This window comes from Sminthopsis crassicaudata, chromosome 1 (genome assembly GCF_048593235.1).
Source record: "Sminthopsis crassicaudata isolate SCR6 chromosome 1, ASM4859323v1, whole genome shotgun sequence".
In the NCBI taxonomy this organism is placed as follows: domain Eukaryota; kingdom Metazoa; phylum Chordata; class Mammalia; order Dasyuromorphia; family Dasyuridae; genus Sminthopsis; species Sminthopsis crassicaudata.
In genome coordinates, this window is record NC_133617.1 from 560,911,979 (window position 1) to 561,056,157 (window position 144,179).

General features: G+C 35.6%; 1 long non-coding RNA gene across 2 annotated transcripts; it reads left to right on the top strand.

The window, feature by feature from the left end:
* The first annotated feature begins 10,903 nt into the window (after positions 1–10,903).
* Positions 10,904–43,479, top strand: LOC141550950 (uncharacterized). 2 transcript variants are annotated; one of them, XR_012484736.1, is made up of 5 exons: positions 10,904–12,127; positions 12,613–20,953; positions 21,440–21,657; positions 31,404–31,543; positions 42,979–43,479. It is a non-coding gene; the product is annotated as an uncharacterized LOC141550950 (long non-coding RNA). The 2 variants fall into 2 exon arrangements; XR_012484735.1 differs by lacking the exon at positions 31,404–31,543.
* The last annotated feature ends 100,700 nt before the right edge of the window (positions 43,480–144,179 follow it).

Consider the following 144,179-nt stretch of genomic DNA (forward strand, 5'->3'; position numbering starts at 1 on the left):
CAGGAACACTTGTCCTCAGCAGTGTCCTTTAGTGGTCTGTGCATCATGCTTAGCCTAGGAGCCAGAAAGTCTAGGTTATAATTGCTGTGTGGTCTCAACCAGTCACCTAATTCCTTCTTCACTCAGTTACCTCACCTATAAAAAAGGAAAATAATTCTAGGCAGACTTACCTCACCAAGGTATTGTGTAAAATCTAAAGACTACATTGGGAAAATGTGTAAAACTAACCATGCAATTGTCGTTAATCTTGCTTTTCTCATTCATGGAAATAAAGTGCTATTTGTTTGAAAATAGATTTTTCCCTAAGTATTATAAAATAATAATAGAATATGAATTAATCCTTTTAAAAAAAACTGTGGGAATCAGTTTTCAATTTAGATTTCTGATTGAATCTGGCCTGTAATTTAATAATCCTTGACCTGTCAGTCAATAAGAATTTATTAAATGATAACACTATGCCAGGCACTGTGCTAAGTAAATAATTTCCTTCCTTCCCTTCTTTCTTTATTTCTTCTTTCTCTTGAATATTTTTCAAAGATTTTACCTTCTCAGAATTTGCCTCTTTTCTCTGACTCCACTAAGAAAATGAGACTATAGGAAAAACAAAATCCTTTGTTATAAACATGTAAGCAAAACAAATTCCTGAATTAACTATGTCCAGAAACTATATCTCAATTCTCACTCTATGCTAATTATCTCTCTATCAGGAGTGGACAACCTGTTTCATCATGACTTCTCTGGATGGATGATTGGACATTGTAATAATGAGATGCTCTAAATTTTTCAAAGATGATTATCTAAAATATTGTTATTTTATAAATTGTTCTAGTTCTTCTCAGTTCACTCTGCAATAGTTTATATAAATCAACCCAGTTTTTTTTTCAGAAACTATTCCCTTCATCTTTTTTTTTTAACAGCATAAGGGTATTCAACACATATTTGTTCCCAGTTGATGAAAACTCATTTAATTGCCAATTCTTTGCCACTACAAATAGAGCTGTTATAAATTTTTTTTGATACTTTTCTATTTTATTTGGACTTCTGTTAGTACTGTTCAAGTAGTGGTATTGTTAGGTCAAAGGGTATGCATAATTAATAGTTTTTGTGGAGTAGTTCCAAATTGCTCTCCAAAATGGCTGGGCTAATTCACATCTCCACCAATAATGTATTAATGTAACTATTTTCAAATAGCCTCTCCAACATTTGTACTTCTTTATTTTTTGGGGAGGAGGGCAATTTTTCTAGTCTTATAAGTAAAAGATAAAATCTCAGAATTATTTTAATTTACATTTTAATGTCTTAAATTTCTTACTCTGAAAACTACTTAATAACATCCTTTACTTATCAATTGGAGAAAGATCCTTATACTTTGAATCAGTTCATAAATGTTTTAGAAATGAAATCTTTATTGGAGAAACTTGATGCATTATTTTTATGCTCACCACCACCATTGATCTGCTTGTCTTCTAATTATAGCTACATTGGTTTTGTTTGTACAAAAATTTTTAATTTTGTGTAATTTAAATAGTTCATTTTATTGTCACACTGGCTATTTCTTGTTTGGTAATGAACTCTTCCTGTATCTATACATCTGAGAGATAATTTCTTCCTTGAGCCTGATTCCTCTATGATGTAAACTTTGATGTCTAAGAAATTTACCCTTTGGGAATTTAACTTGTTTGGTATAAGATGTTGTTCTACAACCAGTTTTTGCCAGACTGCTTTGGGATTTTCCCAACAGTTTTGTTGTTCTTGGCCCAGTAGCTGAGATCTTTGGATTTTTCAAACATTTGGCTTTGCTTTTGTGTCTGCTTTTTGTGAACTAATCTTTTCCATTGATGAGCATTTCTACTTCTTAACCAGTACCAAATTGTTTTGGTTATTACTACTTTGTGGCATATTTTGAGAGCTGGCTCCTTTCTTTTCTACTTTCCCCCTCTTAATTTCCTCAAAATCCTTGAGGTTTTATTCCTATAGACAAATTCTAATATGTTTTCTAGCTCAATAGGGTAATCTTTTGGTCTTTTATTAATATATCACTGAATAAATTAATTGAGGGAGTATCACAACTTTTATTATATTGAATTGACCTATCCATGAACAATTAATTTCTCATTATTTAGACTTGTCTTTATTTGGTTAAAGAGTATTATGTAGTTTGTATTCATATTGTTCCAGTGTATGTCTTGGCAGGTAGATTCCCAAATATTTTAAGTTTTCTGAAGTTGTTTTAAATAGAATTTGTCTTTATACTTGTTTCTGCTAGATATTTTTGGTAATATGTAGAAACATTGATAATTTGTATTTATTTATTTTATATCCTGAAACTTTGTTAACGTCATTGTTTCAATTTTTTTAGTTTGCTCTATAATTTTCTTTAAATGAATCATCTCATCTAGACAAAAATAATTCTGTTTCCTTGTGCCTTATTTATTGCTTCAATTTCCTTCTTGTCTTATTGATGTAGCTAACATTTCTAGCAATATGCCAAATAATGGTGGTAATAATAGACATCTTAACTCTGTCCCAGATCTTATTCGAATGGTATCTAGCTTATCCCCACTACAGATTATTGCTGGCTCTTGGTTCCAGATAAATACTATTTATCAAATCAGGGAAATGTTTGTTTAATCTTATGGTTTCTAGTGTTTTTAACAGGAATGGAGTTATATTTTGTTAAAAGTTTTTTGTGCATCTACTGATATAGTACAGGTTTTGGTTGTTCTTATTGTTATATTTATGAGGTCAATTATACTTATAGTTTTCCTAATATTGAGCCAGTACTGCATTCCTGATATAAAACTAACCTATTAATAGAATATAATCTTCATCAAATGTTGTTGTATTTGCCTTGCTAATATTTTATTTAAAAATTTCGAATCAGCATTCAGTAGAATTGACATATATTTTTTCCCTCTATTTTGACTCTACCTCATTTAGGTAGCAAGACCATATTTTTATCAAGGAATTTGTAGGACTTCTTCTTTACCTAATTTTTTCAAATAATTTGCATAATGTTAGAATCAATTTTTCTTTAAATGTTTGATAAAATTTGTTTGTAAATATATATGATCCTGAAGCTTTTTCTTTAAGAGTTTATTTATGACTTAATCAATTTCTTTTTCTAATATCTGATTAAAGTCTATATTTCTTGTTCTATTTATCATGATATCCTAAATTTTTGTAAATATTCATCCACTCATTTAAATTATCAGTTTGACTAGCATATATCTTGGTCAAATAGTTTCTGATAATTCCATTGATTTCTTTTTCACTGGAATTTTCATCTTTCATTTTTAATGCTGATAATTTGGTATTATTGTCATTATATAAATTCTTCTCCTGATTCAGCTTATTTCATTATGCATGAGTTCATACAAGTCTTCCCAACTATCTTTGAAACCATCCCCTTTATCATTTTTGACAGCAAAATAGTATTCCCTAACACTTATATATCAACTTTTGCAGATGTTCCTCAAATGATGGGAATATTCAGTTTCTAATTCTTTGCCACTGCAAGAAAAAAAAAGTTATAAATGTTTTTGTACATTTTTAGAATTTGTTTTGTTAATGAATAATACTTCCCTTAGCATGCTCTCCATTTAATTCTCCCTTCTTCCTTTTCCTCTTTCTGTCTTCTTCCTACTTTGAGTGAACTGTATCCAATTCTTTGTGCATGTGTAGTCTTCCCTCCTTTGATCAATTTGGATGATCTCTCTGGCTACTTGCAACATTTCTCTTTTCTTTGACCTGAAAGCTCTGAATTTCAGCTATAATATTACAAGGAGCTTTCATTTGGAAGTGACTGGTGGTTTCTTTCCATTTCCAATTTGTCCTTTAGCTCCAAGAAATATGTATTTTCTTTTATGATTTCTTGAAATATGATGTTCATGTTCTTTTTTTTTTTTTTTTTGGCCTTGGCCTTCATGTCATTATCAAGAACTTTAGATGCCAGAAAAGTTTATATTTAATTCTATATGTAGTAGAAGAATCTCACTGAATAAAGTGGTAACATGTTCAAACCTACATTACCCACCTCTCAGATTGGCTGAGATGGCAGTTAAAAGACAATGAAAAATGTTGGAGGGGATGTGGGAAAACTGAGATACTAATACGTTATTAGTGAAGTTATGAACTGATCCAAACATTCTGGAGAGCAATTTAGAACTATTCCCAAAAGGCTATCAAACTGTGTATATCCTTTGATCCAGCAGTGTCTGGACTGGGCCTGTATAATCCCAAAGAGATTATAAAAAAGGGAAAAGGACCCACATGTGCAAAAATGTTTGTGGCAGGCCTTTTTTCAGTGTCAAGAAACTGGAAACGGAATGGATGCCCATCAGTTATGGCTGAAAAAGTGATGATATATGAATGCTATGGAATATTATTGTTTTATAAGAAACAATAAGCAGGCTGATTTCAGAAAATCCTGGAGAGTTTACGTGAACTGATGCTAAGTGAAATGAGTAGAACCAAGAGAACATTGTACACAGAAACAACAAGATTATATGATCAATTTTGATGGACATGGCTCTTTTCAAAAGCAAGCAAGGTGATTCAGGCCAGTTCCAATGATCTTGTGATGGAAAGAGACATCTATACTCAGAGAGAGGACTGTGGGGACTGGATGTGGATCGCAACATAGTATTTTTACTCTTTTTGTTGTTGTTTCTTGCATTTTGTTTTTTGTTTTTTTCATTTTTTTCATTTTTGATCTTATTTTTCTTGTGCAGCATGATGATTGTAGAAATATATATAGAAAAATTGCACATGTTTAACATGTCTAGAGGAGGGGTTGGGGGGATGGAAGAGGGAAATTTTCAGAAAACAAGGTTTTGCAAAGGTGAATGTTGATAAGTATGCATATGTTTTGAAAATAAAAAGCTTTAATTTTAAAAAAGAGAGAGAAAAGAATACCACCTTAGCAGCTGAGTGGAAAATGTATTGGAGCTTGAAAAATTTTTGCAGGGAGACTAGAGAGTTTCTTCACTGAGAATTCTCTATACTAATGAAATCACAGATAGATTTTTTTTTAATGTGAGGGATACTGCAGATCCTAGAGAAGGCAAACAACACTCAAACATTCATTAGGACTGTGGACTAGTCTTTGACAAGTGGCTTAATGGATGAGTTGCTGTAGTCTTATGGCCAAAAATTGCCAAAATTTCCCTATACCCTCCAGAAGTCAACTGGAAATTTACATGTTATTATTGACTCATTCACTGGTCAAATTTATAAAACAGTAGTCAAGTATCTGGAATTAATCCAAATAAAGAATTTATTTAGTTATGCAAATATAAAGGATTGATATTGATGTGCCAAGCACTGTTACTAAACACTTCACAAATATTATCTCATTTGATCTTTACAATAACCCTGCAAGATGGAAGCTGTTATTATCTCTATTTCACAGTTGAGGAAACTGAGGCAGAGAGAAGTAGTAATCTTCCCAGGATCACACTTGTGACTAAGGTCAGATTTTACCTCAAGTCTTGCTGATTCTGGGCCTAGCCCTTTATCCATTTTACTACCTATCTGTCCTAACTACTTTTTGGAACTTCATTTTTATTAGCTCCTGTAGGCTGGGTCATGTCTACTTCTTTATTTATTCCATAGGGATTTAACGCAGTGTTGCACACCCCACAGCTAGGCTCAGCTATTGGCTGCCTGGGCTGGCTTACTTCCCTCTCAAGTCTTGGAATTATTTCAACAGATACCCTTTAAAAAAAGCTCTTTCCCCCAGGGAATAGTGAAATTGAGTTTTCCTCCTATTTTCTTTCAGCTATTTCAGATGAAGCTTTGACTTTATCTGAAGGAAGGAAGCTATGCTTATTATAACTTAGATTTAGACAATAATGTATCCTGTGTTTATTATCCCTTTTTTGGACCTGATTAAGAGGGAAGACAATTCACTAATTTTCTTTTACTTTTAGCAAAAAGTCTGTAAGAAGCTTCACTCTAATAATTAGAGCAATCCAAATTCTTTTCCAAGTGGCTGTAACTTTTCTATATTAATGTGGATGAAATTCCAGCCAATTCTTTTTTCATTGCCATCTCTGAATTGATGAGGCATAGAAGTCTGAGCTAGACAATTCAATCTAATTCCATTAATATTTATTGAATGCCTGGGAAGTATATTTTATTAGAAAAAACAAATTCTGCCAAAGGATATAGGTTCAAAATCCAGCTCTGCCTCCTTTTACTTGGTGTGACTTCTGTGAGGCCCAAATTTCCTAGGGCCTCAGTTTCTCACCTATAAAATCAGGGCATTGGATTAGATGACCTCCAAGGACTTTGACAGTTCAAAATCTATATTACTCTTATTCTATCACCATAATTTTGATGTATCTTGATTTACCTAAAATTTGCTTTATAGATTTCATGCTCACATTTATGGATTTTTTTATTCACTTCCAAATTAAGTATTTCTTACTTTGAGCAAGTCATTTCAATACTGTGAACCATAGTTTCCTTATCTCTTGTCTTTCAGATCCTTTCTTGCTCCCATATTCTTTGCTTATATTAGTATTTCTTGAGTTTTCGTCATTGTTCCTGATATTATGAAGAAAACAAGAAAAGTGTAAGTTTTCTTGTGCCATTGAATGACAAAATCATTGATCTCAAAACTTTAGAATTTTAAGAGTATCAAGTAGAAGCTACACCAGTATCTATCTGAAATGTGTTTGGTTGTCCCATTTTTGCTGGAAAATTTTTAGCAAGGGGGAAAGCACTACTTCCTAAGGTTGCCACTCAGAGAGGAAACTGCCTAGAGAGGAAAAACACAAGCTTTCTCTCTTTCTCTCTCCCTCTCTCTCTCAGTCCCAGTCTCTCTCTATCTGTCTGTCTGTCTCTCATCTGCTGAAGTGATTTGTTTTAAGCAAGATACTTGTGATCATGCTATTCTTCCTTTTAAATAGCCTTTATTGTTAGGAGTTTTCCTTGAACCAAACTGAATCTGATTTATCACAGATTCCCACCTATGATTTCTAGCTCTCTCTCCTCTCTAACTATCAAACAGGTGTAATCTCTCTTTACCAGGAATACCCTTTAAATACTTTAAGAAATCTACCATGTCTCCTCTAAGTCATCTCTTATTCCTTCAAGTGAACTTCATATGGCATGATCTCAAGGCTCTTTACTATTTGGATTGTTGTCTGTGCTCTGAATTTTTTAGGGCTTGTAGATAGCCTTCTGAAAATGTGGCTCCAGAAACTAAACAGTTCTCCAGATGTGGCCTGACCAGGACAGAACAGAGGGATGATCACCTCCCTAATTTTGTACACTGTGTCTCTTTTACCACAGCCTGAGATTGGATTAGCTAGTTTCCTGCAGTTTACAATCTACTTGGAGAGAAAACACATAAACACATGAAACATTTAAATAACAGTATGTGATTAAATACTAAGTTGAGTGATTACAGGAAGTTAAGTGCTGGAAGATTTCTAAGGAGGAAGAGAACAGCATGGCCTAGAATGGCAAGGAAACATCTCATGTAGGGAGCTGGGCTTGAGCTGGGTCTTTAAAAATGTATGTGAGCTAAGAAGAGTGGAGGGGGTGGGTAAAACATTTTATACACAGGGGATAGGCAGAAGTAGACAAAACCACTCTCTCAGTAGTAAATTTGGATTTCTCAAGACTTTATGGGATACATGTGTGTATATGTGACTAATACTATTATGTGAAGAGTCAGACAATGCTTTCCTTTCTAAAGAGAGGGTAGTTTTGCCTGGAAGTCTTTAATCACATGTGGTAAATGTTTTTTTTCTGTTCAATGGACTAGTGTGGTGTACATATCCATTGTTCTTAGGAGTTTTTTTTCTCCCTCATCTTTCCAATGATCATAGAAGAAGATATTGGGTTCCAGTTTTATAGATCAGAGCTTCTTAAACTTTTTCCACTTGTGGCCCCTTTTCACCCAAGAAATTTTGGTATGTAGGTATATAAAATAGGTATACATATCAAACATTTATTGATAATCACAAAGATATTTCTTTTAAAACAATTCTTTGGTATACATATCATTTTACTATTTATTAAAGATGAAAGCAAATTTTCATACTAACAAGATATATGTGCTTATTTATACTTGATACCTTTTAGCTTTGCCCAATTTTTCATGACCCCTCCCCCAACACGTGTGACCGCAAGCCACAATTTAAGAAGCTTTGTCACAGGATACTTTTTGAGGGTCACAGAAAGAAGTTGCACAGATCAATATGCAGACATGTTTTAATCTCTACTATACTAGAGGCAACTAGGGGATACAATGGATAAAGTACCAGCCCTGGGATCAAGAAAACTCCAGTTTTTGAGTTCTAATCTGGCCTCAGGCACTTACTACCTGTGTGACCTGGGTAAGTTACTAAACCCTATTCATGTGCCTCAGTTTCCATATCTGTAAAGCTGGAAAAGGAAATGGCAAATAATTCTAGTATCTTTGCTGAGAAAACCCTAATGGGGTCACAAAAAGTCAGATATAATTGGAATGTCTGAACAATTTAATTTTCTTAATAAAAGACATTGTGTATACATTCTTAATTGATAGATGCTAGATTTTTTAAAAATCTAATTTCAAGTTATATGATTTTTAAGTCCTTATGAGCTCCAAAACTTCTTTGGGTCTCCATTTAGCATTATAATGGTGAAGTTATTGGTCAACAAGACTTAGTGTTGCTTTTGTCTCTGTACACTCCTGCACCAAAGTCCTATTCTGATGTATCATAGGTCATTGTAGCCTGGAAGATATGCCCAAGTAGAATTTATTGATGAGGCTTTGATTTCAGGACCAGCCCCAGACTGTTTGTTAGCAAGAAGTGACTGATACAGAGCTGGCCATAGTGAGTCAAGACACCTGTTAACTGAAGGCTTGAAAGTGGTCAAGATATGTCTTTGAGGAGTATAAGATCTTGGAAGATCACTGCAGTATGTGCATTCATTGTTGCTGTTGTTTTTAATTCATCATTGTTATTTTTGTATTATAGGTTGCCCTTCTCCCACATGTAGGTGGTGGGGGAAAACTGGGAAATGGCTTTAAAGATACAAGCTCCTCCTTGAAACAAAGGTTCACATTTTAGTAACAGTAATCCTCTGGGGGAGGCTATGTGGCTACAATGATGGAATAATAGTTTCCCAAGAATAAAAGTTGAGTCACCCAAAAGGCAATGGAAAGTTGAATAATGGGAATGAGTAGACAGAGGAAGAGCTAAACCCAGGATGTCATCACAGAGTTGTATAACTAAGAAAGGAGGTAGATTAGTCATATATTGAGGTGGGTGGATAATTAATGGACCTCCCAAGGGCTTCACTGGCATTCATTCAGTAGCAGAAGATCTAGGGGAAGTCCCTGCACTATGTGGGGGTAGACCCCCTCTAGAAAATGAAGGGGAGAATATGGACAAGAGTTACACAGAAGGAAAAAAAATAGTAGCTTGTCATCCTTAGTGGGAAGTAGGAAGGGGAAAGCATCCACATCAATGAAATCAAATCACTGAAGAACTATATAATGCTATTTTCATGATCCTAGTGAATCACTTCAATGTCTATTTATTTCAATCTTCTTACCTAATCCCTATATAGGGATCAATATAATACCTGATCCTAATCATGTTTTGGAGTCTGACAGACACAAGAATAAGGGATATTGTTATTCTCAGAGTCTAATTGGAGATGGCAACAGATCCAATGTTCTGAGAGAAGGTCCATAATCTTTACCTGACTGTTGAAAGAAAGGAAGGGAGCTCTACGTGAAAGAGAAAGCCCTGACATCTATTAATAGAGAGGGTTTTCTGTCTTAGGAGTCCTCCCCATTCCTATGAAACTACAAATCTGTCCCTATGCTCTCTCTATATCCTTTGATCCAGTAGAGTCTCTACTGGATCTGTATCCCAAAGAGATCATACAAGACAGAAAAGAGCCCACATGTGCAAAAATGTTTGTGGCAGCCCTTTTTGTAGTAGCAAGGAACTGGAAACTGAGTGGATGCCCATCAGTGGAAGAATGGTTGAATAAGTTACGCTATATGAACATAATGAAATATTGTTGTTCCATAAGAAATGATGAGCAGACTAATTTCAGAAAAAATCTGGAAAGACTTACATGAACTGATGCTGAGTGAAGTGAACAAAAACAAGAAAATATTGTACACAGGAACAAGATTATGTGATGATCAACGTGATGGACTGGGCTCTTTTCAACAATGAAATGATTCAAGGCAATTTCAATAGGCTTGGGATGGAAAGTGCCATCAGCATCCAGAGAACCAAGGAGATTGAAGGTGGATCAAAGCATAGTATTTTCACTTTTTTGTTGTTAATATTTTTACCTTTTTTGTTGTTTGCTTGTTTTTTTTTCTTTCTAGTGTTTTTTCCCCTTTTAATGGAATTTTTCTTTACACTGCATAACTAGAGAAATATACATATTTTTAAATTGACCATGTTTAACCTTAAAAAATCTCCCCAAAATAAAATGTAAGCCCCTCAAGGACTGGGAGAAAAAAAAATTTTTTTTAATCTAATAGAATGCCTTGAACAATAGTCAGTTCAATGGCACAGTAGTAAAGAATTTTAGGGTGGAGCTGAGAAGACTTAAACTGAAATTCTGCCTAGCTTTGTAGGACCCTTAGCAGCCAACGTGGCTCAATTTCTCTACCGGCAAAATGGGAATAATAAACACCTTTTTCCCCAGTGAAGAGATCAAGCTCTTGCTTGGCATAGTAGGCCCTATGTAAATGCTTATTTTAACTCTCCTCCCCTCCCTCGAACATTGTGGATGCTTAGCAACAATCTTATTATTATACTTATTAATAGTCAAAGCTTTTACAAAAGAACTTTTACAAAGAACTGATTTGTCCTCAAGTAGGTGTTATTATCATAACATATATTCTATTACACGACTTGCCCAGGATCACACAGCTAACGTCGGAGGCTGGATTTGAACCCCGGTCTTTCTGATGATGGATGCAGAACTCCACCCACGGTGCTACCTAGCCAATAAATCATCTGTCGAATTGGGCGGAATTGATTTTTGCTTTCCGGTTGGTTTTCCCCGGACAGAGCAAAACCTACTTTCCGGTGCACGCCGGGCGGCCCCAGGGAAATGTACGCATCTTGCAGTTTCTGGCAGCTGGCACTGCCCGTGCAAGAGCCTGAGAATCAGTAACGCGCCTGCAGCGCCGCGACTCTCCCCGCGCCTCTTTCCCCCACCCGCGTTCATAAATTCATTCTTCCTGGGCTGCCTTTAAGAGGAGAAAAGATTAGCATGTTGCCTGCACAGAAGCCAAAAAGTGGGGAGAAACATTCACAAGCATGTTAGGGCCCGGGTAGGGCCAGCCCTGGGGACTCGACTACAGCAATCCGCAAATAGCTGAGCTGGTTTTCCCCGGCGCCCCGGGGCACCGCGCGTGCATGCGGCAGACTCGCTGCAGGGCCGCGCCGCGCTAGGATACAAAGTAGCGCTTCCGACCCGGGGAGGGTCTCGCTGGCCGCACGTGCGCGATGTCGGGCGTTTGGATGCTGGTCTTGTTCAGCGAACCGGCCGCTGCGCTTCCCGCGGTCACGTAGCAGAGACCGTGACTCAGCGCTGACTCACTGAATTCCCTGCCAATGGATTTCCCCCGGCAGTCAGCTGCTCCATCTCAGCCTATCGTGGAAAAAGAAAGACGCTTCTCGCTGCTTTGTAGCTCCGAGCTCGGTTACTAGTCCCTTGGTCATGTCTGTCTTAGCAAGCGAGCAGCTCATGGAGTTCACGGCCATTCCAGCCAAACAAGAAGTGGGTTGGCTTTGCGCTATTTTCTTTGCAAAGTCTTGCATTAGCGAGAGAGCTACATGAGCCCACTAATCAAAATCCCTTCGTCAGCAGCCTGCTTTAATAAATCCCGGACTCCTTTTGCAAGGACGTGTTCATAACCCCAGTGTACACTTGGTTTCCTGCCGCACTAAAACCCTCATCTTGCTTTAGTCCTGCATTTTAGGAGGTTATCTGCAGTGAGTTTGATAACGAACCCTGGCACATAATGATGACTGTAGTGACGCAAATGAGGTTTGCGCTTGGCATCGTGCACTGGCACGAGTGACTTACAGTAAAAGTCAGGAACGCTTTTGGAAGGACGAGCTGCAATGTCACCCTCTGAGTAAGTGTCTCTTCATTCTGTTTGTCACCCAGTAGGCCCCTGAGCGTTGGTCCGGAGGCCGAGTGAATGTCGACTATTTCAATGACTTTGTGATCTCGGGAAAGTCATGTGCTGGTTCTCGGCCTCAGTTTTAATGGGAGGAGAGATGGGCATAGGGATCTCGAAGTTCCAGTAGTTACCGTCTGATTAATTTTGTTGACGGGGTTATTCCGAATGAACCAAACCAATTTAGGATGATCAAAAAGCAGTTAAACTCTCCAGTTACATGGTTCTGGAGAGCAGGTGTCGAAACATTTCTTTTGGGAGGAAAAGTGGGAAAGAGAAAGCGTTAAATGCTGCATACAGTATCTCGGGGTTGGTGCATTAGCTGCTTAACTATTTCTTTTTAACAAGGGGGAGGCAAGGCATATGGGGAAATGACTATGGCTTTAAAAAAAGGCACAAAAAATTTTAAAATTCGCTTGTGATATTTTTTCCTTTTATAGATTTTGGACGTGGAGAACAGCTGTGTATCATTGGTGGATGAGGACTCTGCTATATTAAGTTACATGGGTCTTAAGACAAAATGCTGATTGCTCTGGAGTAGTATTTTCTAAAACCGACTTTGCAATATATTTGCCTTCATTTCCTGTGCAAGGCAATCACTAAGCTTAATTTGTTTGTGCATAATGTTGTGTTTGTTTCAAGTGGATATCAGTGTATCCAGGTTTGGTAATTGGTACTTTTGGAGAAATGGAAGGTGATGCTCCCATCGGGATTTTCTCCTGTAATCACTATAGCATATTCATTAATTAAAGAGTAGTTGGCAATAGCCGTTGGTTTGGAGCCAGGGAGATCTCAGTTCAAATCTATCTTATAAAGACTAGCTATATGACTTTGAGCAAGTCATTTAAATTCCGTTTTCCTTAGTTTTCTTCCATGTAAAATGGGTATAATAATAGCATCTACCTTCCATGATTGTAGGGAGGATCAAATGACATAATATTTGAAAAGTCTTTAACAGTACCTGGCACATAGTAGAAACTGTACAAATGCTAGCAATTATTATTATTACCTGGTACCGAGGATATTTTACCTCTCTCTATGCGATGTTTCTTTAAAAATCATTATTTCCAAAGTTAAACTGATAAGATCTTATTAACAAAGAGCAGAAAAAAAAATAATTAAGTTGCTCTACAGGTATATATTTCCAGAAGCAAATGAAATGAAAAGAAAAATGAAAAGACTATGGATTTTTAAAATACCTTTTTTAATAGAGTGAGGCCAAAGGAAATTTTCATAACACATTTATGTTTGAGTTTTTGTGTAAATTATCTTTAGTTTTTCTGAATGTTTAACACTCTAAATATTTTTAACTGGAAGTTTTTATTCTGAATATTGGAACAAGTTGGAAGAGTGTTGGCCCAGATGTGACAAAATTCCACTGATAGTGGAGTTGGGCAGGCAGGGAAAGTAGCAAATGAGAGATATTTTTCCAGTCCAAATTCAAATGAACTGGACTCATAGAATCTGGCCCCTGAGAGAAAAAGATATAGAGATAAGTTTCAAAGAACATGAAGTAGAAGAGTATTTGGGAGAAAAGGCAGTCACTAATAGAAGTGAAGAGTATTTTAAAATCTAAATGAACTTGCTCACTTTTATACTTTAGAAAGATATTTCATTGTTATTAGGTATCAATTCACAGATGCCAATTGTTACTCTTCCATCTTTCTCATCCTATGTGATTTTTGCACATTTTTTTCCCCCAGAAACCCTCCATAGAGGAAATCAGCTTAGTTGCTGAAAGTATTACTCTAAAACTTCTTTAAACCATTGGGTCCTTATCATTAAGCTATCTTTATATCCTCCACATAGTGGCCAAATTCATCATTTTGAAATGAAAATTTGACAAAATTCCCAGCCAGACATTTAGAATCCACAATAATTTATCTTTGCAATCTTCTTTCGTGTTACTCTCTTTCTTGTACTTCCCTTTACAATCAAATTGACTTGTTAGCCTTTTCACCTACATTATACTCCATCCCCTACCTCCTATCCATTGCATTGTACAAGTTCTCTCTTGGTCTATAATGCATTCCTTTCTCATTTCCTTTCATCAGAACTCAGCTCAGGTACCACCTCCTATATTATTCTTTCCTGATTCCGACATCCAAGTTGTTCTCTCAATGTGCTCTCTCTCTTGAAATTACTATGTACTGCTTTGTATTTCCTTTATATTTCTTGACATGTACAAGCTAGTTTGGGCAGAGAGGTAATAAGGTTCTGGGCCTCGAGTCGGCAAGACCTGAATTCTAATGTGACCTCACACACTTAATAGCTGTGTGACCCTGGGCAAATCACTTGACTTCAGTTGCTTATCTGTCAAGATAGCTGGAGAAGAAAATGGCAAACCATTCCAATGTCTTTCCCAAGAAAACCCCAAATAGGATCACAAAGAGTTGGACACAACTGAAAACAACTGAACATGATGTTATGTGACATGAATAAAGAACTTATTTAGACAGCTCCTCATAAAAAAACAAATACATACATACATATAAATTCTTATCTATCTTTTATCTATCTCCTATATAAATGTACAATGTTTAAAACTGAGTACAGAGTATTCAAAAAATTATTCTTAAGCTGTAGATATTGACTAAACATTGACAGAAGAAGAGAGGCAGTTATAGATCCAGTTCTTGATGCAAAAACTCCCTCCACCAATGTTGATCAGCTGTTGTTTTTTTTATTTTAAAATCTTAGAGAATTACTTGAAGAACTATTGTGTTTAGTCACTTGGCCAAGGATATGCCAGGGCAAACTTCATAACATTTGAAGTCAAATCATTCAAAATTCACAAATAATTCTTTAGAATGCCACAACTGCCTCTTTAAATGAGTTTTTTTTTACCATTTTGAGAATTCAGATACAAACTAAAACTCTGCCATCAAATATTTTTACAACAAAATTTAAACTCTAATTATGAAATAGAAAAACAGTAGAATCAATCACAAAAAATATCATCTGCTGTTTGAAACAAAAGCTGTAATGAAGGGACAAGTTGAAATGGGAAAGGATCTGGGTTCTTATATGATCTATGACTAGAAAAGAATGAGAGTAGCAAGCACCAGGGGAGGTGGGGTGGGGTGATTTACAAATTGGACCATCTGTGACCACCCAAAGGCAGCATCAAGATGGAAGAGTAACTGATTACTAGACTTTACATAAAATATATTTCCAGGAAATTAATCTTACCTTCTTCAAGGGCTAAAAAAAAAAAAAAAAAAAAAAAAAAAAGTCACTGTGGCTGATTTTGGCTCTGTTTTCTAGGTCTTAGCAAAGTTCTATGCTTCAAGCTATTACCATCCCCCCTCCTTTTTTTCTAATCCAGCCAAACTGCTAAAAGTTAGTAAAGAAGCATTTGTTAAACACCCACTATATGTCAGCAATTTTGTTGTGTTCAGGGGATATAGAAACAAAAATGAAAAAGTTAAGAGATTATGGGGACAGGATTGGGATGGGGGGGAGGGAAGATTCCAAGTACAAAAAAAAAAAATACATAGAAATTTGGGAATCTGGAAAGCCCTCCTTTATAAGGAGTAGCAATTGAAGTAATGCTTGAAGGGATCATAGAATTCCCAGAGGCAGTGGTGAGAAGAGAAAGCATCCCAATTCTAGAAGATTGGAGATAAAATGTTTTGTCAGGAATGTTAAATAAACTATTTTGGCATGAGAAGGAGAAATGTCAAATTAGTCTAGAAAGATAGGTTGGAGCCAGATTGTGAAGAGCATTAAATGCCAAAAAAAAAAAAAAAAAAAAAAAAGAGTTTTCATTTTTCCTAGAGACAGTGAAGAGGAAGCCACTGAAACTTTTTTAAGCAGATTCTTATACTCAAATTGTCTTCATATTGACTCTCTCTCTTACAATGTTTCCGTGATGTTTGATAATTGAGTAGATTAAGGAAAGATATTTCTGTTTCTAATTGGCAATAGGGTACCAAGGGACTCACTGCATATTCAGAAGTAGAGGTTTTTTGGTTTTGGTTTTGGTTTTTTGTTTGTTTGTTTGTTTTTGTAGTATTGCTGTTCAGTTTTTTCAGGTCAGTCAACCCTTGGTGACTCCATTTGGGGTTTTCTTGACAGATACTGAAATTCTAGAGTGGTTGGCCATTTCCTTTTCCAGCTCATTTGACAGATGAGGAACTGAGGCAAACAAGGTTAAATGATTTGCCCAGAATCACCCAACTCCAATCTTTTTGACTGTAGATCCAGAACTCTATCCACTGTACTACCTAACTGCCCAAGACTAACTTTTACAAGAAGTTAAAAATGAAACTTCTCACTTGGCAAAAAGTTGGTTTCATCCCATAGCTACAATAATTAACCTGCAGTAGATACTATGTCAATTAGTCAACAAGTATTTTATCTGTATTAGAGAAACTGCTAAACCTTGTGGATACAATGAAAAAGGGGGGGGGGGGGGGAATTTAGTCACTGCAGTCAAGGAGCTTGCATCATAACGGTAGAGACACATGTAAACAACTCTGTGCATACAAGATAGATGCAGAAGGAAAGCACTTAGACACAGGAAAACATTAGCAGCTAGCTGCACGAGACTGCCTCCTTTACTTAAGATTTGAACTAAGGCTTGAAAGAAGTCAGGAAAACTGAAAAGCAGGGGGAGAGAGAAAGAAAATCCTTCTAGACATGGGGCTCAACTCTTGGGGATGCTATTTTTTTATTTTTTATTTTTTTTGCTATAGAATACTTTTGTTTTGTTTTGTTTTTTCCTTTTTGCTTCCAAGACCACCATTTTTTAAACCTAAGATTTATATTATTCCCAAAACATACTCATGCCATTGTTCTGGCTTCATGGACCTTTTTCTTTTGGATTTTGCTTCTTGGCTTAAGCAACCTCCTTCTGAGTTCTTCTCTTTTTTTTATGTCTGATGTCAAAACCATTTTTAGGAGCCTCTCCTACCCTTGTTCCCCCTTCCCCTCCCCCCTCCCATTGCTACTAACTTAACTAAAAAAATAAAGGTCCTCAGCAGGGGGCTCTGCTTAAAGCTCTCTGCTGCCCCCGACTGGATCCTGGCTGCTATAGCTTTCATGGGCCCCTTGAGTTCTGGGTTCCTTTCAGGATACAAGTCTTAGAGTACTATAACTGTGAAGTTATTCACTAAAATACTCCCTCTTGGAAACAGGACTGATAATAATGAGGTGAGACTGCATTAGCCTGGAAAAAATATACATGCACATATTTTTGGAGTGAGGAGCTGGAATTTGCAGGGGCAGGCTAAATAATTTGTCAATCCTTAATAACCCACACTAGGCAGTAAATAGAATGTACAGAGCGCTCCAAGACGGATCTACCTGTAACAAAATCCCTAACTTTTAAGAAGGTAGCTTCATTATTTAAATATAAAAGAACAAGAAAACCAAAGTAAGACATTCCTATTTCGCCATCTATTTTAAAGACAAGTGTTTTAAAAGATAGTGGTCTCTACAACTTTTCACAGGACTTATCTTCTTACTAAAATATTACTATGTGACACTAGTCTTCCTATTTATAGAACAGTTCAATGACTCATTTTGTGCATTTAAAGAGTCTAATGAGGATTTCCAGGTCTGTAATAGCTGTGGGACCCATTAATAGCCCCTTCACTTTAGGCTATATTCTTGCCGATGGCTTTCTGATACTGCTGATATTGTAATGATTTTGTTATAATTGCATCTTGTGGATAGCATTGATGTTATGTTAAAAAATAAGATCTTGTTCTTTAGTCTTTTGGGATCTTCATTGACCTAAGATTTATGTCCTAATATCCTTTGACTAGCCAAGAAAAAAAAAAAAAAAAAAAGGCTAGTGGTATTATTTGGTTCAAATAATAAATTCCTCAACTGTAACCCGTCCAGAGGAAGGAAAGAACATAATTTTATTTCTTCTACTCTAAAATTATGCTCATTAAAAATGTTTGTGGAAGATTCCAGTATCTCTACCTAGAAGAGAGATGTTACTGGTACATTTACTATAGAATTTGTTCCGTTTTGAGAAGTATTATATACTTAACTCAATGTTTTAAGTTCCTGTGGACAGTTGAGTTCTTTGAAAATAGACCCATTTCCCATGCAAACTCTATTAATCTTCTGTCCCTTGCAAACAACAGGTGCTTTAGAAAATAGCCAATAGAGAGACAATAATTCTTGTCCTTCAGGACCAGTGCCAATGGAAAAAAGTGACCTGAAGTGCAGATCTCAAGCCTGACATGATGAAAATCTAATGCCACAGCTGTTTTCTCTCAGAACTGTCACTCATCATGTTTTAATTTCACAGTTTTGAATTAATCTTTTCTAAATACGGCACCAGAGGGAGGTGGACGAGATAGCAGTTCCCAGCAAAGGAATGAGGCCAGTATTTGCAAAGTTCCTGCTCTCTCTTGCTGTCTCTCCTCCTACCCCTAGACTCTCTTGCTCTGCCATTTTGAATTTTATTTTCTGGGATCTTTGTGGTCTTGTAATATTTTTGTTTATATTTGTACAGGGCAGAGGTCTAAACCAGGTCAAAATCTTAATTGTTTTGAAGGATTACTGATTCAACTTCCTTCTTATACCATCTCAGGATATATTCTTAGACCTTTCTATCTTTGATCACCTAATAAAAGATAGATCTGGTTAAAAAAAAAAAATGGTTCAAAATTTGTTAGCATTGTACTAATTTAGGCTTAGACATTTCAGTTCTGGCAGGCCACAGGTATAGATTGTAGAATTTAGATCTACAAAGGACATAAAAGTTCACCTATATCAGCCCCTTCAGTCATTTCAATCAACAAGTATTAGACATTTACTTTGTGCCAGGCTCTGTGCTAAGTAATCACTGGGGAATCAAAGAAAGGGAGAAACAGTCCTTGCCCTTCGAAGAGCTTACATTCTAATGGGAAGAGACAAGATGAAAATAAATAGATATATAACAGGAACATGCAGAACTGATGAGAAAAGTGGGCGTCAGAGAGATTGAGCAATTTTCAAATGTCATAGCCACTAAGTGATAGAATTGGGGTTATCTACAACCTATGCTTTCTCATGAAACTATCTTTTTTGTACTTGATATTTCTAAAGTATTATGTTACCACTTATATATTTCTGAATCAGTTGGAATTAGACTAAATTCATTGCACATGTGGTCATTTATACAGTGCTTCAAATATCCAATGTCTATTTTTAAAAAATGATACCACATTCTTCTTTGTAAAATGTAATTTTAGGATAAAATCTTAATGACTAAAAATATTCTCAACACTTTTGGAAAAAAAGCCTATGAATCCAGTAGAAATTTTCAGATCTTATAATAAGGAACTGAATCAAAGAGAATGGAAGAAATATAAGAGAATTAATTCATGGAAGAACAGAAACAGAAATTTCATTATGTGAATGGCAAAACTGGAGGAAAAATTGAGATTGAGGTTTCAGGATGCTTGGAAATCCAACCAATTTTTACCTAATTGTTACTCACAGCTCAGTATTCTTGTCTCCTTGTGACTTGATTACTGTCAAAATTTTATTTGCTACAAAGATTATATCGTTAGCAGTCTCCACTGGCACAGGCAAGTTCTGAATTGAGAGCTGATAAAATAACAGACTTTGGGAAAAACATCAACAAAACCAAGCCCCCAAATGAAAACAGAAACATTACATAATCTTTGCTAAATGTTCTAGCTTTGGTAAAGACAAAAATATTTGTACTGACTACTTAAATAATAAAAGTTTAAAAATTAAGAATAAGGCAATATTAATTGTAATATCAATATGAGTTGCTGTGGACAATTATTGTCTTTATAATTCACATCTGTCATTGCATTGTTACGCTGTCCTAAAATATTAAATGATTCCCTATTGTCAAATTCAATTAAATTCATTTTTTAACAGATTTTACAATAAAAATTAAGTTCAATTCAACAAATTTTCATTAGGAACCTAGTATGATTAGTAGAGCATACTAATTAAAGGATAGATCATAGACTCTTAAATTTAGATCTGAAGTATTTTCAGCTTCTTCTCTATATACGTTAACCTCAAACCAAGGGTTAACAAGTAGTTCACTCTTTGGTATTCCTTGATCATTTACCTTGTTGCTTTTTACTTTTCTATATAGAAATATATAGAGTATTCTATACTCTAGTTCACCTGTTAAATCCTTCCCCTTTGCTTAAATGCTCAACTGCTCTCTCTTTTAAGGTATCTTCCCACATCCTGTCAGTTGAAAGAGCCTTCTACTTCATCTCCAATGGCACTTTGTACCCTTTTTATGTGATTATCATTTTTGATTTTCTGAGTTAGTTACACATGTATGTCAGACCTCTGACTAAAACATAAATTCTTTGAGAATAGGGATTATGCATTTTCCCCCCTAATTTAGCCTTAGTGTCCAGTATATGAATACCCATTTAGCATGTTTGCTGAATAAATGGCTGAATTCTCTTTCTTTTATTTGTAGCAATACTCTGGGCTCACACTCCTGGTGTCAGGCTGGGTCCCTAGAACATGGCTTCTACTTGTCTCCTCAGAGTTCTAGCTGGTAATTCTGAGGACTTGTTTTTCCCCATTAGTAACTATAACTATAAGCATAACTTATATAGTTATATGTAATCATGTACATATATATACACACATACATATTTATAGGTACAACATACCTTATTTTATTGTGCTTTTCTTCATTGCTCTTTGCAGATTTTTTGTTTTTGCTTTTACAGATTGAAGGTTTGTGGCAACCCTGGGTCAAGTAAGGCTATTGGATCCATTTTTCTAACAGCATGTGCTCACAACATGTCTCTGTGTCATATTTTGGTAATTCTCACATTATTTCAAACTTTTTCATAATATCCATTATGGTGATTTGTAATCAGTGATTTTTTTTTTTTTTTTTTGGTAAACATAGATTAAAGCTTTTTCTTTTTTTTTTCCCTTTATTAAAACTGTTTTTTTTTTTTCAAAACATATGTGTGGACAGTTATTTAACATTAGCCCTTACAAAACCTTGTGTTTCAATTCCCCTCCCCTTCCCTTACCCCTTCCTTAGATGGCAAGTAGCCAATATATTTTAAACGTGGTAGAAATATATGTTAAATCCAATATATGCATACATATTTATACAATTATCTTGCTGCACAAGAAAAATCAAGTGATCTGTGATTTTTTATTATACTATTGTAATTGTTTTGTGACTTCTTGAACCCTGCCCATCTAAGATAATGAACTTAATTGATAAAGGTTCTTTCTGACTAATCCACCCTTGTGGATTCTCTTCCTTTCCTTACACCTCCCTGTTCCCAGAGACTTAATAATAGTGAAATTAGAGCAATTGATAAATCTACAATGGCCTCTAAGTGTTCAAGTGAAGGAAGGAGTAGATTGATAAGTCTACCTTATTTCAAGAAATCTGCCACCCCACCCTTCAGCAACCACCATCCTGATCAGTCAGCATCCAAAAACATGAAGATAAAACCCTCTACCAACACAAAGGTAACAACTTGATGAAGGCTCAACAGATGGTTAGTATTTTTTTTTAACAATAAATTATTTTTAATTAAGGTACATATTTTTTTTAAAGAATAATACTATTGCACACTTAACAGACTACAATATAGTATAATTTTTACACTGGGAAACCAAAAGATTTGTGTGACTTGCTTTATTATAACATATTTGCTTTATTGTAGTAGTCTAGAATTGAACCTATAGTATCTCTGAAGTATGTTTGTATGTATACTAATATATATGTACATATATGCGACTATAGTCATAACTAAGCTATAATTCATAACTCCTCTCTATGTGTTTTCTTTATACTTATCATTTGATATTAATAAGCCAGACTCAATTAGCTTTTAGAAAGTCAATCAGTAAGCATATATTTAATGCAGACTATATGCCAGCTACCATGTTGAGTACAAGAATGCAAAGAAAGGACAAAGGGAGTGGGGAGGAGGGGTTGGGGGGAGGGGGGAGTAGAAACAACAAGAAAACAAGATAAATTGCAAATAATCAGTAGAGAGAAGGCATTGGAATTAGGAAGGATCAGAAAAGGCTTCTTAGAGAAGATAGGGATTTAGCTGAGACTTGAAGGAAGTCAGGGCTTGGAAAAGGGGAAGAAGAGCATTCAGGCATGGAAACAGCCAGTTTATTAAGGTATTATAATGAAAATGGCTTTTTTTTAACCTAAAAAAAAAAAAAAAGTCTCCTACGTACACATGTGGAATCTAGCAGTCTTTTTCTGTCTCCTTTGCTGGGGATTTATAAAGATCCTCTAAGGTCTGTGATTGTCTCTTCAGCTCCTAGCAGAGTTTTAAAGCCACCTTTCTTCAATGTGCCCAGTCTTTTCTTGGCTCCCAAAGTAAACATTGCTTTGAAGTTGACAATGACAAGTCTAAAATCCTGCAATTCTCTGAAGTTCAGCTTGGTGGTACAATCCATTATAGATCATTAAACCTGGAGTCAGGAAGATTAGAATTAAAATCTTATCTCAGAGGTTTACTAACTATGTGACTCTGGTCTAGTCACCTAATTTCTGTCTCAATTTCCTTATCTATAAATTAACCAGGGGTAATAAGCGCACCTACTTCACAGGGTTATTGTAAAGATAAAATGAGATAATATTTGCAAAGTGTTTTGTAAAACCTTAAAGTGCTATAGAAATGCTACCTATTTTCATAATGTCTTTTGACAAGATGTCTTTTGATCTAGCTGAGGAAGAAGTAACTGAAATATTCCTTCCCTCTTCCCCTACTCCAACCAATTATTTTTTAATATTAAACTGCCCTACTTTAAATCCCCAATTCCTAATTAGCTTGATGATGTTTAAGCCCTATAGAAAAAGACCAAGACTAGCAATCTGAACAGACTTCCTGTTGAATATGATTGAAATGCCCTTGATTGAATATTCAATACAAATGTACTTCCTGATAAAAACATCAGGGCTGAGAGAGAAAGCATGATTGATTAATTAACTCAAATGGCACCCACCTTTACTTACAAAAGCATATACTTCTGCATGTGAACCGGATTGCAGGAATAAGAGATGAAAATCCTGATTCACTGGTTGTGTTTGATCAGCTCTGGTTCTTACACTACTGCTTGATTGTTCATGGTTATTTTATTAGTTGTTTATTTAACAGTCGAGTAATGATTTATTATATTCATTTTGCACACAAGATAAGTTTCAGGGAGTCACAAGGTGACAGGTCTCACAGAGGAGCTTGAAAGTCTTGCTTCATTGATTTTGTAGTAACTTTCCCTTGAGCCATGAAACATCCCTGTCTCTGGGCTATACCTTTGGCATGACTGATTTCACTACATCTGGGTTTACTGCTAGGCCTCCTGGAGCAAGTCCAGGGCAGGCATCTTCCAAAAGTGGTCTAGGAGAGCGTGGAGTAAATTAATAGTGGAAAAGATCACCTCTTCCAAATGAATACCATCTAAGACGATTTTTTAAAAATAAGGAAATGTATCTCCCATTCATAGTGTAAAATATATATAGAAATAGAATTCTAGACTCTTCATGTCGAAAAGGACTTTGATGATTTTCTTTTTTTTTTTAATTTTTTAAATTAATTTTATAATTATAACCTTTTTTTGACCGTACATATGCGTAGGTAATTTTTTACAACATTATCCCTTGCACTCCCTTCGGTTCTGAATTTTCCCTTCCTTCCCTCCACCCCCTCCCCTAGATGGCAGGCATTCCCATACATAGTAAATATGTTATAGTATATCCTAGATACAATATATATGTGCAGAACCGAATTTTTGTTATTGTTGTTGTTGTTGCAAAGGAAGAATTGGATTCGGAAGGTAAAAATAACCTGGGAAGAAAAACAAAAAATGCAAACAGTTTTACACTCGACTTTGATGATTTTCTATCTCCTCACCTGTTATGGGCCAGAACGCTTGTACTTATTAAAACAAGAATTCTTACAAGGTGCTAACTCAGTGGAATTGATAAGACAATGGTTATCTAGTTTAGCATGGTGATTAATAGTTCTCTAAATTCTGTATGATTGATTTAATCTTACAGTAAATAATGGTTTCCTAGTGATATAATGATTGGTTTATACTCAGTGTAGAGTATATAAGCTGGGACAAACTCAGCCAGGGGTAGAGCCAGATTCATTCACTTCATCTCACAGCACCATGGTGGCTGGAGTCCTGCACTTCCCCCACTGAGACCAAGGCTGATCTGAAAGGCTCTCCAGAAAGCTGCCTAGCCCCAGGCAAAGAGATTGTGAAGGATACAATAAAGGATTTGAATTTTAACACCTGGCTATTCTTGTGGTGATTACTCAACTGAAAAGAAGGCTGCTCCAAGACCTCCAGAAAACCAACCAGAACATTACACTCATCCATATAGTAATCCTTTCTAACAGATTTGCTTAACACTTAGAATCTATGACAGATGTTTCATTATATCGATGAGCTACATTGTTTTGTCACAGTTTTATAGTTATTAAATAATTCTTTCTACTGGAAATGTCCAAATCTTACCCTTGGTAGATTTAGAAAATAAGTTTAATTTCTTTTCCATATAATATCTTTGAAAATAAATGATGAAAGCTATCATATCCTCTGTAAATATGTTTCATGTTTTAAAAGTTTTGATCTTGATTTTTATGATCCTCTCTGCCTTCTGTACATATATATTTTTAAAATATGAGTTCATTTGTGAGTTCCCTATACACCCCAAACTTCAGATTTCCTCCTTTTTACTTTTTAAGAATTTTTTATTTTAATTTGTATAATGAAACAAACATTTCCATAATATGGTATAATAAAATATATTACAAAGTTATATAAATTGTTTTCCTTTTTTCTTCCCTTATGGATACCCCACAAGCTCCCCCCCCCTTAGAGATAGCTACTAAAGGATCAACTAAAATTTTTGTTTAAATAATTATCGTTTTTAGGAAAAAAGCAGGATATAAAGTAAATTCTTTTTTTTTTTTTCTTATTCACCATCATTTGTAATTGTGCTGCAATTTTGTTCATGAAAGCAACTCATCTTTCTTTAATTTTGATTCTGTTTTTTTAACATTGGATCATGGGGTCATATTTTTAAAAATAATAATAGCTTTTAATTTTTCAAAATACATGAAAAGATAATTTTCAACATTTACCCTTGCAAACAAGAAAATGGTATTTACACACATATATTGTATCTAGGTTTTATTGTAACACATGTAAAATGTATGGGATTGCCTGTCATCAGGGGGAAGGAATGGAGGGAAGGGAGGATAATTTGGAAAAATGAATACAAGGGATAATATTATAAAAAAATTACTCATGCATATATACTGTGAAAAAAAATTCTAAATATAAAAAAAATTACCCTTGCAAAACTCTGTTATAAATTTTTCTACCATCCTCCTCCCACCCCTCTCCCAGATAGCAAGTTATCCAATATAAGTTAAACATGTACAATTCTTCTAAACATTTCCACATTTATCATTTTGCACAAGAAAAATCAGATCAAAAGAGAGGAAAATGAGAAAGAAAAAAACAAGCAAGCAAACAACAACATGAAAAAAAGGTGAAAATGCTATCTTGTGATACACACTCAGTACCCATAGTCTTCTCTCTGGATACAGATGGCTCTCTCCATCACAAGTCCATTGGAATTGTCCTGAATCACCTCATTTTTTGAAGAGGCATGTCTATCAGAATTGATCATCATATAATCTTGTTGTTGCTATGTATAAAGTTCTCTTGGTTCTACTCACTTCACTTAGCATCAGTTCATGTAAATCTCTCCAGCCTCCCTGAAATCATTCTGCTGATCATTTTTTTATAGAACAAGAAATAATATTCCATTACATTCATATAACATAATTTATTCAGCCATTCTCCAACTGAGTGATGGGCATCTACTCAGATTCCAGTTCCTTGCCACACAAAAAGAGCTGCCACAAACATTTTTGCACATATAGGTCCTTTTTCCCCCTTATGATCTTTTTGGATACAGACCCAGTAGTGACACTGCTAGATCAAAGAGTATGCACAATTTAATAGCCCTTTGGGCATAGTTGCAAATTGCTCCAGAATGGTTGAATTAGTTCCCAATTCTTATGACAAAGTATTAATGAATCAGTTTCCCCATACCCCCTATCAATATTTATCATTATCAGGGCTGCTAGGTGGTCCAGTGGATTAAGCACCAGCCCCAAGGAGTTCAAATCTGGTCTTGGACAAGTAACACTTCCTAGCTGTGTGACTCTAGGCAAGTTACTTAACTCCAATTACCTCTGAAAAAAAAAAAATCATTATCTTTTCCTCTCATTTTAGCTAATCTGAGAGATATGGAGTGGTACTTCAGAGTTCTCTTAATTGGCATTTCTTTAATCAATAGTGATTTAAAGCATTTTTTTCAAATGACTAGAAATGGCTATAATTTTTTAGTCTGAAAGTTGTCTGTTCATATCCTTTGACCATTTATCAGTTGGAGCATGACTTAAATTCTTATAAATTTAAGTCATTTCTCTATATATTTTAAAAAATGAGACGTTTATCAGAAATATTGGACGCAAAAAAATGTTCCCCCTTTTCTGCTTCCTTTCTAATTTTGGCTACATTGGTTTTGTTTGTACAAAAACTTTTTACCTTAATATAATCAAGAAGTATCCTGTTGTGCCACAGTTCCCTTTTAATGTCCTGACCCAGTTTCCCTAATTGTCCTATTCAGTTACTCTGCTAAAACCATTCCCTCTCAACATTAGTATAAAGGTCTTATATCTTAGATTTTAGGCTATAATCATTCCCTCTTTATGTTTGATGGAATAAAGGTTTTTTTTTCCATTTTAGAAGTCATTAGAATATCAGGAGCTTCTCTAGTCCCTCCTAGGTGCCTGCCTCCATTATGTCATTCTCATCCTAGGTTTCTCCTCCCATTAGGTCATCCCCATCCAGGTATCTCCCCCATTATGTCATTGTTCTTGTAACCCTATACAAGAATCTTGTATCTGACATCTGACATTCACTGACATTCATCTGGATTCTTTGAGATGATAGTCTCATTAAGCCCTGGGACCAAACCATGGATGAGTTTGGTCCCAGTAAATCTCTCCATTAAATAAATTATTAAATTGTTCTCTAATCTCTATCTTGCTCAGTTTCTCCGGCATTACAATCCATTTTGCATTTAATTATATTCCCTTAGTCTTCTTTGGCTATAAATTTCTTTCCATAGAGCTGAGAGGTAGATTATCCCTTGTTCTCCTAATTTGCTTAAAGTATCACCCTTTTTATGTAAATCATGAATCCATTTCTACCTTATCTTAGTATAGAGTATTAGGTGTTGGTCAATGTCTAGTTTCTGCCATATTAATTTTTGTCAAATAGTGAGTTCTTATCCCAAAAGCCAGTCTTTGGATTTATAAAACTCTAGATTACTATAGTCATTGGCTAATGTGTCTTGTGAACCTAATCTATTCTACAGATCCCTACTATATTTCTTAACCAGTACTAAATGGTTTTGATGACCGCTGCTTTATAATATAGTTTTAGGTCTGGTACAGCTAAGTCACTTTTCTTTGCATTTTTTTCCCCATTAATTCCCTTGAAATTCTTGATTTTTTGTTCTTCCAGTTGAATTTTATTATTATTTTTTCCAGTTCTGTAAAGTAATGTCTTGGCAGTTTGATTGTTATAGCATTGTATAAGTAGGTTAATGTAGGTAGAATTGTCATTTTTATTATTATAGCATTGTAAAAGTAGGTTAATTTAGGTAGAATTGTCATTTTTATTACATTAGCTCAGCCTACCCACGAGCACTTGATATTCTTCCAGTTTTTAGATCTAACTTTATTTGTGTGAGAAGCATTTTATAATTGTGTTTATATAGTTCCTGGCTTTGTCTTGGCAGGTAAACCCCCAAATATTTTATTATCTACAATTATTTTAAATGGACTTTCTCTTTTTAATTTCTTGTTGCTGGACTTTGTTGGTATTATATAAAAATGTTGATGATTTACGTGCAACTTATTTTATATCCTGCAACTTAGCTAACGTTGTTTATTGTTTCCAGTAGTTTTTTAGTTGATTCTCTAGGATTCTTTAAATACACCATTATATCATCTGCAAAGAATTATATTTTCTTAGGAAGAATTCCTAAGAATTTTCTTAGGCAAATAGTAACAAATAGTAATAAGAAAGCTTTGTTTAAGAGTTATCATCAGTAGATAATAATTCACTTGCCAAGGTGAATGTCTCAGGCAGGATTTGAATTCAGATCTGATTCCATGTCAAGCTCTTTATCCATTGTACTATCTTTTAAAAAACATTAACCTTGAAAATGTTGAATTGTACAGCCCTAGAGACATCTTTAATTCAGACTCACCTAAATTAAATGAGCAATTTAGCATCAAAGAAACACATAATATTCTTAAATTAATAACTAATATAGTGGTGAAAGGTAGGAGCTACCAATGTAAATTGATTTGCCCACTTATCTTCTGGATTCTTGTGGATTCCAGACATCGTGGATCAGACACATTGCTACTTTGTTATTTTTTTAAAAATCCAACATTATTTTAAAGTAGTTAGAATGATACTTGTCTAGAGTCATTCATAAACATATATATGTAAATAAAATGTGCATTCATTAACCACTACTTGGGTTGATTTGGACAAGAAGCTCACTCAAGTGTCTTAATATATACCAAGGTGTGTTGTTGGCTCATAAATTAATCACCGTAATCACCTCAAGTACATTATTGTCTTTATGAAAGACCTTATTGAAAAAAATGAGGTGATATATGTAATACTTTGCAAACTTAAAGCATTATACAGTGCTTAGAAGCTGTTAAAACTTCAAACTTCACTAAGACTTTTGGAATGATCTGTATAAATGTTGGCTGTTATTATTATTGCTAGATACCTTGTGGGAATGAAATTAAGCTAAACAAATCTTTACCCTGGAGGATATTGATAAAAAAAAATTCAGCTTATATATTGATCCTGTTTCAAACAGTATATTATGTTGGTATTAAAATATGAAACTATGCATGATTGTGTTTGGATATATGTGTGAATACCAACTTAGGGCTAATCATCCTTGCTAGTCTGCTTCTACTGTAGTCTTTCTTGTTATCCCTAGGCTTTTGGTGGCCTTAAATATTTATTTGATCCACCCTCTCACCTTTGTAAAAGATTAGATAAAGGATTTACGTACTTACCTGGTGATAGGTTCAGATGATCTTGCAATGATTTCTTTAATGTAAGGAAAGATTCTGAAATCAACATGAAGGAGGATAGTCTGCTGAGTGTTTACCTTATTAATAACATAAATGTTGGCCTATTGATAGTATGACTAAAAGGCTTAATCATATTTTTGTGTATATGCAAACAGTAATATAGATAATTAATTATTAAATAAGAAATATAATGTGATTGGTAGATATGTAAAATTATCTTTTATGTTGTTAGGAAAATAAGAGAAAAATATGTTAATATGATAGTCAATAAACACTTATTAAGTATCAACTGCATTCCAGAGGGGCAGCTAAATGGTTCCAGGCCTGGAATCAGGAAGACCTAAGTTCAAATACATCCTCAGATACTTATTACTTGTGAGGTCTTGAGGAGTTAACCCTGTTTGCCTCACTTCTCTCACTTGTAAAGTGAACTGGAAAAGGAAATGACAAACCAAATTGGGGGAAGTCACCACATTAAAAAGAAACTTAGGAGAGGTGGAAAAGGAGAAAGTTTTCTATTGTAGAAACATAAGGAAGGAGGAGTCCAGGAATGCAACTGGATGGAACAAGATGAGATGATTAACCCCTAAATAGATAGTCTGGGAGAAGCTCTCAGATGTCTACTCTCCATTATTTCTAATCAGAGGGAGGGAGGGATCTCAGGGCCCTAGAGGAAGAAAGGAGGAGTGAATTTCAGAGCTGATGTGAAATTGCAGGATGATGTATTTCTGAAGACCACCAAGAAGTCCAAGAGTTTTAAATCTGATCAATTAGAGGCAATTTTTTTTGTTTTGTTTTGTTTTTGTTTTTAATGTAAAATTAAGGTTTCAGTTCACTGAATCTCAAGATCTTAAAGTTCAAAGAGATTTCAGAGGCATTAAGGGAGTTAGTATGGTTCAATTCAAAGAGCCCTAGCTCAGGGTTTTCAGAGTATACCTCTGATGCTTATTACTGTGTAACCTGTTATAAACCTTTTTCTTTTTTATTTAATTCAATTTTAATTTTCATATCCTCACTCTCTCCCTCCCATGACCCCCACTCCCAGCTGAAAAAGCAAGAAAAACAAAACCTTGTTGCAAACATGTATAATCAAGCAAGACACTATATTGTCCATGTCCAACACACACAAACATGCATATTCACAAATCTTAATCTACATTCTGAATTAATCACCTTTCTGTCATAATATGTTCTATCTTAAATCCTCTAGAATTGTGGTTGGGTCATTACTTAATCAGATCTGAATTTCTCAAAGTTGTTTATCTTTATAATTTTTTTTTTAATTAAAGAAATTGTTCTCCTGGTTCTTTTCACCTTATACTACATCAGTTAATTCATGAAGTGTTGTTAGGCTTCTCTGAGATCAACCCCTCTATTATTTCTTACAGCACAATGATACCCCATTACATTCATAATCCTTAACTTGTTCAATCATTCCCTGATTTATGGGGACCCTTTCAATTCCTGGCCACCTGATTAAATACCCTCTCACTGGGCTTCAGTTTCTTCATCTATAAAATGAGAAATTAGACTAAAACATTTCAGTTTTTCTCCTTCAGCTCCAGATATACAAATGTACAAATGTATGTACTCATTTATGAATAAAAAAAAATTTTATTTTTATAGCAACCAACATCTAACCTCTACTTAAGACTAGTAGTAATAACAATCATAACTTTTATTTAGCACTGGTTATGAGTCTGGAAGTGTGCTAAACATTCTAAAATATTATTTTTTAAGCTTCACAATAACCTTGGGAGAAAGCTGCTATTATTTTTCCCATTTTATAGTCAAGGAAACTGAGATAGGTCAGAAATTTGCTTAGGATCACACAGCTAAGTAAATATCTGAACCCATATTTAAACTCAGCTTTTTCTGATTTTAGACACAGCACTCTATCCACTGTACCATGTAGGCTTCTCATTAGGCAAGAAAACACTACCAAAACAATCCATTCAACTTTTTTAATAGTGTCTGTTGTTGATTTTTTTTTTTTATGATAAAAGTTAAATTTGTTTTTCTGTATCTTCCACTCATTGATCCTTTCTCTTCTTTAGGAGAACTGGTCAAACTCCTCTTCCACATGGTAGCTGGTAGATAGATGGGTAGAGAGCCATGATATCCACTCTGATATCTCCAAATTGCCAATTACTTCAACAAGTTATGTGACATTACCCCCAGACTCCTCAAAATACAGGTACCTTCCTCTGAATGTCTTTCCTAAAATGTGACACCCAGAACTGAGCATACTTCTTCAGGTACTTTCTGACTAGAACAGTAGATCTGAGAGCAACATAGCATTAAGACAAACATCCCTTCTAGATGCTAGCTCTCTCATGCAACTAAAGTTATGTTGTTGATTCATACTGAACTTTAAAAATACTGAAATTGCAAATTTTTTTACCCAAGGTTTTGTTTAATCGTGCTTGTGCTGTTGATTTATCAAATTCCAAGTATGGGACTTGATACAGTTATTCCAAGTTATTTTCCTCTTATTAAATTCAATGTATCATTGTAGCCTATTGAGGTTTTTTTTGAGCTTGAATTTATCATATATCATCCGATCCTCTCAACTTTATGTCATCAAAAAGTGTGATAAACATGCCATCTATGCCTTTGTATGTATGGTAATAGCATCAGAATTTCCTTAATTAGACTTCTCTCCTCTCACTTAAAAGGTATGGAAGCTCTACTTAGAAGAAAAAGGTATATTGCGGACCTGATTGGCCCTGGCGTCCCTAATATATCTTCCTAGTCATCTAGGACATAAAAAGTCTTTGACAAGATTTTTTTTTTAAATTTTATTTTTGAAGTGATAGGTGGCCTCTGGAGTTTGTGGAGTAGAAGGTTAATGTGATTGGTCCTGAGCTTTAGAAAAATCACTTTGGTGACTGAATGAAGGATTGATTGAAGTGGAGAGAGGTCTTGAGACAGACCCACTAAAAATTTATTGCAGTGGTCCAGGCACAAGGGGGGGCCTTTACTAGGATACTCACACTGTCATAGGAGAGAAGGGGCTGCATTCAAAAATCATAAAAGTGACATCAACAAGCATTGGCAATAGATTGAATATAAGACGTGAAAAATAGTGAGGAGTCCATAGTGTCAGTATCAACTTGAAGTGAGTTTGTTGTTGAAATGTCTTATGATCTGTCCTTGAATTTTTTTTAAATTCAGTTTTATTTTATTTCCAGCTCCAAATTCTCTCTTCTGAATCCCTTCCTCTCACCATGTATTATAAAGATAGGAAAAACAAAATTTTTTACAAATATGTATAGTCATACAAAACAAATTCTCACATTGTTGTTGTATTGTTTCAAGGTTTCTAACATATTATTACCCCATTTGGATTTTTCTTAGATTTTCATTATCTAGTTCATTTTGCAATGAGAAAACTGAGGCAAACAGGGGATCCTTCATTTTTTTTTTTTTTTTTTTTGGCTGCTTGTATTATTTTCTCATTGATTTAGGATTTCTGAATTTTGGCTATAATATTCCAAGGAGTTTTCATTTTGGAGTTTCTTCCAGAAGGTGACTAATGGATTTTTTCAGTTTTTATTTTTATTCTCTGGTTCTAAGATATCTGAGCAGTTTTCCTTTTAGATTTCTTGTAATATGATATGTAGGTTCTTTTTTGCTCATGGACTTCAGATAATTCAGTAATCCTTAAATAATCCCTTCTTGGTTATCTTCCTAGTCAGCTGTATTTTATATCTTCTTTCATTTTTTTTTCAGCCTTTTGACTTTGTTTTATTATTTCTTGATGTTTCAGGGAGCCATTAGTTTTCATTTAGGAAATTGTAATTTCAAAGAATTTTTTTTTAATTTTTGGAATTTTAAAAAATGATTTAGATTTAATTTTCTTTTCTCTTAAAATTTTAAATTCCAAATTCTTTCCCTGGTTTCCGTCCTTCCTTCACACACTGAGAAAGCAAGCAAAGTGATATCATATATATATATATATATATATATATATATATATATATATATATATATATATATATATATATATATATATATATATATATGAAATCATGCAAAACATATTCCTACATTAGCCATATCTCAAAAAAGGAAGAAAAATAAAGAAAATTATACTTCACTTTATACTCAGAGTTCATCAGAGTTCTCTTTCCCCGGAGGTGGAAAACATTTTTTCATCATAAATCCTTTGGAATTGTTTTGAATCATTCTATGGAGCAGGGTTATTAAGTCTTTCACATTTAATTATCTTTACAATATTTAATATTGATGTGTACATTGATCTTCTGGTTCTACTCACTTCACTTTGTATCATATCACATAAATTTTCCCAGGTTTTTCTCAAACCATCCTGTTAATTACTCCATCACAATTATATACCACAACTTGTTCAGCCATTCCCCAATTGATGGGCATCCCATCACTTTCCAATTTGTTGCCAACACAAAAAGAACTATTATATTTTTGTGCATATTAGTCCTTTTTCTATTTCTTTGATCTTTTTTGGATCTAGACATAGTTATGGTATTGCTGGATCAAAGAGTATGCACACTTTTATGGCCTTTGGGGCATAATTCCAAATTGTTTTTCAGTATGGTGGGACCAGTATGAAAAGCCATCAACAGTTTATTAGTGTAGCTGTTTTCTTTAATCCACTCCAGCATTTGTCATTTCTGCTAGGTGTGAGATGGTACCTCAGAGTCGTTTTAAATTACATTTCTCTAATCAATAGGGATTTATAGTTTTTTTATGCAACTCTACATAATTCTAATTTCTTCTTCAAACTTCCCATATTATTTGATCATTTATTAATTGGGAAATTGTTCTTACTTTATAAACTTCTTGTATACATTTGAGAAAAGAGGATTTTATCTGAGAAATTTACTATAAAAGTTTTTAATATTACTTCATTGTCTGTGGTACCTTTTAACAAAATGTAATTTCCCTGATTTTCTTTTTTTAATTAGGTCTATTTTTGCCTTTGCTTTGTCTGAGTTCATGATTGTTAGCTACTCCTGCTCCAGAGTAAATTTGACCATTCCGGGTTAATGAGTTCTTTTTCAGTGAATTTTTTGTCTCTTTTACCATTAGGTCAATTATATTTTTAAGATGTTATTTTCTTTTTATTAATTTTTTTCTAAATTAAAATTTTATTTTTCTCAATTACATGTACAAAATTAAAGTTTTTTTTTTTAAAATGTTTTGAGTTCCAAATTCTTCCCTCCTTTCCTATCCTTTCCTTGAGAAGAAAATAAATTTGATATTTATTATACCTTTGTAGTCAGGCAAAACATGTTTCCATTTTAGCTTAGTTGCAAAAGAAAACAGACCAAAAAAGAAAAAGAAAGTTTAAAAAAAGTATGATTTGATTTGCATTCAGATTTTATCAGTTTTTTTTTTCCTTGATATGGATAACATTTTTCATTTTAAGTCTTTCAGAATTATCTGAACTTAGTTCCTCCTGACTCCAGAGCTGATGCTTTATCTACTGCACCATCTATCATCTGGTTTTCTAAAATAAAAATTTCTTTTCTAAAAAAATTAATAAATAACATATATTAATAAATACTATAAATAATAAATACTATTTATTAATAAATAATATAAATAATATTTTTTTTGCTATTTATTTAATTTTTTCTTTAACTGTACTAAGAATTTTAGTTAGACTTGTGTCTGGTCCACATTTTTTTTTCTTTAAGGCTTTGCTTATCACCATAGTAGCTTTTAGTGGTCTTTTTTTATTTTGCTCATTTTTCAGCCTATTTCCTGACATTGTACTTTATGTTAGTTTTAGTTTTTGTTCACCTCTGGGGGGATAACTGGTCTGAGCTTCAGTCTTTTATGTCCTTCTGCTGCTGTCACAGCTAAGTCCGGGGCCTCGTAAGTTTTCCATGCTTTAAAAATGATGTAATCTGAGAAAAGATGTGTTTACTGATCTCCTGGTCTGAGTTCTGCAAGTAGGGTTTCTGTTGGACTCAGTCACTGTTAGCTCATTGAGAGCTACTGCAAGTTCAAAATGACTGATTTGTTGGCTCCCCTTGATCTTGGTTTCTTGCCCTAGTTATTGTATTTGCAAGATTTATACACTGTACTAAAGGTTAGAATGAGTAGCCACTTTGTATCTGGGTAAAGAGCTTACAAAGCTAAGTTTTGGAATTCATCTATTGCTCAATATATAACTGGGGTCCCACTTATTCATGACCATGTCTTTCTCCCCTGGTTTTGTTTTCTGGAACAGAGAAATAGGTAGCAGAGTTGCCAGATGCCACCTGTTCTTGATTCAAAGGTTCCCTGGGATTTTTTTATGCTCCAATGCTATAGCAATCTTGCTCTGTCCCAGCTTCCTTTCTATCCCTAGGTAATGGAGTTTTTCCTGTCCTGCATCCACTCATGGTCATCCCTTACTTCAGTATCCAGTTTTCTGTCTCTCTTCCTAAATTACCTTGGAATGAAAAAAATGATTCACTTTTTTTCTTGGCTTTTCTGATCAGAATTTGACCTAGTATATTTTTAGCTTGTTGTCAGCAACTTCTCACTCCACCATCTTCACTCTCTCCCTGAATCAGCTTTCAAAGAAAATCTTTCAGGATAGCATAGAAATGTAAGCTAATTCAAGATGAAATTGAATAGGGGTAAAGGCAAAATCTTATACTTGGATTAAAAAAAAATAGTATTATGAGCAAAGATGGGGAAGCTTAGTATGAAATGATGTTAGTACAATTATAGAGGTTTGGAAATCTCTATAAAAAGGGGGGAAACTACTCAACTCATATTGGTACGAAACTGGTATGTATGTACTCGAAAGAGCATTGGCTTGGGAGACAGAACACTTGGGTTCAAATTCGACCTTTTTATTTCCTTACATGTGTGATCTTGGGCTAATTTCTCTGAACCTAGTTTTCTTACCTATAAACAAAGAAAATGGGCCAGATCATCATAAAGGTCCCTTCCCAATCCAAAACATATTCAAGCATAGAGATGATAAGTAGTTCATATGAGCAAAACCTGAAAATTTTTATCAACTATAATTTCACTGTTCATCAGAAGTGTAATGTAGCAGACAAAAAATGTAATAGAGAGGTCTGCTTTTAAATGCATAAAACAAAATATATGGGATTGAAAAAAGTAATTGTATTGTAATATAACTATATTCAAAATATAAAAATAAAAATAAAACATTTAAAAAACTTCCTAGGTCCCAGGTGAATCAGGGCTTATTCCCCTTTTCTAATATAATCTCAGGCTATTTTAATAGGGGCATAGTTTTCACAGAGAAATAGTAGTTCTGCTATTCTTTGTCTTGGTCCAACAAAATTGAGAGCATTGTGCTAATCTGGGCATTACTTTTTAGAAAGAATATGGACTCACTATTACCTGAAGAGAGTGAGTAAGATGATGAGATTTGAAACTGTGTCATACAATGACTGGATGAATAATTGGAGAAGAGAATTAGAGGCAACAGGATAATAGTTTTCAAAAGTTTAAAGGATTGTCAAGTTGAAATGAATGATGCTAAATTCTGCAGGGTGCCCCCTGAGTAGAATTGGAATCAGTGGGTGGAAGTTAGAGAATGGCAGTCATGAGCTCAGTGTTCAAAAAAACCTTCCAGTCAGAGCTAGACAAAAATAGAATAGATTTCCTTAGGGGTGATGAAGTCACTACATCCCTTCAAACAAAAGCCAGCTGACCAGTTTTGAAGGATTGATGTAGAAGGGACCAATGATATAGATAGAAACTCTATCTTAAAAATTTTTTTCCAACTCTAAGAGGCAGTGATCTTCGGGGCAAAATGTATAACCTTGGTGAGCCCAGTAATCTAATCCAAAAGTAAATGCAATTAAATACATACAAACATAAATAAGATATAAAAGTACTTCCCAGATACATAGAAGCACTAATTATGTGGGGTTGTGGGAAGAGTAGGACCATTGGGGTAATTGGGAAAGAGAATCCTAGAAAATGTGATAGACACAACTAGCTAGCCTTCTGGAGCAACCTCCAAAATTTCAGTGTCCTCATTCACCCCTTCAATATTTTGTTGATGAGACACTGTCTTCTTGTTTGGCATCCAGAAAAATGTTAACTCCATCAGAGTCCAGACAGATATACATTTAGCTCTTCATAGGAGCTCCTAACTGACAGGAACTAATATGAAGACCTCAGAAAGTTCATGCTCCCTTCAGAAATTAAGGTGCATGAAGGTTGTTTATTTCTTCATGGAATATCTTCTTCCATATATAAATTCCTTAAATCCTCAACTCTTTTCCCCATCACCTGTACCTTTTTTTTTTTTTTTTTTACCACATATCAGGGAATGATCCCAGTACCCCTGTCTTAGAAGGATGAAAAGATTATTCAGTCATGAACCTCATTTAAAGTTCTCTTGGCAAAGATACTGGAGTAGTTTGCCACTTTCTTCTCCATCTCATTTTACATATTAGGAAATTGAGCCCTAGGGTCTCATAGCTTGGAAGTGTCTGAGGCCATCTGAGTCTCTTAGGTCTTCTTGATTCCAGGTCTGGTCCTCTATCCACTATACTCCAGTTTCTTAAAATGTGGATCATGACCCCATGTGGAGTCTTGTAACTGAATGTGGAGGTTATGAAATTGTGATTTATTATCAACAAACATTTGATTCTTACATATATTTTATATACCTATATACTATTACATAGTATCTATATCTATATATTTTGTAAAAAATCATGTAAAAATTTCTCAGGCAAAAGGGGTCTCAGGCAAAAATTATTGGCATTCAATAAATAAGGATACAATTTGCCAATCTATTGAACTGTTGCCTCTTTTCTCCTATTATCCTTCCTTAAAGTCCTCCATTTCACTTCATATCATCGATTATCACCTAACCCAATAGTGTCATCTGTAGTACCCTATTTCTGAATGCCTAAAACAAATAGGCAATGCTTTTTTAGAATATTTGCATGTATTTTGTTTTGTTTTCCTGAAAGCAGAAATACTAGTTACTAGCTGTAGTCATATCAGTTCAGAAGGACAGTTTTACATAATCAAATATATTTTTTAGCTCAAGTCTGTTTTGTTTTGAAGAACTGACCAAACATTATTATGAATGTTCCTGCAGCTTCCAAGATGTGTCCTAACCACACCCAAATAGCCTACTGTTCATTCATACCCCAAGGGGTGCATCAACAGGGAGAACTAGTTTTACCATAATTAGATTCCTTGCTTTATTCTCCTTGTGTGACTAACCGTATTATTATTATTGGTGATATCCTTTATCTGTGTTTCATTTTCCTTTAAAACACTCAAATCAAGCAATAAAGAAAACCATATCCTATAAAATAGTATGACCTGCATAGATCTGTGTTTCCACATATCATTCATTTAGAATGTAAGTTTTAGAAACAAAATATATGTATATGTATGCACATACATACATATGTATGTGTGGGTGTGTATGTATTTATGCATTATATATTAAGCACTTATGTGATATATATATAAGTATATGTATCTTCCTAGGGTATCAAACATCTTCAATTAATTTTCATTGATAATTGTAAAATCCCAAACCAGTCAATTAAGAAAATCATATTCATATAGAATTTTTGTAAGTTTTGTAAACAAAGTATGTGTGTATAAGCACACATATACACATATATGTGTAGATGTGTATGTGAATATATATTAACCATATATATGTATCTTCTTAGAATGTCAAATATATTAAATTAATTTTCATTGAAAATTGAAAAATGACTCAAAAAATAAAGGAGATATTAATTTAATATAGGGCAGACTTTAGATATTAAACTCTTTAGAATTCTTGCTTTAAGGAGAGAATAGAATAATCAACAGAAATATGCTTTTATTAAGTATCCACTATATGCTAGATCTACCACAAAATTCTTTTTCAATGATAGGGGAGTGAGAATAACTCTAGGTTCCAGAAACCTATTGCCAAAGTGTCCAAAAAAAGGTGACTGAGAAAATATCCATAAATGCTAACTTAAATGCTGATTTTTCTGACTAAAAATTTTGAGAGACTCAGTTATACATGAATTAAAGGCACCTTGACTCAGGTATTATTAGGAAACAAGGAGGTTTTACAACTGGGAAGCGATGTGTGACATTTTACAGTTTCACAATTAGATTAAAGACATAAACATGTCAAATCCCATGGTGCTTATTATTTGTTGGCTACAAAGAAAAAAGTATTTAATTCAGTAGAACAAAATGCGATTTTTCAGCATGGCAGCCAGAACTTGCACTCATTAAGCACCTTCTTATGTAAGGCTTTGGATTAGGTGTTGTTACAAAGACAAAACCCAATATAATCCATTCTATCAATGAATTTACATTCTGCTGAGAATGTATGCTGTGTTCACAAATAAACATTATATAAGGAATGATGTGAGAAGAGGAAAAAATGAGAAATTAAGACAAAAAGGCTTAAGAAGATCCTTAAACTAGAGAAATAGGGAAAGGATTCTGAAAGACAAAATGAGGCAATATCTTCTCATCCTCAAACTAAGGAGGTTAGAAATGGAGTTTAGAAGTTAGAAATCAAGTTTGGTAGTAATTAGTAGTTGTTTTTGTGGTTCTACAAGTACTTGTAGTACTACAACTAGTAGTAACTAGTATACTTTGGATAGAATGTGGATAGAAAGAATTCTATGTATGTGAATAAAAGTTGTAGTATAAAATAAAGTACCTTAGTACTTTATACTTAGACACTTCAGGAGCATGTATAATCTGAGAAGATATTACATAAAGATTTTTTAGGGTCTTAAATGCCAGTAGCAAATAGCTAACCTTATTGCTCCCTCTGTTAGAAAAAAATTACTGTGGGACAGGCAAATTGAAAAGCAGAAAAGTTTGAAGGCACAGAGATCAGTTAGGAGGCTATTGCCCTGGTTCAGTAAGTGGTCCTGGGGTATCATATCAGAGTGGTGGCAGTATTGTGGAGAAAACTAACCAGAGACAGTTGGTAGGATGGAGGTGGAATCAACAGAACTTGATAACTTACTAGCCAGCAGTGAGTGGAGGAGAGAAAAACAGTCAAAATTATTCCAAGTTTTCAAGTTTGAGTGACCAAGAGATGGTGATACCCTCAATAGAAGCAGGGAATTCTAGAGGAGGAGCAGATTGGGAGTGGGGAGGTTAAAGTAACTCTCACTTAAATTTGGTTCACACACAAGTCAAGATTATCCTGTGATGTCAATTGTCCTCCTGGAAAAAGAAGTATAAATAACAAGGGTACTGGATAGATTAGCTGGATAGGTTCAAAGTCACATAATCAGGAAGCATCTGAATCATTATTTGAACCTGATTCTGAGACTAGCCCTCAATTTGCTACTATAGGATATCTCTTGTTCCAAATTTATTGGAAATGTATTATTAATATTTATCGATATTTCTTGATGTTATATATTTATTTTATATTCATTGATAATTTAATTATTTATTGATTTGCATTGATTTATTAATATTTATTGATAATTATTTGATTGGATGAAGAAATTATTTACCTTGATGATGAGTCAAAACTATTCCATTTTAATACTTTAGATTAAATTTTCAATTAAAAAAAGTATTTGAGAGATCCTAAAGGTCACTAAAATAAGATAGCTAAAAATATAGCCAAAACATTCTCAATAAGGCCTGTTGGTTACCCTCAATCTTGTTTAGTCCATCTGGCTAAACAGTATCAAGGTGTGCTTGCTGTATATGACTCAGCTTCTTGGAGTCACAAGTGAAAGTTTGGGTGACTGGTTGACTGTTACAGGTGGATAAATTGCCCTGAAAAGGACTCACCATAGGATCTAGTCCTTTCTTAACACCCCAGATGCTCTAAATAGTGGTTGAGTGACTTGCCTAGGGTAACACAGCTAATAAGTATTTGAGCAGCATTTGAACTCAACTCTTCTTGATTCCAAACCTGGAACTCTATCCTCCAGGCCACCTAGTTGCCTAGTAGCCTAAACAACTCACTAAAAACAATATGTTATAGATTTTTTAGTCTTCTTGAAGGCCTGAAAAACAACAATAAAATAATTTAGAATGTTTTTGTTAATTTTAATCCTGATTCTCCTTAATTGATAGGAAGAGAAAATGGCTATTTATTAATGTATTGGAATACCAAACTGACTCCTTAATTTATAATAGCAATTCAGTTATTTACTTAAATTATGTATTCCCAGATATATTCTGAATTTAATTATTAAGGAGCTTTAAAATTTTTTAATTATCACTAATTTAAAACTGAGTTATTTATGATTTTCAGTGGCTTTTTATCATCACTATATTATGTTCTGCAATCTAGTCAAATATTTCTGTTCCTCACACACAATATTACATCTCCTATCTCCATGACTTTGCAGAGGCCAAACCCAATGTTTGGTATGTGCTTCCTCCTTACCTTTGCTTTGCAGAAGCCTTCTCTTCCTTTAAAATAAGCAACTCATTCACAGTCTTATGGATGAAACATTTCCTGATCTCAACCATTAGTGCTCACCCTTTCAGACTACCTTGTATTTAACTACTTTGTAGTTAATATATATACACTTTGTATATTTTATATTTATGTATATACCCACACTTATTCTCTTTATATTTATGGTTTGCATTTTTAAACTTGTTTCCCTCATTAAGATGGGAGAAAAGTTCCTTCTGAGTATAGTTTGTTTCATTTTTTGAACATATGTCCCTAGTTTCTAGCACAGTCCATGGCTCAAAATGCTTATTGAATTATTAATTACAAATAAAAATCTAAAGCATATTTTAGTCTAAATTTATAGGATTAAAGCTCTAAAGCAGAAAGGGATTGTAATATTCAACCCACTCATTTTATAGATGAGGAAATTGAGTTCTAGGGAGATTATGTAACTAGCCCAGAAAAGTAAACAACCTTAGGATTTTATACTAATTCCTCTGATTCAAGAACTAGTGTTCTTTCCACTATAATATTGCCATTCTACTGCTATTCTTAATTCCCTTTTAACCCCAAATTGAAAAGCTTCCCAAACTTGGATGCCTTGGAAAATTAGACAAATATTTTCCCAGATTAGATTGTACAAATCTGACAGTAGAATTTGAAGACTAGTGAGAGGGAAATGAGGACAAAGACGAGAGATGAAATGTGATTGTGATTGTGATAGGATTTTGAAAACAGAGAGCAAGATGACCTGCCAGGATTTTAGGAATGGTGAAAAATTTTGATATTCATATATAATTTTGATTTTTTGTTATGATTTAACAATTAGCAATTCATGTTAACATTAATAATAATTAATGAATATTTATTAAATATCTAAACAGTATATCAAACTTGATAAAAATGAAAAAAAAAATCTCTTTTTCTTTTAAATCTATGTAACTTTGAAAAATAATTACAATTTTATTTTGGAAGTTTTTAGGCACTCTGTAAAGAAGTTTTAGTTAGCAGGAAGCTTAAGGAGTTCAGGGCATTTTGGGCAGGGGGGGTCCAGGAATCAGAATGGGTTAACAGATAGGTTTTAAAAATAGAAAAATATATTGGATATATTTCTACCATGTTTAACATATATTGGATTACTTATCATTTAGGGAAGGGGGTGAGGTAAGGAGGGGGTGGAAATTGCAAGGTTTTGCAAGGGTTAATGTTGAAAAATTATCCATGCATGATTTCAGAAAGGCCTGGAGAGACTTACATGAACTGATGCTGAGTGAAATGAGCAGGACCAGGAGATCATTATATCCTTCAACAACAATACTATATGATGATCAATTCTGATGGACATGGCCCTCTTCAACAATGAGATGAACCATATTAGTTCCAATAGAGCAGCAATGAACTGAACCAGCTACACCCAGCGAAAGAACTCTGGGAGATGACTACAAACCATTACATAGAATTTCCAGTCCCTCTATTTTTGTCTGCCTGCATTTTTGATTTCCTTCACAGGCTAATTGTACACTATTTCAAAGTCTGATTCTTTTTGTATAGCAAAATAACTGTTTGGACATGTATACATATATTGTATTATGTATTGGTCAGCCTGCTATCTGGGGGAAGAGGTGGGGGGAAGGAGGAGAAAAGTTGGAAGAAAAGGTTTTGCAATTGTCAATGCTGAAAAATTACCCATGCATTTATCTTGTAAATAAAAAGCTATAATAAAAAAAAAAGAAAAAGAAAACTTATCCATGCATATGTTTTGAAAATAAAAAGTTTTAATTTAAAAAAAACAGTTATTGGACCATTTCTAATTCACTTCTTAAAAAAGTATTTAATGAGAAAATATTTTCTTTTTTTCCACCTCTCCCCACTTTGTTGAAAAAACAAATAAGATAAAACAAAACTCTCATAATATATATGCATATTCAAGCATAACAAATTCCCACATTAGCTATTTTTGAAAATTTTGAAAATGTTCAGTCTATCACTTCTGTCAGGAGGTAGGTAGCAAGCTTCAACAAATGGTCCTCTGGAACTCTTGTGTCTTAATGGGAAAGTTTTGAGGGACCAAATTGTCAAAACAATTTCAATGAATCCTGCTATAAACTGCCTTTGTCCAGGCAAGCTCTTGGGAGATCAAAGATACAAATAGAGGCGATTCTGAGTTTATTCTAATCCCCAGTTTGAAGATGCACCAAAACTCATTTTCAAATAATGTAATATAAACAGGCAATATTCTAGAATAGTAGCAATGGGACTCAGCAATGCCCATTATTACAACATTAACTACAAAAGCTCATTGCTGTTATCAGTCACCACTGCATATGTAATTAGGCCCACTAATAACTTGTACTGGGTATTTAGGGAATAATTTAAACCAAATAGTATTTTCTTGCCTTGTGACAAGTTTATAATCTAAAAGGATAACTAAGACACATTGTCATATTGGCAAGAGGGGAAGAATAAGAGCAGAAGACAGGGACAGAGAAAGAGAGAGACAGAGGAGGGAGGGAAGGGGAGAAAAAGAGAAAGAGGAGGGAAGTGGAGAGAGGGGAAAAAAGAAGAAAGGAGAGGAGAGAGAGAAAGGAAGGGAGGGAGATTTGAATGAAACAAATTTCAGGAGACTGAGATACCAACAGTAACTTAGAACAACTGAAGATAATAATAATACCTATATCTAATATTTATGTTGTGCTGTAAGATTGGTAAAGCACTTGACAAATATCAGCTAATTTAATTTTCACAACAACCTTGTGAGGTGGTTGTTGTTTATCATTCCCATTTACAGAGGAGGAAATGGAACCTGAGAGAGGTTGCTATAAATTTGTTCAAGTTCACACAACTAATTAGGGTTGAAAGTAGAATTTGAACTTGGTGCTTTCTGATTCTAAGTTTAGCACTTTATCCACTATATTGTCTAGCTACCGAGGATAAGGCCTCGTAGAAGATCAAGAGAAAAGAAGTTTAGTAGAAAAAACAAATTCCTTTTAGATAGTGTTGTCCATAGAATTCATTCTTAAGATTATTATACACTTATAACTGTATTTATTGTGCTATTATATAAATTTCCCTGTAGTGAATAAGTTTTCAAAACCCAAAGGAAGGAAAGAGGCAAGCAAGAAAGGGAAATGATATAAATCTTCTCTATCAGCCTAGAGTAGATAGTGGGAATCTTGGGAAATAGAAGCGAGCTGTAGCAGTGAGAAAAACCAATAAATGGTAAAGGTTGGGCCAAGAGGACAAGGATCCTCTTGGGGATTATGAAGGGACTTTTTCTTCCCTTATGATCCTACTACCCCATAAACATACATCAGATCACAGCTAAAATACTCTATTTCTTTTTTTAAAAATGTTTTTATTGATATCTTTTTTATATCGTCATAATTTCCCTGCTATTTTACCCCTTCTCTTCCCAGAGAACCATCTTGTATAACAAAAGGAATTATTTTTGCAGAAAAAAATATAAAAAAGAAAAAAATAGCGTAACTAATCTATAAATTGAAAAAATCCCCAAACAAGTGCAATGTGTCCTCCCTCTTCCATGAAAAGTTGGGTTGAAAGCGTCCTCTCATCTCTTTTCTTTCAAGTCTGATATTTAAGTTCTTTCTATTTACATTGTTGTAGTCATATGTATTGTTCTCTTGACTCTATTTTATTCTGCATGAGTTTATGTGAATTTTTCCATGTTTCTCTGCATTCATCACACATACAATTTTGTTTATGATTTAATACTTTATCTTTCCTCTAATTACATACAAAAACAATCCCTAACATTCATTTTTTTTCAAAATATTGAGTTTCAAATTCTCTCTCTTCCTCTTCTTCCCCCTTCATTGAGAAGACAAGTGATTTGAAACAGATTATTTATGTGCAGTCTTGCAAAACATCTCCTTACTATGGTATAATGAAAGAAAACACAGATCAACCCTTCCCCCACACATGTTATTTCCTCTTTGAACCAATTCTGATGAAAATAAGGTTCACTTGCTCCCCCTACAAATCCCCTCCATATTTTTCTCTACTGTAAAAATCCTTATATCTTGTTTATGCCAGATACCTTACTCTTTTCTACCTCTCCCTTTTCCCTTCTCCCAATGCATTCCTTTTTCTCAGTCCTTTAATTTTATTTTTTTTAGCTAGTCATCCCATCTTATTAAATTCATAACCATGCTCTCTATGTATACTCTTTTTAACCACTTATTTTTTAGGTAATGGCTATTATATACTGTGTATGTAAAAATGTATGTATATATTCTACACCCACACACAAGTACATATATATGTGTGTATATATACATATATAAATATATAGTATTAATTGTTGAAATATTTTGGCTACCAAATCCTTATTTAATTGCTTCTTGTCAGCCACCAGAACTCTTACTTAACTGTTGAACCAGAACTCTATTGATACAGTAAAAGGGCAGTACAGTCCCCACCACCCAGACATCTTTCTGCTGCCCACTTTGATGTGTAATTAATCTCCCAGCTCCAAAGAGCTGATGGAGGAATACCCTTCCCCACACTAGACCATAAGCCCTTGGCCCCTTATGGAAGCCTGTTTTGCTATTAGGATGGTATTAGGATTATTCCTTGGTACAGGGCCTTGTGAGAGCTCTAAGGACAGCAAACATCTTCCCAACTCTGGGAATTGCCCACAAAACAGTGGCAGAGGTGGCTCGTGGGGAGGAACATAGTTTCCCACCAACAGAATGGGGCAAGGTGGTGGTTGGAGAATGTTTGAGAAGAATGAGAAAGAGACCATTTGTCATTGATTAGGCTATAGATGCTGTAGTGAAATGTAAAGTAGCTAATAAAAAGTTCTCACATTGCAGATGATCCAAAGAGGCTTTAATATCAACCTCTCAACTGATTGCAACCATTCTGATTCCTTATTATTCTGCATTCCTGTTTTGTGTCAGAATAAAGCTGCCTGTTCCATACCTAATTCATGTTTGTACTCTGGGCTACTTCTTTTTTTCCAGTTTGAGATGAGAGCCAAAAACAGAACTATTATTACTCAGGAATCTGAAGTAAGAAGTATAATGGAAGCACTGGGACCCCAGTTCCCCTTTTGAAAATAACAGGTAAGTCCAGGGCAAAATGGAAGGGCAGATAAAGGACAGGAGTGGGAGAAGGTCATTAGCCCTTATCGCCTCAGCTTAGCAGTGCCTGGTTATGCTAGACCTGTAGAAAGGGATGTTTATAATAGCCTTAAGCCCCTATGCTCCTAGTTGGTTATTGTTATTGTTCAGTCATGTCCAACTCATTTGGGATTTTCTTGTTAGATACTGGAGTGGTTTGCCTTTTTCTTCTCCAGCTCATTTTACAGATGAAGAAACTGAGGGAAACAGGGTTAAGTGTTTTGTCCAGGGTTACCCAGTTAGTATTTGAGATCAGATCTGAACTCAGGAAAATGAGTCTTTCTGATTCCAGGTCTGGTATAATATCCACTGACTCCTCTAGCTGCCCCAGCTGCTCTAATCTGATTTGTTAGAGTTCTCTATTTCTAACTGATTTAATACAGAAAGATGTCTCTGGTTATACTTGGTTACCACAAGTGTATTGTCCTTAAGTACCCTTTCTTCCTATCTCTAAGTGTGAGAATAATAATCAAATCAACATTACCATTAGAGAAAGAATCAGTTGCCTAGACAGAAATACCACCTCTGGATCCGTCAGTCCCCTCTATATCAAAGCTTCTTAAAACTGTGGGTTGCAACCTTATGTGAGGTTATATAACTGAATGTGGGGTTTGAAATTATGATTTATTATTAGTAAATGTCTAATTGTATACCTATTTTATATATACCTATGTACATAGGGTCACACAAGAATTTCTTAGGTATCACAAGTGAAAAAGCTTAAGAAGTCCTGCTTTATGTGATATCTTGATGGGAGGAATCTTGTCACTTCTGTATTTATATCCTAAGAACAGAGCACAGTGCCTGAAACATAAGTGCTTAATAAATGCTTTTTAAAAAAACACACTTCTTATCTTCTGTGAGAGTTTCCTTTAAAAAGATATAAGATGAAGTCAGAAACAAAATATATGAGACTCTGGGATGATTTTTCATTGAAATTCTTTGTTTCTATTATTTAAATATAATTATTTTGCAATTATTGCCCATATTTTGTAATTTTTATGATTCTTAAATGATAAAGGTCATTTAAATGACCTCTAAGGATCTCATTGGTAGAAACATATTAAGGTCTACTATATAAGTGAAAAGGAAAGTTGGCATTTTCCCAGATGATTTGGTTTGGGTAGATAGCCAACCTAGACAATTCAGGTCAAGTCCTCTGCCTTAGAACTGGAGTTATCTGGATTGGCAGAGTATACTGCCCAAATTCTCTGTATTTGCTCAACCTTCCATCTTGCTTTGTGTAAAGCTAGCCCTAGACAAAGCTACTAGTGTTCATTTCAATCATTCTGTCTCTGTGCCTATTATCTGAGGTAGAAAACTGGCTGATTTAATGTTCCAAATTGCTCCATCATTAAAGGCTCCCTTTACAATTCATTTTAAAACCAGGTACCACAGTGAGTAGTTCTATAATTGGGGTTAGAGAGCCAAGTTGGATAATTTAGTATCCAAATCTGGCTTTGTTTTTACCTAAATGATCATGACTCTTAACTAAAATTATTAAAAAGCTAATAAAATAAGATTATTTTAAATGCATTCAATCTTTTCTAATAATTCTTACAACTTATAAAATAATTATTTGCAAGCCATCTGCCCCACAGAATCAGCCCTGGCATCCTATAGTACCCGAGGATTCCTCATCCTATCTTAATATTCTTTTCTATTTTTTTTTTTTTTGCTCTTTGTATTTTAGGCAAAGCACACAAATAGATGCCTGCGGGAAAATCCATAGTATATAAGGCTCACATGAACAAGTTGAAATAGAGAACTGAGACAATTATGGAGGTTAAACAACAAGCAAGTGATTATTCTTTTGCTATTAAGGGGAAAAGACATTAGGAGTCCAAGTCATTCAAGTTCTCTGTCCACATTCAACCTCCTTTTTCATCTATAGATACTAACTCAAGTTCCTATAAGATCAAAGAAAATAATAGATTTTCTTTTATATACTCTACTACATTTCCATTATTCTCATGCTATTTTGTGTTTTTTTTAAATGTGTGTGTGTGTGTGTGTGTGTGTGTGTGTGTGTGTGTGTGTGTGTGGTTCCATGCTTGCTCTTCTGCTTGAAACAGGGCTTATTTTTTTTTTTTTTCACCTGTACCCTTCATTATTTGGACTGGCTTGCTCCACTAACTTTATTAAATGTGTCCCTCATTTCTCCTCTAAATCCTTTTTTCTTTGTTTATGCTGTGAAAAGAACATTGAATATGAAGCCAATGAAGAACATTTAAACTTTCCAAATAATATTTCCAAGACTAAGAATTCATGTCATCTCAAAGAAGTTTATAACTTCAATTTGTTGAAAAGGTTTTTTGTGGATGAAAAATACTCTGGATGTCAGAAGAGTTCACAGAACAGAGCAAACTTTGAGGAATAGGCCAATGAATTTTGTGAAAGTGTGTGTGTATGTGTGTGTATGCATGAGTGCATGAGCAAATCCACACAGCTTGGCTGGTCACTCTGGTCTCCAGATGGTCACAAGATGAAGCCAGTAATGACCATGGAACATCCTGAAATAGATCTTTTACTTTAATCAAGTAAAAATATTTTTATTAACTCGTGTATGAGAGAGGATTTCTTTCTCCTCGTGAGAGAGGATTTTGACTTAGTGCTTACCAAATATTGAACTTTATTAATCCCTGATGAAGCACTCAACAGGCATTTATTAAGTACCCGCAGATAGAAAGACAAAAATGAAATTGTTCTTGCCTTCAAGGAACTTACATTCAATTAGGGGAGACAATATGTACCCATCTATGTATCTATTTAGAGCTATATAGATAAATGGATAGAAAGATAGATCTCAGTATCTTTGGGTTTGTGTCTTTCTCGCTGTAAATTTGCATCTGTATCTCTCTATCTACACAAAATAAATGAAAGGAATTCCAGGAGGAAGGGGATGGGGGATACGTTGGGGATGGGGAATGGGATGGATCATGATTTTCAGTAAAAAAAAAAAAAAAAAAGTAAAAAAAAGAAAAAAAGGTAGATGATGCTTGAACTGAATTCTGAAAGATTCCAAGGGTTCCAAGACACTTAAGTGAAGAGGAAGAAGCATGTGTGGCCAGCTAGGGCAAAGGCACATTGATTGAAAGGGAAATAATATAAAACAAGCCTGAAAAGGCAGTGTGGAGCCAAGTAGTATAAGACTTTAGAAGCCAAACAGATCACATACCCTTTTTAGATTATTCACCTTTATACTGGATTTGAATTAGACAAATCACTGGATTCATTCCTGGCTCCAATTCTTGTTACCTGTGAGAACTCAAGTAATTTACTTTGCCATTTGTGGTATATTTCCTCATCTTAGAAATGAAGTTGATCTGGATAAATTCTAAGATCCCTTCTATCTCTGAATCTGTGGTTCTATATGAACTATGACCAACTAACCACATTATAGAATCTATGTAGTATATAATAGAAAAGGATAATTTAATTAATTAATAAAGACTCCAGAGGTATTCTTAGCCTTTCATACAGCTCACTTTCTTATTTTTAAAACTTTAACTATTTTTCAATTATTAAGCATTTCTTTCCCCCCCCCTTCATTCTCCCCATTCCACTTCTTTTTACCTTTTTATATTTCTCTCAACACCTATGCTTTCCAGTTTCCATTCAGGTATATCTAGTCTTTTCTTTTTTTCTTTTTTTTTCTCAATAGTATTTTATTTTCCCCAATACATTAAAGATAGTTTTCAGCATTCATTTTTTCTTTTAAAAAATAGGTTTTTATTTTCAAAATATATGCAAAGATAGTTTTCAGCATTCACCCTTGCAAAATCTTGTTCCAAATTTGCAAAGATAGTTTTCAGCATTCACCCTTGCAAAATCTTGTTCCAAATTTGTTCTCCCTCCTTTCCCCACTCCCTCCCCTAGAAAATGAGTAATCCAATATGTTAAACAGGTGCAATTCTTCTATACATATTTCCACAATTATCATGCTGCACAAGAAAAATCAGATCAAAAAGGGGAAAAAAAGAGAAAGAAAGCAAAAAATAAATAAACAACAACAAAAAGGGTGAAAATACTATGTTGTGATCACACTCAGTTCCCATAGCCCTTTCTCTAGGTGTAAATGGCTCTCATCATTATAAAACCATTGGAACTGGCCTGAATCATCTCATTGTTGAAAAGAGCCATGTCAGAATCAGTCATCACATAATCTCGTTGTTGTTGTATACAGTGTTCTCTTGGTCCTGTTCACTTCACTTAGTATTAGTTCATGTAAGTCTCTTCAGGCCTTTCTGAAATTAATCTGCTGATAGTTTCTTATAGAACAATAATGTTCCATAATATTCATATGCCATAACTTATTCAGCCATTCTCCAACTGATGAGCATCCACTCATTTTCCAGTTCTTGCCACCATAAAAGTGCTGTTATAAACATTTTGCACATGTGGATTGCATCAGTTCACAACTCTACCAATGGATTAGTGTCCCAGTTTTCCCACATCCCCTGCAACATTCATCATTATCTTTTCCTGTCATTTTAGCCAATCTGAGAGGTGTGTAGTGGTACCTCAGAGTTGTCTTAATTTGCATTTCCCTGATCAATAGTTATTTAGAATATTTTTTCATATGACCAGAAATGGTTTTAATTTTTTTATCTGAAAATTGTCTGTCCGTATCCTTTGACCATTTAATTAATTGACGAATGACTTGTATTCTTTTAAATTTGAGTCAGTTCTCCATATATTTTAGAAATGAGGCCTTTATCAGAACCCTTGGATATAAAATTTTTCCCCAGTTTTCTGCTTCCCTTTTAATCTTAATCTGCATTGGTTTTGTTTGTACAAAAACTTTTTAACTTAATATAACCAAAATTATCTATTTTGCATTTCATAATGTACTCTAGTTTTCCTTTGGACATAAATTCCTTCCTTCTCCACAGATCTGAGAGGTAGATTATCCTTTGTTCTTCTAATTTGCTTATAGTATCACTCTTTATGTCTAAATCATGAACCTATTTTGACCTTATCTTAGTATAGGGTGTTAGGTGAGGGTAAATGCCTAGTTTCTGCCATATAATTTTTCTTTCCAATTTTTTCAGCAATTTTTGTCAAATAGTGACTTCTTATCCCAGAAGCTGGTGTCTTTGGTTTGTCTAACACTAAATTACTATAATCATTAACTATTGTGTCTTGTGAACCTAACCTATTCCCATGATTAATCATTCTATTTCTTAGCCAGTACCAAATGGTTTTGATGACTGCTGCATAAATAATATAGTTTTAGGTCTGGTACAACTAGGCCATCTTTACTTGCATTTTTTTCATTAATGCCCTTGAAATTTTTGACCTTTCGTTATTCCAGATGAACTTTGTTATTATTTTTTCTAGCTCTATAAAGTAATTTCTTGGCAGTTTGATTGGTATGGCATTGAATAAGTACATTAATTTAGGTAGAATTATCATTTTTATTATATTAGCTCAGCCTACCTATGAGCACTTGATATTCTTCCATTTTTTAGATCCGACTTTATTTGTGTGGAAAGTGTTTTGTAATTGTGTTCATATAATTCCTGGCTTTGTCTTGGCAGATAGATTCCCAAATATCACAGTTGATCACAAAATCTTGCTGTTAACTGTGTATAGTGTTCTCCTGGGTCTGTTCATTTCATTCAACCTCAGTTCATGTATGCCTTTCCAGGCTTTTCTGAAGTCAGCCTGTTCATCATTTCTTTTGGAACAATAATATTCCAATACATTCATATACCATAACTTATTCAGCTATACCCTCACTGATGGGCATCTACTCAATTTCTAATTCCTCGACATCACAAAAAGAGCTGCTAACAAAATAATTTTTGTTCATGTGAGTTCTTTTTCCTTTTTTGTGATCTTTTTGGGGTACTGACAGTAGTGAGACCATTGGATCAAAGAATATGCTTAGTTTTATAGCCCTTTGGACATAGTTCTAAATTGGTCTCTAGAATGACTGAATTAGTTCACAACTCCACCAATAATGCATCAATGTCCCTTTTTTCACAGCCCCTCCAACTTTATTATATTTTCCTGATCGATAGCTATAAGTCATACCTCAGAATTATCTTACTTTGCATTTCTCTAATCAGTAGTGATTTAGTAGTTCTAGTGTTTTCATGAAAAAATACTTAGAAGTCATTTTTATTAAAGATCCATTTTTCCCCCTTATGAGATTATCTCAGGTTTTCTGGGTGGGTTTCTCTTGGTTGTAACTCCATAGCTTTGCTTTTTGGAATATCATATTCCATGCTTTATGGTATGGATAAGCTAAATCTTATATGAACCTGATTTTCTTCATCACTTTCATTTTATTTGCAATACCATTTTACTTCCCGTCCCTTTTAAAAAAAAGAGGTCTTTCTTCATTTATTTTATGAATTCTCATTAGTCTTTTTGACAAATTGTTTCTCTCTGAGATTTTGATTATAGATATTTTGGGGTTCTCTTCTAGCAATCTACTCTGGGCAATCCAGAATGGCTGGCTAGCTGTGAGCCCTGAGGGCTGAGTCTGTAATCCTTGCTCCCCACCTTTTATGCACCTGCCAGCTGAGATCTTTGGTGGGGGGACTGAAACTAAGACTTACTCTGAGCGAATTTGCATTCAAGAATAAGTCCATGGAGTCCATGCTCCTTGGGGAGACACTGGGCAGCTGGTCTGGGCCAGGGACAAAGTCTAACATTAGCTTTAGGTGTCATGTTGTTGACCTAACTCTGCCCTAAGTCCATCCTCCTGGCCCCTCTGAGAGACTCCAAACTTGCTGGACATGGTTTGGAGCTGAATTAATCAGCTGCTGACTTACCTTGGAGTTCTAATCCTTGCCTCTCTGATTTCTATTTCACAGTTCTTGCTCTAGTTACTTACCTGTAAGCCAAATTTGTGATCTTGGGTTGGAATGATGATCCTCTAGTTTTTCCTAAATTTCCCAATCGCTACTCAGTCTACCTTCTTCATAGATCATGTTGGGGTAGCTGTCTGAGGTTGAGTTGTACTATTTCCTCCTACTCTGTTGTCTTGGGTGGATGTCCTACAGCTCACTTTTTTTAAATAATAAGAGGAGGATGTGGTTCAGATTTGTTCATGCTCTGCAGGAATGGCACAAGGAGAATGCACAATAAGTATTTCATCTGAAAACTTCAACAGTAATAACTTCATTGTCAGAGTATGTGAAAATTACCAAAATGGTTTTGGATTTGTGTCAGGTTTCATAATAATCACTATCTGCTAGGCTTGAAATGAAACATTTTGGGCCTTAAGGCATTTTTCATCCTTTATGAAAATGACTTTGCTGAGGAAAAGGAGCTCCATATGATGCACAAGATGAAGTAGATGGTAGCAGGGAAACAAAATAGGAGGCAAACATCAGTTAAGTGTGCTCCTTCTGTGTGTCCTAAAGTAACAATAAGAATCCTGCCCCATTTTGTATTCCTTCTCATTTGCCATTGACCATATTTCTGCTTAGGGAAATGAATAGATGGAAAGAAAGGACTGGAGATCAGGCCATACAAGAAGAAATTAGGAATGTTTGGTCTGGAGAAGAGACAATTTAATGGAGACATGATTGCTGTCTAGAAGTATTTGTCATGTGGAAGCTATTTATTCTATTTGATCCCAGAGGGCAGAACTAACAGCACTGGGTAAAAATTGTAGATTTTAGCAAAATAAAAAGAAAAATATCCTGATAACTGAGAACTGTAGACAGGTAAAATAGGCTACTTTGAGAAATGGTGGGTTCCTTGTCACTGAAGGTGAAGACCTTTAAATAAACGGAGACTGGCTAACAACTTGTAAGGGATTTTGCAGTGGCGAGTCCTGTTTAGGTACAGAGTAAGCTAAATGAACTCTAAGGATACTTTTACTTCTTCATTTCGATGATTCTGAGTTATTTAAAAACTCTTGGGAAATTACCAGAGGTGAATTGATTCCTTTATCATTCACACATAGTTTAACACAAAATACACTATACAGTGATTGTTGGCTTTGTCTTTCCCTACAAATTATAGTGCTATTTTTGTTTATTTTTTTTGTTTTCCTTTTTTCTGAGGCTGGGGTTAAGTGACTTGCCCAGGGTCACACAGCTAGGAAGTGTTAAGTGTCTGAGACTAGATTTGAACTCCGGTCCTCCTAATTCAGGGCTGGTGCTCTATCCACTGTGCCACCTAGCTGCCCCTACAAATTATAGTTTTCTTATTTAGCAAAAAAAGAACTAATTTGACCTTTTTGGTTTTTGACATTTTCTAAAAGTGTAAGAAATGCCTCTGTCATTTTTCTATTTTTAGAGTATAAGAGTATAGAAATGTAATATTGTATGAGATGAAGGAAAAATGTGTCAGTGAAACAACTTAAGACCTTATCTGATACCTGGCTTTCAGCATTTCAACAAACATTTATTAAACACCCATTATGTGCATAGTGGGATGTTAGACATAGGGAAAGATACAAAGTTTAGATAAGACATGGTTCTTATGCCTGTGAAGTTTGCAACATAATAGGGGGGAATATGATTCACACAAATAACTACAATACAAAATAAGTTATTAAAAAGTAATGAGAAGGAAGGAAAAAGGTGGAGGGGAGGTCATAACTGACTTGAAAAGTCAAGAAAAGCTTTCCAAAGGAAAAGATCTTTGAATTGTTTTACAGAATGAGTAAAAGTTCAAAGATGGATGAAAGGAGAGGTGGAGAGGACATTCCACGTAGAGGGTGAGTAAATCATGACCATAGGGAATGGGCAGTAATACAGTTTGGCTGAAGCAAAATAGTAGATGGAGAAACACAATAGAAAGCTGAAAAGACAGAATGGTATCTAATTATGGAGGGCCTTGAATGCCAACATCAGGCATTTGAGCATTACTCAGTAGGCAGGAGGGAATAAAGTGTTTGAGCAAAAGATTGACTTTCCTAAAGAACAGTCTGTAAGCTGTGTGAAAGATGACAACCACAAGGGAGGTTATAGAGATAGGAAATCTTCCTTGGACCCTGTCTCCCACCTTATGCTGTGCAGATGTGTTTTTACTGAAGAAAAACAGCAAGGAATTCAGCAGGAGAATTCTTCTGCACAATCTACAAACATTGATGAGAGGAGGAGCCAGATTTTCTTCTGATTGCCCACCTTTCAACCTCTATGGCATGTATACCCCAACAAGGAGCCAGACTGGGCCAACTAGATTCTGTGGAGCATAAGGTAACTCTCACTTCTTGCTGCCTGCCTGATCTCCCAAACTTGACAAAGTTTCTCCTCTGCTGCAAAGAGGAGCAACTTTCTTTTTGACCTCAGGTTGTATATCTCTCACTGCATTTTTCCCTGGAGGGAAGAGGAAGTGGAAAGTTGGTAGGGAACAGGACTTCCTTCTTCAGCTGAACAAGTTTGACATTCACCTCCTGCTGAGATATTTCCTGCTAAGTCTCAGCCTTCAGAAGGAAGAATAGAAAATGAGACTGAGGATCTCACCGTAGGCCTTCTGTCTCTAGCTGTATTTGTCTCCATCCTCCTTTGAAAAGAAATTTTGAATCTACTCCATGATGAATTCTCTCATTTGGTCATATTCTATACATTGCAGTGATTCTAAACCTATTAAAGGCATCATCCAAATCCCTTTCTCTTTCACCTCTTGATTTCTTATTCCTACCCCCCAACCTTTGCACCCCCAAAATTCTATCAAACACCATGCCCTTTGGAATGCATGCTTCAATAAATACTCCTTTATTCTAAATCTTTTCCTCTCCCACTCCTTCCATCTTCTAGCTATTACTGAAATATAGTTTCCCTGTAATGAGACACTCCCTGACCACTCTTTCTAATACTGGCTGTACTTTTTACTCATTCTCCTTGGCTTATTGATTGAATTAAGGCTATCCTATTGGAATATTTCTTGCTTCCTATTGCCTCTTCCAGGTTCTCTCCATACTTGCCTCTCTCAATAACCTCTCCTCTTTTAAGGTTCATAATATTCTTCTCTAACATCCAAGCAAAATCCTGCTAGCTATTTCCTACAGAACTCTTCTCCCCAATCCAGGTCATTTCCTTTCTTTCTTCAATGAGTTCAATTTTTTTCTATCCCATCCAATTCCTGTCCTAGTACAGGGCACTTCAACATACATATTGATTCTCCTGCTCAAACATTCCAACTCCTCCACTCAATTCCTCCCCTTACTCACTTCTCATGAACCTCTATTCCACCTCAATCACACAGAAAAATAGTCATACCTTTGATCTTCCCATCACCCACAAATGTTCATCAACTTTCATGTTTAAAAATAATGAAATTTCTTTATCCAACCAAAATCTATTATTTTCCATCTTTATAAAAAACTACTCTTGGTCCACACTATAACCACCACTTCTTTGACTCCTCAATTCTCCTTCAGGCTATCTCCCCTGCACTAGTTACTCTGTTCTCTTCTCCCCTTATAGAACCTCTTGGTGAACAAATTCAACTCCTCACTGTGCTCTTGTTGAGTCCTAGCCCCCTTATCATTTAGTCAATTGCTCTGCCAAGTCTCAACCTTCACTCCTATACACATGTTGCTGAGTGAAGGTAGGAAAAAAAACTTATGCAGTTGTTCTGGCTTATGTTACACAACCTCAAATAGGTCCACTGCTAGATAATCCTCCTAGAACTCCTTCATCAATTCACTATCCCACTCTCCATGGTGATTCTTCAAGATCTTTTCCCCTCAAATGTCTCATAGCTCTTTCCTCTCCCAACCCCACCTCCACCTTCTCAAGTGAAAACCTGCCTCATATTTTACAGAAAAAAATTGAGGCCATTTTCCATGAACTCCTTCTTTTCCCTCTTCCTCATCCCCTATCACTTTCTCCTCCTTCACCTCTGTGAAGGCTAAAACGGAGAGATCCTATTCCATTTTATCTCTTCAACAGATCACCTCCTTTGCCATTTCTAATCTGTCACTTATTTTCAGTTTCTTCCTGTTTTCTGGTTCCTTCCCTTTGGCCTGTAGACATGCATACAGCTCCCCCATTCCCCAAATCCCTCACTTGATCATTCCATCCTTTCTAACTTATTATTCTATATCTCTTCTGTTGTTTCTGTCTAACCTCCTTGAAAATGCCATCCATAATAGGTGTTTCCCTTTTTTCTCCTTTCATTTTTTTTTCTTAACCTTCACAATCTAGCTTCTGACTACACTAAAGGTCACTGATCATTCCACTGAAATTTCTCTTTCCAAAATTGCCAGTGATCTCTTAGTGACCAAATTCAATGGCTATTTCTTAGTCCTTATTTTTCCATGACCTCTCTGCAGCCTTTAATACTACTGAATATTATTTCTTGCTTGATTTCTCTTTTCTCTAAGTGTTCAGTACCCCACTATCTCCTATATCTCCTGCTCACTCCACTACACCTTCTCAGGTTCTTTTACTGGATTTTTATCTACATTCACACCCTTCAGATGTCTGTGTCCCACTGAATTCTGTTCTGGACCCTCTTTTCTTTTCCCTCTTTACTACTTTAGTCATTAATCTCATCAGCTCCTATGGATTTAATGACCATTTCTTTTGCTAATGATTCTCAAATTGATTCTCCTGCCCTAATCTCTCTACTGATCTCTGATTTCATATCTTCAACTATCTATCAGGCATCTTGAACTAGAGGCCCAGTGGATATCTTAAACCCAACATGTCCAAAATTGAATTCATTCTCTTTGCCCCAGATCCTCACCCAAGCCTACCTTACATGTTCCTTTAAAAAGCAGCTTTTCTCCTGATTACCCATACTTTAAACCCAGGCCTTGCCCCCAACTCTTGATCATTTCTCACCCTCTGGCTCCATATCCATTCTGTTGCCAATGCCTGTCAGTTCTATCTTCCCAACATCTCTCAAATACATCCTCTTCTTTCCTGTGACACAGCTCCCATTCTAATGCAGGCTCTCATCACTTCACACCTAGACAACTGTAGTCTGCTGGTGGATCTGCCCAAGTGAAATCTTTCCCTACTCTCATCTCTCCTCTATTTAGCCACCAAAGCAATTTTCCTAAAGTACAAGTTTATGTGCTACGTCAGTGTGGCCATTTCCCTCCACTCTATAAACTCCATCTGCTCCCAGGATCAAACTCAAAATCCTCTGGCATTCAAAAGCCTTCATAATCTACCCTCTCATCTCCCAAATTTCCAGTCTTGAAATCCCAACTGAATTTCCAGTTTGAAGACTCATGAAAAAGCAGATGATAGCTTGAGAGAGATCTTAAAAAAGATGTTTGTTAAAGAAACACATCTACTATTCTTTGTCTTTTTTTACTCACTGTTGGAATACCTATTGTGTTCCTTCCTTTACTTTTTTTATCTAGATTTTCCCCCTGTTCCTGGAAATTCATTTATTTTCAAAATCTTTTAATTAGTTAGTTTTCTTTGACTATTGCCAAAGATGACTTTTTTCCAATTCCCTAAGACATTGTGCAGGATATCAAAATACATTTTATTCTGATATCTTAAGCCACAGTGTAGAAAAACCAGTTTTCATCTTGACACTGCCTACATATTCTTCAGCTCCTATATTCTTCTTCTAAAGTTACAGCCTTTTACTAGGACAGAACATCACCTGTGTCCCCATATCCTAGATTCTCTTAGACAGAACTTAAAAACTTAAAAAAGACAGAATTTTTTTAAAATATAGGAATATCCAATTCCTATATAAATTGACATAATTAGAGAAATATCTATTTGATGAGTAGTGGTCTTGATAGAATCTTAGAAATAAAAGAGACCTTAATAAATTTATCTAGTCCAATAGCTCTCTAAATACTGAAACATTTTCTAGAGTATTCTTGGCATATAGCCACACAATTTTCTTGTAATTCAGTTCAATTTGACAAACATTTTTTATCAAGTTCCTCTTTTGAACAAGGCAAGAGGCAGTGTGCTATAGTGAATAGAGACTTGACTGGAGACTTAGGACAACCTTGCTTAAATTAAGCCTTTTCTTGACTCATTGCCTGTGTGATCCTAGCACACCACTTACTTTCTCAGCTCTCCCAGGAAACTCTATGTTGTAAATTGCAGAATGGTTTCTGATCTGTACAAATAGAGGGAATTTCCTTACTCTTCCCTACATGGATAAAATCACAGACCTAGAAGGGGGGAAAAAAACCATTTAAGATATCCATTAGTTCAATCTTATTGTAGAATGGGTCATAGATTTAGGAAGGAATCCTAGAGACCGTCTATTTTACTCCTGTTATTTTACTGATGAAACTGAAATCTAGAGATGTTAAGTTAAGGGAAAGGGACTGTGAAAGTTAAATTCCCCTCCTCCCTTCCTAAATGAGGTAGGTATTCCCACTTGGTTTTCTCTATTTGTTTAAACTCTTTTCAGCTTTGACTGGTTTGTATAAAATCATGATCATCCATAATTTCTCAATCATGCTTATCTGTACATGATTGCCCACGGGGAGAATTGCAAAGCAAGGAAGCCCATGAATAACTAGATAACTAAATAGATGAAGGCCCTTCAGGGTCTGACCCTTCCAGGTAAATTTGTCTAAAGTTACATAGCTAGTAAGCAGCAGAGTAATATTTGAACCTAGTTGCTCTGATGCTTTTGTTTATATGGAGTTAAAATTCACATCCCTGTTATTTTCCACCTATTTGTTCTAGTTCTATTCTCAGCAATGACAGAGGTTGTCTATTACCTTTTCCATCATTTGAACCTTTCAGATATTTAAAGCTAGTTTTTATGCCCTTCCCACCAATTCCAAAAGGTCACAGTTGTTCCTTTATCTATAAGCAGACCCTGCCTCATAGAACAATCTGCTAGTTATGCTATTTATAGTCTGGAGATAAGAATATTGGGGAAAGGGGGGTTTCCCAGTGCTTTCCCAGAACCCTTAGCCTTTCTCCCTCACCAGGTAGCTGAGAGAGGTGCTGGGGGAGGGGGACTGGGAGGGGAATGACTATACTCTGCCTCTCACTCAGCTGGACCCAAGCTTCACTGAAAGACTAGTCGCCTTAAGCCACCTAAATCTTGCTTATGTATGACTTTGTAATTAGGGGGTTGATAGTCCTGAGTCATGTGGTTTATTTATAAGTGCTCTCTAGGAGTTTGTAAGAGTCATTCTCTTTCATTTTACTAGACTTCTGTGGAGGAGAATGAAAATAATTCCTTTCCCTGCTACTCCAGTGGTCTGACCCCAAAGGGCCTTCCATCTGTTTAGTTATCTAGGTATCACAAAGCTATTCACTGACTTCCTCCTTTGCAATTCTCCCTATGGCAATTCATATATATATAAGATGCATTACAAAGAAGTTATAAGTGGTCATTATTTTATTTGAAAGCAATCAAAACTAGAGAGGAAGTTTGAACAAAGAGAGAATCAAATAGGAATTAAATGGGAACATCATTTGGGAAAGGAGAGGAATTTTAACTTTCATAATCCCTTCCTCTTATCTCAAAAAGAGTGACAATAACCAGCAGTTTCAGTTCTAGCAACTCCCATCAGAGTTTTTTTTTCCCTGATGAGCAGGGATTGGTCTGGAGCCAACCATGTCTGCAACACCCAAACTCTATCTAGGTATTGAACTCAGATAGTGACGTTCTGGAAGAGACGCTGCTGGTTTTGTGCCAGAAAAGTCTCTCTGTCTGTCTCTCTCTGACTGTCTCTTTCTTTCTCTCACTCCTACTTGTGCAATGCCTGTCATTGTATCATTACTTTTCGTCTCAGTGGCTTTGTCTCAGCTTCCTCCCAAACCTGGGTGACTGATCACAGACTCCCAAGAGAATCTCTTCATCCCTTAGGGAGAAGACATCTCCTCCAGAATCACATTTCTCCCAAGCCACAGATTTCAAAGAAAGTCTGAATAGTCTAGTAACAATTAGACTCAACACCGAAAGGAACTTTGGAGACCATTAAATCAAACTTCTTTGTTTTACACAGGAGGAAATTATGCTTCATGGAGGAGGTGTGATGCCAGAGAAACTGAGAGAGTATTTTAATAATTTATTTGAAAGGGAGAGATTTACTGGGACCAAATGGATCCATGGTTTGGTCCCAGGACTGAATGAGACAATCTCTCCAAGAATCCAGTAAACAATGTGAGTTCTCAATAACATATATACATGTGGCTCAGCTACAGGCGATAGACTGAGGCAGGGGCAGAGTCAGAGTGTTAAGAGCAGGAACACAGGAATAACAATCTAGTTCCGACAGGGTGTGGGGAGACATGGGGGATATCTGATAATTGGGATTTACAGAATGGGGAGAGGCACCCAACATTCTGATGATGCCTAAGATAGAAGGTCTTTCTCTTTATCTGGAACATCATGATTAGGAGGGAGGGGTAGAAACTGAAGCAGAACAATTCAGGAAAACTCCAGGCAGGACAATTTAGGGAAACTGAGTCGGGACAATAAAAGAAACTGTGGCACAACAGAGGTTATTCAAGTAGTAAGTCATCTGTGGATTTGAACCCAAGTCCTGTGACTCTAGTGGCAATTTTCTTTCGACTATACCATAATGGGAAATTTGTTGAACTATTCTTCAAGTGACAAGGTTTTTTTCATCCTCATTTGAATTCTCTTTTTATATACCACAATATGACTTTTGTGGGTCCAACCAATGCAGAATATTTATGGGATCAGTTATGCAGTCAGTAAGCATTTATTAAGTGCTTACTGTAGATGCTCAGAGTGGGGCATCCAAAGAAAAGCAAAACAGCTCCTGCTCTTAACTAACTTACATTCTAATAGGGAAGACAGTATACAAATAACTGGGCACATACAAGCTATATCTTGAGATGAGATGATATGATGAGATGGGAGATAACCTAAATGGAAGATATTAACAGATGGAGGACCCAGGGAAGGTATTCTTTAGAAAATGATTCAGACCAATTCCAATGATCTTGTGATGAAGAGAGCCATCTAAGCCCAGAGAGAGGACTGTGGGAACTGAATGTTCCCAATACTATAACATAGTATTTTCACTTTTTTTGTTGTTTGCATTTCATTTTCTTTCTCATTTTTTTTTCTTGTTTGATTGCTTTTCTTGTGCAGCAAGATTATTGTATAAATATGTATGCATATATTGGATTTAACATATATTTCTACCATGTTTAACATATATTGGACTACTTACCATCTAGGGGAGGAAAGGGGATGGGGGAAGGGAGGGAAATTGGAACAAGCAAGATTTTGCAAGAGTTAACGTTGAAAAATTATCCATGCATAATGTTTTGAAAGTAAAAAAAGAAGAAAAGAAAAGTGAGTCATTGATTCTGAACTATAAGGGACTGAATAAACTGGGGCTTCAAATAAAGGTGAGTTGTCTGAGGTTACATCGGTAGTAAGTAGTAGGTCTGTGATTGTTGGTGATGGTGGTCATGGTCCTTTGTTCTCAAGGGAGACCGATGATATCACATGGAGATGTCTTGATTTGCTCAAAAATTGGATTTCAAAAAGGCAGAGTTTAACAAAGTCAGTAGCCTCACTCTTTCCTCCAGAATCATTGAAGTCGAGTGGAAAGGCAGATGCAGTCAATGACCTTGGCATTTTAAATGAAAGTCTTTCCCAGGACTATTAGTCTGAAGCATCACCCATTCAATGACTAAGATTTAAGTAAGAATTGAGACAAAAGATGACCTGATTTTCCAAGACAAAAAAAAAAAAAAATCAGTCTAAAAGAAGAAGCTCCTCAAAGTTTCTGGGTATGTTGTGCTACAGTTCTCTTTTTATTCTGACTCACTTTCCCTAAATTGTCCTACCTCAGTTTCCTTAATTGTTCTGCTCGGTCCTGCAAAACCACCTCTCCCTCTTAATCAGAATATTTGATAAAGATAAAAAAATCTTATATTTTAGAATATCAGAATGCCTCTCCCCATCCCAAGCTATCAGAATATCAAATACCTGTCTTATCAAGATGCTTCTCCCTATCTCCGGGGTGCCTCCCCCCATTATGTCATCCTTCTTAGGAGGCTCACCCCACCCTATCAGAGTCCTGGTCCCTCTCAGCCTGACTCTGTCTACCTCCTGTGTCAGAGCCACTCGTATATAGGTCATTGAGAGCTCACATTGTTTGCTGGATTCTTGGAAACGATAGTCTCATTCAGCCCTGGGACGAAACCATGGATCCATTTGGTCCCATTAAATCTCTCCCTTTCAAATAAAATATTAAATACTCTCTAAATCTCTATTTTGCCTCAATTTCTCCAGCATTACAGGTAGAACAGAAAATAATTACTATATGTATACACATTCTAAGCCCTTAAAATCTAAATAATGAGCCATAGTAGAGGGTATGATCTGAATCTGGATCTCTGACTCCCAACTTTAAAAAAAAAATTCACACTTGTTTTGAGATATTATATATCTATATTTGCTATGTATTTATGTATGTATTTGCTTTTAACAGTACTTCTAATTAACTGAGGATTTTTGGAATTCATAGGATTCTGGACAGTTGAAGCTTTATCATTTTAAGTATATTTTAAGATATTAACATATAATGTACTTTATCAACAACAATAATAACAGCTAGCATTTATATGTGTTTGCAAGGCACTTTATGTAGATTTTCTCATTTGATCCTCTTAACAATCTTGTGAAGTAAATGCTATTATTATCCCCATTTTACAGATTTCTACCCATTTTTATTTTATGAATGATTATTCCACATAGACTCTTGATTGATATGCCAATTAAAAAATCAGCACAAGAAAAATGATTAGTGCTTTATTATTGGGACAACAATTAATTTCAACAAAATTGGATTTCCTGATTTCAAAATACTTTTCTGTTTATAGATATTTTCCCCAACAAAACAGAACTCTACCTAATATCTTATGCATGGCTCTGATCTTTGGGCAATAGTGTGCTGCAGGCTGGGAACTAAAATCTTTCCAGCTTGGTAAAAGCAGCCAGAGCTTACTCTTCATTGGCATGGTCTTAAAAGAACATGGGGTCGCTTCCAAACAACCAGGAAGCAGTGGAATAGGATTCTAGTGGAGGATCTCAAAATATGCTAGGAAAAATACAAGTTTTTGAGGCAGAACCTTTATTTCCTTCATCCCGTGATAATGAATCATGAAAGCATTTCAAATATTTTGCAACTTATCCCCACCCTTAAGTCACATATCTAAAGTAGTGGAGTAGCTTTGGCAAATATGGAGTGGTGATATAATTTCAGAGATCTTGTTTTGGGGCCCTCCGTATCCCTTGTCCCCTTGTCACATCAGCCAAAGCTTATACTTCTATCTGACTTAAGTGATTACGATCTATACATTACTGAGCATCAGAATGATTTGCAGAGGATCTATAGCTTATAAATGACAATGAGGACTTGAAATCTAGAAATACAAATTGTAAGTACAGCACTTTCTCCCCATTTTCCACAAAAAGTGCCTCCCCAGTGTAACTATAATGAACAATTTGATTTGTAAACTTACCTGCACACATGTTCTGAGAGGTTGGACCAAGGGGAAAAGAGGAATATCTTATGGCTCACTTAGCAAGGAAATGAGCTGCTTAAGCAAACAGCTTCTAGTATTTTTCCTCTTGTATAGATACATAATATTTTATTCTTCAATTAAAATTATTCTTCCTTGAGTTTTGAGGAGAATACTGTTATTGATTGTACTTGAATGTTGCATTAGATACATACTATGTATTCTATATGAAGGGTTTGAAACAGGTAATGTTTCAATATAAATATTAAATATTTTTAAAAACAACTTTCCTCTAAGTTGGCAAATAGCAAGCACATATGCCAAAGGATATTAGTATCATCATAGTGAACACAGAGTTCTCATAGCGTTTCTCAAGGATATTAATAGGATGGATAGATGAAAAGTGCAGTAGTTTTAAGAACCAAACACATCTATTTGCCTCTATCTGCTTCCAAAGCACTTGCAGGTATGTCAGTAAATTCTCGGGAAAGAAACATTTGGTCAAAGTCCTAGCATGCCTCCCTTATAAAGCAAATTATTGAATATTGGATAAAATATCTTTCCATCCATTTTCTGGGGGCTATATCCTATCAGGAAGACTGCTTCTTTTCTTTCTATAGCTTGTTTCCCTCTGTTATTTATTGTTCAGTAGTGTCTGGCTCTTCATGGTGACCCTGTGGAATGTGGTGCACCAATACTGACCATGATGTTTTCTTGGCAGAGATACTAGAGTGGTTTGCCATTTTCTTCTCCAATGGATTTTGACAAAGTAAGTAAGTAACTTGTTTAAGATCACATATCTAATAAATATCTGAGATAAAAATTAGAATTTAGGTCTTCCTGACTGCAGGTGCAGCACTCTATCTATTGAGCCACTTAATTGCCTGCATTTCCCTCTTAACTTTCTTCTATTCTTTTGCCACTGCCTGCAGGTCAGCTATTATATTTTATATTATAATACATTATTATTATTTATTATACAATTTATTTGTATATTATGCATTTATTGTACGTAATTGATATATTTATTATGCAATATTTCTATTACATATTATATATATATGTACATGTGTATCTATATACATATACATGTGTGTATGTGTGTGTGTGTGTGTATATATATAAAATAGATCATCTCTCCATCTTGTCCCAGAGCAGATACCTTCCTCCCTCAGACTTATCTGAGCCCTTATCTCCCCTTCAGATCTCTTTTATGTGTTATTTTTTTTTCTTTTCTTTTTTCTTTCTTTTTATGTGTTATCTTGCTTCCATTAAAATAGAAACTTTTTGTTTGTATTTGAAACCCCAGCAGCATTCAGCAGGGGTACATAGTAAATCTTCTCTTTGATTCAATTTTCTTACATATTCATGATGAATCTAATTGACCATTCCTTGGTTTTCTTTGCTGAATTTTTACCCAAGTCATTTCTGCTAACTAAGAGTGTCAACCAAAGCTCTGTTCCTGGCTATTTTTTCTTCTCCCTCAGCACTATTTTGCTTGGTGATCTATTTTGCTGCCATTAGCTCCCATCAATTCAGTTGTCATTTCTGATTATGTTCAGACATACTTTCCCAGTTCTAACCTCTCCCCCTTCTTCAAGTCTTATATTTTCACCCTGAACCAGAATTCCCACAGACATCTTAAACATCAGATAAACTCATTATCTTCCCTCTTAAATCTTTCTCTTTTTCTAACTGTCCTGTTGATAAGATTAGGATTCCTGGTGGTCAGGGAGTTAAATAATGAAGTTAGTGGCAGATTCAGGATTCAGGGAACCAAATGAAGGTTTTTGGCTCCCCTAAATCTCCTTACAATTTGGCACAAGGTAGGGAGTTATGGGAACCCCCTTCTGGCATGCAGAGGTCCTTTGTAAAGGAATTCACAAACCCAAAAACCGAGATTGGTAAAAGAAGCTTATTATTGGCATTGGGAAATCAGCCTTTGCTATGCATGAATAGAAAGACTGAATTCCTTAGTGGCAAGGTCCTGACAGAGAAATAAAGTTTCTAGTAAAGAAATCCTGACAGAGAGGTATAAAATTTTGTTAGGGAAATAGGTGAAAGAGTTAAGAGAGATAATGCTGACTTAGAATCTTTTCAACAGGCAGAGGGTTCCTTGACATAGCATGGCATGGCATGTTAGGTCCTCTGCAAAGACTGAGCTTAAAATTGGCTCTTTTTATAATAGAAATCTTGGCTACCAGCTGGGGGTTGCTCTTGATGAGGGCTGGTGGATGGAGTTTGAGCTGTAATCAGAATAGACAATCTTGGAATTGAATGGGCATTTCTTCAGTTCAATAGGGTTGGAATCTCCAGCTCAGGACTCAACTAGTCCTACCTAGATAAACCACTTTACTTCATTCCCTAGGGCAGGTCTCTCACAGAGGCAGGGTTCAAGGAGAATCTCACCTAAAGGAGCTTGTCAAGTGCTCTACCTCATGCCTCATTCCCAAAGTCAGAGAGAGAGAAAGAGAAAGAGTTTTGGGGCTCCCCTCGTCACTATTACTATGGAGGACCCCACCATCCTCCTAATCTAGCTCACAACCTAGCTGTTATTTTCACCTTCCCCTCTTTCATACCCAATCTATTGCCATGGTCTGTAGATTCTCCCTTTGAAACATCTCTGGTGTGTGCTCTCTCTTTTCCTCTGACCCTGCCATCACTGTGATGCACCTTATGCACAGATTGATGCAAGTCTCTCTCTACTCCAGTTCATCTTTCATTCATTGTGCTCCAGGAGCTTCCTCTCCCTTCTGGTATCAAATATAAAAATCCTGCATTTAGTCACCAAAGGCCTTCCTAACCCTCCCCCCACTACCTTTTCAGTCTTGTTACACCTAGTGACTTCCTCATCTAAGCTTGGCTTCCTTACTATTCTTCACACATGACACTCCAGCTTCTGGTTCCATTCCTTATCACCACCTGTTCCCCAGGCCTGGGATTCTTTCCCTCTTTATTTGCACCTTATGGTTTCCTTTAAGTTACAGCTAAACTCCCACTTATGCAAAGAACCTTTCCATTCCCCTATAATACTGTTCTCTCTGAGGATCATTTCTGGTTTCTCTTCAGTTTAACTTGTTTGTACTTAGTTGTTTTCCTGTTGGCTCCTCTATTTTATTGGGAACTACTAGAAAGCATCATGGAGATTTCCCAGTTTTCTTTAGGACTTCCTTAAATAAAATTGTAAATAAGGCAAAATTTGTCTTCCAGTGCCCCGCTTTTGTCAGACAGCCAACACCCTTAAAATAATGCCCTTTTTTGGGATAATGTCTCTTATAATTCTCAATCACATTTAATACTTGTTATAATCTTACATGACAAGTATCATATTCCTCATTTTCAGATAAAGAAACTGAGTCTCAAGGAAGTGAAATGTAATGATCAATATTATAGAATTTATAAGAGACTAAATTAAGATTTGAATCTAGGCCTACTGGAATTCTGAGCCAGTACACTATTAGAGCATTCTATTCTTTTATTATTATTATTATATTTTATTATCACACTAAGACTTCTACACTGAAAGTCCTACCCTGGCTTGTCCTTTTCCATGCATAGTTATAATGCAAGCCTTCTAATCCTCATTTTGCAAATTTTCCAATAAAGTCCTGCTTCAGGGCCTCATCTTGGCCTGGAAGGGAACCTGTGGTCTTGAAACCTATGCCATACCACAAGATAAATCTTGGCAGGTTCTACTACTAAACTTGGAGGGATCTGGAGGTTGGACCTGGAGACGGGGTGCCTACCTGTTGCCAGTGCTGAGATGGAAGAGGCTGAATATTATGAAAGAAATATTCAAACCAGTAGAACATTGGATAATTTTACAAAAAAAGGAAACTGAGAATTCAGCATGGCTAGGTTACTTGCTCACGGTTGAACATTTAGTGAGTATCTAAAGAGAATATTTGAACTCAGATCAGATCTAGTGCGTATCCATTATTATTTGGATAGAGGTCAAAGTTGACCTCTGAGCCATTCTTTCAGAGCAGAGCTGCTTTGTGTTCTGAGGTGATCACTGTTCATTAATTAAGTAAACTAGTCCAAGCTGATCAAATCCCACCTGCTGGAAGAAGCCTTTCCCAGCCGGAATTACCTCTGAGATTACCTTTGACTTATCCTGTATGTATTTTGTTTGTATGAGGTTGTTTGGTTATGGTTTCCCCCATTGGAATGTGAATTCCTAGAGGGCAGGAATTGTTTTTCACCTTTCTTTGTTCCTGCCAGTTCTCCAAGTACCTAGTACAGGTTCTATTGACTCTGTGACACCATTTGGAGTTTTCTTGGCAAAAATGACTGGAGTGGTTTGACAATTCCTTTTCCAGCTCATTTTATAAATGAGGAAGCTGAGACAAAAAGAGTTAAGTGACTTGTGCAATATCACACAGCTAGTGAATGGCTGAAGCCAGATTTGAACTTAGGAAGATGATTTTTCTGATTCTAGGCTGGGCACTTGAGCTACCCTGCCTGGCACATAGTGAGCACTTAGTAAGTACTGGTTGACTTAATGAGTATGAATGGGACTAATTGGATAAAGTTTTCTCAGTTTATAAGATTAGGCCTAAATCACATAATCCCTATTTCCAGAGCCGGAAGGTCAGGCCTTGGATTCTGGGTCCAAGAAGGACCCTGGGAATTCACATGATCTCTAAAAAGTCAGACCCTATGTTACAGAAAGTGACAGGAAGTTATAGGAAGTGACGTGACCTGTGGGAAGCAGACAACATTGATAACCATTGGGATGGTTACATTCTTTTAGTCTATCCAGTGAAAAAGCTTGGGTCTTTTCCTATTTAAACCCGGACAAGCTGGAAGCTGGTCAGGTTCCAGGAGCACATGGCAGGAGCTGGGATGGCTCCCACATGTGTGTCTGGGCCTCTCCCTGCAAGGACTAAATGAATGCTTTCTCTTTGTACTTGAAGATGTCTCTGATTAGTTAATTTGGGAAAGTGGGTAGCACCCATCCCACACAAGTACATAGGTTGAAAGGTGTTTATAGAAATTCATTGGGCTCAAAGTTTCCCCCCCCCCCCCATTTGTACTTTTATATGGACTCCATAAGACAAAACTTCTGCTTTGTTGTCTCTGCTTTTAGTAATTTTGATTGCTATTTGGGGAAACTGAGATGTTAAGCCTATAATGCCAGAGAAACTGAGGCAAAATAGAGATTAGAGAGTTTTTAATATTTTATTTGAAGGGAGAGACTGTGCTGGGGGCATGCTGCCCCAGGGCTGATGACCAAAGCATCCAGCAGCTAGTGTGTGCTTCCCATGAAGTATATATACACACATGGAGACCTAGGCAGGGGCGGAGTCAGAGCACTGACTGCTGGAACCAACTATCAATCTGTGGGGGGAAGCTCGGGACATTCTGATAAGTTGGGATGACAGAATGGGGAGAGGCTAGGGACATTCTGATGATGTCTAAGATAGAAGGTCTTTCTCCTTATCTGAATCATCATGATTAGGAGGGAGGAGTGTTGCTGTAGGATTGAGCAGAACAATTAGGAACTGAGGCCAAACAATTCGGGGAAACTGAGGCAGGACAATAAAAAGGAACGTGGCACCACAAGACAAAAAAGAAACTTTTTCAGCAAACAGGGTATTTGAATTATCTGCTAAAATGTCTAGGACTACAACTCCCTACAACAGTGAGATTTGAGGGGGAACTGGGCAAGGCCCAGTCACTGTGAAAACATCTTCCTCTTTGGCTTAACAATAGGAAGAGAATCGTCTGAAAAACATTGTTTCTTTCAAAGTTCTACCAAGTGCTTTGAGCTCTTTGGAGCAAAAGGGTTCTATAATCCCAAACAACCGATGGAAAATATTTTATGTTGTTTTGTTGATTAGCACATGCTTGGTACATAAAGATGTGGACAAGCTGTACATTCACTGGCATGAACTTTTTTTACCCAGTGTACTTTCTTGTCTATCAGAATCAGTTGGGCAATCCCTGTCTGTAAGCAAGTTTCTTAAGAACTAGTTGGAGCCAGTTATCTCGGTAAGAGGAACCAATTATGAAACCACCCCTGGAGGATATTTACTTTATGTAGATTTTCAAGATGCAATAAGAGACTCAGCCACTTGAAAATAAAATGTTCCTGTCCTTTTGTTCTTATCTAGTTACCTCTAAGGAGGAGGCTGTTGGTTAAATGCAAAGGCTGAGGGACTGGTACAGACTATTTTGTATTTCTTTCTTTGAAACTAGTCTAATTTTTAAATGGGTTCTTTTGTAGCTGTCAGAGTGTGCCCACAATTTTCAGCTTAATTCACCAATGTAATATCTATTATGTGAAAGAATTGGGGCTTGGTGCTGGAGGTACCTCAAGGTCCCTCACATATTCAAGAACTGGAAGGAGACTTAAGATTAAACTAGTCCAATAAAACAGATGAGAAAATTGTCAGATTGTGGAATTAGGGAAGTTAAAGAATGTTATTCGTAGACATGGGCATAGTTATAACTGTGGTTTACATGGCATCTATGACAGGTTTACAAAGATCTTTCCTCACAACTACCCTATGAGATTGGTAATAGATACAAATAGTATTATGTCTGCTTATAAATGAAGCACAGAGAATCCAAGTGATTTGCCCTGGGACTGGAATTCAGGTCCTCTGCCTTCCAGACTTCTTTTTGCTATATACTACACTGGGTCTGGGACCATACACAAACTGCTAAAATATAATATCTAAACCTATATCAGATTACTTGCTGTCTTAGAGATCGAGAAGGTAAGGGAGGAAGGAAAAAAAAAAATTGGAGCTCAAAATCTTAGAAAAATTGATGCTGAAAACTATCTTTACATGTGATTGGAAAAATAAAATACTATTGAAAAAACAAATATATATATATATATGTGTATATATATATATATATATATATATATATATATATATATATATATATATATATATATATATATATATATATATATATATATATATATATATATACATATATATTTCTTCTAAAGAAGAAGTGTGGATGAAGAGAAGTACCCAAATAGTAGGAGAAACTTTTTGCTGTTAACAGAAAAGCATGATAAAAGCAGGGATGCAGAATAGAGAACAAGGACTTTCATCCCTAAGGTTACCATCTGTTCACTTTCAAAATTATATAGTCATCTATAAAAGAGGGCTTTGATCTCTATCCAGACCCTAGAGGTTCAAAAGACCTCATTTTAACTAGGTGTACAGTGCCTCATTTTTTTTTTTTTGGTAGCTGGGTGTGGTAGCTATGACTAAAGATGTGTCTACCAATCCTAATTAGGAAGATGTTCTAGTTACTATAATAATTTGTAATAACAATTTATAATAATAGTTTGTTGTTGATTAGTTGTTTTCCAGTCAAGTCTGACTCTCTGTGACCCCTTTTGGAGTTTTCTTGGCAAAGACACTGAGTGGTTTGCCATTTCCTACTCCAACGCACTTTACAGACAAGGAAACTGAGGCAGTCAGGGATAAATGACTTGCCCATGGTCATAGAGCTAGTAAGTGTTTGGGGCTGGATTTGAACTCAGGAATTCCTGACTCTATTCTATCCATCTCTACTAACTGTCCCAGTAATAATAAGTAGCACTTATATAATGCTTTAAGGTTTTCAAAGTGTTTTTCTAACACTATCTCCTTTTTACATATGACAACCATAAGAGGTAGCCACTACTATTACCCTCATGTTACAAATGAGGATACTGAGTCAGTCAAAGTAATAATAAGTAGCACTTACATAATGTTTAAAGTTTGCAAAGTGTTTTTCTAATATTTTCTCCTTTTATACTTACAACAATCACAAAAGGTAGCTGCTATTATTACCCTGTGTTGCAGATGAGGAAACTGAGTCAGCCAGAGTAACTTGCTATCGATGACACAGTTAGTGCTAGAATTTGCCCACATCCCTCCATCCATGACCCCACCTAGCCACCTCTATTTTTTCCCCCCTGAGGCTAGGGTTAAGTGATTTGCCCAGGGTCACACAGCCAGGAAGTGTTAAGTGTCTGAGACCAGATTTGAACTCAGGTCCTCCTGAATTCAGGGCTGGTGCTCTATCCACTGCACCACCTAGCTGCCCCCTAGCCACCTCTAAATGATAACAAACAGATTTGAGGGATTGTCCCTGAGAAGATAACTCCAGAAGCTGGTAACAAGGAGCTACAGAGGGCAGAGCATCTCTCAGTTAAGACTTATGGGACCAGAAGTAAAGGAGACCAGTAAGATGAATTAGATCAGTGGGATCCAGAACGGCAGCTACACCAAACAAAGCAAGTCCAGTGAGAGCAAAGTATACCCTGGATATATGAAATAAAGTATTTTATTTTAGCCTTAAGTCTAGGGTTCTAGAAAGTTGTACAATGTCTGTCCCAGTTGGGTTAGGCTACTACATAAATATATGTGAAGACAACTAACCATGCAAGGTAAACATAACCATTTATCACCTCAAATGAGTGATCCAGTCTAGAAGTAGTGGGATGTAGTGTTTGAATAATGGACTTCATGTCAAGACCTGACTTCAGACCTTGCCTTTAGATACTTATTAGCTCTGGGATTTGAGGTTGAATAGTGTAAAATGACATTGTGTAATACTATGACTGTAAGTTAGAAGGACAGAATGATTATTGTGGATAAGATATGGTCAGAAAAGTCTTTATGGGCAGAGTGGAATGAATGGTGTGAGCTTGGGCATCCTGGGTAGACCTGGTATAAGTGGAGAGGTGGTATAGTGAAGGGATCACACATACCTGCATGCATACATTTGTGTATACATAAGCACAGACAAAAATAGAGCTTTTATTAAGTGGGCCAAGCACGAGGGTAAACACTGGGTATGCAAATAAAAACAATCATGGTAGCTCCTTTTCTGATGAAGCTTACATTCTAATGCTGTCCATGCTGTCAGGTAGTGATGCTGTGGCATTCTATTGAGGGAAGACCCTGAGAAGCAGAGGTGAAGAGAAAGAAGGATGGTACCCTCAAAAAGAGCATTTCTACAAAACTAGATACTATAGGATGTAGAGACATGAGAGACTTGGACCCCAGAAAGATAAGGAAAACAGTTCATCTATTGGAACCCAGTGAGCTGGGGTGGATACCATGTGATAGTGATGGTCTAAGGGGAGACTGCAAACAGCTAGGAAATAAAATTTTTAAACATTACTTGGAAGATTAGGGCTAGATAGTAACTACCAGGTTAAGGAGTTTGAATTGTAGATGACTGGAAACAGGCATTTATTTGAACAGAGGAAATGATGAAAAAAGGTTTTTTTTGTTTTTTTTAGGACAATTAATCTATCATTTGTACCTAGGATGAATCAAAACAGGAAGAACAATTAGGAGGCTACTAGAACAGTCTGGTCAGAATAAAAAAAATAATAAATACTTTAAGCTTTTTGAAACACTTTCCCTATAATAACCTTGTGAGAATGGCATGCAGAGATTAACTCTACTTTACACATGAATTAATTAAACAGCAGAGCAGTGAGGTGAATAAACAGTACACCTTGTTCCCATGCTAGTATGTGGGAGAATCAGGATTTGAACCTGTCTCCTAGTTCTAAGTTTAAGTAACTTTCCATTACAAAATACTTGAAGTTGGTGAAAGAGAAAGAAGCCAGAGGTAATTCTGAGACATAAACCCTGATTAGCTGGCTTTCACTGAGTGATATACAGCCAGGAAAGGAGGCTAATTTTGGTGGAAAGATAGTAAATTAAGTATGGAAGCTTGTTGAATTTGAGGTGACAACAGCCCTCACAGCCCAGCATTTGGAGATGTAGGAAAGGAGCTCAATAGAGAAGACATCAAGAAAAGAGGAAATTTTGATCTGGATATTCTTACCCCAAACAGGAACTGGGTGCAGTGGTATAAATGATGGGAACTTTGGAAGGAAGTGACCGCAGGGGGGAGAGGCAAGGCTTTAAGGAGAGAGGTGTCATATGTTTGGTGAATGTGGGCCTTTTTTCCTTGCCTCTTTTCATTTATTCTTTCCTGATTTAGGGAAAGGAGATGTGAGATGGCCATGATTTCTTGAGTGTTGAAAGGTCAGGAGAGCAAGCCACAAAGTCTTGCTGAGGTAACTAATTAATAACAACCCTTGGCAAGGAGTGGTTGGCCACAAGAACCCTTGGGATTTGTAGTTCTTCCCCGTTTGTGAAGAGAGGAGACTAACACTGAGATCAGGCCTTGGCAACTGGCTGTGGGAGTTTGGGAGCTCTCAAGGAGAAGGAGGAAGGGAAAAAGTGACGGCACACAAAAAGTTCCATGGCAGCCACTCAGCTTCATGGCAGCAGCTGGTGTCTACCACATGCACAGTCCCCTTCTTTAGACCCTGAGAGATGATTTCTAACTGGACAGGCTGGGTGTGTGACTGTATGTTTATCATAGGCACTCATGCCAGGAGTTGGAGGGGAACAGGTCAGCCCAGAAGAACAAATAGTCAGGCCCTACCCTGCCCTGCCTTCACTTCTACTTGGTTGTGTCTTTAAAATGTTTTCCAGATTGAATATTCTCTTTCTTTCTTTCTTTCTTTCTTTCTTTCTTTCTTTCTTTCTTTCTTTCTTTCTTTCTTTCTTTCTTTCTTTCTTTCTTTCTTTCTTTCTTTCTTTCTTTCTTTCTTTCTTTCTTTCTTTCTTTCTTTCTTTCTTTCTTTCTTTCTTTCTTTCTTTCTTTCTTTCTTTCTTTCTTTCTTCCTTCCTTCCTTCCTTCCTTCCTTCCTTCCTCCCTCCCTCCCTCCCTCCCTCCCTCCCTCCCTCCCTCCCTCCCTCCCTCCCTCCTCCCTCTCCCTCCTTCCTTCCTTCCTTCCTTCCTTCCTTCCTTCCTTCCTTCCTTCCTTCCTTCCTTCCTTCCTTCCTTCCTTCCTTCCTTCTTTCCTCCCTTCCTTCCTCCCTCCTTTCCTTCCTTCCTCCCTCCCTTCCTCCCTCCCTTCCTTCCTTCCTTCTTTCCTTCCTTTCTAAATGGACAGGCTGGGTGTGTGACTGTATGTTTATCTTCAATAGTAGAGAGGTGGTAATCAGCAGTGCCACATTTGGAACTGAATTTATTAGGTTAAACACAATGTAGAAATTATAATGTGGTTTGAACCTTTTAGGGACCAAGGTGGTTTGGATAAAGGAAGAGTGTGCCTTCTCAGTTGTGGGACAGAGAGTTGGGGAATGCCTATGCCTTTGTTTTTGCTATATCTTCTTTCTTACCTGGCCATTCTTTTTTGATACTTCACTGATTTTTTTCACCCTGTCCCAGGAAGCTCATTATTGGAAATCCTATCCCTCATTGGAAGATAGAGCTATGAACTCTAAAATCTCTGTTTAAGGAAGAAGCTTACTTCAAAATATTTCATTTCTCATCTGGCTGCAGTACTTTGGGATTTTTCTGACTTTTTGACCCTGCTCCTACCTTCAATATCTCCCCTGATTCATATTCCCTTTTGCATGTTTTTTTCTCCATTACCTCCTTGAGGGAAGGGATGATTTTAAAAAAAATTTGTAGGGGCAGCTTGATGGATCAGTGGATACAACACTAGCCCTGAAGTCAGGAGGACTTGAGTTCAAATTTAGCCTCAGACACTTAACAGTTACTAGTTGTGTGACCCTGAGCAAGTCACTTAACCCCAATTGTCTCAGCATAAATAAATAAATAAATTTGTATTTACCCTGCCTGTCCTCAGTGCTTGGCAAAATGTTTGACTCTTAATAAGTATTTATTGATTATTGGCTATCTTCAAAGTAAATATTCCTTTTAATAGCAAATTGATACTAATTAATAAAAAAAACCCAACACCGACATGAATCATTGGCAATTAATAGTAGGGGGAAATGCATCCTAATTGGGGGGTAGCAGGAGAGGGGTAGGAGAACCCAAGTTACTAGGATTATGGAAATAGTTAATTTTCAAAGAGTGGTCTGGGAATCCCTGTGTGTTTCTGAGACCCCTTCAAGATGTCCATTAGGTCAAAACTATTATTCACAATAATATTAAAGCATTTTTACTTTTAATATAATAAATATTGATGTAACATACATTTAAAATTTTCTCCAAGGATTTCATTAATTTTTAAGAGCACAAAATTAATTTAACTTAATTTTAAAGGGTTTTTACAAGAAGTTTAAGAACCACTAGTTTAGAGAAAGATTTCCCCACTCCCCACTGAAGAAAACCAGTATAAGAACAAAGTCTGGTTGTCTTTTAAATGCTCCCCAGCTCCCTGACCAATAGTACGTTCTTTTTACCATATGGTTAGTGGACCAGAGCCAGTTATAGAATGTACATTCATGCTCTAGAGTCCATATGGGAATGGCATCTGCCAACTACCTGGCGCCTATTACAGATCAGAGAGCAGGGCACTTTAGTTATGTCATACTGCTTTTTCCACACAGAAACTGTGTGGAAGGAAGGAAGGAAGGAATACAAATTTCTTTCCTTGGTAAATCCTACTGCTTCCAAATCTATTTCATATGTATCTCTTCTAGTGCTTATTTTACCTCTTCATTTGGTCTGTAACCTCTTTTCCAGAATAAAAATCCCTTTTGGCAAATAATAATAATAATAATAATTTCATGTATTATATTAAGAGCCAACATAACCGTAGTTTTGTTTTTCAGATTTACACACATGACCTTAATTTGATCCTTAAGACAAACTATGAGGGAGGGAGTGATTACTGTGCCCATATTATGTTTGGTGAAAATGAAGTTAAAGAAATTAAGTGAAAAATATGCCCAGTATCCAAACAGCATCTGAATCTTAGTCCTCTTGGTTCTGATTGTCTTTACTCTGTACCAGACATTCTATGGTCTTTTGAGAATTTAGCAAACTTTTGTTAAGACTTTCTCATGCTGTTCTTGTGGAAAACACAGGGAGATGCCACATGGCCCCTAAAGAATTGTCATTGGTAGTTTGGTGTCAGTTTGAAAGGATCCTTATTTCTAGTGATACTTCTTAGATTCTGTGTCTGGCCCTATTTCATGCTTATCAGATATGGATTCTCAGATAGCCTGAATTTGGGTGGAATAACTAAATACTAAATAACCAGAGTGAGGATCTAGACAGATCTGTCTAGATCTCTGACAGATTAGACAAGGAATCTGCAAACTACAGCCTGCCGGCCAAATACAGCCTGGTTCTGTACGGCAGCCCTCCTTTAGGAATGGGTATTACATATGATAGTCTACTACCAGCAAACTAGAGAAGGTGGGTAGGCCAGGCTCCTACAAGCTAAGTGTGACTTTTAATCCCCTCTCCCCCAACTTATCTGTAGTTTATTTTTTCTAATTACATGTAAAGATAATTTTTAACATTCACTTTTATAAGATTTTGAATTTCAAATTTTTGTCTTCTTCCCTTTCCCCATCCCCAAAGTAGCAATCAATCTGATAAGTTACATTAGGCGTCGGTGAAAGAAGAATAAGAAAAAAAGGGAAAAACCATTAAAAAAAATATTAGTGGAAATAGTATCCTTTGATCAGCATTCAGACTCCATAGTGCTTTCTTTGGACATGGATACATTTTCTATCCTGAGTCTCCTGGAATTGTCTTAGATTGTTGTATTGCTGAGGAGAGCTACATCTATCATAATTAATCATCACATAATCTTGCTGCTACTATGTACAATATTCTTCTGAAGCTCACTTTACTTAGCAGCAGTTTATGTAAGTCTTTTCAGATTTTTTCTGAAATCTGCTTGCTCATCATTTCTTATAGCACAATAGTAATCCATCACATTCATATTCTTCGATTTTCAGCCAATCCCATAATTATTCATTATACAACAAAATATTATTTTAAAAAGTAAAAGCTATTCTTAACCCACTGGCTACAGGGCCATAAAAAAACCAGGTTATAGGGGCTCTTAGGACAGTGTTTTTCTGACCATTTGGACTCAATTACTGACCTGTTTTAGTAAAATGAAACTGAACAGGTATAAGTACAAATAAAATCTTATACTTGATTTTTTTTATTATAGCTTTTTATTTACCAGATATATGCATATATATGGCATGTTGACCAATAATGTTAAATATGTTAAAGTATAAATTAAATACAATATATGTATACATGTCCAAACAGTTATTTTATTTTGCTGTACAAAAAGAATCAGACCTTGAAACAGCGTACAATTAGCCTGTGAAGGAAATAAAAAATGCAGGCGGACAAAAATAGAGGGATTAGGAATTCTATGTAGTGGTTCATAGTCATCTCCCAGAGTTCTTTCGCTGGGTGTAGTTGGTTCAGTTCATTACTGCTCTATTGGAACTGATTTGGTTCACCTCATTGTTAAAAATGGCCACATCCATCAGAATTGATCTTCATATAGTATTGTTGTTGAAATACACAACGATCTCCTGGTCCTGCTCATTTCACTCAGCATCAGTTCATGTAAGTCTCTCCAGGCCTTTCTGAAATCATCCTGTTGGTCATCTCTTACAGAACAATAATATTCCATAATATTCATATACCACAATTTATTCAGCCATTCTCTAGTTGATGGGCATCTACTCAGTTTCCAGTTTCTGGCCACTACAAAGAGGGCTGCCAGAAACATTCTTGAACATACAGGTCTCTTTTCCTTCTTCTTTCTATCTCTTTGGGATATAAGCCCAGTAGTAACACTGTTGGATCAAAGAGTTATACTTGATTTTTCTTTAAAAATCAACATTATAAATGCTTAATGAAAAGCTAGCAAAACTCCACAATTATAAAACCTAATTACACAGCTAAAGGTAAACATTTTGTTTCATCAAATAGAATAATAGTCATTTAATCTTTCAGATACACCCCTCTGACCACTCCCTTAAAGACTGAGGGAGAACCCTCCTATCTGCTAATCACTGATTACTGAAAGTAAAGGGACCTACTCCCATTGATCCATGTTCTGATCCTATAGGAACTGAGAATTGAGGGCTTTGCTTTTAATGGGTCTTTAACCACTTCAGGAGTTGAGGAAAGAGCAATGAATTTCACTAGTTTAGAGGCGTTTCTCCTTCTAGATCTTTTTATCCATTATCCATTTTCCTGAACCTAAACTTTCCTTTTTAACCTTTTTACACATTTTCCTCAAAGAAAGGGTTTCAGCTTAAAAGAAAGTTATTCTCCAAGGCATATTTTTAACACAAATGTTCTTCCAAGAAGTTGTTTGCATGTTTTTCCCCCATTAGATTGTAAACTCCTTTAAATCAGAGACTGTTTTTTGCCTTTCTTTTTATACTAAGTGCTTATATTGACTGACTTCCAGTCAATTCAAATAACAAACATTTATTAAGTGGTTTTTAAGGTTCTCAATATCTTTCTATTTGCTCAGTATCTTACTACAACAAATTTGACATTCTCAACAATATGGTCACTCCCTCCATTGATGCAAATTGCGACCCATCCATGCTTTCTCAGCCAATATATTGTTCACAGAATTATAGACCATATATTTAGAGCTAGAAGTTCCATGTTTTTTTTAATAGCTCCTCCACAGAAGAGATACTATGCTATAAAGGTCTTCTTGCTGATCACTCACACATACCACCTGATCAACCCTTCCTTTTATGATCATACATTTCCTTACTGACATCTTTTATGCAACTTCTTGAGCAAAGATCTTTATTGAAAATAAATTACAAATGGCTCACTCTTACCTGTGTCTTTCCATTGCTCTCTAAGTCAATCATAGCTTTCATTCCCCAGAAATGATGATGTTCCAAGACTGTCAGCTCTAAAGAACCCTTGGGAGAATATTTGTGTTAAAAATGTGCCTTGGAGAACAACTTGATATTTTAAAAGCACTCCATGACTTCCTAAATGATATTCAGTTCATTCATTTTCTGGCTTTTATTCAATTGTGGAATGAACTCATTGTCCATCTGCAATGCCTGTCCCAGGATGACATAGGTAATTCCCACATTTTCTCCCCATTTTGTCAATGAAGTTCTTGGAGTTTATAGAGGTGAATTGACTTGTCTAAGATAAGATGACAAGTAAAAAAGCCAATATTTTAAATCCAGACTTTCTGACTTTTATTTGGTATATATATATAATTATATATATATATATATGGAGAGAGAGAGAGAGAGAGAGAGAGAGAGACTCCCAATCATATCACCATGATGCCTCTTCCCTGAAATAATTGAATCCAAATCTTCTGTTATTATTGTTTAATCATTTCAGTGATATCTCCATTTACAATTTTTTTGGTTGCACTGATAGTTAACTTAAGTAGCTCAAGCAGTAGTTGTCTTCTTGTTGCTCAATTGTTTTTAGTCATGTCCAACTCTTCATGATCCCACTTGAGATACTCTTGGCAAAGATATTGGAATGGTTTGTCATTTCCTTCTCTGGTTCATTTTGCAGATGAAGAAACTGAGGCAAACCGTGTTTGATGATTTGACCAAGATCACATAGCTAGTATCTGTGGCTGGATTTGAATTCAGGTCTTCCTAACATAGGTCCAGCACTCTAGTCACCATGTCACTTATCTGCCTTTAGGTCTTCTGATTCCAAGTCAAATGTAGTTTTCATTACAGTGAAATGACTCTCAAAATGTCATATGGACAGTATAGTTTATACTATCTGTGTGTAATATGGAAAAGAAGTTTATGAAAGAGATAGAATCAATACATGGAGTCAGTGAGGTTGAAAGATTTTTTCCTTCAGTACCTTACAGCATAGACAAGTAAGAACTGTACAAGTAAAGCAAAAAAGGTGGAAAAACTCAAACATGGTTAAAGGACACACAAGAGGGCAAGAGGATACAAAATATTGATGAGATTAGAATGAAATGTATTTAGTGGAAAGTCAAGGAGGCAGAGAGCATGGGAAGGAGATTTGCCCAGGGTCAGAATGTTACAATGGATGGAGCACTGATCTTGAGATCAGAAGACATAAGTTCACTTCCATTTATTAGGTGTATGGGTTTGGGCAAAGCAGTTTTTGAGCCTTAGGTTACGAATCTATAAATTGGAAATAATTTTATATTACTTCACATTATGAGGAGGAGCAAATGAGATAAGCTATATTACATGTTTTGTAGTAATAACGGACTATATAAATGCATCTACCATTATTATCATGAAATATTATTGTGATGATTATTATGTCCTAAAGCAATACCTGGAAGAAAGTTCAGTCATGAGACAAGAGTAAGAATATATAAGATATTGGGAGAGAATTGTTTGACATCAATGTTTAGTATTCTTAAGGTTCTTGGACAAGTATGGTCTATAATTATAAGATCTAGGGGGTGAGTAAGGGATATTAGATACATGAAGATGTCATCAGGAATAATTAAGATGAAACTGTCACTAGGGTATGAGAAGAAGATGTAGTGGGAAAGAGGGAAATTTTAGGTGCTCAAGAAGTTAGCACTTCGGCTGTGGAAGCTTGCCACACCTTTTGCAGGGCTGCTCATTCATTTTTAGCACCTGACACCTATGGCTCCAAAAAGCTGTAGCATGTGCAGTAGCCACATCCCAGTAAAGCATCTGAATAAATACACTGTACCAGATTGAGGGTAACTGACAGGCTTCATTCAAACCCTTCAATAAATTAGGGCGATGTAAATTTACCCAAATCTGTGAAAACTTCCCCTGGCAGAATGGGCAGATGAGAACAATTTGTTCCAACAGCTGTGAAAGCAGCAGAAGCAAATGCTGTGGAGAGCTGAAAGCTTGGTCAGACATGAAAAATGCCAAGGTCATCCACTGTATCCCAGGCTACTAACAGTTATTTTGACCTTTGTCTTTTCAGTGGACTTTGATGACTGAAAGAGTGTGGGTGACAACTTTTTGTGATTTTGTTTCACTTAAAGCCATTTCACACCTAAGTCAAGATATCATTGGTCATTGGTCCTCTTTGAAAATGAAAGACAATCAATAACAATAACAAGAGGGAAAGAAAAAGGTGTACTCTGACAATATGAGTAATTACAAAGGGACAATATAATAACAGGATTTCAGAATTTCAGAGGTGGAATAGATATATCTAGCTCAGCCTCAGTCCCTTCTACAACATTCCTCACAAATGGACATCTAGCCTTTGCTTGAAAACATCCATCACCTTCTGAAGCAACATATTCCAATTATAAGCAGCTCTAGCAGGTTGGAAGTTTTTTCTTACATTAGTCTAAATTTTTCTTTTTGAAACTTCTGCCCTCTGGGGCTAAAGAAAGCAAGTCTAATCTTTTCTCTACTTGACAGTTATCCATGTCTCTCCTTGAGTCTTCTCCAGGCTAACCAGAACTCTGGTTCTTTAAATAGATCCTCATTTGATGTGACCTCGATGCTTTTTACCTGGACATCCTTCATAACATATTGTGCCTTGAATTGGCTATAATTCTCTAGACATGAATTTAAGTAAAAATATATTTATATCAATGTGAGTGTGTATATATGCATATATATATATATGAAAATTAAATATACATATGGGTATCTTTCTCCTTCCTTTACGATAACTATGTATATGTATATCTGTCTATATACATTATATGTTTATGTGTATATGTATATATATGTATATATATATAGACATATACACATAGAAAGAGATACATACAAAGAGTTACTGTGCTTATAATAAATATTTTAGGAGTAGCTTGTAGTGGAGGAGAGAGTACCAGACCAGAATCAGGACCTAAGTTCAGGTCTGGTTTCATATACTTCCCATCTGTATGACCCTAGGTAAGTCACTTAACCCAGTTTGACTCAGTTTCCTCATCTATAAAATGAGCTGAAGAGAGAAATGACAAATCATTCTAGTATTTTTGCTAAGAAAACCCCAAAAGGGATCACAAAGAGTTGTACATGACTGAAATGATTAAAGAACAACAGCAAATATTTACAAAATTCCTCCTTTCTAAGAAAATATTGCAACTTTGTGCATCAATATCTACAGCAGAGGATGAAGTGATAGAAAAATCCTATGGAAAATTTGAAATGACCCACTAAATAATCTGCACATGCACTGTGGGTATCCTTGATGAAGATACTAGAAGAGAACATGTAGATTTTTGCAGACATCATTTCACAGTAGACATCTTTACCATCGTACAATTAGCCAAAAGACTATAGAATACAAAATTCCATTGTGTTTGTTTATTGTAGATGCAACCACATGTGGTAGACTTAGGGGAAAGCTTTTTGGTTCTGGCTTCTTTGACCACAATTTTTGGTTGTCTATGAGCATAAAAAGTCCCAGCTACATGGAGTCTGGGCTTCTTGTGTTTGGTGGGTTCCTAGCACCATGAGAGTTCATCCCCACACCCTGATGACTTACTGACCTCATGCATTTCCAGATGGATACAGGGAGATCACATCCAGAAAAACTAAATGTCACTATATCTTTGTTGTATACTCTTGCTGTGTTAAAGCAAAACAAACTTTCTTTGTTCTCCTCCCCCTGCTCCATGTATTACAGATGCATCCCTGTATTCTGAAACCTCTCTTTCAACTTCAAGAATTGGTCTCAATACAGGATAACATTCAAAAGCATTTGATTGTGTAGCACTAAATGCCATCTTAAAGGCTTTCCTCCAAAAAAGCATCTGACACGCATCTGTCTAAAATACAAGGCTTTTTTTTAAATAAATATAAGCACTGAGGTAAGAAAGGGAAAAATGGCAAGGTAGAGAAATTCAGGCTCCAAAAAAAAGAGAAGGGTAAATTCTAAATCACATGGTTCCCAGACATTTCTGGCTACACAGCCAACCAAAGAAGTTCATATTCACCAAGAGATTAATAGAGTAGAACTGGTTACGGAATAAACACAAGCCCCAAATTCCATATGGGAATTGCATAAGCTAAACAGTCTCCACAAGCTCTTAAGGCCAGAGCTCATTATCTTATATCTCATTATATTCAGTATACCTATATACAGTGAGGGGAACCATTTCCCTCTTATACTGCAATGCCACAAGGAACTCCTGATTGACTCCTGAGTTACCCAAAAACTGATTGGGGAACACAAGTAACCTGGGAATCAGGAGGTCTGTCTTCTCTGTGGTGTATTAGAGCTTTAGAAATGATTTCATTTTTCTCATTTCTGGATCCTTTTCTGGTGATTTTTCCCTAATATTTTCTCCCTTTGAACTTGTTGTAAAGAATAGGAGATTCTCTCTCCTGTCTTTCACAAGCTTCAAAAAGTATAAAGCAGAAGCATATGGCTGCAGGAAATTTGCTTAATTAGACTGAGATGGACCTTAAGTCCCCTGCTTTCTCTCCCCCCTCTCCCTTTTTAGTTTTCTGTTCTAACACCATTAAATAATTAGCTCATTTTAAGTGTAAGAGAATTAATGTTCTTTTCTGTTTTAGGAAGTTTAGGTAAAAAATGAAGAATACACTATCACAGTTCCTCTGAAATCCCCCACCTCAGAAAAATTACCAACAGTTTGGGGTTTTGACTTTAATTTACTTTTATATCTATATCTATATATTTATATTTATATCTATATATCACAGAGTTAACTCTGTGGTTGAGGCAAAATCCAAGTTACCAGATTTAGATAATAGAGAAGCATCAAATTATTATAGTATCAATTGTTAGACAACAAGAAGAAGGTAAAATTGAAGAAAGAATTGGCTTTTTGGGGGGGGGGAGGGGGGAATATCATTCCTTAAGGAAATGGCATTTACTTGTTTATGTCATCAATAGGAGTCACCTGCTCCTAAATATCTATGGGACTCTTGGCCTTCCTGTCACTTTTCTGCTACAACTCAGGCCTACCTTCCTTTTTTTTCTCTTTTCCTGTTTTTTTTCCTGGACAGCTGATTCTTTTTGGCTAAACCTCTGACCAACTACTCCTTCCTCTCTGCTTCTAGTCCCTTGAAATCTACATTTGGTTCTGAGTTTTGTATATAACCCTGGGACATGATTCACAGAGATGTTTAGATTCTATTCACACTTAGTTCTGATTGAATTATTCAAGAAATGTTCTTACCTAAGATAATTATTTTTTAAATTGAGTAGGATAATCCTTTTCTTTTATTGGAAACAGCCACTGAGGATCTTGAGTAATGAATTACCTTGTAGGTTGAGGTATCCACATTTGACTTTTGAGCATCGGCTGACTAGAGGAAGTAATATTTTTTTAACACCATGATTTTCAGAGGAAAAGATGACCACTAACAGGACCATCCTGTTGCTGAGGGAATAAAGAAAGTTATACTGGCTAGCCAATTACAATCTGAACTTGTGAGTTGTTTGGACAGTGTGGATCTAAAGTGACTTTGAAATATCTGTCCAAAGTGGCTCTCTTCAACATTGAGATGATTCAAACCAGTTCCACTTGTTCAGTGACAAAAAAAGTCATCTACACCCAGAGAGAGAACCATGGGAACAGAATATGAAATACAACATAGCATTCTTACTCTCTCTGTTGTTGTTTGCTTGCATTTTGTTTTCTTTCTCAGTTTTTCTTTTTCTTCCTTCTTGACCTGATTTTTCTTGTGCAACAAGATAACTGCATAAATACATATATTGGATCTAACATGTATTTCAACATATTTAACATGAATTAGACTACCTGCCAACTTAAGGGAGGGGGTGGGGGAAAGGAGGGGAAAATTTGGAACAAAAGGTTATGCAAGGGTCAATGTTGGAAAAATTACCCATGCATATACTTTGTAAATAAAAATCTTTTTTTTTCTGTTTAAATTTTATTTATTTATAAAAATTTTTTGACATTACATATACATGAGTAATTTTTTTATAACATTATCACTTGTATTCATTTTTCCAAATTATCCCCTTCCTCCCTCTACCCCCTCCCCCTGATGACAGCAATCCCATAAATTTTACATGTGTTACAATATAACCTAGATACAATATATGTGTGTAAATACTATTTTCTTGTTGCACATTAAATATTAGATTCCGAAAATATAAGTAACTTGGGTAGATAGACAGTAGTTCTGACAGTTTACATTCACTTTCCAGTGTTCCTTCTCTGGGGGTAGTTGTCTCTGTCCATCATTGATCAACTGGAAGTGAGTTGGATCTTCTTTATGTTGAAGATATCCACTTCCATCAGAATATATCTTCATACAACATTGAAGTGTACAGCGATCTTCTAGTTCTATTCATTTCAGTCAGCATCAGTTGATGTAAGTCTCTCCCTTATTCCTCTCTCTGTATTCTTCCTGCTGGTCATTTCTTACAGAGCAATAATATTCCATAACCTTCATATACCATAATTTACCCAACCATTTTCCAATTGATGGGCATCCATTCATCTTCCAGTTTCTAGCTACAACAAAGAGAGCTGCCACAAACATTTTGGCACATACAGGTCCCTTTCCCCTCCTCAGTATTTCTTTGGGATATAAGCCCAATATAAGCACTGCTGGATCAAAGGGTATGCACAGTTTGATAACTTTTTGGGAATAGTTCCAAATTGCTCTCCAGAATGGCTGGATTCTTTCACAACTCCACCAACAATGTATCAGTGTCCCAGTTTTCCCACGTCCCCTCCAACATTCATCATTATTTGTTCCTGTCATCTTAGCCAATCTGACAGGTGTGTAGTGGTATCTCAGAGTTGTCTTAATTTGCATTTCTCTGATCAGTAGTGATTTGGAACACTCTTTCATATGAGTGGATATAATTTCAATATCATCATCTGAGAATTGTCTGTTCATATCCTTTGACCAGTAAATAAAAATCTTTAATTTAAAAAATATATATTTGTCCAAGCAGTACTACAAAATGTATTCAGCAGGAATAAAATTGTCTTTCATGGGAGATATGTTTGGTGTTTTCTGCATTTTTTTGATGCATAGGTCTGCAAGATTTTTGGATCTTGTGCAGTATCTGTGGTAGAGGCTTTGTTTTAGAGATTTCACTGAAGTTACTTTAAGGTAAGGATAGAACCAGAGTGAGAAGAGAAAAAAACCTGAATTCCATTTTTGAGGTAAGGGCACCCCTATAATGGATCTAATATATATGTGATTTGAGACCAATTTGTTGGACTCTCTTGGGTGCAGTACACATATATTTATTTGTGAAAATACATGTTCTATCTCACATTAAAATATAAGTTCCTTGAGAGCTTATATTGTTACTTTTGCAACCCCACTACCTAAAGTGATCCCTAGAATGTAACCTTACTCTCTGGAATAATGTTTTGTTCTTACAGTTCTTTCACTGATTAGAAGCCATAAAAGTCTTTAAATTCTCATTTTAGCAAAATACAAATACTCCAATCTTATCTTTACAAAAGTTTTGGTGATGAATTCACAAAGCATCATGTTCTGTCATTTATTCAAGACTATGCTGAGAGTCCTAGTTCCTGGGTCTGCTAGCTAGTTATTATCTTTGGTCAAGTTCACTTATATTTCAGATCTAGGGGCATGAACTGAGTGATATAGATAAATCTTTCTAGCCCTTTAATCATTTTGAGGGTTAAAAAAAATCTCTAAGATCATAATATATAGGATTGGAAGGGATCTTAGGGATCTTGGTACACTGGATAGAGTTCCAGGCCTAGAGTCAGGAAGATATATATATATATATAAGTATGGAGAGAGAGAGAGAGAGAGAGAGAGAGAGAGAGAGAGAGAGAGAGAGAGAGAGAGAGAGAGAGAGAGAGTAAAAAGACTTTATTAAGAAGGCTTCGAAGTAAAAAAATAAAACTCGATATAATTTTCTATAACTCATCTTTTGAGTTCAAATCTGGCCTCAGATACTAGTTATGTGATCTTGGATAAGTCGGGTTTTTTTTGCTGTTTGCCTTAGTTTCCTTATCTGTAAAGTGAACTGGAGAAGGAAATGGCAAATCACTTTAGTATCTCTGCCAAGAAAAGCCCAAATGGAGTCACAAAGAGCCAGAGATGACTGAAAAATGACTTAAAAGTCCAATTATATAGACAAGATAATGTCTCCTACTCTCCAGTTAGTTTCACAAAGTCCCATTTTCAGTTACAGTAACAATCTGAAAATAACCATTAAAATGCATTGCTATCCAAAGAGATCATAAAAGAGGGGAAAGGACCTATGTGTGCAGAAATATTAGTAGCAGCCCATTTTGTAGTGGCAAGGAACTGAAAATTGAGTGGATGCCCATCAGTTGGGGAATGGCTTAATAAGTTATATGAATATAATGGACTATTACTGTTCTATAAGGAAATGATGAGCAGGCTGATTTCAGAAAAGCCTGGAGAGACTTATAATGAACTGATGCTGAGTGAAGTGAGAAGAACCAAGAGAACATTATAACAGTAACAACAGGATTATGTGATGATCAATTGTAATGAAGTTGGCTCTTTTCAACAGTGCCATGATTCAAGGCAATTCCAATAGACTTGGGATGGAAAATGCCATCCAAATCAAGACAGAGAACTATGGATACTGAATATGGATTAAAGCATAGTATTTACATTTTTTATTTATTTTTTTCCTTCTCATGGGTTTTTCCATTTTGATCTGATTTTTTTATACAACATGAAATATGGAAATATGTTTAAAAGAATTGCATGTATTTAACCTATATCAGATTACTTGCTATCTTGGGGAAGAAGAAAAATTTGGTATATAAAGTCTTACAAAAATGAATGTTTGAAAACTATCTTTACGTGCATTTGGAAAGTAAAATATTATTTTAAAAATGTTTAAATTCAGCCTACCCTCTACAAGAGCAAAATCTGTAAGCAAGACGAGAAAATATTGAATGCCAGTGACTGACATAATTGGGATTGAGACTGAGATGAACAGGGAACTCAGATTCCTATTAGGCTGCCATTTACTTTGACTGTTATTTACAAAAACAGATTTGCTCAATGTGCTGTTGTTAGTTTATTTTCTCCCCATTAGACTGAGCTTCTTGAGAGTGGAAACTCTCTTTTAACTTTCTTTGTATCCCCTCCACTTAGAGGGAAGGACCGAAAGGGAAAGAAACTAGGCACAAATATCATTTCATTTGATCTTTAGCTAAACACAGTGACTAGAACATAGTTGTTGCTCAATAAATGTTTACTAACTGAAAGAAGTTATAAATGATTTTAACAGTATAAATAGGGAAAACACATATATACACAACCTCATTATCATGTAATTATAATGGCCATGTTTAATCCTAGAGAAGAGCTGAGAAAATGTACCTCCTTGAGGTAGGGTACTATGGATATGGACTGTTGCATATACTGTTGCAGACTTAGTCAGTAGGTACATCACTTGATTTTTATGAACTTTTTTCTTTTGTTTTTAAAGTTATTTCAAGGGATTTCTTAGTTTACTAGGAAGGTGAAAGGATATGTTAGGAAATGAAGATGATGAAAAAACAAAAGCTATCAGTAAAAAATCTTTTTTTTTTTTTTTTTTAAAGCTATTTGTTGGGGGCATCTAGCTGGCATAGCATTGGCTCTACAGTCAGAAAACTTGAAATCTGACCTCCATCACAATACTTAGCTGTGTGATCCTGGGCAAATCACAACTTCAATTGCCTTGGCAACGCCTCTCCAAACAAACTAACAAATAAACAACAAAACAAAAACCTGTTTCCCTTTGAACATTCACTTAATATCTGTCTCCCTTTCCATATGTGTAAAATGTAGGGTTTAGATTTGATGACTGTTAAGGTCAATTCTAAATCTCATTCCTTATATGCTAGAATAGCTATATTGTAAGACAAAGAACTCCTTGGATATAATTGAGTTAACAAAAAATCTGAAATGTTTGCATTGGCTTTCCATGGGAAGATAGGGGGAAAAAAGTTAGTTTTCACTAATTCTTTTCCTCCTGAGAACTCAGTATGAGTTGTTATGACTGAGAATTCTTGGTATTTTAACAATTGTTTTAAGCGAGGATCCAAGAATATTCTCCTTGTTCCAGACCTGACTCACATCTCCTGACACTTCCATTGCCAAAAAATCTCCCTTTGAAGTGAATAGGCCCACCCTTAATTAATATATGAGAGATATCGTTTCTGGAAGTAGGGAGGGCTTCCAGCAGGGAGGAGAGATTCTGTTTAGACTTTACCTCAGCATACAGACTGCCAAGGACATGTTCCAGAATTTCATAAATACCACCATGATTACTACACACAGGTAGAAGGTTGGGAAACTGCGGTGTTGCATCTTTGCAGGTACATATCTGGTAGTTCCATGAATCTTCAGGGTCTTGGAGTACTCATGAAAAAACAAAACAAAACAAAACAAACCTTTAGAAACAAACAAACATGTATAGTCAAGTCGAACAAATTCTTAAATTGGCTGTGTCCAAAATTATTGTATTTTTTATTCTGCTTACCAAACCCTTCACCTTTCTATACAAAGGCTTCATTTTTGTTCCTCTGGAAATTTTGGTCATTATCTTTTTTTTTTTTTTTTTAATTTTTTTTGGAAAGTTACATGTTGCATTTATTATACACATGAAAGGGAAAGCAAACTATATAACATTATAGAAATTTCACATACAATCCTTTTTTTTCTGTTCTAATTTATATATGGAAACACTAATTTTATTTGGTATCAGTTTAGATTTTTAAAAAAATAATGTATTATGCTAATCCCTTTCTGTTCTTTTAATCTTTTTCTTTTGAATAAGGTATGCCATTCCAGAGCCCTATACTAGTTAGGACTCTTGAGTCTCAGTCATACCTATAAAGTGATATTAGCTTTGCTTTAGGATTTCTAGTTCACCTTACTTCTTCTTTTTTTTTTTTTTTAATAGTTTTTTATTTACAAAATATATGCATGGGTAATTTTTCAGCATTGTTGGTCATTGTCTTAAATAGATTTCTTTATTCTAAGAATTCTTTGTTTTCTCAGTGTTGTTTATTGTATAAATTGTTCTCTTGGTTCTGTTCACGTCATTCTGCATCAGTTTGATGATGATGATGACATTTATATGGTACTTACATGTGCCAGGCACTGTGCTAAGGGCTTCACAAATATTACTTCATTTGATTTATACAACAACTCTCCAAGATAGGTTATTATTATTATTATTATTATTATTATTATTATTCTCATTTTACAGTTGAGAAAATGGAGGCAAACAGTGAAGTGACTTGCCTAGGGTCACACAGCTATAAGTGTTTTAAGACTGGACTTGAATTCAGGTCTTCCGACCCTAGGCCCAGAGTGTGCTCCACTGTGCCCCACCTAGCATCCTCCTCTGAAACTATCCCTTGAATCATTTTTTATAGCTCAATATTATTTCATTGGGCAGCTACGTGGCATAGTAGATAGAGGGCTAGTCCTGAAATCAGGAAGACTCTTCATCCTGAATTCAAATCTGGCCACAGATACTCACTAGCTGTTGATCTTGGGCAAGTCACTTAACCCTGTTTGCCTTAGTTTCCTCATCTGTAAAAAGAGCTAGAGAAGGAAATGGCAAACTACTCCAATATCTTTGCCAAGGGGGAAAAAAAAGCTAAATAGTGACTAAAAAATGGCTGAACAACAAATTTCACTCACATTAATATACCATAATTTTTCATCCATTCTTCAATTAATGGAGACTAGAAACTTTTCTAGTGTCCGATTCTTTACCACTACAAAAAGAGTATGATTAATCAATCTTAATTTGATTACAGTTTTTAAGGTAATAGGAGTTCTATAGAAGGGGAAGATAGATGGGTGGGGATATAGAGCAGGGTGGAAAATGACTGTGGTCAAGATAAAACTACCTTGTTCCAGGGAGAACAGTGAAAGAATTTGATCATTATAAAAAAAAGCAAAAGAAAGCAATTGTTGTTTTGTGCTAAGAAAACTGCATGAGAGGGCAGCTAGATAGCATAGGGGCAGTTAGATGGTAATGTGAATAGAGCACCAGCCCTGCAGTCAGGAGGACTTGAGTTCAAATGTGGCCTCAGACACTTAATACTTCCTAGCTATGTGATCTGGGCAAGTCACTTAACCCTAATTGAGAAGAAAGAAAGAAAGAAAGAAAGAAAGAAAGAAAGAAAGAAAGAAAGAAAGAAAGAAAGAAAGAAAGAAAGAAAGAAAGAAAGAAAGAAAGAAAGAAAGAAAGAAAGAAAGAAAGAAAGAAAGAAAGGAAGGAAGGAAGGAAGGAAGGAAGGAAGGAAGGAAGGAAGGAAGGAAGGAAGGAAGGAAGGAAGGAAGGAAGGAAGGAAGGAAGGAAGGAAGGAAGGAAGGAAGGAAGGAAGGAAGGAAGGAAGGAAGGAAGGAAAGAAGGAAGAGAAAGAAAGAAAAAGAAAGAAATGAAGGAAGGAAGGAAGGAAGGAAGAGAAAGGAAGGAAGAAAGAAAGAAAGAAAAAAGGAAGAAAACTGTATGAGTCTTGTTTCTGTTTTCTCAGTAAGTCTGCTTGAGTCATGACTTCCATTGGCCCTGGGCTTTGGTGCTTAAGAAGTGACAGCAACTTAAGTTTGTCTCAGTTTTCTTCCATGCTACAGGTGCAAGCTGTGGACAATCTCTTTTCTACCTTCTTCCTATGGAGCTCTAGCTGCAAGGAGAGTCTCTGCATGAGATCTACTTAGGTCCTTTTGTTAGTTCATCACTATCTGTAGAATGTTTCCTTTCATATCTTTGTTCTATCTGCATAACTTCTATGCATTTTCACGGAAATCAGAGTTCTACATTTCAATCTAGAGAAATATCCATTTCACAGTGTTTCTTGGCATTCAGAGAGCCAGATGTGCCTGCTGCTAAGCACAGGGCACATAGACTTCTAGGTAAGATGTTGCTGACAATTGGAACATGCCATCAGGCATCCAGTTTTGATTTTGCCTTGGAGAATACTATACTGAGTTTGCAGTAAGGTCCCATGGAAACAGCTGATTATTCTGGATTGGAGGTACAACAGCTTTCTAAGAAGAAGAAGAAACTGGTTTGTATTCTCTTACTATAACCCTCTCAACTTCTAGTAATCATATAAACAAAGTTGTAGTGGTGAAGGCTAAGGCTACATATGTCATCAGGTACTCTTTAATTACAGACCAGACATGAAAATATCCAGCAGTTTGAACAGCAGCCAGAGAGGGCTAAAAATGCCTAATATACACCCCATAAAAGCTTTATCACAGAAGAAGTGAAGTGCCATTGTCTGGCAGAAGCTTTCCTTAAAGTTGCAAAATGGAGTGATGGCAAGAGGAAAAAGACAGATTGCTTCAAACAGCATATTAAATATGTCTCTTATGCAAAAGCTCAGAGGCTAATTTACTTCTACTTCCTTATTTGGACCAAATGATTGGGTTATGGATTCTGGAAGTAGAGATGGGAGGGGAACCTCATCTGAAAAATCAAGCCTTTTTGGACCAACAACCGGTTGAATTGACTCAGATTTCAGTATCCAGTCCAGGTACTCAGAAGCCATCACCAAAGAGTTCATACAGGTTTAGGATACCAAAACTGCAGAGGACCCAGCAGCCTTCAAGTCACCTCAGATGGACTTTCCAGTGATAGAAGAGAAAAAATGCCATGATTTCAAACCAGGAGCTACGAATGTGTGAATGTGTTGACTACTACCAGGTTGTAAAGCCCCATTTATTTGTATGGGCAAAGTTGCTCTCCCTAGTGAACTACTATTGTTTTTTTTTTTTTTTTTTTTTTAATTTTTTATTTTATTTTATAATTATAACATTTTTTAACAGTACATATGCATGGGTAATTTTTTACCACATTATCCCTTGCACTTACTTCTATTCAGATTTTTTCCCTTCCTCCCCCAACCCCCTCCCCCAGATGGCAAGCAGTCTTATATATGTTAAATATATTACAGTATAATTTAGATACAATATATGTGTGTAGAACCGAATTTTTTTGTTGCACAGGAAGAATTGGATTCAGAAGGTAAAAATAACAGTTTACATTCATTTCCCAGTGTTCCTTTTCTGGATGTAGCTGGTTCTGTCCATCATTAATCAATTGGAATTGGATTAGTTCTTCTCTATGTTGAAGAAATCCACTTCCATCAGCATACATCCTCGTACAGTATCATTGTTGAAGTGTATAATGATCTTCTGGTTCTGCTCGTTTCACTCAGCATCAGTTGATGTAAGTCTCTCCAAGCCTCTCTGTATTTCTCCTGTTGGTCATTTCTTATAGAACAATAATATTCCATAACATTCATATACCATAGTTTACCCAACCATTCTCCAATTGATGGACATCCATTCATCTTCCAGCTTCTAGCCACTATGAAAAGGGCTGCCACAAACATTTTGGCACATACAGGACCCTTTCCCTTCTCTAGTAGTTCCTTGGGGTATAAGCCCAGTAGTAGTATGGCTGGGTCAAAGGGTATGCACATTTTGATAACTTTTTGGGCATAATTCCAGATTGCTCTCCAGAATGGTTGGATTCTTTCGCAACTCCACCAACAATGCATCAGTGTCCCAGTTTTCCCACAGCCCCTCCAACATTCATCGTTATTTGTTCCTGTCATCTTTTTTTTTTTTTTTTTTTTTTTTTTGATTTTTTTTTTTATTATATATATATATATATATTATAATATTATCCCTTGTATTCATTTTTCCAATTTACCCCCCCTCCCTCTATTCCCTCCCCCCGACGACAGGCAATACCATACATTTTACATGTGTTACAATATAGTCTAGGTACAATACATGTGTGCGAATATCATTTTCTTGTTGCACAATAAACATTAGAATCCGAAGGTACATGCAACCTGGGCAGACAGATATTAGTGCTAACAATTTTCATTCCCCTCCCAGTGTTTCTTCTCTGGGTGCAGCTACCTCTGTCCATCATTGATCAACTGGAAGTGAGTTGGATCTTCTTTATGTTGAAGATTTCCACTTCCATCAGAATACATCCTCATACAGTATTGTTGTTGAAGTGTACAGTGATCTTCTGGTTCTGCTCATTTCACTCAGCATCAGTTGATTTAAGTCTCTCCAGGCCTCTCTGTATTCCTCCTGCTGGTCATTTCTTACCGAGCAATAATATTCCATAACCTTCATATACCACAATTTACCCAACCATTCTCCAACTGATGGACATCCATTCATCCTCCAGTTTCTAGCTACAACAAAAAGAGCTGCCACAAACATTTTGGCACATATATGTCTCTTTCTGCTCTTTAGTATTTCTTTGGGATATAATCCCAGTAGTAGCGCTGCTGGGTCAAAGGGTATGCACAGTTTGATAACTTTTTGGGCATAATTCCAGATTGCTCTCCAGAATGGCTGGATTCTTTCACAACTCCACCAGCAATGTATTAGTGTCCCAGTTTCCCCACATCCCCTCCAACATTTGTCATTATTTGTTCCTGTCATCTTAGCCAATCTGACAGGTGTGTAGTGGTATCTCAGAGTGGTCTTAATTTGCATTTCTCTGATCAGTAGTGATTTGGAACACTCTTTCATGTGAGTGGATATAGTTTCAATTTCTTCCTCTGAGAATTGTCTGTTCATATCCTTTGACCATTTATCAATTGGAGAATGGTTCGGTTTCTTATAAATTAGGGTCAGTTCTCTATATATTTTGGAAATGAGACCTTTGTCAGAACCTTTGTTTTTAAAAATATTTTCCCAATTTGTTACTTCCCTTCTAATCTTGTTTGCATTAGTATTATTTGTACAGAAACTTTTTAGTTTGATGTAATCAAAATCTTCTATTTTGTGATCAATAATGATCTCTAGTTCTCCTCTGGTCATAAATTCCTTCCTCCTCCACAAGTCTGAGAGGTAGATTATCCTCTGTTCCTCTAATCTATTTATTATCTCCCTCTTTATGCCTAAATCATGGATCCATTTTGATCTTATCTTGGTATATGGTGTTAAGTGTGGATCCATATCTAATTTCTGCCATACTAATTTCCAGTTTTCCCAACAGTTTTTTCCGAATAATGAATTTTTATCCCTAATGTTGGAATCTTTGGGTTTGTCAAAGATTAGATTGCTATAGATGTACCCTTTTTTGTCCTTTGTATCTAATCTGTTCCACTGATCTACCGGTCTATTTCGTAGCCAATACCAAATGGTTTTGGTGACTGCTGCTATATAATATAGCTTTAGATCAGGTACACTTAGACCACCTTCCTCTGAGTTTTTTTTCATTAGTTCCCTTGCAATTCTTGACCTTTTATTCTTCCATATGAATTTTGTTGTTATTTTTTCTAGGTCATTAAAATAGTTTCTTGGGAGTCTGATTGGTATAGCACTAAATAAATAGATTAGTTTGGGGAGTATTGTCATCTTTATTATATTCGCTCGGCCTATCCAAGAGCACTGAATGTCTTTCCAATTATTTAAATCTGACTTTATTTTTGTGGCAAGTGTTTTGTAATTTTTCTCATATAATTCCTGACTTTTCTTTGGTAGATGGATTCCCAAATATTTTATACTCTCAACATTTGTTTGGAATGGAATTTCTCTTTGTATCTCTTGCTGTTGCATTTTGTTAGTGATATATAAAAATGCCGAGGATTTATGTGGATTTATTTTGTATCCTGCCACTTTGCTGAAATTTTGAATTATTTCTAGTAGCTTTTTAGCAGAGTCTTTGGGGTTCTCTAAGTATACCATCATGTCATCTGCAAAAAGTGATAGTTTGATTTCCTCATTTCCTACTCTAATTCCTTGAATCTCTTTCTCGGCTCTTATTGCCGAGGCTAGCGTTTCTAGTACTATATTGAATAGTAATGGTGATAGTGGGCAACCTTGTTTCACTCCTGATCTTACTGGGAAAGGTTGCAGTTTATTTCTATTGCATATTATGCTTACTGACGGTCTTAAATATATACTCCTGATTATTCTAAGGAATAATCCATTTATTCCTATACTCTCAAGAGTTTTTAGTAGGAATGGATGTTGGATTTTGTCAAATGCTTTTTCTGCATCTATTGAGATGATCATATGGTTCTTATTAATTTGATTATTAATATGGTCAATTATATTAATAGTTTTCCTAATATTAAACCAGCCCTGTATTCCTGGAATAAATCCTACTTGATCATAGTGTATTATCTTGGAGATGATTTTCTGAAGTCTTTTTGCTAATATCTTATTTAAGATTTTAGCATCAATATTCATTAAGGAGATTGGTCTATAATTTTCTTTCTCAGTTTTTGATCTACCAGGTTTAGGTATCAGTACCATGTCTGTGTCATAAAAGGAGTTTGGTAGGACTCCTTCATCCCCTATTTTTTCAAATAATTTATATAACATTGGGGCTAATTGTTCTTTAAATGTTTGGTAGAATTCACATGTGAATCCATCTGGCCCTGGGGATTTTTTCCTGGGGAGTTGATTAATAGCTTGTTCTATTTCTTTTTCTGAAATGGGACTATTTAAGCAATTTATCTCCTCCTCTGTTAATCTAGGGAGCCTATATTTTTGGAGAAAGTCATCCATTTCACTTAAGTTATCAAATTTATTGGCATAAAGTTGGGCAAAGTAACTCCTTATTATTTCTCTAATTTCCTCTTCATTGGTGGAAAGATCCCCCTTTTCATTTGTAAGACTATCAATTTGATTTTCCTCTTTCTTTTTTTTGATCAAATTTACCAAAGGTTTATCTATTTTATTGGCTTTTTCATAAACCAACTCTTGGTTTTATTTATTAATTCAATAGTTTTTTTACTTTCAATTTTATTGATTTCTCCTTTTAATTTTTGTATTTCGAGTTTAATTTTTGGTTGGGGGTTTATAATTTGGTCTTTTTCTAGCCTTTTAAGTTGTAAGCCCAATTCGTTAATCTTCTCTTTCTCAATTTTCTTCAAATAAGCCTCTAAAGATATAAAATTTCCCCTTATTACTGCTTTAGCTGCATCCCAAAGATTTTGATATGATGTCTCATCATTATCATTATCTTGGGTGAAATTGTTAATTGTTTCTATAATTTGCTCTTTCACCCAGTCATTCTTTAAGATGAGATTATTCAGTTTCCAATTACTTTTTGGTCTATTTACCCCTAACTTTTTACTGAATGTAGCTTTTATTGCATTGTGATCTGAGAAGAAGGCATTTATTATTTCTGCCTTCCTACATTTAATTTTGAGATCTTTATGTCCTAATATATGGTCAATTTTTGTATAGGATCCATGAACTGCTGAGAAGAAAGTATATTCCTTCCTATTGCCATTCAGTTTTCTCCAAAGGTCTATCATACCTAGTTTTTCTAATGTTCTATTTACTTTTTTAATTTCTTTCTTGTTTGTTTTGTGGTTTGATTTGTCTAAATCTGAGAGTGCAAGGTTGAGATCTCCCACTATTATAGTTTTACTGTCTATTTCTTCTTGCAGTTCTCTTAACTTTTCCTTTAGAAAGTTAGATGCTATACCACTTGGTGCATATATGTTTAGTATTGATATGGCTTCATTATTTATGCTACCTTTTAGCAGGATATAGTTTCCTTCCTTATCTTTTTTAACGAGATCTACTTCTGCTTTTGCTTGATCTGAGATAAGGATAGCTACCCCTGCTTTTTTGGCTTTACCTGAAGCATAATAAGCTCTGTTCCAACCTTTTACCTTTACTCTGTATGTATCTCCCTGCTTTAAGTGTGTTTCCTGTAGACAACATATTGTAGGGTTCTGCTTTTTGATCCAATCTGCTATCCGTCTCCGTTTGATGGGATCGTTCATCCCATTTACATTTACAGTTAAAATTACTAATTCTGTATTTCCTGCCATCGTATTATCCCCAGATTATACTTTTTTCCCTTGACCCCCCTGATCCCCCTCCCCGATATTTGATTTACAGACCCCCCTTGTGACGCGCAACCCTCCCTCTTTTTTTTTTTTTTTTTTTTTTTTTTTTTTTAGGATCCCTCCCCCCTCCCTCCAAGTCCCTTCACTTATTCTCCTTTTCCTTTCCCCTTTTCCTCTCCCCCCTTTTAATGAGGTGAGAGAAAATTCTCTGAAAAACAAATATGTTAATTATTTACTCTTTGAGCCTCTTCTGATGAGAGTAAGATTCACACAATGATTCTCCCCCTCACTAAGTTCCCTCAGATATGGTGTATTTTCTATGTCTCTTCCTGGGATGTAGTTTCCCTCTTTTTATCACTCCTTCCCCTTTTTCTGAACCGACCTCCTTCCCTTTACCACACCCCCCTTTTTTTCTTTTATATCAGTAAAATCAAATTATCCTTGAGTATTTTTTATATACCCACAACAGAGTTACAGTTCTCAAGGGTTCTGTTTACCTTTTTCTGTTTCTCTTCAGTCTTGTGGATGTAGATCAAATTTTTTGTTTAAGTCTGGTTTTTTTCTTAGAAACATATAGAATTCCTCTGTTTCATTGAATGACCATCTTCTTCCATGGAAAAAGATGCTAAACTTAGCTGGGTAGTTCATTCTTGGTTGCAGTCCTTGATCTTTTGCCTTTCGGAATATCAGGTTCCAGGCCCTTCTATCTTTTAATGTGGAGGCAGCCAGATCTTGGGTGACCCTTATTGTGGCACCTTGGTATTTAAATTGTTTTTTTCTAGCTGCTTGCAGGATTTTCTCCTTTGTGTGGTAATTCTGCAGCTTAGCCACAATATTCCGTGGTGTTCTTTTTTTAGGGTCTATTTCAGAAGGAGTTCGATGAATTCTTTCCACATCTACTTTCCCTTCTGTTTCTATTATCTCTGGACAGTTCTCTTTGATAATTTCCTGTAAAATAGAATCTAGGCTCTTTTTTTGGTCATAGTTTTCTGGAAGTCCAATAATCCGCAGATTATCTCTCCTAGATCTATTTTCCAGGTCTATAGATTTTCCCAGTAAGTATTTGACGTTGTTCTCCAGCTTCTCATTTTTTTTGTTTTGTTTGACTGATTCTTGGGTTCTCTGTGAATCATTCATTTCTATTTGTTCCATCCTGACTTTTAAGGAGTTATTTTCTTCTTTCACAGTTTTTAGTTCTTTTTGTAAATGCCCAATTTCGTTTTTAAATGAATTATTTTGCTCTATTGAGTTTTTTTCCATTTCCCTAATTTTTTTTTTTTGAGAATTATTTTCTTTTTCCAATTCAGAAATTCTATTTTCTTGAGACTTTTTTATCTTTTCCAATTCAGAAATCCTACTTTCCTGTGTTTTTTTAACCTTTTCTAATTCACTAATTTTGTTTCCCTGCATCTCCTGTGAATTCTTTATTTTTTCCAACTCCAATTTCAGGACATTGTTATTCTCTATCATAACTTCTCTTTCCTTTCCCCATTTTTCTTCGATCTCCCTCAATTTCTTAAGAGCTTCTTCTAGGAGAGAGTTATGTGATGGGGGGCAGGAATCGTTCCCCTTTAGGTTGTTATCTGATTCTCTGCTGTCAACTTCCTCGGGGTTGGACACCCGCTCTTTCTCTGTATAGAAGGAATCTATGGTTTTTCTAGCTTTTTTGCTCATACTTAGAAAAAATCTTTTGGGGTCTGTCCCTGGGGTAGGAAATTATTTACTTCTTTACCAGCTTCCTCCCAGACCGGATGGATGCAGCGGCTCCTGAGCCTGAGCTAAGAGAGAGCTCTGGGAGAGAGTTCCCCACCCCCTCCCTGGAGGTGCCTCAGAGGTGATTAGCACTACTGTGCTTCGAGGGCGTAGAATAGTGAAGACAGCAAGAAGCTCAGCCTATGTGTCCGGGTGGGGAGTGGATGTCTGCAGCAGGTGACGTAAGAAGCCCCTGCGCTCAAACTGGAAGTGTCTGCCAGAAACCGCGGTCCCTAGTTCAAAGGTTCCGCTTCTCTGGGACTTCCTGGAGCTGAGTTCCACTCCCTCCAGCTAAGCTAGGCAGTTTGTGTTGCCTTGGGCCGTATCCACCCACTTGTCAGTCTCTTAACTATTCTCAGGAGGTAGCTGAGGCCACACCCCCTGGTGCCGAGATCTGTGCCTGAGTCACCCCCAGGATCGGGGAAAATCTAATCTGAGTTTTAAAATATTTTGGCTTTCTCTTCTGAACTGCTAAATAATTAGCAGAGAAGAGCTAACAGCCTGTGCCAGATTCCTTTACCTCAGTGGCTTCTCTGATCCCAGAGCCCCTCCCAGCGCAATGGGCGCAGTGTGCCCGTACCCCACCGTCTGTGCTGGTCTTTCTTATTCCTCCCCTGAGAACTGACCTTTCCTGTTGAAACTCCAGATTCTCTTCAGCTGGTAAGTCGTGCTTCCAGTCCTTGTGGTATCTATCAGTCCTGAGCTAATTTTGAGACTTAATTTATCTAATTGGTTGTGAGGGAGTGAGGACGTTCACTGAGTCGTGTGTTTCCTCTCCGCCATCTTGGCTCCGCCCCCCAGTGCTCTGTTCCTGTCATCTTAGCCAATCTGACAGGTGTGTAATGATACCTCAGAGTTGTCTTAATTTGCATTTCTCTGATCAATAGTGATTTGGAACACTCTTTCATATGAGTGGAAATAGTTTTAATTTCATCATCTGAAAATTGTCTGTTCATATCCTTTGACCATTTATCAATTGGAGAATGGCTTGATTTCTTATAAATTAAAGTCAATTCTCTGTATATTTTGGAGATGAGGCCTTTATCAGAACCTTTAACTGTAAAAATTTTTTCCCAATTTGTTACTTCCCTTCTAATCTTGTTTGCATTAGTTTTGTTTGTGCAGAAACTTTTTAATTTGGTGTAATCAAAATGTTCTATTTTGTGATCAATAATGGTCTCTAGTTCTCCCTTGGACACAAACTCCTTCCTCCTCCACAAGTCTGAGAGGTAAACCATCCCATGTTCCTCCAATTTATTTATGATTTCGTTCTTTATGCCTAAATCTTGGACCCATTTTGATCTAATCTTAGTATGTGGTGTTAAATGTGGGTCCATGCCTAGTTTCTGCCATACTAATTTCCAGTTTTCCCAGCAGTTTTTGTCAAATAATGAATTCTTATCCCAAAATTTGGGTTCTTTGGGTTTGTCAAAGATTAGATTGCTATTTTTATTCACTATCTTGTCCTGTGAACCTAACCTATGCCACTGATCAACTGGTCTATTTCTTAGCCAATACCAAATGGTTTTGGTGACTGTTGCTTTATAATATAGCTTTAAATCAGGTATACTTAGACCACCTTCCTCTGACTTTTTTTTCATTAGTTCCCTTGCAATTCTCGACCTTTTATTCTTCCATATGAATTTTGTTGTTATTTTTTCTAGGTCATTAAGATAGTTTCTTGGGAGTCTGATTGGTATAGCACTAAATAAATAGATTAGTTTGGGGAGTATTGTCATCTTTATTATATTCGCTCGGCCTATCCAAGAACATTGAATGTCTTTCCAATGATTTAAATCTGACTTTATTTTTGTGGCAAGTGTTTTGTAATTTTGCTCATATAATTCCTGACTCTCCTTTGGTAGATATATTCCCAAATATTTGATACTGTCGACTGTTATTTTGAATGTAATTTCTCTTTGTATCTCTTGCTGTTGGATTGTGTTGGTAATGTATAAAAATCCTGAGGATTTATGTGGATTTATTTTGTATCCTGCGACTTTGCTAAAATTCTGAATTATTTCTAATAGCTTTTTAGCAGAGTCTTTGGGGTTCTCTAAGTATACCATCATGTCATCTGCGAAAAGTGACAATTTGATTTCTTCATTTCCTACTCTAATTCCTTGGATGTCTTTCTCGGCTCTTATTGCCAAGGCTAGAGTTTCTAGTACTATATTGAATAGTAATGGTGATAGTGGGCAACCTTGTTTCACTCCTGATCTTACAGGGAAAGGTTCTAGTTTATCACCATTACATATGATGTTTACTGAAGGTTTTAAATATATGCTCCTTATTATTTTAAGGAATAGTCCATTTATTCCTATACTCTCAAGCATTTTTAGTAGGAATGGATGTTGGATTTTATCAAATGCCTTTTCTGCATCTATTGAGATGATCATATGGTTTTTATTAATTTGATTATTAATATGGTCAATTATACTAATAGTTTTCCTAATATTAAACCATCCCTGCATTCCTGGTATAAATCCCACTTGGTCATAGTGTATTATCCTGGGGATGATTTTCTGAAGTCTATTTGCTAATATCTTATTTAAGATTTTAGCATCAATATTCATTAAGGAAATTGGTCTATAGTTTTCTTTCTCAGTTTTCGATCTACCTGGTTTAGGTATCAGTACCATGTCTGTGTCATAGAAGGAATTTGGTAGGACTCCTTCAATCCCTATTTTTTCAAATAGTTTACATAGCATTGGAGTTAGTTGTTCTTTAAATGTTTGGTAGAATTCACCTGTAAATCCATCTGGTCCTGGGGACTTTTTCTTAGGAAGTTGGTTAATAGCTTGGTCTATTTCTTTTTCTGAGATGGGACTATTTAGACTACTTACTTCTTCTTCTGTTAATCTGGGCAAGCTATATTTTTGAAGGTATTCTTCCATTTCATTTAAGTTATCGAATTTATCGGCATAAAGTTGAGCAAAGTAGCTCCTAACTATTGTTCTAATTTCCTCTTCATTAGTGGTGAGTTCACCCTTTTCATTTTCAAGACTATCAATTTGCTTTTTCTCTTTCCTTTTTTTAATCAGGTTTACTAAGGGTTTGTCTATTTTGTTGGTTTTTTCATAAAACCAACTCTTAGTTTTATTAATTAATTCAATAGTTTTTTTACTTTCAATTTTATTAATCTCACCTTTTATTTTTTGAATTTCAAGTTTTGTGTTTGTCTGGGGGTTTTTAATTTGTTCCTTTTCTAGCAATTTTAGTTGTAAACCCAATTCGTTGGCCCTCTCTTTCTCTATTTTATGCAGGTAGGCCTGTAGAGATATAAAACTTCCCCTAATTACTGCTTTGGCTGTATCCCACACATTTTGGTATGATGTCTCATTATTGTCATTTTCTTGGGTGAAGTTATTAATTATGTCTATGATTTGTTGTTTTACCCAATCATTCTTTAGTATAAGATTATTTAGTTTCCAATTATTTTTTGGTCTATTTTCCCCTGGCTTTTTATTAAATGTTATTTTGATTGCATTATGGTCTGAAAAGGATGCATTTACTATTTCTGCCTTACTGCATTTGATTTTGAGGTTTTTATGCCCTAGTATATGATCAATTTTTGTATAGGTTCCATGAACTGCTGAGAAGAAAGTATATTCCTTTCTGTCTCCATTTAGCTTTCGCCAAAGATCTATCATATCAAACTTTTCTAGTATTCTATTTACCTCTTTGACTTCTTTCTTATTTATTTTGTGGTTTGATTTATCTAATTCTGAGAGTGCAAGGTTGAGATCTCCCGCTATTATAGTTTTGCTATCTATTTCCTCTTGCAGCTCTCTTAATTTCTCTTTTAAGAATTTAGATGCTGCACCACTTGGTGCATACATGTTTAATATTGATACTCCTTCACTATTGATGCTTCCCTTTAGCAGGATATAATGCCCTTCCTTATCTCTTTTAATTAGATCAATTTTTGTTTTTGCTTGATCTGAGATGAGGATGGCTACTCCTGCTTTTTTGGTTTTGCCTGAAGCATAATAGGTTCTGCTCCACCCTTTTACTTTTAGTTTGAATGTCTCATCCTGTTTCAGGTGTGTTTCCTGTAAACAACATATAGTAGGAGTGAACTACTATTGTTTAGAAAAGGTATTGTAGACAACTTTTCTTTTTCCCATCCACTTTGGACTCAACATGGGAGAAAGGTTGCCTATTCACAATTTTCTTGAAGATAATATGCTGAGAGAGAGAGAGAGAGAGAGAGAGAGAGAGAGAGAGAGATTGGGTCTTTAAATATTTATAGCAAAGATAGAATGTTTCTATTGTAGGAAGACTTTTGATGTAAAGTTGCTCTGAATAGCTTCTCTAAGTATAGTCAGTCACAGTCAATTACTTATCTATAGAACTAGATTGCAGGGAGGCAAGTATAATAATAAAATTTAATTAGACTTTGTTCTGCATATTTGCTTTAAAAACGATGAAAAAATTGATTTTCATTAATTGCAAATAATAAATTAAAAAAAGAAATTTAATTTGCAAAATAAAACTATGTTTGTGTAATGGGATTGGTGACCAGTGAAATCCTAGTCTTTAGAATATACTCAGCATTCTTTTCTCATGAAAGATTACTAGTGACTAGGTTTCTGGAAATAAGTGCATAGCATGCAAACTGTTTCTATTTTTTTTTTTTTGTTAGGCTTATTGTGTGTCAATGAAAAATCTTTTAATTGGCTTCTGAGCCAGAACTACCTGTGCATACAAAAGGTTCAAACACAAGAACTCTCTATCTCTCTGTCTCTATCTTTACTTCTGTCTCTCTCTGTCTTTGTCTCTTTGGGGGGGGGGGAGAGAGAGAGAGAGAGAGAGAGAGAGAGAGAGAGAGAGAGAGAGAGACAGAGACAGAGAGAGAGAGAGAGAGACACAGAGAGAGACAGAGAGAGAGAAACAGAGGGAAACAGAAAGAGAGAGAGAGAGAGAGAGAAACAGAGGGAAACAGAAAGAGAGAGAGAGAGAGAGAGAGAGAGAGAGAGAGAGAGAGAGAGAGAGAGAGAGAGAGAGAGAGAGAAGGAGGAGGAGATGATGATGATGATGATGACAACAACGATGATTTAAGTAGGAGCAACAATGGGCCTCTGCAAACCTCAGGCTCTCTTAGCTACCATGTGATTGTGAATGCAGGACACCCCAGTTATTTTTGCCTTTTTGTATTTATTCTTTCTTAATCTTGGGTTATTAAGACAAAAAGTTATGACTTTGTGAGCATTAAAAGTTAGAAGAGCCATGAGAGAGCCAACAGCTAAAACAGGCAACAAAGTTTGCCCATAGCCACCAATGCTTCTGAAGAGCCTTCCCTGAGGAGCAACCTGTTTGACCCACCTCATCAGTTTAATTATCCTAGAAACTGAAACACCATGTCATGAAAGTAAGGTAAACATCAGTTATACTACACCGAAGTGAACCTGGGGACAATATTTTGTAGCAGCTACTTTAAATTTCTCCAGAGAATGAGGTGTGGAGAGTGAAGGTTGTGTTTTCCTTTGGGGAGGCTGTTGTACTTTGATCTGTTGTCAGTAAATATTCCTTTGCAAAAAAGATAATGAATGTTAATTGGTCAGATAATATTGAGGAAATATTAACTGGCAATTGATATTACAGGGAAACACCCTAGATAGAAGCTCTTAAGGATTATGATTATTACTAGAATTTTGAGGGGAGAAAGAAAAGCCATGTTCTGGAGATCCAATTTGCCAGTGAGAATAAGGGACAAAAGAATGAGTCTGTGATTACATATGAAAATTGAATTTTACAAAACAACATTCATTTCATAAAAGAATTTCCCTTAGGATTTCTTTGAAAATGGAAATTACATTTAAGATATTAAATTACATTTAATAAAATTTATTTATATGAATTTGTCATATATATGGTTATGTATATTTGTATTACATATATATATATATATATATATATAAACATATGTTTGTTCATATGCATATATGTGTGTGTAAAAAGCAAAGTGCACCTTGTGTGCTTATGACTCAGTGCGCTTCAATTAAAAACTACTCATTAAGTGACTACTTAATGATGGTCACTGTGCTGGTCTCTAGAATTGTTTTCTTTTTTTTTTTTTATGGACTAGGACATAGTATCTACTCTTAGAAAGCTTAAAATCTATAGTTATAACCTGATTAATGAGAATAATGAGTCCTGTGAAGTGGTTGCATTATTAAGTTAACATTGAGTAGTCCTATTGGATTAGAACCAGTCACCATAAGTTATATATCATTATAACTTCAAATAATGCAGTTCAAATAATGACAAAATTGAATGGGATTCATTGTTGTTGGGATCTAGCTGTAGTCTCCAAGGCAACTAAAGGCAAGTGATCTATTTTCATTTGATGGTTCAGATGCTTACAAAGAATTTTATCAGTCAATAATTGGTTTTTGGTGACTTCCTGGTACTTGAGGCAGCTATATTGCTCAGTGGATAGAGTTCTGGGCCTGGAGTCAGGAAGACCTGAGTTCAAATTTAGTCTTCTATGCTCATTATCTCTGTGACCCTGGGCTATTCATTTAATCCCTCTTTGCCTTAATCCACTGGAGAAGAAAATGGCAAACCACTCCAGTATCTCTGCCAAGAAAGCCCCAAAGGGGCCATGAAGAAAAAAACAAGAACTTGATGATACTTGGCAACATGTATGCTTCTGAATGGTAAGGGGAGGGATAGGGGAAGAATCTTCTTTTACCCTGCAGGAGCATTTGAGGCAGTTTCTACCACCAGCAGCTTTTCCCATTAGCAACTGAGAAGATATTTTTCTCTTACTGTTCTCAAAGCAAAATGATGGAGTGGCAATTTTTTCCCACTGTGTAATGGAAGAGTAATAGAGACAGCAGCTGCTTGGACCTTTGTGTAGAGAGCCAGAAGCCATGTGGAGAATGGCAGGCTGTGGACCAGCAAAGAGATTTGATACCTCTGCTCTACAGCAAATATATTAAAACTGGAAGCAGAATTTTAAATGTAGATTCTACACTTCAATGGTGTGTTCTTCTAGGTGGCACGGTGGATAGAGTTAACATAGAATCTCTGAACAAATCACTTAATTGCTGAGCAAATCACTTAACCACTGTATATCTCAGTTTCCAAATTTGCAAAATGGGGATAATAACAGCACCTCCCTTGAAGAGTGATTATGAAGATCAAATAAGATAAAAATTATAATACACTTAGTATAGTGCCTGGCAGATGGTAGGAGATTTATAAACATTAACTATTATTATTATTATTATCTGGAAGTATTTTCCAGCTACAAAGACTGAACCTATGCTTTCATTGCCATAGTTATATTTTTTTTGGGAGAATCTGTTTTTCTAGGCTAATGTGGCTGGAAGTTTATTTATTCAAGAATAAATGCTGAGACATGTTTTCTATATGCCTTGTTTTTCAATTCTATCTTAATTAAATCGTTTACTATTTCAGCTTCCTATCTAGTCTGTTAGCAAACTGTATTTGCAGATCTGGTTTTTAAAGTTCCTAGCCTCATATTAATATAGGGACCCAAGTCAGATGAGATAATCTTAACCCTTCAAATTTATTCATACCTTGAACAGAGAAGTCTATGTAGAATTCAGGTTTGAGCAGTACACAAACTACTCTGCAATATTTTAAGGATCTATGATTTCATCATTGTGGTTATTCTCTCCAACAACATATAGCACAATCACTTTAATATAGATGATGTTTCTAAGTTGCTGGCACCAAAAAAAGTCATTACCTTGTGGTCAAGCTGATGATAAGTCTTTCTGAACTTAGTCGTACTTGTCCTCAGATGAAACATATCATTTATCATTGTCCTCATGTTCAAAGCCTTTTCAATATGGAGGGGTCTGCAAAATTGGCATTGGACTGGTATATTCTTCAAGGAACTGGGGTCACCTTCATGTCATTAAAGGTTGAGGTCTATTCCACTTTAACCCAATACAGAGAGTCCAGACTTCTTGATTTTGTTGATTAATCAATCAAAAATGCAAACTAAGTATGAACAAGTTCTCTATTAGTTTGGCAGAAGGGGAATACTTTGATCACACAATGTTATGCATTATTCAGGATGGTCAGGGATGTTCAAGGAGAACTAGCATCTCTGGTGGTGTCTACCTTCACTCAGCTCTCACCTGTGGCTTCAAGAAGCTATAGCATGTGCAACAGCTACAACCTAGTAAGATGATCTCAACAGATGAGCTAAACCAAGTTGAGAGTAAGCAATAGCCTTCAAACTCTTCAATAAATTAGGGGGATGTTTACCCCAAGCATATCAATCTACTAAATGGTAGAGTTAAGCACAATTAAGTTTACTAAGACAGGTTTTGTAGAAGAGAGGAAATATGTTGTTAGCAACAGGGTTAAATTTAATGTTCTTGGCAAGTTAAATGACTTGGGCCTCAGTTTCCCCAAATTAGAAGGTTGAAATAGATGATCTCTTAGATCCCTATATCTCTAGCCATATGATCCTATATATATATATATATATATATATATATATATATATATATATATATATATATATATATATATATATATATGTCATTCAAGAAGTCATCTACATAGAGAATGAAGAAAACATAGCTCAATATCAGTTTATATAGAAAGAAACTTGGAAGATTTTATTTGACTCCATTCTTATTTGTTCAAGTAACAAATATTTATTGAGTTCCTAGTTTGTGTGTACACTTTTCAAGATAAGTATCAAAAGATATTGAACATGGTATATATCAAATAACATCCAAAAAATGAAATTGGTTAAATTCTAACAGATACGAAAGAAAGATTGGCTACTAATGTGTAAGGCATTTCTGAGCCGGATATCTGTATACAGACTATTGACTTCTTAAAGCAAACATCAAAATCAGTTTTAAATTTGTAGATAAAAATGAGAAGACATAGCAGGTAATGAAGACAACCAGCTAAGAGGTAATTAAATGGCACACTAGTTAGAATACCAATCTGGGGTCTGGAAGATCCGAGTTCAAATTTAGCCACAGATATTTACTAGCTGTGTGACTCTGAGCAAGTCACTTAACTCTATTTGCCTCAGTTTATCATTTATAAAATGAGCTAGAGAAGGAAATGGCATACCATTCCAGTATCTTTGCCAAAAGTACCTGGAATGGAGTCATGAAGCATTGTACATAACTGAATAACAAGAAAATAACTGAACAACAAGAAAAAGACATCTATAGCCTGAGCTACTTAAATAAGCTATTGTTATAACAGTAGCAAGAACAAAACAAGAAAGAAAAAAGGAGGAAAGACTCATTTTTTTCCTTTTTTGATCTATTTTTCTTGTATAGCATGATAATTGTGGAAATATGTATAGAAGAATTGCACATGTTTAACATATGTTGGATTATTTGCCATCTAGGGGAGGGGATGGAGGAAAAAAATTGGAACACAAGGTTTTGCAAAGATGAATGCTGGAAATTATCTACACATATGTTTTGAAAATAAAAACTTTAATTAAAAAAGGAATAATTAAAATAAATAAACAAATAGCTAAAATAAAGAAGGAAAGAAAGAATAGGAAATGGACAAAAAAACAGATAAGGGCACAGACTATCACCATATCCTAAGTTTCATTCAAAGCTTTCTATAAACTTCCTTTTTTCCCTTTATTTTACTATTGCTTCTCACTATTTTATGAGTTATACTGCTATAATATTATATTAAAGAATGATGGAAGATTATAAGCAGGACCCAGTAATATGCTTGTGAATGTTTAACAACTGATTCTTGTTTGACCTGATATACTTTAAAGTTTAATCTATATTATTAACATTTTTCCACTACTTTCTTAAGACTAGTCAATTGACAAAATCATTAATCAATCCCTGATATGTTGATTTCTGAAATATAAATGTTCACAATATAAATGAAACAATTGGATCTCAAGAGACAATTTGAGATAGCTCCAGCACAATATAATTGAAAAGCAGTAGGAGCAAAAGGTATATTTACAGAAAACGTGGCATGAGACTCAATACTGGTAGCATTTAAAGAATAGGACTTAAGGTAGACCACAAAGAGGGTAGTTGGATGGCAAAGTGGATAGAGCATTGGGTCTGGAGTCAGGAGGATCTGAGTTCTAAGCTTGCCTCAGAAACCAGTAAGCTGATAACCCTCAGTTTTCTCTTCTGGAAAAAGAGCTGAGGAAGGAAATGGCAAATCATTTCAGTATCTTTGCCAAGAAAACTTCAAACAGGATCATAAAGAATCAGCTTTGACTAAGTAACAACAGACAACAAATTGATGAGAAATGCATGTAACAGGAGCACTTATGGCCAATGAGAAAGAGTTCCTCTTTGAATACAAAAGAGATGTCAGTATTTTCATAACAGAATTTTTCTAGTGACAAAGCATTTGTTGACTACCATCATATCAAGGAAGTTGATTTAATACTCAAGTAAACAAAGACAAGAAAATGGGTTAGATCCAGCACACACTTCTATATTGAACTTCTGTTCATGTTGGAGAACATTGTTTTGAAAATATTGAGGGATCTTTTTTCAAGCTATTTGAAAGAAAAATATATCCCAAAAGATTAGGACAGAAGGAGAGGAGTGCATACCTTATTAAAAAAAAAAAGATGGCCAAGTTATAATTTATAATTATAAATAATTATAAAATGTCAATGACTTACATATTGACTTCCCAATCCTTTATAAATCTTAAAAATAACCTATCAACATACTTAGGATATTTCTGATAAGGAGTTGGGTAAAGAACAAGCAAGTTTTCCTAAACAATATTCTATAGTTGCATATATCTTTACTTTTACACAAATATATAACTTTTAATAGCCCTGTCCCTGCTACATCCCTTCAGATGAGTACACAGAGACTGAGCAAGGTTAAAAAGCATCCTATGATTGTATAGAAGCATTCTGTACCAGTTTCATGATTTGAATTGAGGTCTTTTGATTACAAATCAAAATAGGTAGCTAGATGACAAAGGGGAAAGAACATTAAACCCGGGATCAGAAAATCCGAGTTCATTATGACCACTTTGCTATGTAAACTTGGACAAATCATTTAATTTCTTTTAGCCTTAATTTTCATAGTAAAATGGAGATGATATTAACATCAAATTCACAGGGTTATTATGATGATTAAATGCAATATTTGTGAAGCTTTTTGCAATATAAAATGTTATATTTTTATTTACTCATCTGCTGTATCTGAATCTTCATGAGCCAATTTGGGGTTTTCTTGGCAAAGATACTGGAATGGTTTGCTATTTCCTTCTTCAGTCCATTTTACAGATGAGGAAACTGGGATAAAAAGGATTAAGTGACTTACCCAAGTTTACAAAATGAGTGTCTGAAACTGTACTTAAATTTAAGCTTTTATGATTCCAGGGCTGGCACTCTATCCACTATGCCAGCTATATGTTTATTACATAAGTACTAGCTATTATTATGACATATATTTTAAAAGACTGCTTTACAATCAGTGCTAGCAAACTTTTGTCCCTCTGATTTTCTCTGGAAAGAACGTGCCTGGGTGAGTTGTTGGCAGGTGATAGAATATTGCTGATTCTACAAGTAGCAATTTGTTCAATAGCTCCTCTTTTAATTGTTGCTATTATTTAATTGTTGCTACCTATTATATACTCACTGACCTATTTTTATAGCCTTCACTTATAATGTTGATAAAATTGTTCAACAGTTGGCAGAGGCTAATATCAGTAGTAGTAGTCCAGGAAGTACCATTCTTTGCATTTCTTAGACCAGTAATGGTTGTGAAATATTTTATCTTCCATCCTTAACAAATCCAGGATCTGTTATGGCATAAAGATATTGTATGCGTGTGGTAATTAATATACCTCAACTCACATACAGATGCCCCAATTCTTCTAAACATGAAACAGATTCTTCTCATTTTCTTCTATTCTACAAACTTTTCCTTTAAATCTACCTTACTTCATGAGCTTGTCAACTCATTTATCTGAGTCAGTGGAAAGAAGCAATGGGGCAAACAGTCTACATTAAAGACACTTACTAGATTTTTGCAGAATTAAGTTGAATTAAATTAAATTGCCCATTCCAGTATTAAGCTATACCCTTTCAGGAATTTATATACTTAATGTTACAGCTCTCATTTTCTTTCCTTAGTAAAAATGGAGAACAGGTATCCATATATTTAATTGTAATAGATTACTTGTATGTAGCAGAAGTAGATTTTTCCACCCCACTTCTTGTCCATTTCCATAGGGGCATAAGAAGAAAGTGGTTGTTTATCTGTGGGGTGGTTGTAGAGTCCATTGAGTGTGGGAGAAAGCGATCAGCCATCTAAAACTCTGGGCTCAAGATATGAGCATTGCTTGGACAAATTTAAGGGTTCAATTTTCCAGAATGACTAATGACACAGAGGTAAGCAATGATTAAAAATGAGAAAATGAAAAAAATCCACTAAAGGAGGGGGAGAGAATAATGTAAACTGTTATTTTCTGTGGCTTTATTTATAAAAGTAAAAATTAAGTGGTCTATATGCGATAATGCTTTGGCAGTTCACTTTTAGCAAATAGGATTGACCCTGATGACTAATATAATGACCATTCATGATTCCAGATGGTGGATGATGAAATATACTATCCATTGCAGAGTGGTAAGAGACTCAGGGTTTAGAATGAGACATGTTTGTATATGTTTGTGTGCATATACATACATATATATATATATGTGTGTGTGTGTGTGTGTGTGTGTGTGTGTGTGTGTGTTTGTATATAACCACTGAATTTGCTTTGCTTGAGTATTTGTTACAAGAAATTTTATTTGCTTTTTTTTCCATTGGAGCTGGGCTGTGGAGGGATAAAAAAAAAATTTAATTTCTGTTTATTTAGAAAGAATAGAGAAGTGGTGATCAAAGGAGGGTGATGCTATAAGTCACTATTATTGAGTTTTACTTAAATGTTTTGTTTTGTAAAAAACCTCAAATGAAATGGAGAAATTTTAAAATTTTTGTAGTGTAAAAGCAAAACATCAATAAAACTGAAAGCGTAAAAATGAAAAAGAAAAAGAAGCAGCTTTCACTCCTTTATTTTCTTTCTATTCTCACAATTGGATTTTGTCATATTGGGCCTATATTCAGTCTAGGAGTGAATTTAGATTTGAGTATAACAACTTTCTTTTTTTATTATAGCTTTTTATTTACAAAACATATGCATGGGTAATTTTTCATCATTGATCTTTGTGAAACCTTCTGTTCCAACTTTTCCCCTCCTCCCCCACACCCCTTTCCCTAGATGGCAGGGAGTCCAATACATGTTAAATATGTTAAAGTATATGGTATAACAACTTTCTTTAGTTTTATTTACTGATCATTTTTTTTACCTGGGGTATAAGCTGGCATAGTTGTGGCTCAATGTTTTTCAAGTATCCCCAGAAGCTGTTTCCCAAACCAAATCTTGGGTAAATCTATTAAATTTGTTTCTGACCAATTCTATTCCCTCTAGAGTTCCCCAGGGATCACATAGTTAAGTCTAGAACACTGGAATAGTTATATGCATCAAAAAGGATGAATTAGAACACAAAAGTATGGGGAGGAGAGGGTGGAGGAGGGATGGGAACCAAACACTCAGTGTGCAAGTTAATGAGAAAAAAAAGACCAAGAGCCAGTGATTTTTCTGACTGAAAGCAGAAGGACGAGCTTCCTCTTTAGGTACTATTAGGCAAAGTTTCTTAAATTGTGGGTTGCAACCCCATATGAGGTCACTTAATTAAATGTGGTGATCATAAAAATTTGGCAAAATATTCTGCCAAGATTTAATTCTTTATATAAAAATAAACAAGTGCATCCATCTCCTTAGTAATGCAAATCTACATTTATCTTTAATAAATGGCAAAATCTATATATACCAAGGAATTGTTTTAAAATTATTTTATTGTGATTTATTAGTAGTAAATGTTTTATTCATATATCTGCTTTACATACCTATGTCCCTGGGGGCACATAAAATTTTCTTGGGTGAAAAGCAGTCTCGTGTGGAAAAAATTGAAGAAGCCCTGATATCAAGGGATAGTTCATCAGGAATTTCCCTTGATGAATTCCTCCCTTGGATGGGGAAAGGAATAACACCTGTGAGGGATTCTCACCCAACTAAATCTAATTTGCCATTCCACATTCATACTAACACCAGTGTCACTGTGGTCATCAGTTCTCAATCTCTCTGGACAGAAGCATTAGGGCGACATGCCAGGGGTACCAAATTGACTTACATGTCTCTCCCAAAGATGAAATTTATTTATTTATTTATTTTTGAGTTTCACGTCCCTCTTTCTCATTTATCTCTCATCTTCTCAGAATTTTCCATTTTCCCCTCACAGTACATAAACACATGAACCTCTAAAGTTTTCCCCAAGCATCTGTGGCTATATATCCTGGAACTTCTGTCTTACAAGGAATATTACACTCAGTGCTGTGTGGGAAATTTTTTAACAATTAACTCATATTTTTTAGTTGAATTCATTATTAGAATTTTCATCATCATTTTCTTAAGTCTGGACAATCAATAAATAAATTTAGTTCCGTTGTGTAGCATTTGCTACACCTGTTTCCCAATACATCCCTGAAGTAAACACTTAAGTTCATTTCTGTCCTGAATAAATGTTTCTAATTCTAATGTTTAATAATTGGATTTGATTTGCTAGCAGACATGGCCATGAATATCCTGGCCACTATTTAATTTTAGAAGTTCTAAGAGTTATCAGATTGGGAATAAAATAAAACACTGAGTTTGTAGTTATAAAGACTCCTTATGGATTCCTAAATCCAGCTAATTGCGCAATAGAAAGGAGGTCTAGAAATAGTCATCAGTTAGAAATGAAATAAAGATTAGAAGACAATTTAAAAAACATTGCACCAGTGCACATTTGATTTATTCAAATGAGCCAGCAGTGCTAAAAATTGGGAAATAGGGAAAAAAAAGGAAAATATGTTGGTATTTATTATCATCATTTTCGGTAAAAGATTAACCATTGTAAAGTAGAGCCATTAGTCAGCAAACACAATATTCTTGCTTGCACAGAAATCAAAGGCAATTTGGATTAGAGTACAAAACTCATTTGAAAAAAAATTAGAGGATGATAGTAAAGAATATGAGCAATACTGACTCATAGCAGCAAGATGTTATAGAAATGGAAACAAATCTACATTATTTAAATTTTTAAAAAAAGTTTTCAGATAAGCTAAGTCTGAGACTTGGTGTCCCATGTGTAATTGAGTGATAAAGAGGAGAGGAACAAGTGTTTATTAAGGCAATGGAACTATGCTTTTCAAATATTATTTCATAACACTCATGGGAAGGACTTGCTATTATTATTATTATCCCCATTTTGCAGTTGAGAAAACTGAGGCACAATACAGTTAAGTGATTTGTTCAGGGTTATGATACTAGTAAGTTATGTAAGGTCAGATTTAAACTTAAATCTTGTTAGTTTGCTAACAGATATGGCCATGAATGCTCTGGACATGAGCTGACTTTAGGAATTCTAAGAGTTATCTAGATGGAAGCAAAATGTCAGAAACTTACTATTCATAAAGAATTATTATTTTTATAATACTGAGAGGTTAAGTGAATTGCAATTGGGTCACATAGGTTCACAACATAGCATTTTCACTCTTTTTGTTAATGTTTGCTTGCATTTTGGTTTTATTTCTCATTTTTTTTACTGTTTAATCTGATTTTTTCTTATGCAGCAAGATAATTATACAAATATGTATACATATATTGGATTTAGCATATATTTCTACCATGTTTAACATAGATTACTTGTCATCTAGGGGAGGAAGTGGGGGTAGGAGAGGGAAAATTGGAACACAAGTTTTTGCAAGGGTTGATGTTAAAAAACCATACATATGTTTTGAAAATAAAAAGCTTAAATTTAAAAAAAAAAATGGGTCACATAGCAGCCTGTGTCAGTACAGGACTTAAAACTAGTTCTGTTTGGCTTCAAAGCCAGCTTTCAATTCTTTCCACCACATTGTCTTCCAACTTGAAAAGGAAATCATTTAAGAAATGATTTAAGATTAAGATTAAGAAATTATTAGGAAGGGAGTAGATTGGCCAGGTAGAAAAGAAATATAGAAGATAATAATAACTTACATTTATATTGCTGTTTTTGTCTAGTCATTTTCAGTCATGTCTGACTCTTTATAACTCCATTTAGGGTTTTCTTGGCAAAGTTATTAGAGTGGTTTGCCATTTGCATCTCCAGCTCATTTTACGGAACTGAGGTAAACAGAGTTCAGTATATACATATATGTACACAAAACAGGGTTCACTATATACACATACACACACACACAAACCATTCTCTAATAGATAAATGGGTCAAGTGGTCAAGACAGCTTTCAAAAGAACTACGAAACTATTGAGAATCTTCCAAATCACTAATGATAAGAGAAATACCAAATTGTGTAGAAGGCTGAAACTCCAAAAAGCTATGATTGAATCAGACAACTGAGTACTTAAGGCTAATTACCTATTCAATGTGAGACAATGACTCTATTAGCATATGTTTGGATGATGGCTTTCCTCACCATTGGTGCTGGCTCAATATTTGATGTTAAGATAATGGTAGGCAAGAATTTAGAAGGTGGGGGTGAGACACTCACTAGGCAGAAACACTAAGGAACTAGAAATTGCATATAACTCCAGAAAACTTCAAAGACATGCTCCTTTTAAATATTTAGGATATGAAGTATATCCTAAGGTGCTTACAGTACAAAAACTTTCATTAAGAAAAGAGAAGCTAAGCACCTTAAATGACTTTCAGAAATTAATAGGAGATATCCAATGGATGAGTCCAGTGTTAGACTTGACTACCTATCAACAACCATTATATGACATTTTAAGGGGACACAGTGCTTTAAATTCACCACGCCAGCTTACAAGAGAAGCTCAAGAGGCTTTGAGAGAAGTTGAACTGGCTTTATCCAATGTGGTTGAAAGAGTCACTCAAAAACCCTTGGAAATATCAGTTTTTGCTACACAAGAGGCCCCCACAGCAGTCCTTCATCAAGGAGACAGTGTGATAGAGTGGGTGAACCTCCCAGCACAACAGAACAAAGCCTTACTCCTTACCCAGTGCTTGTGGCTAGAATTTTATTTAAAGGCTATTAAGCGAGCAGTACAATTATCTGGGATAAGATCTGACAAGATATACACCTTTTATACTAATGCACAAATTAATGTATACTGTAAAACCATCCCAGAGTGGCAAATTTTATTGGCCATGGCTCCAAATTTTACACATGAGTCTCCATTAAAGATAACCAGACCATTACATAATTGGTGATGGATTCTTGAAGAAAAAGTTTCTAAAGTTCCTCTTAAAGGACAACTATCTTTACAGATGCATCCAAACAAAACATTGTGCTGTACACTTTCATGACTTAACTATAAAGAGAGTAGTCACGACTCCTTTTCAGTCCACTCAGCAGAATGAATTGTATGCAATCATGCTAGCTTTTACTTATTATCCAGGAGAATATCTGATTTGACCTATTCAGTAGGTGTGGTACAAAGAATTGCCACAAATAAAATTTGTAGCTTCTAATATATATCAACTCTTTAAGGAGCTTCAAGAGCAAATGAGAAAGCATCCAGGTAAGATTTATATCTTGCATGTCCACTCTCATAGGGGACTTCCAGGTCCTATTTTTGATGGTAATTTTTTTCAGATATTTGCATAAAATAAAATATATAGAAATGTAAATGAAAGCAATTATACTGAAATGCAATTATCAAAATGTTAAACACAATCTAGCATAAGGTTTTACAGATCCAAATCTAGTCTTTAATTTTACAGATGAGGAAACTGAGGCTAAGAGTGACTTCTCCAAGATCATATAGGGAACAATGTCAGAGCCAGTAAGGAAACTCTGATGCCAGTTCTGGAAACTATATCCAACCTAATATGCCATGTCTCTCTCTATTTGAATGCTCAGACTATATATACTGCTTCTTAGTTCTTTTAATCTTAAAAGTCTTGGTTTGGTGTATGCATTAGGCTTTATTTTCCACTTTCTCAAAGTAGATACTCATTATCACTGACATGAATCAGAGAATAGGTCCTTCACTTATCATAGATTTTTGAGTACAGGCATGAACTTTTTGCTTGCATGAATATTTTTTTCTTGTTGAATACTTCATTTATTCTTGAATTCTCTGGATTCCATTTTTAAAATTTCACATAAGACTTTTATGTTGTGGTTCCATTAACCATATTCATGTAATCAATTCATGTCCATATCTTTCTTTCTTGATGTCACTGTACTGGATGATGCAGGACTTTAAAAACCCTCAGGAACCATTGGAATCCATGAGACATGATGAAACTGTTTCAAGACTTCAGAATCTGTAGGAATCATTTAATTCCCTAACACATAAAAAGACTGTTGCAGGACTTCAAAAACTTGCAGGGATCATTGGATTCTCTGACACGTGAAGCAATGGACAGTAGATTGGTTTTGGACTATCTCTTGGCTGCTAAAGGAGGCATAAGTGTGATTATTATTTACATATCCTCCTTCTAGGACTTCTGGAAATCTTTTACAAGACCATGTTGATTCATATTGTTTGTTATATCACTACTTGCATGTACAATTCATGTTTGTTACACCACATTGAGCCTGCACCGGATGTGGAGAGAGTCACCACTAATAGCCTGTGTGTTATTGCTATGTGCTTGTGTAATATCTCCCATGCTGATGGGTTTGTGCATACTTGTTCCTAGTAAGACCTGCCAGCCCAGAAACCACTAAGGATGGCTTGATTCCCCACTTCCCTTTGGTGTTTTTCATCTCTCTTCCTGAGAAGTCAGGGAGGGTTCGACCAACCAATGTTCTAAAACAAAAGAAAGTGGGAGATGTATAGGGCTGAAACTCCAAAAAGGTAGGCTTGAATCAGACAATGGAGCACTTAAGGCTAAGTACTTGTTGGATGGGAGATAATGACTCTATTAGCATATACTTGGATAAATGGCTCTTCTCCCAGTGGATGCTTGCTGAATGCTTGGTGTTAAGATAATCAGAGGCAAGGATTGGAGGGGGAGGGAGATAGGCAGAGTCACTTGGTGGCAGGACAAGGAAGAGAGAGGCTAGAGATTCTGGACTCCAAGATCCAGGACACATCTTTGGCAAGCCTTGTGGCAGCTTGTCTACGTCCTTCACTTTCCCCCCTAAAAACCAAGGACTTTACTACACACCAGTCAGATTCACTAGAATGAGAGGGAAAGATAATGTAGAATGTTGGAGGGGATGTGAGAAAACAGGGACACTGATGCATTGTTGGTGGAATTGTGAATATATCCAGCCATTCTAAAGAGCAATTTGGAACTATACCCAAAAAGTTATCAAACTGTGCATATCTTTTGACCCAGCAGTGTTACTATTGGGCTTATATCCCAAAGAGATCTTAAAGGGAAAGGGACCTGTATGTGCAAGAATGTTTGTGGCAGCCCTCTTTGTAGTGGCCAGAAACTGGAAACTACGTGGATGACCATCAATTGGAGATTGGCTGAAAAAATTGTGGTATATAGATATTATGGAATATTATTGTTCTGTAAGAAATGACCAACAAGATGATTTCAGAAAGGCCTGAAGAGACTTACATGAACTGATGCTGAGTGAAATGAGCAGGACCAGGAGATCTTCAACAACAATATTATATGATGATCAATTCTGATGGATGTGGCCATTTTCAACAACGAGATGAACCAAATCAGTTACAATAGAGAAATATTGAACTGAACCAGCTACATCCAGCAAAAGCAACTCTAGGAGATGACTATGAACCACTACATAGAATTTCCAATTCCTCTAATTTTGTCCGCCTACATTTTGGATTTCCTTCACAGGCTAATTGTACACTATTTCAAAGTCCAATGAAAAATAATTACAAAAATGTAAAGCAAAACAACTGTTTGGACATGTATACATATATTGTATTTCATTTATACTTTAATATATTTAACATGTATTGGTCAACCTGCCATGGGCAGGGGGGGGGGGGAGGAGTGGAAGAATTAGAACAAAAAGTTTGGCAATTGTCAATGTTGTAAAATTACCCATGCATATATCTAGTAAATAAAAACTATTAAAAACACAAACAAAAAAAAAAAAAAAAAAAAAAAGGACTTTAATTCATCCTGACTCTGGCTGACCCTGAAGCCCTCCCAGGAGCTAGCCTGTACTTCACAAAATTGGCCAGAAAAAGAAAGACAAAAATAGTTAATATTGAAGGGATTGTCAGAATATACTCACACTGATATGTTCTTGAAGAAGTTTTAAATCAATATTATTATTCTGAAAAGTAATGTATAATTATATAAATTAAGTAATGAAAATCTGTATCCTTTGACCCAAACATTCTATTATTAATCTAAACATGGATTAGAAGAATGTCCCTATGCATAATAAAATATTTATAGCAGCAGTTTTTATTATAGCAAAGAACTGGAAACAAAGTAGATACTCAGTGATTTGGACAATGGATAAACAAATAGTGATAGAATGTAATGAAGATAAGAATTTAGGTTTCATATGAAAGGTTACAGGAAGGTAACAGAATGTTACTTTGCTGTAAGCAACAACAAATAAAAGCATGATAAGCACAGAGAAACATGGAACTGATGAAGAATCAAGTCAATAAGGCAAGAAAATATTCAATGCCACAACTACAATAATGCAAATGAAAAGAAGAAGCACAAGACAATCAAAAGTAAAGGCAAAATCGCAAAAAACAAGCATGGTTCCAAAGAAGAGAGATGAGAAGGCACTTCCTCCCCCCACTCACCATACCTTTTTGCATGTATGAATCATACATGAGAATAGTACATTGTGCATATTTTCAAATTTTTGTTGATAAATGAGTAGAAACTATCTTTTGACTTAGTATTTCCAGGCAGTTGACACTTATAAATGTTTATTGATTGATCAGTTTTGTTGATCTTTTTATCTTCTTTTTTCTAATGTCTTTAAAAAATTGTCATATGGAATGGTTCTCTAAGGGTTTGGAGGGGGAAGGTGAAGGACACCTTGGTGAGGTAAAAATATATCAATAAAAATTTATTTTTAAAAAAAGGAATAAAGGAATATTTCTCTCTTTTTTCCTTATACTATTTGTAATAACTTCTTATCATATTACTTTACATTTACCTAAAATGATACCTTCCACATCAGCAATTCTATAGCAGGATTACAAACCACTTTTTGTTAAAAATTCTAGTTTACTCTAAAGCAGAGACTTTTAAACAAATTTTATAAAGGTTTGTGGACGAATGGATTTTTTGTTTGTTCAGATAGTTAAAATAGCTTCAAATTCTTGGAAACTGTAATTAAGTTCCACTTTGGGTCATTCTAGCCCATGCTAAAAGATCCGAGCTCTTTTATATTTTATATTATTTTTTATATTTATATTTTAAATATTTATTTTATATTTATATTTTCAACTTCTTAGAGTCTTCTTTCTGGAGGTCCCCAGAATCTTTTTCTAAGGAAAAGCCTATAGGCAGTTAAGCTAAGTAAGAAAAACCACTAGTTAGCATGGGAATAGTATTATGGTCTCTGTAAATATCAGTGATGACCAGGGATAGCCAATTGACAAGACTTCCAACTCTAGTCCATGGAAAGATAAGGTCAGAGGTTGTTTGGTGGAGGAGCTAGTGTAGCCACCTCACTTGGGAGACCAGGAGGTAAACCTCTCTAAGTTAGTGTTAATGAAGAAATATAGAAAAGCCCTTGATATCAAGGGCTTCAATATTTAATCAAAATTGTTTAATATCATCTTGCCTCTAGACAAAGTAAAAAGGAAGACAGAAGAAGGAGAGAAAGCCAGGACAGCAGGATACCTAAAATCCCACAGTGTCCCCCTCAATTTCAGTTTAGCAAAAACAAGATTAGTTGGAAAACAATTAGAGCAGTCCAGAAAGGATATTTACTTTGAGAGACTGCTATCCTTTCCATGAATTATAATAGTTCCCATTTCTCTAGGTATGGAGGCTTACAAAGCACTTTTTGTTTTGTTTTGTTTTTGTTTTCAGTGAGACACTTTTATTATATAATTTGCATTTATATTCACTTGGGGTAACTAGGTGGTGTGGTGATAGAGCACCAGCCTTGGAGTCCTCTGCACTCAAATTCAGCCTCAGACACTTATTGTTTACTACCTGTATGACTTGGAGCAAGAAAATTTAACCCTGATTGCTTTGGCAAAAACAAAAAAACAAAAAAAAAAAAAACAAAAAAAAAAACCACAAGCAAACAAGATCTTAAAGTGCTATATAACTGGAAGTTTTAAAAAAATTATATACATTTAATAGGAGGTACTACAAATTCTAGTGACTCATTACACAATGACTCAAACATGTCATTCGAAGTTAAATCCATTGCACCCTGACTGTGTCTCTGCATCTTGCAAAGAAGCCTTTCCTGAAGGATCTTAGTTAAGGTTTCCTAACCTTTTATGTGAGTGTGACACACACCCCTTTGGCAGTGTGCTGAAGTGTATGGATTCCACTTCTCAGAATGTTTTTAAATGCATTAAAAATGCACAAGACAAGAAAGAAAAACCAATCATTGAAATAGCTATCAGAATTCAGGCCAGTTTCCATGGTCTTGTGATGGAGAAAGCCTTTGCACCCAGTGGGAGGACTGTAGGGACTAAATGTGGATCACAACATAGTATTTTCACTTTTTTTGTTGTTGTTTGCATTTTGTTTTCTTTTGCATTTTTTGATCTGATTTTTCTTATACAGCATGATAATTGTAAAAATATGTATAGAAGAATTGTATATGTATAACATATATTGGATTACTTGCTATCAAAGAGAGTAAATGGGGGGAAGGGAAGGGAGAAAAATTAGAACACAAGATTTTGCAAGGGTGAATTTTGAAAACTATGCATATATTTTGAAAATAAGAAGCTTTAAAAATTTAAAAAAAAATTAACAGCTACCAGAAGATTAAACAGACAAAAATAAACCCAAACTCACAAATTCCACACTGAGAATTCCTAGGTGAAGATGATTTATCCCTTTTCATATTTCTTCTAGCATTTTGTCTACACTTCTGAACTTTATGCTGGAGAGTAAGTCTTGTATAGAGTGCTAGAATATTCCTTTCCCTCTTTCAATTATTTTCTATTTATATGTATTTGTTTCTATGTTGTCTTCCCCCATTAGATTGTAAGTCCAACAGCTGATTGTAAGCTGACAGCAGAGACCAACTTTTGCCTTTTTTTTAGCACAGTACCTGGTACATAATAGGACCATAATAAATATTGATTGATTGAAAGAAGTTGTGGGTTGGAATGGACATTTATTCCATTCAGTGAAACAAATCACCCACTTCCCCATAAGGGGAATGGGGAAGGCAGGGTAGACCAGTAAGAACCTCCAGAAGCAGGTGGCATTTGAAGTTGAGTCTTGAAGGAAGCCCGAAAGCTGAGGTAAAGAGGGAAGAGTGTATTTCAGGCATGAGAGAGACAGCCAATACAGAAACAGATTTGGGATATGAAGTGTCAGTAAGAATCGTTTTCCCTTGTGTCATAGCTATCAATTTGTCCTTTTATTTCTCTAACTGCAGTGTCTCAAACGAGAATTTCTGATTTAACCCAGAGCAGCTACCCACTTGTAGGATTTAAGAGGAACTAAAGAGAAAAGCTTCACTACCTCTTCTGTTGTGGGCTCGTCACTTGTGACATAGGCAGCCTCAAGTTTGGACTTGCAGCAGGGAGGGAGAGGCCTTGCTCCTCCACAGGTATGATGGCATAGGTTTTCTGAGACAATGTGAATGACCACATCCCTGGCTTCCTCTTTAACTTTATGTTTTCCCCCCGAGCCGATATTTTTATCCTGACCAGCTAATACTTAGTGAGTTTGAGAAGTTGAGAGTTCCTGATTAGATGTCCACCAGTTGCTCAGTGGGAAGTGCTTGGAGCATTCTGGGAAAAGAAAACACCATAATTAAGAGAAATTGCTTAGAGACTGCTATAATTTAAAGACCTAGGACAGCCCTGACTTTCCATCTCCCCCACTTCCCTCCCACCAGTTCCCCCACCTCCACATAAACTTTTCTCTCCCTTTTTAGGTAATACATTGACAGCAAGATATGTATCAAATCTGAAGCTTGTATCTCCCCTCCCCACTAATTTATTTGGGACATTGGATAAAATGATGTCATAGATTCCTTCATACTTTCAGTCTATGATTCTGTAGATCTAGTTTCACATAAATTTTTCTAATTTTCCGAGGTTTATTCACATTTTAGTTTCTTCCAGTTCATAGGATCATAAATGGAGAGTAGTAAAGGTCCTTGGAAGCCATCTAGTTCATGCCTTTCTTTTTGCAGATAGGAAAAGTGAGTTTCTGGGAAGTTAAATTATTTTCAGGCATGAGGGAAACAGCCAAGATCACTCAGGTAGTTAATGTTTGTGGTGAGATTTGCACTGTAATACTCCAATCAAAATCTTAAGGTCTTTGATAAACTTAATGAATATTCTATTATTAGGGCCAGGCCTGGCTTAATCAGACATGATCTTCATCCCGATTTGATCTTGGAATGAAGTAAAACACCTGCCTAGCTTCATCTCCACAGGGAAACTTCTCTCATCAGAAAGGCAGTGTGGTAACTCAAATGGACTTGTGACATAGACTGTCTGAAAAGTTTGCCACCCAATTGTACCTTTTTTATAACCTTAGTAATCAGGAAATCATATCAATATAATCAGCGGTTACCAGGAAACTATTTCAAGAGAGGTATCATTTATGTCTTAGCTCCCTGGATTTATCAGGTCTCAGGGCCAATTTTGTCTCTTGTCAAGGAAATACTAACTAATTTGCAAGGAGGAAAGGATTAGGATATTTCTCCCACAATACTCCACCTATAGGGGTAAAAGCATTAAAGTCTTTTTAGAAAACTTTCTATCACTTCTGTTAAAGCTGTTACTAGGCTAGCCTAATCTTGCAGATGTAGGGAGTCTAATTTAAAGAATAAGAAGAAAAAAACAAAATTAAGAAGATAGCAGAAAGTAAACAAACCATAACAAAAAAGTTTAATGATTCGCAAATGAAGAAGAGAATGAAGATCAGAAACTCCAGGCCTATTTATTCTGGTTATTTATTCTAACCATTCCTTGGTACTTGCTTGAGTCTCTGCTCAGATTGGTTTTTATGGACTGAGACCTACAAAACATAGACAGAACATGCAAGGTCATAAAGGTTCAAGGGGGAAGACTACTTTTCCACTTGCTTTATACCTTCCTGGGTTTTATCTTGTTCTGGAGCAAACTTGTGGATAAATCAGTAAATGGAGATCACATCAGGATACATGGAAAATTTTTTATCTTCTTCCACATGGACACTCCTGAAATGAAAGCTTCTGTGTCCTAGAATGAAACTTCCTGTGCTCCAATGAGCTTCTGATATCAGTGAGGATTTCAAGTATCAGACAATTAAAGAAGAGTGGAAAGTCTAAAAAGTTGAAGTCTCTTTTCAATTTGACTTTCCCTATGGATAAATGCCTTTGAGCAGTTTTTGTCGCTTGTTATGTAAGCATGAAAAACTACCAATTACTTGACTATATTTGTCTCTCCGTTAGTCACTTAACCTATGATCTTTACATAATGTAAATACTTAATCTTACTTGCTTATTGTAAGTTTATCTCCTTATTCCCTATTTTCTATATGTTCATTTTTATCAGAGATCAAGGAACATGTCTAAGTAATCTTTTTATACATTTACCATTGCCCTAATTATATCTATCTATCATCTATCTAGAATAATAATAAAAGTTTTGGGATATTATTTATTGAAAATATTATTGAAGAAATCAATAATTTAATTGCTTCATAATTGGATGGCAATGATTAATTTGATAAGACACCAAGACTGAATCACATCATTAATTAGTTAAGCATAGACATAATGTCCAAGCATAGACTATTGTTGGGAGCTACCTATGGCCTAATCTCACTATTGATCCGTACAGAAACTTTGACATGCTCTGTTTCTTACTTGGTTTACCCCAACCTCAGCAGTCTGTAGTTTACCATGTAAGTATCAAACTTAGCTCAGACTCCTGACTGGCATAGACCACTGCTCAGAACTGCTAATCTCATGGTACTCTTTGAACAAGAAGGACAAGGAACATTAACCCAGTGTTCAGTTCTTACAGTAATCAGAGAATTCTCAGGGATAAATTATATATTTCCAGAAGCTGCTCTTCTTCCTTCTTTCCCCCAACCCTCAGTTTGCACATGGTCCACTCAGGAAAGTCAGATAATTACTTGCTATGCTACAGGAAAATGGAAACTAAGTGTATTTGGGGGAGGATGAGAGGACGAGAAGGACAGGAGAGGAATGTCTCATTATATCTTGTAACTGAGGGGAAATAACAACCAAAACTTCTCAGAGAAACAAAAATTTACAGAGCATTGAAATTTTATCTTAAAATGTTTCTAATCTGTCCATAGCCAATTCAGTGTTCTTCCCATCTAGGACTTGATCTCTCTGTGTGGCTAGTTATCAATAAACCATATAGGATTCTGCATATGACTTTCTTTGCTCAATGCTTCAAATCAATTCTCATTCCTTACAGCTTCAGAGTTCTCATACTTCACACCAATTTCCAGGATGCTTCCTAGTAGAAGCGAATTTGTATGACTGGTAAAATCTGACATCAGTTGTATCCAATTAAACATATTTTACATCTATCCCATCCCAGCTGTCCCCTCCACCCGTTTCCTTGCTTTCAAGTTGATGAGTCATTTGCCTTTAATGAAATATCCCTCCAAAGCCCCTTAAAATGTTATAGGGTCAGACATACATTATAAATTCAGTAACAACAACATATAATTTATACCAACAGTAAGGGAATGATGCTTTCATACCAGGTTCATTTAACCTCACCACCAGACCATTAAGCCAAGGAGAAGATTATTCCATCCAGGCCCATCCCAAACCTCACTCTTAGTCCTTTATGCTTTCTTTTCACCTAAATTGAAAGACTTCTTCCCATTTTCCTAATAGAGAACTTATTAACTTGGGTCAATTTTGCTGTTGTTATTCAGCCATTTCAGTTGTAACTGACTCTTCATGACCCTATTTGGTCTTTCTTGACAAAGAAAATAGAATAATTTGCCATTTCTCTTTCCAGCTCACTTTAGGCAAACTGGGTTAAGTGACTTGCCCAAGATCACATAGCTAATAAGTACCTGGGGCTGGATTTGAATTCAGTCAGGTTTTCCTGCCTCTAAGGCTATATACTCTATCCACTCCACCACCTAGCTGCCTATTCTTGGAATTTATTAACTTAATTTAAAATTCTTTTTGATAAATATAATTGACATTTAATTTTGTGCCTGTAAAAACATTATTCTGAAATGGGGTCCAGAGACTACACAAGATTGCCCAAAGAGGCCTGAGAACCGTTGTACTTCTGCAATAGGTATGTGTAGAATTTCCTGGGACCCATGCTAGTTGGTTGTCAGGATTTCATATTGCACTAGCAGTCTTCCATCTAATTGGAGTTGGCCAGTTCCCTCTTCATCTATGTATGATGATTTACCTAGTTCATTTACTGGCAACCCTACATCTTATTGGAGATGATTGGAATGCTTCAATCATTTTTTTAAAATTTTATTTATAATATTTTTGACAGTATATATGCATGAATAATTTCTTTTAATAACATTATCCCTTGTATTCATTTTTCCAAATTATCCCATCCCTCCCTCTACTCCCTCCCCTTGATGACAGGCAATCCCATACATTTTACATGTGTTACAGTATAACCTAGATACAATATATGTGTGTAAATCCAATTTTCTTGTTGTACATTAAGTATTAGATTCCGAAGGTATAAATAACCTGTATAGGTAGACAGCAGTGCTAACAATTTACATTCACTTCCCAGTGTTCCTTCTCTGGGTGTAGTTGTTTCTGTCCATCATTGATCAACTGGAAGTGAGTTGGATCTTTATGTTGAAGATATCCACTTCCATCAGAATACATCTTCATACAGTATCATTGTTGAAGTGTACAATGATCTTCTGGTTCTGCTCATTTCACTCAGTATCAGTTCATGCAAGTCTCTCCAAGTCTTTCTGTATTCCTCCTGCTGGTCATTTCTTACAGAGCAATAATGGAATGCTTCAATCATTTAAATGCAGTGATCAATCATGTCTGTCTTGCAGTAAGGAATGGGAAAAAATTGGGCAAATGTTGACAGGAAGATTGGGCAGAAGATAAAATCCTAGTGAATTTGGGAAAGAAAAGACTTCTCTCAGTCTGTTCCTCAGATTTGTGACTCAGTCATATCTACACCAAATAGTCTATTCTCTCAGCTATATGCCCATAGGATCTCCAACATAATGGTGCTACTTCACCCTCCCACATATTCTTCATACCCTCGTTTGTCAAAGTCTTTTGGAAAAGTGACATTTAGAACATGATGTTCCCGCCATGATTAACTAGGGCTTTTCAAGTTCCAAGGTAGTTAAATTAAAAAAAAAATTTAATTACAATTTTTTTTTCAAATGAACATCTACCTTTGTTCCCTCTTTCCCCCCACCCTGTTACAAACATGTATAGTCAAGCAAAACAGATTCCTGCATTAGCCATGTCAAAAAAAAAAAAGTCTCAATGTGCCCTCTGAATCCATCAGTTTTTTGTCAGAAAGAGGGCAGCCTGATTCATCATGGGTCCTCAGGAATCTTGGTTGATCATTGGGTTGATCAGGGTTGATCAGGGTCTTTCCAAATTGTTGGTCTTTACAAAATTGTTATTATTATATAAATTGTTCTCACTTTAATGCCAAAGCATTATTTATTTATTGACTTATTAGAATTTAACAAGAGTCCTGTAAAACATGTAAAATAGTTATTATCATCGTGGTTTAATAGCTGCTGGAGGAGTTTGCCATTTACTTCTCCAACTTCCTTTGGTCGCACAGCTAGTAAGTGTCTAAGACCAGCTTCAAACTCAAGAAATCTTCCTGATTCCAAGCCCAGTGCTTTATCTACTGCACATCTAGCTGGCCTCATTTAACAAATGAAAGATTTGAACTTAAATGATGTTTTCCCAACTCTAAATCAAGTGCTAGTTCCTTGCAAAATGGCTATTTAAAATTCACTTTGACCAGAAACCCTGAGAATCTTCTTCCTCTCCTAGAATTATTTTTTTTTTTTGACTTGGTAAAAGAGACCATTCTCTGCCTTATTTCTTACCTAGCTTTAATCGCTGAATGGGTGTAGCCTCTGTGAAACTGAGACCTCTTAAAGACTTTACCTTAAAAAAGGCCCACTATATCCAGGGCTATCTCCACTCATCCTGACCTATATCTTTCCATAGGACCCAGATGGCTCTAGAATAGAGTGAGACTGGAAACTGCACAGCCCTATTGTCCTGGTCTTCCTCAAAAACAAAGAACAAACAGCAATCTCTATAAGTAAGAATAGGAGTTACCTCACTGGGAATCCATTACAGTGAATTGTGGAATATATTTAGATTTTAGTCATAGTGTACTCCAATACATGCACTCAAAAAAAGACTCCCTAAGTTGTACCTGGAAAATGGTGAGTGGAATGTAAGCTCTTTGAGGGCAGGTACTATCTTAGTTTTATATTTGTTATCTCTGGCACCTGGCACAGTGCCCATCAAAAAATAGATTTTTACCAAATACTTATTGGTTAGACTTCAAAATTATGCCTTAGCATCAGTCTCACTCTGGAACTTCCCGCAATATCTATATTTCCTTTTTAGGCCACTTTTTAGGGAGAAGTCTAGGCTATTCTGGCAGCTTGGTAGAATCTTCCTGAATTCAAATCTGACCCCAGACACTAGCTGTCTATAAAATGAGTGAAGAAGGAAATAGCAAAGCATTCTAATATCTCTTTCAAGAAGATACTAAATGGAGTCACAAAGAGATGGACACAAGTAAATGAGCAAAATGAGACACTCAACTTTTATTTTCTTGGTTGTGAGTCTGACTTTCTGGAATTTCAACTTTATGCCCCTTTACAGGTAGCTTCTCCCTACTCCTTCTCCCTCCCACCCCTAGTTTATCAGCTCTCTGCCTACTTAAGACAATATGTCCCTCAAGGACAAAGACGGTGGGTTTTTGTTTTGGGTTTTTTGTTTTGTTTTGTTTTGTTTTTTGCTAGTATTTGTATCCTTAATATTTAGCATAGTACCTGGCACAGAGTTAAGTACTTAATAAATATTAGTTGTCTTGTTTGGTCAGAAGTCTACACATAATTTTTTTAAAGGTTTTTTTTTTTATTTTTCCAAATGCATGCAAACATAGTTTTCAACATTCCCTTTTGCAAAACCTTATGTTCCAAATTTTTCTCCCTCCGTCTTCTCATCTTAGAGAGCAAAGAATCCAACACAGGTTAAACATGTGCAATACTTATGAACATATTTCCATATTTGTCATGTTGCAAAAGGATAATCAGATTAAAAGGGAAAAAACATGAGAAAGAAAAGACCAAATAAACAACCACCACTACCAAAAAATGTGAAAATAGTTGAAAACAGCCAAGTCATTCATAGTTGATCATCATATAATCTTGTTGCTCTATGTAATGTTCTCTTGGTTCTTCTATTAGCATCAGTTCATGTAAATTTTTCCAGATTTTTCTGACATCATTGTAGAACAATAATATTCTATTACATTCATAACAATAACTCATTCAGTATTTCCCCAACTGATGGGCATCCACTCAATTTCCAGTTCTTTGGTAAGGCACTTTATCTTAATAGATAGCTATGCTGACAACAGAGTCCAGAATTGTAATGAAAAGGCCTGGGACCAACAAGGAGAGCAGGTTAATAGCAAGGTATCTCAGTGTCTTTGTATTGGCCAGAAGGGAAATGTTCAGAAACTAAATGTCCAGTTGAAATGAATGTATGTTCAGAGGATCATGGGAAGGCCATTTTATTCTGTTTTCAGTCCAGGAAAGTGAGATAGATACCACACAAGGTAAATATCATCTTTCCTTCAGTCCATTTTTTCTGTGTTTGTTGAGAGGATTTGTAGAGTTTGAATTTAACTGATTTATTCTCCATTTTAGCTTTATTCCTTTCAAGAATTGTATACAGGCAAAGAAAGCATCTCACTATGTGATGACTTTCCCAACAACAATTATGATGACATTATTACCCTTCTGCTCAAAACAGGTGTCTCAGAGGAGACTGAAATCCAGCTCTAGAAATCTGTTTGCTTGGTTTAGCAGAGGGAAATAAAAGCTTTCAGTTTGCTCTGGGTGCTAAGGGGCAATTGACACATCACTTTAACAATTTTATGACATGACTATTGCAATGGCCTGGTTGTTCTAATGGCCTACCACTGGCTACCACTCATTATCAAAGGTTTTATGGCTCACAGACGTCTAATAAGTCTGGCCGATGTAGTTGAGGGACTCATTTGGGGAGGTGACTCATCCTACAACCTGTAGTTTGCCTTTCTTTACATTTCTGCTTCTTCTTTTCCCAGAGAATTTGAATGAATGTACCAGGTTGACAGTTCTTACCGCTCTGGCTGTGAACAGAAATCTGGTTCAGTGTCATCATGATTAATTTGTGCTAATCAAATCCTATTTTCATGTGGGAAACAGAAGCTCTTTAAATATTAAGAATCAAATGTGTTAGGGCTAGAAGGGACTAGAAAGTCCCAAACCCTCATTCTTCAGATGAGACCCACTTGACAGACTGGAAATGCCAGAATAAGGGTTTTAATCCATGTTCTTTGTCTCCATACCAAAAGTTCTTTCTCAATGTTTCCTGCTGCTTCCTGAAGATGAGAGAAACATCCCAAGGCCTACTCCCTGCCACAGACCCATTGCCAAGTAAAGCAAGCACAAGAAAACAACTCTCCATGCTTTGTGTTTTCTAATAGATACTGTTTGTCCACCTAGGGGCAGAAAACATGATGGTGGCCCATTACCCAAAAAGTACTCTGAGTGCTATGAACTCTCCAGAATCTCACACTCCCATGGGGGATGTGAAAGAAGGATTTGTTTGTTGTTTTTCATTTGGATTTTTATCAAATTAGATTTAGGGGTTATATGTTTCACAGATGTCCAGGGCTTCCTGAAAATGCAGGATATACTTTTTTTTAATATTTTATTTTTTTATTTTATAATTATAACTTTTTTTTTGACAGTACATATGCATGGGTAATTTTTTACAACATTATTCCTTGCACTCACTTCTGTTCTGATTTTACCCTTCCTTCCTTCCCTCCACCCCTTCCCCTAGATGGCAGGCAGTCTAATACATGTTAAATATGTTATAGTACAGGATATACTTTTAAGTCTAATCTGCATTAACACTTCTCCATTACTTAAGTCTAGACTAGCCAATCAACAAAGCAATAAATCAAACCCTGATTTGAGCATTTGCTGATTTCTGAGGTGTAACTGCTTACACTAAAATTTTAACAATTTCTTCTTAGGAACCTATAGGAGCCATCTCCAGTACACCTTTCATATGTCCCCAAATTGAAGTTCATATTAATTATATGAAAAAGAAATACCTATCTGTCAGGTTCCTCGATAATTACATGCTAATGAGCTCCTTGACATGTAGGGTTATGGTTTATTTCCAGAATTAACCTTTCTAATTCATTCCCTGATGACAACTTGTCAAATTATTGATTGAAGTGTTGAGAATTAATTATTGAAGCTCAATACAACTTAATAAGAGGTATGAAATGTCTTTTATTAGTTTTTGTAGTTCAAATGCTGGAATTGATTCACTCTGCCTTATCACCATATCATCACCAACAAGAAACACCTTTCATTTTAATTAAAACAGAATAAGACACTACAACCCAAACCTCGAAACCTTTTGGGGTTTTTTTACAATTAAAAATTATAGTAGCCCAACTTCTTAAACTGTGGTTTACAACCTCATATGATGTCTTGTAACTGAATGTGGGGACTGTGAAATTATGATTTATTATCAATAATTATTTGATCTGTATATTTTATAAATATATTTTTATTTTTAGATATAGTTTATATGTCTATATAAATAGGGTCATGTAAAAATTTGTCAGGTGAAAAAAGATTGCAAATTTTAGAAAGCCCTAAAAAGAATTGAAGACTGGCTCTCTGATATTTCAGATATCATTTGTATGAACTTTCATTTGAAAATAACAATAATAATAATAATAAAAATAATAGCTATTATTTATATTATAAATTTACTTACATTTATATTATAACAATTTAAAGTTTGTAAAGCATTTCTACAAATATTATCTCATTAGATTCTCACAACATCCCTAGGAAGTACATGCTATTATTATCCTAATTTTAGGAGAAAACTGAGGCAGATAGAAATTAAATGACTTGCCCAAGATCACACAGCCATTAAATGTCTGAGGTGTGAATTCAATTCTTCCTGGCTCCTGACCCAAGGTCTCTAACAGTCCTGTAGTTCAACCCCTTCTTTTTATAGATGAGGAACCTTTGTTTAGGTAGGTCAAGGAAATGGCCCTGGTCTCAGAGTGAATGGCACAACTTAGATTTGAATTCAGGTCCTGTGGCTGTAGGTAAGAGGAATGAAACACAGAGAGGTTCATCAGTTTACCTAAAGTAACAGAATAGCAAGTGGCAGAGTCATGTTTTGAACTAAGTTCTCTGAAGCCAAAAAATCTTGTGTTCTTTTCACCACATCAGCTGTCTCTTATATTTGTATTTCTTACAAAGGCATAATGTGTGTTGAGCCCTAAAAATGTTTAAATTTTGTTGTAATAAGAATAAGAAATTATATATATGAAAAAATACACATACACATGTGTATTTATTCACACATATACATAGACACACAGATACACACATATATGTCTTCCTTTGTTCTAGGTACCTGATTGCCCTGGAGGACAAGCCTCATTAAACTGGTATAATTTGATCATCTCTCTGAGAAGGTCTATATAAATAGATTATCATATCTCTTCCTGTAGGCCTTGAAATTTAGATACTCAGGAATGATCTCATACATCTTCCAAATGGCCTTGATTTCTAGACCCAGCAATGAGTTTGTTAAAGTCAGTATATCTGTAGGTTGCCACATTTCTCTATTGATTCAATGGAGAAAAAGGAAAGAAACTTAACCTCTCACAAACCAGGGTTTTGGAAGTTTAGGAGGATAATGAGCATTAAATAGCCAGGCTTTGAGTTTGTATTACCTTGCATTCCATACTCATCCATATTGATCCATATAGGTCTAAGTGGGCTTGATGGATCAGACCGAATCTTAATTAATCAATCAAATGGCAAACATTTATTAAGCACTCACTATGTGTCTGTCAATATGTAAAGTACTTGGAATGCAAAGGGAAAAAACCCAACAGTTCTTACCCTCTTGAAGCTTACATTTTAATGGTAGAGATGACACATACACAAATATACATGTATGTAGAAATATATACACACATATGTAAGCATATACAGGAACTATAAGAAGATTCAAAATATAGGAAGTGTCTAGATTTTATAAAGTTTTAAATGTCCAACAAAGGAGCTTTTATTTGATCCTGGAGGTAAAGGTAGCCTCTGAAGATTTTAAAAATTATTTTTATTTATTTTCTTAAATATTTCCCAATTACATGTCAAAAAATTTAAACACATCTTTAAAAAATTTTTTTTGAGTTCTAAATTATTTTCCTCCGACTTGTCTCTCACTCATTTGACAAGGAAAACAATATGATATTGATTGCATATGTACAGTCTTATGTAATGAAGTTACCGAGTAAAGGGATTATTGGATATGATTTAGGAAAATCAGTGGGGATCTAAGTTTTTTTAGATTCTGTCATAAACACAGATCCAGAGTAAGGAAGATTCAGTGCTCCAAACTGAATGAGAGATTCTTCCCTCTACTGTTATCTGGACTTCCAAGTTTATGGTAGATACAGTTTTTAAAGCATGGAACAGGGATTTTTCTACAGATCTTACTTAATAAACTTTTGGCTTCCTAGTACCCTGAGGTTCAAATATAAATTCTTCTGACTGGTACTTAAGTTCATACAATGTGGTCTGATTCTACCTTTCCAGCCTTATTTATTATACATTCCTCTTCAAATATACAGACCCACCATCTGAGGTCCTAATGCTGCCTCCCACCGTACCTAAAATTCATTCCCTCGATAGTAATACCTCTCAGAATAATAATAGTGATACCTAATATTTCTATAAGTAATACTATGTGCCAGGACTAGTACTGAAATGCTTTACAATTATTATCTCATTTGATCTTCACAACAATCCTGGGAGGTGGGTAATATTATTATTATTATCTCCATTTTATAGGTGAGGAAATTGAGGTGGAGGTTAAGTGACTTGCTTAGAGTCACACAGCTAGTAAGTCTGAGGCTGGATTTAAACTTCCTTACAATCTCAGTTTAAGTGCCATTTTTTACCCAAAACTTCTTGACACTCCCTCACCCAACTCCCAGTTGCTAGTGTCTTTCACCCCTAAATTATCTTGCATCTATTTCAGTATATAATTATATATGAATTTAAGTGAGCAGTTCTGGAGTCAAAAAGATCTGAATTTAAATCTTGACTCATACACTTAGTAGCTTTGTGACCCTCTTTCAGTCTATTTCTTCCTAAAACAGGGGTAATAAATAATATCTCCTTCCCATGGTTGTTTTGCTGTGAGGCTCAAGTGAAGTATTTTGTAAACCCATATAAGTGCTACTTATTATTATTGTCATCATTCTTATGCACATGTAAGCAATTAGGTGATAAAGTGGCTAAAAAGTTGGACTTGGATTCAGTAAAACGAGTTCAAATATAACTTCAAACTTTTCCTAGTAGTTGAGCCTGGGCAAGTCCCTTAACTACTGTCTACTTCAGTTTCCACAACTGTAAAATGGGATGATAATAGCACCTACCTCCCAGAATTGTTTTGAAGAACAGTATTGGTAAAATGTTCTGCACAGTCCCTGGAACATATTAGGTGCTTAATAAATGCTTATTTCCTTCCTTTATTCCTCTAAGGCAGGGTCACTTTATGCCTAGTGCTCAGGCCTGGGCTTGGCTAATAACAGAAACTTGAAGAATAACCATTCTGGATGGATTATTTATTTCCCCAGTTGTTTTTCCACCTTTGAACAATTAGAGTGCTAGTGCTTTTGTCCCAAGGAGATCAAAGGGAGACTTGGCTTTTGCTGTCTGGTTGCTGAATCTCAGATTCTCCAACGCCACAGGGATCACACTGAGTCACCGAGGAGCCAGCAGAGGGGTGAGGTCTCCAACAACCTACACAAACTCCTAGGCAACTGGAACGGAGGATGGAAAGTTTTCCCTCTGTAATTTCCTCGGGCCTCCTTCTATAGTTTATGCTATTCATGCTTTCACAGTATTTCCAAATGCTTGGTTTGCTCTCCCATGACCCCAGCGGGAGAATTTTTGCCTCTGTTTTTAACCAGTGAGGTTCTGATATTCTCTGGTGAGAATATATACACAAGTATTTGTTATCTTTCTCATTGAACTCTAGTTCAATGCTTTGTGTTGTCTAAATCTAATAATTTAGATTTAGAAGCCAGTGTTAATGACTGAATTTAGAAAAGAGAGTTTAAAGTTGTCCCTCCCTGATTCAGGCCAGTTCCAAGGGGCGTTGGAGAGCCATCTGTACCCAGAGAAAAGATATGGGGACTGAATGTGGATCACAACATAGTATTTTCATTTTTGTTGTTGTTGGCTTGCATTTTGTTTTTTTTTCCTCATTTTTTTCCTTTTTGATCTCATTTTTCTTGTGTAGCATGAAAACGTTTAGAAGAATTACACATGTTTAACATATATTGGGTTATTTACTATTTAGCAAGGAGGAAGGGAGAAAAAAATTGAAACACAAAGTTTTACAAGGGTGAATATTGAAAACTATCTATGCATGTTTTTGAAAATAAAAAGTTTTAAAATTAAAAAAAAAAAGTCACCCTCCCCCATCTGAAAGATGAAGGGAGAGACAATTCTTGACCCCATTTGGGATTTTTCTAACAAAGATACTGGAGTGGTTTGCCATTTCTTTCTCTAGCTCATTTGAAAGATGAGGAAACTGAGGCAGATGGAGTGGAGTGACTTGCCCTGATAGAAATTATTTTCTTGACCCTAGGACTAGCACTTTCCACTGCCCTTCCTTGATGCCCTAACATAGGGGATATCCAATGAAAATTACTGAAATTTGAGAAATGAAATGAAAATTGTAAAGATGGAGTGAAGTGTCTGCTTTGAAGAACAAGTCACTGTGACTGGATCCAAGACCATGATGAGTATAAGGTAGAAAGAGAACTGACTTTGGAGCAAAAGAAGACTGGCTCCATTCTTAACTCCCTACCTTTGAAGCTTTGGATGAGTCACTTTAATCTTTTAAGCCTCAGTTGTCTTATCTGTTAAATGAAGGTGTCAACAAGATAACCTCTGGGCTTTCTTTCACTTCCAGGTACTACAAGATAATTCCAGGTTCAGATCAATGATACAGACAATCTACTCACCACATAAGACGACCACTTCAATTATTAACCCCCAAACAAATATGTGTTCTATTTTTAGAATCTATGGAGATGAACAGAAAGGAAGAAAGTGTGAGTGGGAAAGAGGTGAGTTCAGATTTTACTCTCGATGTAGGATTAGCATATAGTGTCGTGTCTGTGAGACTCAGGCAACTTTCTAATGTTATCTGCTAAAGTCTTTGTCAGGGAAGGAGGGATTCCCCAAAGAAATCACATATCCTAGACAAATAGAGGCAATTATTAAACCATTCTGGCTATTTGGTTTTTCTGTACTGAAGAAGTTATTCCTGTGTCTTCATTTATTCCTGTTCTAATTGGAAACTATTTTGTTGCACTAAGTAGTATAATGTTTTGTTCAATTCTTTTTAATTATTCAATTAAAAAAAAAAAAGGACTCTAGGCCTGCATCATGCATGGACACATGAAAAGATGGGAAGATTTGCTGGAGATTGTAAACTCCTTGAGGGCAGGGACTCTTTTCACCTCTTTTTTTTATGCCCCAAGCTTACCATAATACCCAGCACAAAGTAGGTGCTTAATAAATATTTAGTGATTGATTATGTATGATGGGGATGGAGATTACTATAGTACTTTTTCAAAAGCATTAGACAAATTTTATGGATATGACTTATTAATTCTCATTTATCTTATGATTTAGTCACTTTCTTTAAAAGATGATAGTTAGGATGGGCAGAAGCTGTTAGTCATTATGTTTGAAAAGTATTATTCCCTTTTAGCTGGGGAATGATGGGATATTAGTTTTATAAATAATTGGCAAGAACCAGAGTGCCTCCCAAGAACAGTTCATCCTGAACAATAAATTGTAAACTCTTTGAGGGTCTGTGACTTATATACTTTTTGTATATAAAAACCTCTAGCAGCATAGTAAAAACATAGTATACATTTAGTAAACATGTATTGATTCAGTGAATAAATGGAGTCTCCCATTAAGGGTTGCACAAAGCTACTGTATTAGATTTAGGAAGAGGAAGATGGGTTCCTATAGTGACTTAAAAGTTAAAGAATAAGACCTCAGAAATAAAGACACAGTAATACATGCAAATATGGGAATATAAACATTTACTTAACTAATTATAAGGGAATGTAGCATTTTGTGAGAACATAGAATTTGACAAAGCTTAGATTCCCTGATGCTTCAGATTACCCTAAAAACTAACACCTCACAGGTTCAAGCCAGCACCATATGCAATGAGATGTTTGCTAGATTGTTCTGACCTTTTAATTGAGGGACATAATTGTTAAATGGGGAGGAAGATGTTTATTTTTCAAAGGGGTAAACCTTAAGAGGTATTTTGGCCTAAAGTAGTGGTGTCAAACTAAACTAGAAATGGATCCAATGTGCCACATATTGACTTAGAAAACCACAAAATAACATTATTCTATGTTGTATTCTATGTTTATTTATTTTGTTAAATATTTCCCATTACATTTTAATCTGATTCTGGCTGAACCCTGGAGTTTTTCTGGAAAGGAAAGCACTTGAATTTTTAGTTCCAAGACTTGGATTTTAGTCTTTGCTCTTCTATTTGCTAATTATGTGATCTTGGATGAGTAATGTTTTGGTTTCTTCAATTCTCTTTTCCATAAAATAGGAGAGATGAACCAAATTATCTTTCAACTCTAATAACCGTAGAGTTTTTTTGAAAGCTATAATTTGGGGGTTGCTAGATGGTGCAGTGGATAGAGCACCAGCCCTGAAATCATCAGGATTTGAATTCAAATCTGGTCTTAGACACTTAACACTTTCTAGCCCTGTGGTCCTGGGCAAGTCACTTAATCCCAATTGCCTCAGCAAAAGAAAAAAAAAAAAAAAAGAAAACTAGAATTTGGTGAGAAGATAGAGGATGGAATTTCCAGCAGAATTGTCTTTGACCTTAATGTTTACTCTATTTGACTTCAATCTTCATTATCTCTTTGTCTCTGTCCTCAATTGTCATCATCTCTACCATTCCTCAATGGTGGGGCTCTCAATGACAAAGCACACTTAAGCTGTTCATTAATAATGAATATTCATTCTAATGTTATTATCTGATAGAGTCAAAAGGATGATTTATGCAGTGGCTGTGATTGGGAGAAACGATCTTCCATTAAATTTAGGTGAGGCATTTTGTTTTGCTGGTCTATAGGTTGGTTTAAATTAAATCTGATTAGGAGAGATATCTCTGGTTCTCTTCTGGTTAGAGGTTACAAATTTGTTGAATAAATGCTCATATGATAGATGTTAAATGAATCAACAATAACAAAACAATGGCCCAGTGGAGAAGGCCTGCCTAGATCTTACCTAGTCATCAGCAAACCTAGATCCTTCCATTCCACTTGTTGTTCAGACATTTCAACAGTGTCCGACTCTTCCTGACCCCACCTGGGATTTCCTTGGCAAAGATACTGGAGTGGTCTGCCATTTCCTTGTCCAGCTCATTTGACAGATGAGGAACTGATACACATTGGGTTAAATGACTTGCTCAGAGTCATACTGCTAGTAAGTAATTGAGGTCACATTGGAATTCAAGTCTTCCTGATACTAGGCCATGTACTCTACCCAAGCACTACTTAGCTGTTCCCAAACCAAACTTATAGGCTTCCTATTGATTCCATCTGTTTTTATTTCTTTCAACCGTTTTACTTAAGATTCTGTTGTAGTTAAGAAATTTCAAATCTCCTCTCTTTGACTTCTCTGAGACTCAATTTCTTTATTTATAAAAGGAAAGAGATCATTTCAAGATCTCAAAACCACAACTCAGAAACTATGAGAACGGTTCAGGCTTTGTCTACTAATATGTTTTGATGTAATTAAATGAATTCAAGGAACCTGTTTAGGGATGAAAACAATTATATCAAGTTAAAACATCAACTGGAAATTAAGATAAAATGCATAAACTGCTTTGGACATGCAGTTCAGAATCCAAGGAGAAATAGACTCAACAAATCTGAAATAAGGCCAGAAACATGAGAGGTTTACCAAAGCCTATCAGAAATAAACAGGTGGTAGAATCAGAACAGTACTTAACACATAGTAGGCATGTTAATAAATGCTTATTGATTGCTTTAGTGGATAAGTATTTTACCTAGGTTTAGGCTGAATGAGAAGAAAGAAATGTTGGGAGAACTGGGAATACCCCCAAAAGAATGAAAGCATCAATAGTTAGCATTTATATAACTACTTAATGCTTGTAGCCTTTGTAAATATTATCACATTTTATCCTTCCCCCCCCCCCCCCCTGGGGTTAAGTGACTTGCCCAGGGTCACACAGCTAGGAAGTGTTAAGTGTCTGAGATCAGATTTGAACTCGTGTCCTCCTGAATTCAGGGCTGGTGCTCTATCCACTGCGCCACCTAGCTGCCACCTAGCTGCCCCCTATCACATTTTATCCTGACAACCACCTGGGAAGGTAGGTGCAGTTAGCAACCCCATTTTATAGATGATAAAATTGAGGCTGAAAAGTCACATATTTAAGTTAGTGTCCACAGTGTGTCTGTGGATACACTGGAATTTCCTGATTCTAGATCTTTATTCACTGTATCACCTTGCAGGCAAAGACCTTTAAAAATTTTGGAGGGATCTTTTTAACCCTAGAGTTATCACCAGCACAATGCCTAAGATCAGAGCTTCATGAAGGAGTTGGGATTCAAGTTGATCCTTGAAGAATGAATCTGGTTATCCTTTGTTTTCAGAGGACTGATGACATCATAGAGTGATGTTTTGACTTGCTCCTGAATTGGATTTAAGTGAGGCAAAATTACATAAAATTTTCAGTCTCACTCTCTCTGCCAGTCATTGAAATCCAGATCAAAATCTAGCGACAGAACAAAAGGCAGTGGCCAGGGATGACCTTTGCTTCTTTAAAGACTGACCAAGCTCTGAGCACTCCACAGCATCTGCTTCTTCCACCTTCATGACGGTGGCAACAAACTGTTCTCATTCCCCCTGGGGAGGGCTTCACAGGCTTGAGGAAGGCACCCCCTACTTCACTGGTGTGAGGACTGTCAGTTACCCTCAATCAGATTCAGTCCATCTGCTGAAATGGTCTTTACCAGGGTATGGTTGTTTGGGCATGCTACAGCTTCTTCTCACACACTGAAAGTTGGGTGGAGAGGGACTCCAAAGGTGGATGAGCAGCCCTATAAAGGACTGGGCAGGCTCTGACACCAGAGGTGCTAATCCCATGCACCCATTGTGGAGGAGACAGCAACAATAAAAGTGACCTGGAATGCCCAAGCACTGTTGTACTGAGGGTGGGGTGGGTAGTAAGTAGATCACTGTGCCCATATAAGAGGGGTTATGTCCTGGAATAGTGGGAGATAATGTTGGAAAAGTGGTTTGAATCCAATATGAAAGATCTTGAATACTCTACTAGGTGTCTGTGGAAGGTAATGATGTAATAGAATAAAATTTTAGGAAAAAAGAGTCAAAGTGGTTTTCAGGATGATTTGAAGGGAGGAGAGGCTGGAGACAAAATATCAATCAAAAAGCAATAATAAAAATGTGAAGGAAAATGGGGCCCTTCTAAGTGTGGTGGCAATGGGAATAGAAGGAACTAGATAGGACAGGAAAGGATCCTACAATATGTGTTAATGTTCTTGTTTTGCAGAATAGCAACATGACTGGTTTTGTTTTGTTTTGTTTTCCTTTTTTCTACTACCAAAATCTATTTAGTATACTTTTTAAGAATCTTAAATTGTAGTTAAAAGTTTGAGTCCATTAAAAGAACTTGTTGCTTATTTTTCACACATTAAAGAGCGGGCATCTTTATAGTATGTGGGGATTTAAAAGCTGTTCAAAAGCAAAATTGTTCTTACTAACCTCATATAAAAAACATGGTGTTAATGTTGAAGAAGAAAAAAAAACATTATCCAATATCAAGTGTGGGGGGAGGTTTGAAAGAGGTTGTGGCTGTCCATAAATGCTTCAATGAGTGGGATGTTTTCTCCTATTATCATCAAAGAAATTACACTTTTTTTCAGATAATAACATTTAAGTTTGTTGGGAATTGGGAAAATCCTATTACTGACTTCAATTAAACAAAAACAGATTAAATCCCTCTTTATACCCAGGTAGTAAGGGAAAATGG